Source organism: Carcharodon carcharias, chromosome 17 (genome assembly GCF_017639515.1).
Source record: "Carcharodon carcharias isolate sCarCar2 chromosome 17, sCarCar2.pri, whole genome shotgun sequence".
Classification (NCBI taxonomy): Eukaryota; Metazoa; Chordata; class Chondrichthyes; order Lamniformes; family Lamnidae; genus Carcharodon; species Carcharodon carcharias.
The window spans coordinates 79,968,373-80,112,551 of record NC_054483.1 but is presented as its reverse complement, the minus strand read 5'-3'; the positions used below and the strand labels follow the sequence as shown (position 1 = coordinate 80,112,551).

General features: G+C 41.8%; 1 protein-coding gene across 5 annotated transcripts; it reads left to right on the top strand.

Annotated features, from left to right (window-relative positions):
- Positions 1 to 40,590: 40,590 nt before the first annotated feature.
- On the top strand, positions 40,591 to 116,290 carry LOC121289969 (carbohydrate sulfotransferase 15-like). Of its 5 annotated transcripts, XM_041209993.1 has the most exons (11): positions 40,591 to 40,907; positions 42,881 to 42,964; positions 46,197 to 46,235; positions 82,555 to 83,281; positions 86,494 to 86,833; positions 97,863 to 98,006; positions 101,635 to 101,791; positions 105,406 to 105,562; positions 108,312 to 108,314; positions 111,370 to 111,517; positions 113,253 to 116,290. In XM_041209993.1, the coding sequence occupies exons 4-11, from the start codon at positions 82,781 to 82,783 to the stop codon at positions 113,438 to 113,440; spliced, it is 1,638 nt and encodes a 545-aa protein (XP_041065927.1). In that variant the 5' UTR covers positions 40,591 to 40,907; positions 42,881 to 42,964; positions 46,197 to 46,235; positions 82,555 to 82,780; the 3' UTR covers positions 113,441 to 116,290. The 5 variants fall into 5 exon arrangements, 4 of the variants coding, with proteins under 4 accessions (XP_041065927.1, XP_041065928.1, XP_041065926.1 ...); XM_041209994.1 differs by lacking the exon at positions 46,197 to 46,235; XM_041209992.1 differs by lacking the exons at positions 42,881 to 42,964; positions 46,197 to 46,235.
- Positions 116,291 to 144,179: the final 27,889 nt, after the last annotated feature.

Sequence of the window (144,179 nt, the reverse complement as noted above, 5' to 3'; positions counted from 1 at the left end):
CATCGTGTTGATGTGCATGAGGAGCTGAACAGCCACCTTCAATGGTGTGTTATTCTATGATTCTGTGGATGAGTAGGTTTGTGTAGAGTAAAGGGTGATGTAACTACTGATGTAACTATAATGCACGTAGAGTACTGAGATATAGATAGATCTGTAAATAATCAAAAATGTTTTTCACAAATAACAGTCTATGGTAGCATTCTCAGGGTTACAGGCAAACCCTAAATAAATGCCATCTAGACTCTGAACTCAAGATGAAATAGTTTGCACCAGGGTGAGTTTGACTTCAGCGGTGAGTGGGCAACAAGTAGAAAGTGTTTGGATGTTTTGGTCAAACATTGGGTGTTGATTTATACACGAGATACATACAAAACGAAAGATTTTTTGGCCAAAAGTTGGGGATCATCTTTTACACGAGATCGACCATTACTCCAGTATAAATGGTAATGAACTTTGTTTTAAGAGCCAAGACACTCGGAAGAGAAATGCTGTCATTCTATACCCTATAAGTTGTAGGGTCTACCGTTCAGTAGCTCTTAATAAGTCTTCATAGTCTTAAGTAGGTTAGCTGTATATATTTATTAACTACAAGAACTATGTACATACAGAGAGTAAAGGGTTCAAGCTAGGAACTGTCTCCATGCAAACTTGTTCACCCGGCTATGTCCAACACTGCTGATCCCTAGGTGTGGGTCATGTGTTCTCTTACATCACTGTTTGGGCCGTCCATGTTAACCCTATATGTGCCAGACCCTTATGCTATGTAAGTGGGTACATATGGGGTGGGATTTTCTGGCCTGCCAGCAGTGGGCATCATTGCCATGATGATGCCTGCCTCTGGTGGGGTCAGAATATCTGGGCCATGGGGAATCGAGAAACAGAAGAATGCTCAATATCTGTGCCTGGGTTGTATGAATGCATATTTTCAGAAGCCATTTAAGTTGATGCAGGAATCTTACACCAAAAACACTAATACGTTAATATGAGTTGGATCATTATGATTCTGGGCAATTACCTGGTTCCAAATGGATTTATAATAAAGCTTAGCAAAATGGACACTGAGTAGTGATAGGCAGAAGCTGGAGCTAGCTTTTAAAATGTGAAAGGCCAAAAAAAAAATGCAAAATACCAACTATGAAAACAACCCTAAGTTTCTTCACACTTTTCCAATTTTGTTTAAACCACTTAAGGGAGCTGAAGAAATAGAAGTAAACCATATGGCCCATTGAGCCAACATAGCCATTCAACTTCACTTTCCCACCTACTCCCCATGTCCTTTAATTCCCTGAGGGACCAAAAATTTGTCTGCCCCAACCTTAAATATATTTAGCGATTGAGCATCTGCAACTCTCTGGGGTGAAGAATTCCAAAGATTCACAAGCATTTGAGTGAAGTAATTTCCCCTCATCTCAGTCCTAAATGATCGGCCCCTTATCCTGATATTATGCCCCCCGTGTTTTAGATTCCCCAATCAGCGGAAACGGTCTGTCAGCATTTACCCTATCAATTCCCCTCAGAATCTTGTATGTTTCAATGACATTGTCTCTTGTTCTTCTAAACTCTGGAGAATATAAGCCCAATTTGCTCAGCTTCTCATCATAGGAAAAGCCCCTCATCCAAAGGGCCAATTTAGTGAACCTTCACTGCACTGCCTCCAAGGTAAGTATATCCTTCCTTAAATATGGAGTCAAAACCGCACACTGTATTCCAGGTGTGGTCTCACCAAAGGCCTATATAATTTATCAAGACTTCTTTACTCCTGTATTCCAACCCCATTGCAATAAAGGCCAACATGCCATTTGTTTTCCTAATTGCTTGCTATAGCTGCATGCTCACTTCCTGCGTTCCTTGTATGGGCAGATGATGCTTAGTAGCAGATGAGATTTTGTGACACTGATTCTGTCTCTATCATATTTTACATCAGCTCTGGAAATTTGTACAATGTGTTTGCTCACAGGACTTTGCAATGTCGAGGTTTCACCAGAGAGAGGAGGAGCAGTTGAATGATGCCAGGCAGCTGATGTTTCAGTATATGAGGATTATGCTCAAGCATAATTAAACCCCCAGCCACTAACACTTGTGGAAGCACAGTTACTTTGACTCATCCAAGGTATTCTGTGTGAATAGCGTCTGATTCAGTTGTGACACAGTGACAGAGTTGTACCATCTGCTGCAATCTGACCTCCATCCAAAATGCAGCATAGGAAAGCACTGCCATGGACTGTTATAGGTCACTCCAGCTTTTGTCTTTTAGGCCAATGATGTATACTATGGGAGAGTACCCTGGAATGCCAAACCGTGTAACCTTTTTCACACCCATCCAGGCAGCATGTAAATGGTACTATCATTATCTGGGAAAACGATTCTGTGGATAGAATAAAAAACAAAAACAGAATTACCTGGAAAAACTCAGCAGGTCTGGCAGCATCGGCGGATAAGAAAAGAGTTGACGTTTCGAGTCCCCATGACCCTTCGACAGAACTTGAGTTCGAGTCCAAGAAAGAGTTGAAATATAAGCTGGTTTAAGGTGTGTGTGTGAGGGGCGGAGAGATAGAGAGACAGAGAGGTGGAGGGGGGGGGTGTGGTTGTAGGGACAAACAAGCAGTGATAGAAGCAGATCATCAAAAGATGTCAACGACAATAGTACAATAGAACACATAGGTGTTAAAGTTAAAGTTGGTGATATTATCTAAACGAATGTGCTAATTAAGAATGGATGGTAGGGCACTCAAGGTATAGCTCTAGTGGGGTTTTTTTTTTATAATGGAAATAGGCGGGAAAAGGAAAATCTTTATAATTTATTGGAAAAAAAAGGGAAGGGGGAAACAGAAAGGGGGTGGGGATGGGGGAGGGAGCTCACGACCTAAAGTTGTTGAATTCAATATTCAGTCCGGAAGGCTGTAAAGTCCCTAGTCGGAAGATGAGGTGTTGTTCCTCCAGTTTGCGTTGGGCTTCACTGGAACAATGCAGCAAGCCAAGGACAGACATGTGGGCAAGAGAGCAGGGTGGAGTGTTAAAATGGCAAGCGACAGGGAGGTTTGGGTCATTCTTGCAGACAGACCGCAGGTGTTCTGCAAAGCGGTCGCCCAGTTTACGTTTGGTCTCTCCAATGTAGAGGAGACCACATTGGGAGCAACGAATGCAGTAGACTAAGTTGGGGGAAATGCAAGTGAAATGCTGCTTCACTTGAAAGGAGTGTTTGGGTGCTTGGACGGTGAGGAGAGAGGAAGTGAAGGGGCAGGTGTTGCATCTTTTGCGTGAGCATGGGGTGGTGCCATAGGAGGGGGTTGAGGAGTAGGGGGTGATGGAGGAGTGGACCAGGGTGTCCTGGAGGGAGCGATCCCTACGGAATGCCGATAAGGGGGGTGAAGGGAAGATGTGTTTGGTGGTGGCATCATGCTGGAGTTGGCGGAAATGGCGGAGGATGATCCTTTGAATGCGGAGGCTGGTGGGGTGATAAGTGAGGACAAGGGGGACCCTATCATGTTTCTGGGAGGGAGGAGAAGGCGTGAGGGCGGATGCGCGGGAGATGGGCCGGACACGGTTGAGGGCCCTCTCAACGACCGTGGGTGGAAAACCTCGGTTAAGGAAGAAGGAGGACATGTCAGAGGAACTGTTTTTGAATGTAGCATCATCGGAACAGATGCGACGGAGGTGAAGGAACTGAGAGAATGGGATGGAGTTCTTACAGGAAGCGGGGTGTGAGGAGCTGTAGTCGAGATAGCTGTGGGAGTCGGTGGGTTTGTAATGGATATTGGTGGACAGTCTATCACCAGAGATTGAGACAGAGAGGTCAAGGAAGGGAAGGGAAGTGTCAGAGATGGACCACGTGAAAATGATGGAGGAGTGGAGATTGGAAGCAAAATTAATAAATTTTTCCAAGTCCCGATGAGAGCATGAAGCGGCACCGAAGTAATCATCGATGTACCGGAGAAAGAGTTGTGGAAGGGGGCCGGAGTAGGACTGCAACAAGGAATGTTCCACATACCCCATAAAGAGACAGGCATAGCTGGGGCCCATGCGGGTACCCATAGCCACACCTTTTATTTGGAGGAAGTGAGAGTTTCATTTTATCCTTTGGCTCATCCGACGCCTCAACAAGAAACTTTTTCTCTTTCTCTCAAGTGCTAAGGAACGCAAGCTCCAACAACTCATCTACACCAACACCCATCTAGGACCCTCCACCCCTGCCTGTCCCTCCGTCCCCACCCCATCTTCCAATCCCAGCCCCAGCCGTGTATTCACTATACCCCCTGACCTTCCCCTCTCCGATGCTGAACGTTCAGTGCTCAGCAAAGGACTTAGTTTCATACCCTTACGCCCTCACCTCAATGAATTTCGGGCTCGGCATGATACTGAACTCTTCTTCCGCCGTCTTCGTCTCCGGGCTCACTTCTTTGGGCAGGAGTCCTCTCCCAGTTCAACGGATCCTTTTACCCATCTCCAATATTCTCCCTCCACCTGGACCCCTCCCTCTGGATTCTTACCTTCTCTCGATCTTTTCATTGAGAACTGTCGGCGCGACATTAGTCGTCTCAATTTCTCTGCTCCTCTCACCCATTCTAACCTGTCTCTCTCTGAACTTACTGCACTCCATTCTCTCAGGTCCAACCCTGACATTGTCATCAAACCCGCTGACAAGGGTGGTGCTGTTGTTGTCTGGCGCACTGACCTCTACCTCGCGGAGGCTGAGCGTCAACTCGCAGACACTTCCTCCTACCTCTCCCTGGACCATGACCCCACCACTGAACATCAAGCCATTGTTTCCAGGACTGTCACTGACCTCATCTCCTCTGGGGATCTCCCTCCCACAGCTTCCAACCTGATAGTCGCCCAACCTCGGACAGCCCGCTTCTATCTGCAACCCAAAATCCACAAACAGAACTGCCCCGGTAGACCGATTGTCTCAGCTTGCTCCTGCCCCACAAAACTCATTTCTCGTTAACTTGACTCCCTTCTCTCTCCCCTTGTCCAGTCCCTTCCCACCTACATCCGTGATTCCTCTGACACCTTACGTCACATCAACAATTTCCAGTTCCCTGGCCCCAACCGCTTCCTCTTCACCATGGACGTCCAATCCCTCTACACCTCCATCCCCCACCAGGATGGTCTGAGGGCCCTTAGCCTCTTCCTCGAACAGAGGCCCGAACAATCCCCATCCACCACTACTCTCCTCCGTCTGGCTGAACTTGTTCTCATGCTGAACAATTTCTCCTTCAACTCCTCTCAGTTCCTTCAAATAAAAGGTGTGGCTATGGGTACCCGCATGGGCCCCAGCTATGCCTGTCTCTTTATGGGGTATGTGGAACATTCCTTGTTGCAGTCCTACTCCGGCCCCCTTCCACAACTCTTTCTCCGGTACATCGATGATTACTTCGGTGCCGCTTCATGCTCTCATCGGGACTTGGAAAAATTTATTAATTTTGCTTCCAATCTCCACCCCTCCATCATTTTCACGTGGTCCATCTCTGACACTTCCCTTCCCTTCCTTGACCTCTCTGTCTCAATCTCTGGTGATAGACTGTCCACCAATATCCATTACAAACCCACCGACTCCCACAGCTATCTCGACTACAGCTCCTCACACCCCGCTTCCTGTAAGAACTCCATCCCATTCTCTCAGTTCCTTCACCTCCGTCGCATCTGTTCCGATGATGCTACATTCAAAAACAGTTCCTCTGACATGTCCTCCTTCTTCCTTAACCGAGGTTTTCCACCCACGGTCGTTGAGAGGGCCCTCAACCGTGTCCGGCCCATCTCCCGCGCATCCGCCCTCACGCCTTCTCCTCCCTCCCAGAAACATGATAGGGTCCCCCTTGTCCTCACTTATCACCCCACCAGCCTCCGCATTCAAAGGATCATCCTCCGCCATTTCCGCCAACTCCAGCATGATGCCACCACCAAACACATCTTCCCTTCACCCCCCTTATTGGCATTCCGTAGGGATCGCTCCCTCCGGGACACCCTGGTCCACTCCTCCATCATCCCCTACTCCTCAACCCCCTCCTATGGCACCACCCCATGCTCACGCAAAAGATGCAACACCTGCCCTTTCACTTCCTCTCTCCTCACCGTCCAAGGACCCAAACACTCCTTTCAAGTGAAGCAGCATTTCACTTGCATTTCCCCCAACTTAGTCTACTGCATTCGTTGCTCCCAATGTGGTCTCCTCTACATTGGAGAGACCAAACGTAAACTGGGCGACCGCTTTGCAGAACACCTGCGGTCTGTCCGCAAGAATGAGCCAAACCTCCCTGTCGCTTGCCATTTTAACACTCCACCCTGCTCTCTTGCCCACATGTCTGTCCTTGGCTTGCTGCATTGTTCCAGTGAAGCCCAACGCAAACTGGAGGAACAACACCTCATCTTCCGACTAGGGACTTTACAGCCTTCCGGACTGAATATTGAATTCAACAACTTTAGGTCGTGAGCTCCCTCCCCCATCCCCACCCCCTTTCTGTTTCCCCCTTCCCTTTTTTTTTTCCAATAAATTATAAAGATTTTCCTTTTCCCACCTATTTCCATTATAAAAAAAAAACCCCACTAGAGCTATACCTTGAGTGCCCTACCATCCATTCATAATTAGCACATTCGTTTAGATAATATCACCAACTTTAACTTTAACACCTATGTGTTCTATTGTACTATTGTCATTGACATCTTTTGATGATCTGCTTCTATCACTGCTTGTTTGTCCCTACAACCACACCAACCCCCTCCACCTCTCTGTCTCTCTATCTCTCCGCCCCCCACACACACACCTTAAACCAGCTTATATTTCAACTCTTTCTTGGACTCGAACTCAAGTTCTGTCGAAGGGTCATGGGGACTCGAAACATCAACTCTTTTCTTCTCCGCCGATGCTGCCAGACCTGCTGAGTTTTTCCAGGTAATTCTGTTTTTGTTTTGGATTTCCAGCGTCCGCGGTTTTTTTGTTTTTATCTCTGTGGATAGAATGTCCACCCAAACATAAAACTGGCATTGCAAATTCGCTACCTTTTATAGAAACCACCCCATTTTAATTGATTTCAAGTTAAAAATTGCTCATGCAAGAACAAATCAAATTAACATTTTCCCTGTACTGTGAGCATTATCCGACCAAAGGCAGCAGGCTATAATTAACCTGCTGCTGTTGAGTTTGCTGAAGCTACATCCATCTTGACCAAGCTGTCATTGCAAATTCTCAAGTGGCATATTCCGTATTACTGCATTTTATGACCAGCCAAACCTATCCTGCTGAGCTTTCATTTCCTATTCACCTCAGAGTAAGCTTTGCCACTTCATATTTTTTTATTTGTTCATGGGATGGGCTAGGCCATTTCAGAGTCAACCACATCAGATTTCCTTCCATAAAGGGCATTAGTGAACCAGGTGGGCTTTTACAACAATGGTCATTCTTAGACTTTTGATTTTTTTTTCAATTCAAAGTTCACCACCTGCCATGGTGGGATTCAAGCCTGGATCCTCAGAGCATTACCCTGGGTCTCTGGATTACTAGTCCAGTGACAATACCAGTACATCACCACCTCCCCCTTATATAAAGATGTTTTTTAGATGGAGTTAGGTCACAGATTGTGATGATTACATTGAATGGTAGAACATCTTCAAGGGGTTAAATGGCCTATTCGTGTTCCTGTGTTCAGTTATTCCAATGTTTTTATATCATGGCCAGCCTTTCCTGTATTTTCCAGGTGCTTTAACTGAAATTAAAAACAAGATTAATGATTCTCATTTATATAAAGAGAAATGATTTGACAAAAGGTTACATTTTATTATTTATAATATATTATCCAACACGTTTGTTCTTTTTCCAGTCTTTCTAATTGCTGCTGCTGTTTCATTGCCTATCCTTAGCTTTTTCTATGATTTCTCAGTCTTAATTTTGTTCTTTGTTTTCTTGTCTTTGTCTTTCATGTTTTTATTTACCATTCTCTCTGTTACCTTCGTTTCGCCTCATGTTTATCTCTCATCACATTTGTCTTTTATTTCATTTGACTTTTTCTCTCAAGCAGGATAGATAAAGGGGAACCAGTGGATGTAATATATTTGGATTTCCAAAAGACGTTCAATAAGGTACCACACATAAGGCTAATTAATAAGATAACAGCCCATGGTGTTGGAGGTAGTATATTAGCTTGGATAGAGGATTGGCTAACAAATAGATGACAGAGAGTTGGGATATAGGGCGCATTTTCAGGATGGCAACCTGTAATTAGTGGAGTGCCACAGAGATCAGTGCTGGGGCCACAATTATTTACAATATATATTAATGACTTGGATGAAGGAAATTAATGTACTGTCGCTAAGTTTGTGGATGACACAAAAATAGTTGGGAAGGGAAGTGGTGAGGATGACACAAAGAGTCTACAGAGGGATATAGACAGGTTAAGTGAGTGGGCAAAAACATGGAATATAATGTGGGAAAGTGTGAGGTTATGCACTTTGGTAGGGAGAATAGAGGAGCTGAATATTATTTAAATTGAGAAAGACTGAAGAAATCTGCAGCACAGAGGGATTTGAGGATCCTCATGCATGAATCCCAAAAAGCTAGCATACAAGTTTGCAGGTAATAGGTAAGGGAATTGGAATGTTGGCCTTTATTTCAAAGGGAATGGAGTATAAAAATAGGGAAGTCTTGCTAAAACTATACAAGGCACTAGTTAGATCACACCTAGAATACTGTGAACAGTTTTGGTTCCTTTTTTCTAAGGAAAGATATACTGGCATTGGAGGCAGTCCAGATAAGGTTCACTAGGTTGATCCCAGGGATGGAGAGATTTTCTTATGAGGAGAGGTTGAGTAGGTTGGGCCTGTACTCATTGGAGTTTAGAAGAATGAGAGGCGAGCTTTTTGAAACATATAAGGTTCTTATGGGGCTTGACAGGGTAGATGCTGAGAGGTTGTTTTCCCTTGTGGGAAAGTCTAGGACCAGAGGGCATAATCTCAGAGTAAGGGGTTGTCCATTTAAGATAGAGATGAGGAGGAATTTCTTCTCTCAGAGGATAATGAATTTGTGGCATTCTTTACTGCAGAGGGCTGTAGAGGCTGGATCGTTAAGTATCTTCAAGGCTGAGACAGACAGATTTTAATCAGTAAGGGAATCAAGGGTTATGGGGAAAAGGCAGGAAAGTGGAGTTGAGGATTATCAGATCAGCCATGATCTCATTGAATTGCGCAGAAGACTCAATGGGCTGAATGGCCTACTGCTGTTCCTACATCTTATGGTCTTATGGTCAAAGAGCATGTGCTCCGCAAAGTCATTACTAGTGAACTTCTAGAGAAAACATTTTCACCTGGAAATCTCATGTTGTTTCCAAATTTTACCATTGCAATAGAAAGATTGAGAAGCAATTGATTGTGGCAGGGCTATTACTTTATTTGTATCCATTTTAATTTAGGGTTAATGTGATAAATCTGTAGTAAATTTGATTTACTTTTGAACTTCTGCCTTTACCCAATAGGAACAAGGTGGTAGTGGGCCGAAAATGTCTCCACTTACTAGCCTGTTTCCACAGTCCTCCTCGGAACTTCAGCAGGCGTAGTCACTCGCCTGGTAGTAAAGCAACTGGTGATAAAGGGGGCGTGCAGGATTGTTATTGCACCAATCTCAAAGGACCCTAGCTGACACTCACTGAGGACAGAGGATCACAACTAAAACTGGCATAAACCAAGATAAATGCATAATATCAAATCTATTTAAGGGTAATGTAGGGTGGACAAGCACAGTACATCCTGAAGTACCATCCGACTGAAAACTTCCACATTTTGTCTGTGTTTGTAATGCTGATGCTTCTTAAAGATTGATTGAATAAGTCACTTTGTCATTCCAGACAAAAGTTAGTTAATTCCGTCTGCTGAGTCTAACCACCTCAGGCAGACATTTAGCTATTAGCTGCTCAATTCTGTTGGCAGAGAGTTCTGTGCTCCAGATGTGGCATAGTAGCTGTTGCTCCCACATGGATCAGTACACGAAGTATTTAATCCAGCATGAAGCTGGTTAAAGAGCTATTGCTGTTACCAGAAGACAGCTTGTTATTCTAACTACTGCTTTGGTGGATTTATCTTAGCATCGTTGGTGGTGACATTTATGATTAAAAATTGTAACTGAGGGAGACAATTTCACTACCGTGGACTCTTAACTATTAGTTTAATTTGTTCTTATTCATTTTCATGGAATGCTTAGCAGTAGGCATTAGCAGCATATGGAAAATGCAAACTGGCACAAACAGATGTACCATCCTCCTGCCCCTCAGGAATAAGCCTCTCTTACATAAGACTAGCCCAAATTATTGTAGTAGAAAAATGTACCCTTCAATTTTTATAGGTCAGGGTCAGAAATGTTGGACATTTTTTCTGTGATTTACAATAAAAAAAAGCAATGATCATTGCTAACTTACTTTCATTTTCTTTTCAATGCAGGGAATTCTGTATGGGTCATACGGGCATATAGTTTGTGGAATATGGTGCTAAGTGTTTATTTAGTTATTTGGAAATCTTTGCACTGCTGTGTAAGTGCTGACTGTTCAAGTTTACAATTTTCAGTCATCCATTTTCAATTTCCAGATGTTCATCTTACCTAATTTATTAAGGACATGACCCCAATGAACCTTAAGCACAGCTTCCTTTATCAACAAATTAAGTGAGAAGAGAACTGAATAAGCCAAAACAACAAACCAATATATTATTTTCTTAATTGGTGATATACATTCCAACAAACTACATATTTAATTCATTTTTATTTGATGAATGTTGAATTTCATTTATTGCCCAGTTTGCACATCTGTGATTTACGTCTTTAGATATATAGAAGGCGAGCTCATATTGCTGCAGCAGATGTGCTATTCTAAGGCAATAAAAGCAGTGCATTTGCATACTGTATACTTGCTTCTACTGCTGTTGTGCTGTCTCCCACACATACTCCACTCATATTCTCTCTTTCATTCTTATCACTCTTCTCTGGGTCTTGATGACATTTGAGCAAGTGCAACTACTTCCTCTCAGAACCTGTGTTGTTAATTCTTGACACTACTTCTCCATTCTCCCTTTGGTTCTATCTCTGGTCACGATTATTGACTGCAGTTATAAAACTCATTGGGCAGAATTTTGCACTTGTCGGGCAAGCGTGGCTGGAAGTGGACGGGACCGGTTGGAAACTGTCGCCCGCAATCAGGTCTGGACCGTGATTTCACGCTGGCTGGCCAATTAAGGCCCGCCCAGCGTGAAACACAAGCGGCAGCGCTCAGTGCTATCTGTGCAGGGTGGGAGGGGAGGAGGGCAAGCGGGGTGAGTGTGAACTTCGCGCAAGGGTGTGAGTGCGCCCTTGAAAATCTCCCGGAAGCACAGAGCTACCTCAGAGAGATGAACAGTTTTAAAAATTATAAATTAAGATTTTAAAAATGTTATAAAGCATGTCCCCTCATGTGAGTTTTACTTTATTTTATTTTTATTTGATTTTGGAACCCTCATCCCGCCTGTGGATGAGGTTTCCAAAAAAATGCAAAGGCCACTTGGTCTTTTCATCTGCCTGCCACCCGTAAGGTTGGACGTGCAGCGAAAAATTTGTTTCAATGATCTTGTTAATGGCCTTAGTAGGCCTTTTAATTGTTGGCGGACGTGCTGCTGACCCCGGGGCACGCCCGCTGACTGAACTATTGTACGACTGCACATTGATGATGGGATGCTCGCTCGACTTCAATACGTGCCATTTTACACTCGAGCAGGTCGGGCGCACACCTGCTCGCCGAGGTAAAAATTCTGCCCAGTATTTTTGGCTTTTCAGTTTATTTCTCTGTGGCTATTTTATCATTCTTTTTTTGACATTCTCACACTGTCACAAAACAACCTGTCCTGGCTTTGCCCTTTGAGTTATTGGTGTCTTTTCTACTACAGCAGAGAAGGTCAAGTGGAGATTTAATAAAGCCTTTAAAAGTATGAAGGGTTTTGCTAGGAGGTATTGGGAAATATGTTTTTGTCAGATGGGCCACATGACTTATTTCGGTGCTATAAAGTTCCATGGTTTTATTGAATCCTTTTGTTTAATGCTAGTATCCAAATTTAGGCTTGTATCTTAATATTGTTCTACTTTTCTCCAAAAAAACGTCCTCAAAAAAGATTTCCATAAAAACCTTCCGAGGGCATTTTTTTTAGAACCAATGATTTATGCAAGGTTCCTGTTGTCGAAAAGAATCTCATTCATCTTACATTTCCCCAACATGCCATCCAATTCTTCAATTAATCCAACAATCAAATGTTGAGGAAGCTGTAGTTACTTTTATTTCTATTGTTTAATATGTTTTCCCGATGTTACAATGGAAAACCTTTGATTGATTTAGAAGTTTTTACTCCACTGCACGAGTGACTAAGTCAAGGTAGTGTTTTCAAATCATTTTCCCTAGCTTGTTATGCTTCAATTGCATAATATTACCAACCTATTCCCTTGGAGTATTGAGTGTATGCATTTCAACATTAATCACATTAATTATTTGTTTGCATTGCACTCAGCATCGTATTTTAATCATATGCTTAATTCTTATATCGTATACACATGTTAGTGAATCACTTTTGTGCCAAAACTAAATTTTCTTTAGCCATTCCCCTCTGTTTCTAAGGCCGCTGGCAGCACATCAAGAAAAGGGGGCTACCAGATGCTTAAACCCTCTAACAATAATGAGCAGGAGTGCGCAACTGGGATTTTTCTTTCCTCCTAATGAGAAAGTGCGTTCTAGTCTGTCATTCTCATAGTGAGATGTTGATCCCAGCAAATCCATGTTAAGAATTGCAGATGTGAGTCCATTTCCTGCTAGTCTGTGGTGGGGTGAGTTAAACAGACTGACCTTTCCAGTCCTTCTCCCCTGTATTGCCATGTAGAGAATGAGCTTGTCCCTGCTTCCTTGCTGGGCTAAATTATATTCATAACTAACTGTTATCATGATGGGAAATTGTAGATGTAAAGTCATATGGTAACATTCATTGATGACATTACAGTCTGGAATATTGCTTCAGCAATCTAATAGAGAGGCTTGATGTGGTTGATGTGGGGTGTGTACACTTCTAAAAGGTGTTTGATAAAGTGCCACTTAATAGGTTTGCCAGCAAAGTTGAAGCCCAAGAAATAAAAGGGTAAAAAGGACAGTGACAGCATGAATAAAAAGATGCTATGAGTGACAGGAAAGAGAAAGTTGTGGTGACCAGTTATTTTTAAGACTGGAGGAAGGTATACAGTGCTGTTCCCCAGGCATTGGTGCAAGAACCACTGCTTTCCTTAATCTAGATTAATGATTTAGACTTGAATGTGGATGGTATCACTTCAAAATTTTCAGGTGACACAAAACTTGGGAGTATTGTGAACTGTGAGGAAAATAATGATAGACTTCAAGAGGACACAGGCTGGTGGAACGTGCAAACATAACAGATGAAATTCAATGCAGAGAAGTTGGAAGAATGAGGAGAGGTGATATAAAACAAAGGGTACAATTTTAAATGGTATGCAAGAACAGAGAGATCTGGGAGGTAAATGTGCACAAATTGTTGAAGGTGGCAGAGCAGATTGAGAAAGTGATCAAAAAGGCATCCAACTTTTATTAATAGAGGAACTAAGTATAAAAGTAAGCAAGTTATAATGTATCTCTATATAACATTATTTCAGCTTCAAATGGAGTATTGTGTCCTATTCTGAGCACTTTAGGAAGCATGTGGAGATTTTAGAGAAAGCACAGAAAAGATTTACGTGAATGGTGCCAGTAATTTGGCCTTCAGTTAGGTGTACAAATTGGATAAAATAAGGATGAGATGAAATTTGATAGGGGTGTTCAAAATCATGAGGGGTGTAGATAGAGCAGATATAGAGAAACTGTTCCCATTGGCAGAAGGGTCAAGAACCAAAGGATACTGATTTAAGCTGAATGGTGAAAGAGGGAATGGCAAAATGAGGAGTGCGTCTCCCTGAACTGCTGTTGCAGAGAGCCAGGATATGATGGGCCAAATTGCCTCTGACTGTGCTGTAACCATTCTATGGATCTATGATGAAAAGACTTGACAGCATGACACCCAGCAGAAAAACTGTCAAAATGGTACATTTTTACAAAGTTCCACTGCTGGAATTAGCTTTTATTGTGATTATATCAAAAATGGTTTGCATGTAAATTTAAAACCTATTATTAGATTTTCTCTCTTCTCATGCCACATAAATTATTGCCTCCCTGTTAGTTTGGTAATTTCTTGCGAGCTATCCTGATGAGTGCAAGATGAAATGTTTAGATAGCATGTCTCTTTTTTCAGCAAAATTAGATTGTCCTTATTTCTGTGACATTTACTCTGTTAATGTAAGCTTTATGTGGGGAGAGATTTGTTTTGCATGGTGCCGTTTCTGGCTGGAATGATATCAGTGAAGTAGGTCACATGAACCACTGGAGGTACGGGCTCACGGTGCTGCCTTCGCTCCCTGGCGAATCGATGGAGTCTTTTAGTGATGCTATGCAAATAAACTTCTCCCTCAACTAATCTGGCAAGTTATTCTCCCTTTGGATTGGGAATAAGGAAAGCTCTGGGATACTTCAGCTTCTATGTTGTAGAATGTAAGAAACCATAAATTCCCACCAGTTTTAGTCTCATTTGCAGTACTTTAGTAATATAATCCTGTGAAACTGGTGTCCTGCTTTAACTACAGTGGGAACAAGCTGACATATTCTAACATTATTCTGTATTCGAACCAATCTTTCATGAAGCCCTTTGTATTGTACCTAACCTAAGACACAGTGTGTGAAAATGAATTCTTCTAATCTTCTTCTAAGCGGTATTTCCAAATGTAATGATTTTTGTCTGGTTCCCCTGCTGAATACACACTGTAGAGAAAGAAAGCCTCAAGAAATTAAAGAGAAGCTAAAAACCTTAATGACATTATTTCATAAAGTTCATTATTCCCATACCTAATCTGGTTCCTTGTTTTAATTAGTTGAAGCCCAGCTGCAGAGCAAGACTTTACTCAGTGGGATGCATCAGAGAGCAGACAGTTTGCACTGAAATAATTGCCCCGACATTGATTTCAGTTTTAAAAAATTAAGTTGCTGGTATTATACTGATAAAGAAAGTCTGGCAGCTGCCTACCAAAGCAGAACAGGCTTCATGTCGAACAATTTCATTCATTTGCCGGGAAACATTTGAATAATCACTCCTTGTCTGTAGCAAAGTAATAATGAGACAGCATTCTAGCACTATTGTTCAATTTGAGTGGAAAACTAAAAATGTTAAAAAACTCCATAACAATGTTCTTGCTAAGAGGATCTATAGAGAGGAAATAAATCTCTAAGTCCTAAAGTTGTAAATATTTGCAAATGGGTTAACATAGAAGTTGGCATATGTCAGACACAAGAACCTTGGGGGAGCTATTACACCTTGTTGAGCCCATTTTGCCAGCATAAATGAATGCAGCAAGAGCCAACTTCAGGGACCAATGCCTCTCCCAGAAGCTGTCTGAAAGGCATTGGGCCTGATATCATGCTAGGCCATTTTTCAATTGTTCTTGCCAGATGACCAAAACAAGTATTAACCTTACACGTGTAAATGAGGGGATTAATACCTGTATTAGGGCCCATCCTGCAAACAAGGAGTCAGCAGAGACCATCCCACGCCACCGGCAAGGGACAACTTCATGTGTGGCACTTGTGGTGAACTCTGCTTTTCCAGAATCAGCTTGTTCAGCCATAAAAAGAAATGTAACTGATGATCTCACCTGACCTCACCAAAGTCCTGAGGCTGCATTCCCATCATCTCTCGCAAATGGAAGGATGTCAATCATTACACTCCATCTTCCAAATTGGGTTGCGATGAGTGGAGAAAGCATTGGGTCTGCTCCCCTTGAGATTCTTAAGCTGTCACTGCAGCCTAAGCAGTAACCTCCACTAGAAGGTAGTTTATATTAATAAAATCACAAGAATCTTCCAGTTGGGTCAGCTCTCTTTGCGTATCACTGGTTATGCACTAGAAAACAAACGACAGCAAATCTCTAGGCCCTTGTTTCTATCTTCTCTGGTCTTTGGAGGAGTATAAATAATTTTAAAGGTTAGATTTTTATTTGATTAACTCTGAAGATTCCTCATTGCTATTAATTTAAGTCTCTTGAATGTCTCAATGATCATGCACGTCATGTGTTGTGGCACAGTGCAATTACAGACCAGGAATGAACCTTCCTGGACTGAAGTTGCACTGCTGTTCCACAAGACATGATGTGCATGATCACTAAGACTTTCAAGAGCCTTAAATGCATAATGAATGCAACACAGACCAGAATCCAACCTGGACCTTCCTGGTCTGTGCTCTGTTGGCTAATTTCAGCTAGGGCAATAATAATGTTAAGTGGACAGTACCCTGAGAACATATTACTCCAATGTTCAGGAGCAGCATGTGCCCCCAGTATCATTAGCTGGACTGACTGCTAGAGGTTGAATACCCAGAGACCTGTCATCAGTGTCTGATGATGAAATCACCTTGCCAGACTGACAAAGGTCATTAAATCTTTTACTGCACCGGACCGAGATCTTTGAACCGCATTTCTGCTGTTTACTGTTTCAGCCATCTCCAGCCATGCCTACTTTGGGCTGGGTGGCCTTTATCTTCCACCCTCTGGGAATAGGGCAGCCCTCCTGTCCCTCACAACCTCTAGGAGAGCCCCAAGGTCAGCATCTGAAAAATGAGGGGTAGCTGTACCCTGGATGCTAGGCCTTTGCCTGTTGTCACCTGTTTCCCTGGTTCTTGCATTTCTTCTTTCAAAAGGCTACCTCAGTAATGGTTGCCCAAATGTTTTTTTTTTATTGAGCCTCTGCTGCATTGGTCCCATCACCCAACCAGCCAATTAGAAGTCTCCACTGCAAAAACCATGGCTTGTGACTACTTCCTCTTGGGGTAAGGTCATGACCCAGCTAGCATATTGGCATGTTGGTATATGTTTCAAAGAAATTTTATTTGCTTTTTATATATCTTTCACGTTTTGTTTGATTATCATTTGCTTTCAAATTAGGCTTTTATTTTGAGTGGCTGATTAACCAGCACATGGTAATAAAACTCTGTTTTTGATTACCTAGTAACAGCAAAGTTGTTGATATTCTAATAGGTCCTTTTCACTTCCAATGCTTTAGGGAAATTCTTTCCTGACAAAGTAACTTAAGTTTCCTAAGAAACCTAAAAATGGTGCCAGGAAAATGACAAGGGAATATGTCAGTCCTCATTACTCTTGGTGTTGGTTCATTATTTCCATCTTTAAAAATATTTCGTTCTTTATGAATTTTAACTCACAGGATTACGTAAAAGCTTTCCTTAACTACAAACTGAAATAAAATGAATTATTGTTGGAATAGAGCTAACAACCCACAGAAGCTAGGGAAATGGTCTCAAGCTAATTCTGAATGGAGCACTATTAATATTTCATAGCAAAACGCATTTATGGAATATCATACATAACATCTAAGGTGAACAGAGTTTAGAGGGAGGCCATTTACTAAAATAATAATTTTGGGACATACCTTCTTAGGAATCCAAGGATTTACAAATAATCTTAAATGGTTAGCACCTAAAAGTTCTGTGCTCATTGCTATGTCTGGAAACTACATGCAACGTCTCATGATTGTATGAATGATGTATTTATTGGCTAACTTAGAAAAATGTTGAATCATGATGTTCCAACAAAGTGGTTAAAATCATTTACGTTGCATCTAAATGGTTGAAAGTTCAGGTCCCTGAGGTGGTTAGCATTCCAACCTGATGAGCAACATATACTGAGCTTCAAATGTTTCAGCTAGGGTTCCTAGCTGAACCAGGTTTGCAGTATGTGTGGTAGCAGGCGAGTAAAATGACGTTTTATCTGCTGGCCGCGATGGTGGGTTTTCATGCAGTATCATCTCAAATCCGATCCATTATTTATGCATTCCCAGGAAACACGCTGTTTCCATGGCGGACAGGGTCTCATTCTCCCGCCACACCGTCACCTTGCCGCTTCAACACACCAAGCACCACATTTAAAGCACAGCCGTGATCAGTGCTTCCAGCCCAGGACGGCAGCAAAGAAGACATGGCCCTGTAAAGCAAGAAGACTGCAGCTCTAGAGTACCTTTTGGATGCTGTGGAGGCCCACTGTGATGTCCTCTACTCTCGCTCTGGCTACAGGAGGGGCAGCTACATTACAGCTTGGTAGGCAATGACAGCGGTGGTCAGTGACAATGCTGCACAGAACAGGTTGGCCATCCAATGCAGATAGAGGATTAATGATCTCATCCGTGCAGCCAGGGTATGGCAAGCAGCTCATCACTCTAAACTCACACACTCAAGCCCTTCACACATTCACTGGCATCTCACTCACTGCCAGCTCAAGGGACATCACTACCCATTCTCACACACACACTCTCACGTGTCCATCTGGCCTCATCACCTCTGGAGACTGCCTCCTCAGCCCTCACCATCTTGAGGCCACTTTCACAGATCAACTTGTGCCCCTACACACACCTTGTATAGTACAGCCTTCATCCTGTAGCCTCCTCCTTTGCCTAAGGACACTTCTCCCCTATCCCCAAGCAAGACCTTGCCCTGCAGCTGTTGAAAAGCCACCCACGTATGGCTAAAGTGGTAGGTAGAGTCCTGCCGTGAGCCCCCTAAAAGTAATGTGGTGCTGTCTGTGAAGCCTGGTGTTGGTGCCTGCGAGTGCTGACCAAAGCAAGGTAGGCAAACAAACGTTAAAGCCCTGAGTGAAGTGCAGCTCGCCAAGTGCACATCGCTTATGTGCTATTGTGAATCACGTCGGCAGGAAAACGTGGACGGATGATCCAGTGGGGCTGGGGAATGGAGTCCAATAGGCAGGCCTAATAATGATATGCTGATGCATTACAACGAAGTTTCCAACGTCCAATGGTGGCGAACACGGCCTGCCATCAGCGGGCTGAGTGGATGATCGTGAACTGATTTCACGCCCTTGTGAAACCAACCATGCCATATTGTCCGTTCACGCCACCGAACATGCCTGACGCCGGCAGGCAGGGAAAATCCTGGCCTAAGTCCTAAAACTGAAACAATATAAAAGGTTATAGTTACTAAGCACTAGAATTTATAACTAGACAAATCAAATTAATTAAATGTTAATGTAAATTAAAGTAAATGTGTACCTGCTGTTTAAGAATGGTTATGCAATTGTGTTCATTTGAATCTGTTGAATGTGCATGATGTACCTCTCAACCTCAGCATATACTAGACTCTAGAGTGGTCAGTGACACAATGAAGCTGAAAAGGTACAGTAATTAGCTATAGTCCATGAATGACCATAGGCATCCCCTCCATTAAAGAGAGACAATTGGTTATATAGCTTGAGGAGTACCACTCCACATTAAGCATGGGACATTGCAAGGAGACAGGCCAGCATGGGGGTTGAACCCATTCTGGCAGTGCTATTCTGCCTCATACTCTAGCCATCTAGCCAACTGTGCCAAACAACCCCCTGATGCTGAAACCATCTGCCTTAGTAATTTAAGATTAGATTTTGAGACAGAAGATAAATATGAAAAATTCTATGTGATCTTCTTGATATGTAAAAATATGACTGGTATAATTTAATTGAATAAATTAAATAAAGTTTATAACATCCTGCTGATATTTCTATTAATGTCACTAACTTATTCTGGTCACTGTTGGAATTGTTTATAGTACTATCTGTTAGATCATGCACCTAGTACTGGTGGCCAGCAAGGAAATTGCCAAACAAAATTATTTACTTAATCCATTAACTTCATAGCATGAGGATAGTGATATGACCTAGGGATTTACAATTTTTCAACATAAAAAATCAGTATTGATTATTTGAAACTACAGATGCTGCATAGTCAAAAGCTGTAATCTAATCCTGATGTGCAGCTGCTTATAACAAACTCCTGCGACATACGAAGTCATCAGACCCCATATGGGTTATAATCTTATAATTCCTTTAAAAATATGTGCCTGATCCTGTATTTTATTTTATGCAAAATTGAAGGAATCCATGGTTTTAAGAAAATGACCAATTTTTTTTGCATGAAATAGTAATCAATTTGTGGGGGAGGATAGCTAACTTAAGTAGTTAAGTCAGTAACCCAATTAATGTGATCATACGGTCCTCTTATCAATACCTCAAACTATCTGATCCAATTAGTTTCAGCTCACTGTTCCATCATCCCAAAGTGAAGGAATCCATCGTATTAAGAAAATGACCGATATTTTATTTGCATTAAATGGTAATTTAAGTATGGATTGTCTGATTCAAAACTATAGGAATACAGTGTGCATGTGAAATTTATCCAGCATGGGCAAAATGTAACTTTCCTCTTCCTCTAAGATTTATTTTGTTTTTAATTTGATATTAAAGAATTGATGCTCAACTGAGTTGTCTCTGCCAGTCTGGAGTAGATTGCTCATGAAAAATGTGTAACTGTGAAAAAGACACAGTGGTAATTTCTTATGGAAGAAACAAAATGATAATGAATGGTGTAAGTAGCAGACATTTATTTGATTTTTTTACATATAAGAGAAAACAAGAAAGATCTAAGATATCACTTAATCTGTAACATACATACATTACTCCAGTTTTACAAACATGAGAGTTCATATCTTCTTACAACACAGTAACAAAGGTTATTGAAATCCAATAAAGTTAATTGTAAATTGAGTAACTTTTGAGCTTAAATTTGTGACTAATGCACGGCTGTGAGGGACGAAAAATAATTGTGTGCACAAAAACAGGCCATGAAAACAGTGACTCAAACCATTTGAGATTATAGCCTGTGGTTATGTAAAACCACTTACTGCATATTGTAGTAAATCCTGTGTTATTAAGCCAAAAGGTAGCTTTGTCTACATGCCATGCATACTTTCTTAGTTTAAGCACTTACCAGAAGGGCACATTTATCAAAGGAACCTATTGCTACAATTACTTATAATAAGTACTTATATTTATATGGTGCCTTCAATGAAATAAAATGTCCCAAAGTGCTTTATAGCATTACATAACAAAATAAAACACTAAGTCCTATAAGGAGATATTAGCTCAGATGATCAAAGGCTCGGTCAAAGGTTTTAAGGAATGCCTTGAAGCAGGAAAGTGAGGTAGAGGGTGATGAGATTTGGGAGGGAATTCCAGAGCTTAGGGTCAAGGCTACTAAAGGCAAGGCCCCAGTGATGGGGTGGTTAAAATCGGGGCTGCTCAGGAGGCCAGAATGAGAAGAGAGTAGGTACCCTGAAGGGTTTTGGAGCTAGAGGAAATTACAAAGATAGGGAGGGGTGAGGCCATGAAGGGATTTGAAAGAAGGATAAGAATTTAAAATCAAGACGGTGCTTGACCCGGTGCCAATATAGGAGTGATAGGGAAAGAGGACCAGGTGCGAGTTAAGACATGGCAGCAAAATGTTAGTTGACCTCAAGTTAATGGAAATTGAAAATGACCGACCAGCTAGGAGAGCATTGGAATACTTGAGTCTAGAGGTAACAAAGGCATGAATGAGGGTTTCAGCAGCAGTTGAGCTGAGACAGAGGTGAAGTCTGCAATGTTATACAGAGGTGGAAAGGGCCTTACTGATGGCGCAAATGTGTGCTTGGAAGCTCACCTTGGGTTTAAGTGTGACATTAAAGTTGCAAACAGACTGGTTTAATCTTGGAGAGCTGCCAGGGAGAGGGCTTGAGTCCATGGCCAGGGAACAGATTTTTGAGCGGGATTCAAAAACAATGAGCATCAGCCTTCTTAGTATTTAATCGGAGGTTCCTTTTCTTAGAGTAAATTTTTATGATCCTATAAGGTAAAATTTCTACAGTGATCTATCACTATAGCTTCAGTGGAATCCCTGGAGAAACAGCATAAATGTCCATTTTTAGTTATTTATATGGTTGATGTACAAAAGGACCTGGGGTGTCCTTGTACACCAATCACTGAAAGCAAGCATGCAGGTGCAGCAAGCAGTTAAGAAGGCAAACAGTGTGTTGGCCTTCATTGTGAGAGGACACGAGTAAAGGAGCAAGGATGTCTTACTGCAGCTATACAGGGTCTGGATGAGGCCACACCTAGAGTATTGTGTGCAGTTTTAGTCTCATTACCTATGAAAGGATATACTTGCCATAGATGGAGTGCAGCGAAGATTCACCAGACTGATTCCTGGGATGGCAGGATTGTGGTATGAGGAGAGACTGGTTCAACTAGGCATATATTCACTGGAGTTTAGAAGAATAAGAGGGGATCTCATTGAAACATATAACATTCTGACAGGGCTAGACAGACTGGATGCAGGGATGATGTTTCCTTTGGCTGGGGGATCTAAAACATGGGGTCAGTCTCAGGATATGGGGTAGGCCGTATAGGACTGAGATGAAGAAAAACTTCTTCACTCAGAGGGTGGTGAGCCTGTGGAATTCCCTTTCACAGAAGGCTGTGGTGGCTAGGTCACTGAATATATTTAAGAAGGAAGCATAGATTTCTAGATTCTAAAGGCGTCAAGGGGTATGGGGAGAGAGCAGGAGTATGGTGCCGAGATAGAGGATTAGCCATGATCATACTGAATGGCGGAGTAGGCTCAAAGGGCCGAATAACATAATCCTGCTCCTGATGGTTTCCGTCAAAGTTACAATAGCAGGTATATCAAGCCCTTAGAAAATGGAACTAATGGTGAGGTTTTCAACTGTACATTGCAGGCTTATCTTGTGCCCTAATTTGTACATGTTTTGCAAGGCTTCACATGGGCCAGTAGTCAATGTGCATCAGGTAGCATCCATTAGCGACATTCAGTTGTGGGCCATCCATTTAGTGCATGTGATACTGTTGGATATTCTTACCTTGCCAGGTTGCTTAAAGCATGTTGCCGTCTCCTGCATGTGTTCCTGAGTCCTGCAGGTATTGCACACAGCATTGAGCCTGTCTGCCACCTTCTGTCAGGATGTTGTGCTGACCGATCGTGTCAGCCTGTTCCTGCCCCACGGAACTCATTTCTCGTTATCTTGACTCCCTTCTCTCTCCCCTTGTCCAGTCCCTTCCCACCTACATCCGTGATTCCGCTGACACTTTACATCATATCAATAATTTCCAGTTCCCTGGCCCCAACTGTCTCCTCTTCATCATGGATGTCCAATCCCTCTACACCCCCACCCCCCACCAGGATGGTCTGAGGGCCCTTAGCTTCTTCCTCGAACAGAGGCCCGAACAATCCCCATCCACCACTACTCTCCATCTGGCTGAACTTGTTCTCACACTGAACAATTTCTCCTTTAACTCCTCTCAGTTCCTTCAAATAAAAGGTGTGGCTATGGGTACCTGCATGGGCCCCAGCTATGCCTGTCTCTTTATGGGGTATTTGGAACATTCCTTGTTCCAGTCCTACTCCGGCCCCCTTCCACAACTCTTTCTCCGGTCCATCAATGATTACTTCGGTGCTGCTTCATGCTCTTGTCGGGACCTGGAATAATTTATTAATTTTGCTTCCGATCTCCACTCCTCCACCATTTTCACATGGTCCATCTCTAACACTTCCCTTCCCTTCCTTGACCTCTCTGTCTCAATTTCTAGTGATAGACTGTCCACCAATATCCATTACAAGCCTACCGACTCCCAAAGCTACCTTGACTACAGCTCCTCACACCCTGCTTCCTGTAAGGACTCCATCCCATTCTCTCAGTTCCTTTGCCTCTGTTGCATCTGTTCTGATGATGCTACCTTCAAAAACAGTTCCTCTGACATGTCCTCCTTCTTCCTTATCTGAGGTTTTCCATCCATGGTTGTTGACAGGGCCCTCAACCGTGTCCGGCCCATCTCCCGCGCAGCTGCCCTGACGCCTTCTCCTCCCTCCCAGAAACATGATAGGGTCCCCCTTGTCCTCACTTATCACCCCACCAGCCTCCGCATTCAAAGGATCATCCTCCGCCATTTCCGCCAACTCCAGCATGATGCCACCACCAAACACATCTTCCCTTCACCCCCCCTGGCAGCATTCTGTAGGGATTGTTCCCTCTGGAACACCCTGGTCCACTCCACCATCATCCCCTATTCCTCAACCCCCACCTATGGCACCTCCCCATGCAAACGCAAAAGATGCAACACCTGCCCCTTCACTTCCTCTCTCGTCACCGTCCAAGGGCCCAAACACTCCTTTCAAGTGAAGCAGCATTTCACTTGCATTTTCCCCAACTTAGTCTACTGCATTCGTTGCTCCCAATGTGGTCTCCTCTACATTGGAGAGACCAAACGCAAACTGGGCGACCGCTTTGCAGAACACCTGCGGTCTGTCCGCAAGAATGAGCCAAACCTCCCTGTTGCTTGCCATTTTAACACTCCACCCTGCACTCTTGCCCACATGTCTGTCCTTGGCTTGTTGCATTGTTCCAGTGAAGCTCAATGCAAACTGGAGGAACAGCACCTCACCTTCCGACTAGGCACTTTACAGCCTTCCGGACTGAATATTGAATTCAACAACTTTAGATCTTGAACTCCCTCTTCCATCCCCACCCCCTTTCCATTTCTTCCCCCTCCCTTTTGTTTTTTCCAATAATTTATATAGATATTTCTTTTCCCACCTATTTCCATTATTTTAAAATCTATACCTTTTATGCCCTGTTAGCCTTATTCCATCCCACCCCTACTAGAGCTGTACCTTGTGTGTCCTGCCATCCATTCTTAATTAGCACATTCTTTTAGATAATATCACCACCTTCAACACCTCTTTGTTCTTTTGTCTGTGACATCTTTTGATTATCTGCTCCTATCACTGCTTGCTTGTCCCTACAACCACCCCCCCTTCTCTCCCCCCACACCCCCCCCCCACCTTAAACCAGCTTATATTTCACCCCTCTCCTAATTTTACTCAATTCTGTTGAAGGATCATGAGGACTCGAAACGTCAACTTTGTTCTTCTCCGCCGATGCTGCAGACCTGCTGAGTTTTTCCAGGTAATTCTGTTTTTGTTTTGGATTTCCAGCATCCGCAGTTTTTTGTTTTTATTTTTTGTTTTTATGTTGCTCTGTTGTCTGGCAGGGACAATGTCCTAAATGCCAATGAGGACAGCTAAAAAAAATATTTTCAGCCTTTCTAAAAGCTGGAAGACATCTTGCCCTTTTACACTTACATTAAAGTGGCTGTATCCTTTTAAATTGTTCCCACAATTTTTAAGAGGGTACAGGGAAAATGTTATAATCACTTAATATCATTACCTCATGGTCTGAAGCGAAGTCAAGTCTTTCCACTACTGGCTTGCTGTGCCCGCCACTATGCTAGGACTACATAATTAACCCCCAGTCTATTTCTGCTTGTGAACTTTGCCTTAATTAATCAGTCTAACACTTTAACAAGCTTATTGATTTTTATGCGTAGTGGTTTCATGTTCCTGTTCTGCAGTCATGTGTTTTATTAGGATTTCTTCACTTTCTGTTGAAGAATAAATAAAGCTTTAAAACAAAAGAAAAATATTATTCAAAGTTTTTTCATAGCTGTGCTTCCCTTACAATGTTATTGTCATCTTGATAATAAAGGAAGTTATAACTATAAAATTCTTTCAGAAATATTTAGTTTTAAACACAAATCCCAAAATTCAAGATTTCTTAAGAATAGAAAAACTCAACAAAAATTCATCTCTTTACCAGCGATTAACTCCAAATACTTACCTTTTACCACACCCACAGTCCCTCTTTCCAAAACAGCGCCCACTTGCCTTTTGCATCCATTTTTTATTATCTGCTTTATAAATTATTCCATCGCTCAATTATCCATTGGGCAGGATTTTAAGCTCCCCGCCGGTGTATTTGAAGGTCAGGGGGGACTTGTAAAATGCAGCCCCCTTGGTATGCCCTCCTCCTACCTGCCCATCCAATACCTGTCTCCATTTTTCTGGGGAGGCGGTGGAGGTGTCAGGTGCCAATTAAAGGCCACTTAAGCGCCTCATTCTGCTCCATTGTTATTTTGCCTGTGACAGGGGAGGCCCAGACTAAGCAGGTGGCCCAGCAGTTTTTACTATGCAGGTGGTTTCAAGTAGGGAGGGGAAGCTCCTTTTGGGTGAGCACTGTGCCCCGTTGGAGGCACCTCCCCTAGGCTCATGCCCCTCTTTAACCCTCCCCTCCTGGAATTTCAAACACAGCCCCCCCTCTAACACCCATCACCCCCCTCACTGAAGCCTGCTAGCCTGGCCCTGCTGTTTTCCCAGGCTTACCTGATGTCCGGCCTCCATTGGCTCGACAGTTTTTGACTCGGCAGGCAGCCTGCAGTCCCAGCAGTGGGCACTGCTTGAACCTGGCGCTGTCGAGACTACAAAGCTGCCAGCCAATCGGATTAGCTCTCAATAAGGCGGAGGTTCTCCCAGATGGGAGCCAAACTCTCACCCTGAGCCAGTTAACGGCCTGCCGAGCATAAAATGGCTGTGGGTCAGACGGCTTTCTTGTGGGGAGCTCCAGGCTATGTTTTCAGCTAGTGTGGGGAAGGGAAGCATGGTGCCCAGTAAATTCCAGCTCACTGGGTGAAAACATTTTGACTGACTTTCCCTTGTCCTTGATATTTGGATTCTTTGCAATTTTAAACAATTTGCTTGTCTATAGTTTGTCCTGGTATCGAAATCTTCCATTAGATCACCTCAAAATCTCTTTTTCAAAGAAAACAATGTTGATTAAGTTTTCCCCATCAGCCTGGTATCTGAAATCATTTTTATTGTTTCTCTGTCTACCCTTTCAAGTGCAATAATAAACTTCCTATGATTAGATAACCAAAACTGCATACCATTTCAACTGGACTCTAACCAATGCCTTAAACAGCAACAATTTGTAATCCCTTAATGCAACCTAATACCTTCTGTGGCTTTTATCTTTAGGGCTGGAGTAATGGTTTTGTAGAATTATCCAATTAACCAATGTAGCTTCTAATTTATTTTGTCGTGTGGCCAATTTGTTGAAGTGTGCTGCCCCTTTAAATTTTTTTGCGTGGCCACATTCACAGTAATTTAAAGAGGCTGACTTGTGCATAGCCTTTGTAGAAGCTTTTGGGCTGCTGCATGGTCCCATAGCCACGCAGCTTAGAGGGAACACTGACTATAGCCCTTTAATCTCTTTTCCAAGCAGTGCTGCTATTGTACGAATTATTTTACACTTAATCACTTTAAAAAGTGCATGTTATCTTTTGGCCTATTTACATAAAAGATATAAATCCTTACAAAAATGGTTGTTTTCCAGCGTTTGCCATGCATTCAATTTTGATATCATCTGCAAACTTGAAGATTTTATTTAGAATCTGAGAATGCTAACAGGAATGAAAGAGCCATTTTGTCCATGAATAGAAAATGGTTTCAGACATTTGTTAGCCTCTTGTCTGCTACTGTCAATAGGAAAGCCATTTGACAGGACATTAGTTGTGTGTGAACTGATAAAAAAACTAATGCCTGAATTAACACCAGTCTTATTTTGTTCATGGCTCAGTAGCAATTGAGCAATTAAAACTTAAGCCAAAATAAGAATGTTTAATGACATTAACAACTGCTAACATACTGAAGTGTCTAGCACTAAACATGTACAGCTGGAATTTGCATTGTAGCTTTTGAGTGTTGCTGGCAAAGTTCTTAATTTTTTAATGTCTTTTGGATACCATACAGATATGCCTGCACCTTGGTATACTTGTATTAAAATGATATTTAAAGTACTTACGTGTGCTTTTCAACACTTTGTCCTTTCCATTCTTAACATTGCAGGCTCTAGTTGCAGCATGGTCCATTGGCACTTTCCAAAATGATCATTCTGCACATGTGAATTTAGATAATCAGTATATGGAGGGGTATTCAATTATGGAGTGCACCACAACCAAGTCAGATCCTGTTCTCGTCTAACATTCACAAACATGCATTATCAAGCAGAGTTCTCTAGTTAGGAATCAGGAGCATGAATTTCGGCAAATTTATTTCCGTCCCTCTAACCCTTAAGCAACGAAGCCGGTTGTGCTACCTGATTTTCTGCTCCAGCTAACTCAACCTGTAACAGGAAGCAAATCTGATATCTGGTCTTTATGGCTTAGCATTACACCAGTTTTAACTTATTCATTCATGGGAGTGTTGCTGCTTGGCTAGGTCAACATTTTTTTCCATCCCTAATTGCCCTTGAGAAGGTGGTGGTGAGCCATCTCTTTGAAACACTGCAGTCCATCTAGTGTAGGTCCACCTATTAGGAATTAAGTTCCAGGATTTTGACACAGCAAAATTGAAGTAACGGCAATATAGCTCTAAACCAGGATGGTGCGTGACTTAGAGGGGAACTTGCAGGTGGTGGCATTACCTTCCATCTGCGGCCCTTGTCTTTTTAAATGGTACAGGTTGTGGGTTTGGAAGGTGCTGTTGAAAAGTTGCTGCAGTGCACCTTGTAGATGGTATACATTTGTGTGACCTTGCACTGGTGATGGAACAAGTGAATGTTGAAGGTGGTGGATGGGGTGCCAGTCAAGTGGGCTGCCTTTCCCTGGATGGTGTTGAGCTCCTTGAGTGTTATTTGAGCTGCACTCATCCAGGCAAGTGGAGAGTATTCCATCACAATCCTGATATGGGCCTTGTAGATAAAAGCTTTGGGGAGTCAGGAGATGTAGTGCTCATCACAGGCTGGGGCATGGTAGTGTAGTGGTAATGTTGCTAGATTAGTAATCCTGATGCCTGGACTAATGCTCTGGAAACACAAATTCAAATCCCACTAATTTTCATTTGGAATTATGCAACAAAATATGATTAATAATAGTTAAGACAAATGTATCACATTTTCTCTAAACATCTGGATTGTCAGAAATAATGGACACCTAACATGACATTTTGGTTTATTTGTATTGCATTTTCTTAGACTATATCAGTAAAGTGTTTCACTAAAAGTTAAAATAAAGCTGCTGGGTATTTTAAATATGAGATTATTTGTCATTGCAAAATCAAAAATAATTTGAAGTAGTTTAAAACATAGATATTTTCCTAATGATTTGTAATGATTTCTTGGCATAAAGAAATCCAATTATGCATGAAAGATATTGCCAAAAACCATTAGTAAATAATGCCTGGCTGTATTATATTGACTTTTCAGGTCCATAGTTAAGAGTTTGAGGAGCTATTTTCTGGTAGCAATGCACATGCACTTCACATCTTCGGAATGGGCTGGAAACATCTCGAGATTTTCTGAGGATCTGTGTTATTGGTCTTTTTCTGTTGACTGGGTTGAGTGTTGGTAACGTCGAGGCTTGGGCAGTGGGAAACCTGGGCCAGGCGATTAAAATTGCTACTGGTGCACAACATAGCTGCAGCTGCACTTCCTTTGTGGGAGAATTACCATTTTTCTAAGGCATTTTGAATGATGACGTAAGACACTGCAAAATTGCAGGGAGGAGGCAGAAGTGCTCCCTTTCAAGGCAGCTTCCAACTCAAGGTGAAGCAGGAAATGCAAAGGAGGCTTGTCATTCAGGGACCTGAGGAGCAACCCTCTTGAAATGAAACTATCTGTGCTGCATTTAAAGAGATAACATAGCCTCTGCTATCAGGAGATCTTCGAACTAGATGTAGAAAAGCGATTAATGTTGAAAGAAGCTTGCCAAGGGGCTCAGGCATCAGTTAGCAGCAACAACTTCTTTCACCTCAACCAGCGGCATACACATCCAGGATGTTGTCTCATTTTTACAGACTTCTTTGGTTGTTCTATCATTAGTCACAAATATGGATTGCCTTGTGCTAATAAACATTTCATATTTCATGATTTTCAGTAGGGTTTAAAAATTCTCACCTACAACCACCTGCTTGCTGCATGTTCTTGCACTCTTGTTTTGGGAGCCAAGTGATCAATTGGCATAAAAAAAGCAAGACTCTGATTCAGTCAGGACTTCATCACATTCTTCAGGAAAGATATGTACACTGCAGAGAAGAAAGACAGTAAATTGGAGGAGGTACACTAAACATTAACCCTTTAATCAGCCAGAAAAAAAACTAATTCTCTAATCTATGGCCCTGTACCGGGTTTAGATTGGGGCCCGCACGTGGTCAAACTGCACCTGAAGGCTATTATCCAACCTTAAAGCTTTTTCATTCATCACTGAATTTGCCAGGTCTTCCGTTGCTAGGAGACTTCCCAGGCACTATAACATTATAGCATGGGACATGCTGGTTACTGAAATGTGTTACAAGGAGTGCACTGCAGATTATAACATATGCTTCTTCCCATTGCAATTCCATAGGTCAACTGACGATCTTCAGACCCTTAGAATCCAGGGATATCTGCCTAACAAGACAATCACCGACTTCAACTGTGGCAAGCACCAGCCAGGAATGTCAACTCTGAGGAAAAGCAAGGTGCATCAGATCAAACACACTGGGCCAAATCTTCCGTGGAATGGCAGTCACTGTCAGATTTGCCACTCTGCTCCTATTTTCTTACCTTAGACTGGAGCTGCACATTTCTCGCCCAGACTTCCAACCCAGGCCTGCAGAGAAATGTGTAGCACAACTGTTTCTGGAGTCCTTCACTGTAGAGTAGGAGCATTGGTGGAACTAAAGCCATGCCCCCTTTTTACAGCACCAGTTGCCTTACACCAATAACCTTAAATGTCCCAGCCACTTTGACAAGCTACAACAGCAAGGTAAGTGTTTAAGGTAAGTAGGTGAGGGGTTAGGATGGGTCAGGGTGGGGTTTGGCTGATTGGTTGTGGGGGGGGGGGGGGGGGGGGGGGGGGGGGGGGCGGGGGGGGGTGGGGGTTGCGGTGTTGGGGTGGTTGGAGGGGTGGGGTGTAGGCCAGGATCAGGGGTTGGTGCTGATAGTTGGGTAGTCAGGGTGGTGTCAGGGGGGTAGTCGGGGATGGGGAGGTAGTCATGTAGTCGGTGGGGTAGGGGCTAGTCAGGGAGTAGTGGGTAGTTGGGGGTTTCGGAAGGTGGTTGAAGGGTTGTGAGGGTAGTCGGGGGGTCAGGAGGGTGGTTGGGGGTGTAGTTGGGAGTTCAGGGAGGTAGTTGAGGGGTAGGAGTGTGGGGAGTAATCAGGAGGGGGGTCAGGGAATGTAGCCAGGGGATCAAGTGTGGGTTTGTGAGGGTCAGTAGTATAATTACCCAGAAGTTAGAACTGGTTTTAATCCTGAATTTTCTTGGGTGACAATTCTGCTAAGAGAGTCAGAACCTTCCAAAGTCTCCGACTTTAAATTGGAGTTTCAGAAAGTTTCAGACTCAAGGTAATTGCCCAGCAGAAGTTGAAACTTCCCGGGCAATTCCCGTACAGTCCTTGGGACTTCCAAGGGGTCCCCTGGCTCATCTTCCCGGGGTACCTCCAGGGAACGGAAGATCTGGGCCATTCTGTGTAACAAGGAGCAAGTTTAAGAAGGAAACGAGGACCAGGAAAACGTTGGCTGAAGAGCCAACTCCAGGTCACCTTGAATCACAAGATTAAACTAAGATGTAAATAAATACAATGCATCTAAATTGTTGCAATAATGGTAATTTGAAATGTTCCGCATGATTGCCAAACATAATGGAACATACAACTTTAAGAATGTCGGCCAGTCCCTCCTCCTGGCCATGTAGTTGTCACACGGTGCTCAAAGTCTATTTACACAGGCACAGAGCAATAACATTGTGCAATTGACACTCTGCAATGGGACCTGGAAACCTCACTCTCAAAGCAGTGTCTGACTAGAAAATGCTAAGTAATGCACTACTACAGCAATTTGATTTTTTCTCCTCACATCTCCTTTTGCCCCATGCACATTTGCATCAAAAGCACACGAGAACTGAAAATCTCCACTTCATCTTCTTATAACTCCCATAGATTTGCTCATGTTAAGATAGGGCATGTGGACTGTTATGGTGAAATGGAAGTACATAATGTATTGGACGAGTTATTATTTTTCTGTCAGGATGCATCTATGCACCCTGCTGTGCCCTGTTATGGTCCCAAGATCCAATTGATGTGCTTTCCTTAGGCCAATTAAAGATAGGAGGAAAGATGAGTTAAATCTGTAGCATTCCCATCATTAACATGATATCCACAAACTCGATTTAAAGAGTTCTGTTAACAAGTATGATGATTGGTTGTGTAGTGGTTATGTTAGGGAACTTGTAATCCAGAGACCTGGGCCTGAATTTTCAGGATGGTGGCGGCTTGGCGCACTGATTGGCATAAGGCAGGACTTCTGCCCGTCACTGAGGGAATTCCTGCCTTGGAGAGCTGCCAGCCAATCTGATTGGCCGGCAGCTCCCCCGTCTCTCCAGGAATAGTGCTGCAGTGGCCAGAAGGGGCATTGCAGGAAGCTGACTGGAACAAAGTGCTGGGAATCGGAGGAGTAGAAAGTGGCAGGGCCCCAGGGTGGGGAGGGTAGGGAGGCCCTCTTGGGTCACAAGGTGGGGGAGTGGGGGGGGGGGGTTGCAATCGGGGTCTCAGGGGATAGGGAGGTCCAGAAATTACCAGGCCTTAAGGGGAGGGATGCTCCCAGTCAGAAGGGGGCTTCTGATGGAAGCGCCACCCGCTGGGGTGGTGGGTGGAGGGGGGTGGGTGCGATCAGTGTAAAATTCTGGCTCTGGACTAATAGAAGCAAGAGCTCAAATTCTACAGATGTAACTACGGATTCATGAAAATTTGGTATAAAAAGCTGGTATCAGTATTGGTTACCATGAAACCAATGAACTGTTGTTTTTTTTTTCCTGAAAAAAAATGCCCATCTGTTTCTCTCATGTCTTTTTGTGGAATCTGCTGTCCTTACCTGGTCTGGCCTATATATGACTCCAGACCCAGAACAACGTGTTTGACTCTGAATTACCCTCTCAAATGGCCAAGCAAGCCTCTCATTAAGGGAAATTAGGGGTGGGCAATAAAGCCTGGCCTTGCCAGTAATACCCTAATCCTGTGAATAAATAAATTAAAAAACACAATTTTTAATTATCCATCTTTGAATTATATGTGATCCAATATTCATTGTATGTGCAGTTAATGCCTACTACAAAAGAAAAAAATATGCCTTTTTCATTACTAATTCTGTAGTTAGATTTATGCAACTTGTATAAGTTTATGAATCTGAATTTTACAAGATTGGAGGGGGAGGGCAATCCCCTCCTCTACTGTTTATTCCTGTCTTGGAAGAAATGTTGGTCCTGAGCTAACCAACGTTAAACAAAGTCACCCTGCAGCCAAAATACACCCCAGGTGGCCTTAAGGAGGTGAGGGTCAGACTTCTGCCCCTCAGTGGGAGGAAGTCCTCCCTTGAGAGCAATCAGATTGGTCAACAGCTCTTGCAGTCCCTGCAACACCCAGGGCTGAATTTTCCCCCTGTCAGGAGGGAAGTTGAAGTGCTGGTGCATACGGGCGTGCTTCCGATCGGCGACCCGATCGGAGGCGTGGCGCTATTTTATGTGGGTAGGCCAATTAAGGCCTGCCCAGCATGACATCCGCAGGGAAGCACTATGCGTTCCCTGTGCAGGCGGAGGGTGGGGGAATCCTAAAATCGAGAGTGCGCTCTCCCTGAGGCTAAGTGCAGCCTCAGGGAGATTGGATCTAAATGTAAAAAAGCTCAAAATAGAAAAATAAAATTTCTCTAACATGTCCCCTCATGTGGCAATGTCACATGAGATGGGACATGTTCATAATTTCCCAAAAAAGCTTTATTAAAATTCTTAAAACCCTATATGAAACCTCATCCCGCCTGTGGATGAGGTTTCATGCTTTTTCTAGTTCGCACTGGGGCTCCTGGCCTGCCCGCCAACCTTAAGGTTGGATGGGCAGGTCCACTAATTACTTTAATTGATCTGCCAATGGCCTCAATCGCACAAGTTGGCAAGTGGGCTCCAGCCCCAGAGTCAGTAGTAGGTGCTGCTGGAACTGCAAGCAGGCCCCAGGATGAAGACAACATGGACCCCAGAGAGTCTATAATCTAAAAGCGTTGAACTCAACGTTGAGTCGAGAAGGCTCAGGTGCTGTTCCTTGAGCTTGCATTGAACTTCATACAACACTGTAGCAGGCAAAAGACAGAAAGGCCAGAGTGGGACAAAGGTAGAGAATTAAAATGATAAGCGACAAGAAGCTTGGAGTCATTCTTGTGGACTGAATGAAGAATTCTGCAAATCAGCCCCCCCCAATTCTGCATTTGGTCTCCCCATTGTAAAGGACACCACATCGTGAGCAATGAATACTGTGTACTAAATTGAAAGAAATGCAAGAAAATCATTGCTTCACTTAGAAGGAATGTTTGGGGTTTTGTGTGGGGAGGATGCATGTTGAGGTGCCATAGGAAAGGGAGGGGGTCAGCACATGACCCCTGCACTGGGAGCACACTATTATCTCCATTCTTTGATGCCTGCATAGAACAACAGCCTTCCCACCTGTTACAAGATCCAAACTCATTTTAATGGCAAATGGGGGCCAGGAGCTCCAATTCCCAACAGGCCTCAGGAGAGGACCAGGAGCAGGCGGTGTTGTAACATTTTGTAGTTCTTCGGGCCTGTAGAGTAAAAAAATGATGCAGAAGCCTGGATCAAGTGACTGTGAGCAGATTGCCATAATCAGAGAAGAGCCCCAGGCAGGGGACAAAGAGACGGGACAGGAAGAGGTCCCAAAAATGAACTCTCAGACAGGGGGCAGGGAGACGGGACAGGGGTGAGGTCCCAGTTAAGGAGAAAGAGAGAAGAGCAGAGAAAGGGCTGGGGTTGGTAGACTTTAGGTAGTGGGGGCTCAGGAGAAGGTCTGGAGTTAAGAGAAGGCAACAGAAGGTTGGTGATTCTGTGCTGCAGGTTGCTGGGGTGAAGATAACCCTATGAAGCAGTAGTGTTCTGCTTGGCACAACCGAAGAAATTGTGCTTGTGAATTGATGCTAGCGTGTACACTCGGGAATCCAGGGGAACTGAGTCCGGGAGACGACCATGAAACACTGTGAAGTGGGCTGTCATTAAGGCTGTCCAAGGTTGAGTGACGTTTGGAGATAATTCCAAGATGAGATCTTTGAAGGTGAAGATTGTGAGAGAGACAGATTTCAAACGAGATTAGGTGACCTACAGTGCTTATTGGCATCTGGGCGGGTTGTTAAGAAATCTATGGAATCTGTCTTAGTTGCATCTGATATTTATTGTGCAGTATAGTGTGTTTGACCACAGTTAGTCTGATAACTCACATATACCTCATATTAACTCCGAATGTTAGATTATAAGATAGATATTGTAAGTTGTTTTATCTTTCTGGCCTTGTATAGTAAAGTTTATTTTTGTTTGTTCACAACCCTTGGAATCTTGTGACTTTATTCACTGAGCAAGTATCCTGGATCTCAAACTTTGTCTACTTTAAACAAAAAGTTATTGGTCCCTAACCGGATCTTACCAAAACCTTGGGGGTCTAGTCCAGGATCATAACACAGCACACTTGCTCCACAACACGCAGATCATTTAGACACTGCACTTGGGCTGATAGCCGCTAAATTAGCTTATAATTGCCACTGTAGCAAATAATGGTGGTTATGAGGTACATACACAACATTTTTTCTGTTTTTTGGAGATTTCCCAGTTTGGGTATTTTGTGATTCATCATATGTTTTATTGTGATGCCTATGTTTAGTCATATTTCTTGGACTTGTCCTTCTTTATGAATTTTTTTTTTATTTTTTAGTTAGAAGTTCAAGAGTAATATTTGACGCAAACTAGCCACCAAACAAGTCAATGGTACTTGTTATAGGTGCATGTTGAGTGGGGTCTGCATTATACACACATCATGGCAAAGCTAGAACCATACTTTCTTAAGCAAATGCATTAAGGATAATTACTAGAAACATTTATTGTGTGCAAATTATATTTTCAATAATTTAATTAGTAGCCCTCATTGAATGATTTTTAGGTGTTTTTTTTTAACCTCAGGCCATTTTAAACATTGGGTAACAATTCACATATGCACATGTCCTCAGGTAACCAGCAAAGCATATGAATAACATGGACCCTGTATATCCCTCTAACTGCATACATTTGGTTGAGGAATTCTTTTTAAGGATTCCATATGTGTATCAGGTGCACTATAAGATGCTGTATTTGTTCTGTAAATTTGGAGATGTCATGAAATTTCTAATCTGAATTTGGAGATGATTTTGTTTTCTGAGGTAGACGTCATCTCAAAATAACATCGTAACATTAAGGATGGTTTACTTGACAATGCTTGATAAAAGTTGCTTTGCCACACTACACAGCCACCATTACTGGAGATCAAGCGGCACATCAATCTTCAGGTTTAAGCATTGGGCTTCACTTCCCAATATCGTGATTCACTCTCACCTCAGCGCTGTGTGTAGGCTCACAGTATGTAAGGTGACCCATTGTGTCTCTGCCAGCTCTTTGAAAGAGCTATTCAATTCGTCCCATCACCCCACAATTCTTCCTCTGATAGCCCTGAAAGTTTTTCCTATATATGGTGTCAGGTTGTGTTTGATTCAGTACTGAATCCCGTAGGTGTACTGCTTAGGATGTGATACCAGGCTATCCTTGGTGGAACTTAGTGGTGTATATATTAATGTACAGTAGTGCACGCTTTGATGCATCAGAGTGATGACTATTTGCCATATAATAGAGGCAATGCTGTGTGATGAATGACCATATTCTTTCCAATGTAAATAACTTGCAAGGCAATCTGTGGCCCAGTTACAGCAGAATACAATGTTGCCACGTAGTCCTGCATTCAACAGCCAACATGTATTTTGGATCCAGGAACATAATGGAGAATTTCACTCTGGAACTGTGGAGCAAGGGTTTGACAAGAAGGTGAGAAGCAGGTATGGGAGAATGGTAGTAGTTAGGGAGTCTATAGCCAAAAATCTGAGGTGGGGGAGGGCAGTATTTTGATGAAAGGGTGAAAACAGAGGCTAAATGGTCCCTCTGCTAAAACATGCCTGTTTGAAAGTCTGGTTTTAGCAAACAATTGTACCTTAATTGCTGATAACCATAATTTGAACTTGCCTGGAGGTGCTAAAGCGGACACCTGCTGATTTAGCACTCAAATGCTATTTAGATGCAATTGCTGTGGAACAGTATATTGGGCACCACTCACACACTTCTACTGACATGTAGAGTGTGCTGGCTAACACACAGTGTGACAGGTTTCAAGATGCCTCAAGGGGTGAAGCAAAGGGTGCACAGGTCCTCAGACATTGCACTGGTGGTCGTGGTTGAGAAAGGATGCGTGTAGCTGCAGGGGTAAAGGAGTGCACCTTATTTTCTTGTCCCTCTCTCCTGGTTTAGCTCTGCCGGGCCTCATGTTCTCCTCCCATTCCTCTGCAGACCAAGAGGGACCCCTAGCAAGATGCCTATGACCAAGCAGTGCCTTTCTCCTGGTGACTCCTATAAGAGTAGCAAAGCACTTACTGTTTTTAAGTGAAGTGCTCAGAGAATTTCCAGAATAACTGTTGATAATGTGTTAGTGAAATCATGACAAACTGTTCCAGAAAGTCAGAATTACCTGGAAAAACTCAGCAGGTCTGGCAGCATCGGCGGAGAAGAAAAGAGTTGACGTTTCGAGTCCTCAAACATCAACTCTTTTCTTCTCCGCCGATGCTGCCAGACTTGCTGAGTTTTTCCAGGTAATTCTGTTTTTGTTTTGGATTTCCAGCATCCGTAGTTTTTTGTTTTGATATTCCAGAAAGTCTCCTGATGTGTTTCAAAAGTCATCTTCAAACCTTCAGCAGCAAGTGAACAGTAAGAGGTGAGTATGCCTTTAAGTAGCATTCAAAATCCTCAGCAACTACTTGTTTACTCCCAATCAATTGGCTGCTTTTAGGAGATGGCATTAAGTCAAGCATTATTCGCCAAAATGTCGTGCAGCCTCGTTAATGAGCAATAGTAGGTAATTTAAGTGGCAATCAGCTCTTAACAATCCCCCTTTACCAAAATAACATCTTGCGCTAAATCAATATTTCAGTTCAAGACCCAAACTCAGACCTTGGAGACTTTTTAGCATCAAAATGAGCTGGCAAAAATTGCCCCCATAATCTTTTTTGGAATTGTGAGTTTCTCCAGGAGCATGGAAGACCAAGCTAAGGAATGATTTTAAAGAGTTTTGATAGAGTGCAGTTATATGCAATTATTGATTTAAAATGATTACTAAGAGCGAAGAGAAACGTTTGGAGACATTTACTTACATAGGGTTGTAGAGTATGGAATGCTTTGCCACAAGGATTCGTTGAGGCAGAGACTAATTAGGATAATTGAATGTGTTTTTCAAGATATAAACCTACAAGTTGATGGGGAGAGAGCAGGGCAGGGGGAATAATTTTGAATTGCTATAGCAAAAATTGGGACATCCACATTATCCATTTCCAATTGGCAGGTGTATCACATGGGGAACGATATGTACATTTTCACAACTTTACTAATAACCAACCCTTGCCAGCATTTAGGCACTATACATTTGAATTAAATGACTTAAGCTCCTATCTCAGCATATTTCTAATTCTCCAGACTTTTAAGGTAGTTAATTAGAGGTCAAGAGCTAGCTTAATGGCATTAATTATCAATCCACAATGATTCCATGACTTTACTTTCTACCACGCTGAATTAAAACCTGGTTGGGTCGATAACAAGGCATATAGGTTGATATCTAATGCAAACCAACTGTAAGTATTTTTGTGGGGCAGTTTGAAAATTAGGCTCTTGTAGTCGAGTAATTTGTTGTATGACTTCTAACTGGCATGAAAGAGGACAGACAGTGACTGCTGGATGGTGAGATGGCTATTTATCTATAGGGTGGGGAAAATGAGTTAGTTGCTGGAATAGTGTCTGGAGGACTGTGAGCAGACTGTGCAGTGGGGTCTGAAGGACTGTGAACCAATTGTACAGTGGTGTCTGGAGCACTCTGAGCCAGATGTCTGTTGTATAGTAGTATCTGAAGAACTGTGAGATGACTGTACAGGGAGGAATGTGAGCTGGCTGTCTCCTATGGAGTGGTATCTAGAGCACTGTGATCTGATGAAAAGTGATGGCTGAAGGATTGCGAGTCTGCTGTGGAATGGTACATGTAGGGCTATGAACCGACTGCACAGTGGTGACTAGAAGACTGCGAGCAGTCTGTCCGTTGTACAATGTTGTCTGAAGGACTGTGAATGAACTGTACAGAGTTGTCTGTAAGTTGTGAGCCTGCTGTCTGCTATGGACTGGTGTCTGGAGAGCTGTGAACTGGGCTGTGAACCAGAGTGTCTGTTGTACAGTGGTGTCTGGAGGCCTGTGAACCGGGCTGTCTGTTGTACAGTGGTGTCTGCTGGAGGACTGTGAACTGAGCTGTCTGTTGTACAGTGGTATCTGGAGGACTGTGAACTGGGCTGTCTGTTGTACTCTGGTATCTGGAGGACTGTGAACTGAGCTGTCTGTTGTACGGTGGTGTCTGCTGGAGGACTGTGAACTGGGCTGTCTGTTGTACAGTGGTATCCGGAGGACTGTGAACTGGGATGTCTGTTGTACTGTGGTATCTGGAGGACTGTGAACTGGGCTGTCTGTTGTACTGTGGTATCCGGAGGACTGTGAACTGGGCTGTCTGTTGTACTGTGGTATCTGGAGGACTGTGAACTGGGATGTCTGTTGTACTGTGGTATCTGGAGGACTGTGAACTGGGCTGTCTGTTGTACTGTGGTATCTGGAGGAATTTGAACTGGGCTGTCTGTTGTACAGTGGTGTCTGCTGGAGGACTGTGAACTGGGCTGTTTGTTGTACAGTGGTATCTGCTGGAGGACTGTGAACTGGGCTGTCTATTGTATAGTGGTGTCTGCTGGAGGACTGTGAACAGGGCTGTCTGTTGTATAGTGGTGTCTGCTGGAGGACTGTGAACTGGGCTGTTTGTTGTACTGTGGTGTCTGCTGGAGGACTGTGAACTGGGCTGTCTGTTGTACTGTGGTATCCGGAGGACTGTGAACTGGGCTGTCTATTGTACAGTGGTGTCTGCTGGAGGACTGTGAACTGAGCTGTCTGTTGTACAGTGGTATCTGGAGGACTGTGAACTGGGCTGTCTGTTGTACTCTGGTATCTGGAGGACTGTGAACTGAGCTGTCTGTTGTACAGTGGTGTCTGCTGGAGGACTGTGAACTGGGCTGTCTGTTGTACAGTGGTATCCGGAGGACTGTGAACTGGGATGTCTGTTGTACTGTGGTATCTGGAGGACTGTGAACTGGGCTGTCTGTTGTACTGTGGTATCTGGAGGACTGTGAACTGGGCTGTCTGTTGTACAGTGGTATCCGGAGGACTGTGAACTGGGCTGTCTGTTGTACAGTGGTATCTGGAGGACTGTGAACTGGGCTGTCTGTTGTACTGTGGTATCTGGAGGACTGTGAACTGGGCTGTCTGTTGTACAGTGGTGTCTGCTGGAGGACTGTGAACTGGGCTGTCTGTTGTACAGTGGTATCTGGAGGACTGTGAACCGGGCTGTCTGTTGTACAGTGGTGTCAGGAGGACTGTGTTGTCTGGAGGACCGTGAATTGGGCTGTGGTGTCAGGAGGACTGTGGTGTCTGGAGGACTGTGAACCGGGCTGTCTGTTGTACTGTGGTGTCTGGAGGACTGTGAACCGGGCTGTCTGCTCCTGCACTATTAGGTGGGAGGAGGGATTATGATTTGACTGGTTGCTGCTGAGCTGCAGCTCTATTGCCTGTGGGTTTGCTGCTGAGTCTGTGAGTGGAGCTCGCTGAGCCGGCTGCTGACTGCACAGTGGCCGGATACTCGTGCTCACTGTTTCTCATTCAAGAGAGGAGGAAGAACCCTTCACGGGAAGTTTATACAGAAAAGCCGGAGAACAAAATAAAAAGAGAAAGGACGGAGAAATCAAAAGAGAAGCAGCGACTGAACTCTCCCTTTGCCCTTGTGCAGCAAGATTTGGAGCGGCGATGAATTTTAAAACCCCCGAGGTGAAGAATCTTAACCGGGAGGTGGAAATTTACTGACTGCTGAGGCATTTTTTAAACATTGGAAATGGGGTAAGTGGCAATTTTGGATGTGCCGACTTGGATTGAGTTTTGAAGTTGTTAACGGGCACCTCAGGAAAGTGCTTTGAAAGGCAAGGGGCTGGGGGGTGCGGGGGTGGGGGGCGGGTGGTTTAGGGTCGGGGGGGCTTGGGGGGTGGGGGTGGTTAGGGTCGGGGGGAGCTGTGGGGTCAGGGTCGGGGGGAGCTGTGGGGTCAGGGTCGGGGGGAGCTGTGGGGTCAGGGTCGGGGGGCTGAGTTTGGTGGGGTGGGTAGATCAGAGTCGGGCTGGTCAGAGCCGGTCTCGGTGTCTCCCGCGCCGCTTTGTGTCTCCTCCTGACAGTCCGAGTGAGTCCCAGACCTGCTCTCCCAACACAAGCCCCCCTCCTCCCACCTCTCCATTACTATATCCCGCCCCAACCATAGCGCCCAACCCTGAGGAAGCCCACAAAAAATAACACGTTTCCTCTTACCTCGGGAAACATTGTTTAAAGGGACTGAGCGACCTGCGGAGTGTCAGCACATGACCAGGTATGAGGGACAGGGATCGTGTGGGAATAATGAGGAGGGCAGAGGGTCCTTTCCCTGTCCACCCCTCTTATGATCTGTCCACTTGTTTGTCAAGGTGTTGGCCAAAAGTTGTCCTTTGGCCGCTTCAGGCAGGATTTATTTCACTTGCTAACTGCTCATGGACCCACCTGGTGTGCTGGTTTGTGGAAAGTGAGTGCCTATCTAGGATTGGATCACAAAGCTGTGATAGAAGCTTTGAAAGAAGCAGTTGAAAAGAAGTCACCATGATAAACATGAAGGTCAAAACCCAAAAGTGATTTGCAAATTGTTATAAGAATCCAGATAGATTCCCTCCACGACCTAATTTCCTTTATTAACCTTTTAAAATCCCTGATCTATTGGGAAGGTTACAGTTAAGGAAGAATGACTGTTTTAAAACATTTTCATCAGTGCATTTCTTATCATGTCAAACAGTTGCCTCTATTTTCAGTGTTCATCAAGATGTTGGTCTCTTGCCATAACCTTAATATTGTAGTTTGACGTTGAAACAGACATGTATTCTTGCTTTGTTTCTATATTTTTTCAGTTTAATTTTTAAAGTGGATTTGACTGCTATTTTAATTATCTTGGATCTTGATACGTTGCTGCAGAATAATTTTGTTTATAAGTTTAAATCTTTTAAAGACACTTATAATTGTCATGCGCTGGAGTCTTTTTGCTCCTCAGAACTTTTCAGGCATCTGAAACACCAATCTAGATGGTGTTCACTTTCCCATTCAATTCTCCATGTTTGTGTTCCACTCCCCAAAGGTGTCCAGCCAATATCTGCCTCACAGAAATTATAAATTGCACATGAGCAGTAATATAAAGTGGACAACTGCATCTAAATGCAAAGTAGTTTCCATTTGTTAATTAAAATGTGTGATAGGTAATGGATGTATCAATACTATTTTATATAAAAAAGAACTAGGTGTGTCACTTTTAAAATGCAATGTTGATTAACCTGTTTTTTAAAATATAAAAATTATATGTAGCAAGTTTAATTTATAATTTATATTTTTATATAACCAAATGTTGTCTTAGGAGTGAAGCGATTATCTTTTCTTATTAGAATTTTAAATATGGAAGACAATAAAACAATTACTAATGACAATTCAGCCTTGATCATTTGGTTCATATGAGGAATCTGCCATGGCACTTTTTTCACTTCTCTTCCAAAAAAATTGAAAACTGTGAAATAGATATGGAATAAAGTTAAGGAATTTCTGTATGCTATGCTGAATAACACACTTTGAACTGTATCCCAGGATAGTAAAAGATCTTTGCTAAGCCAACTGAGAAACACAGTGCCATTTCAGCCTCCTGAACCTGTAGCATTAAGCAGCCAGTATATTTCTGTGTATTAATATTGTAACCCAGTAAAATAATTTGCTATGGAAAAAAAAATCTCATCATATCCAAGACTCTTTTATTTTCCAGGGAGACATCTGGTCCAACAATATATTCTGAACAGTTTTTCCTGCCCATTTTGCAGAGTCAAGCACTAACAATAGGAGCTTTGGGGTTAGTGAATTATATGAACTATTCTTTAGTGAAGTTTGTCTTTTTCATGATAAGGGATGTTAGCTCTGGCATTAGAACACTTTCGATTTCGGGCACCCAATATCTGCATCAATCAAGCAACAAATGGAAAGTCTCTAGGCTGCAGTTGGGTAAACTAGGTAAATGATGGAACATGAACTGCAATCTTGCTCCTGGTTTTATAGGCTTACACTGGTACAAAAACTAAAAAAAAATTGAATAAAGATGGAGAATTGTATCAATTACTTACCATAGTCAGTCTGGTTAATTCTCAACCAAAGCCAATATTTAAAAAGAAGTGTGTTATTTTTAAATAATGCTTTTTCCCCTAAATATTAAATACAAATGATTATTGTGACAATATTGTAGGTTCTAGTTTTGAAGGCAGTTGTACTTCAATCTATTTGCCACAGAGAATATGTGGTAAACTTTAATCAGCCTACGTCATTATCCTACTCAGCTCCTCCACTGATGCAACTCTTACTCATGCTCTGTCACCTCCCGATTTGATGACTTTATTGTCTTCTTGCTGGCTTCCCATTCTTCATAAATTCCCATTTGTCCAAACCCTGCTGTGCTTACCCTGCCTTGCATTAAGACCTGCTTGCTCACGAGCTCAGCATTTCACAATGCATTACATTCAAAAGCAGTATCATTGTTTGATGTCTCCATAGCCTTGCTTAGGATTGCCAACTCTCCTGGATTGCTCTGGAGTTTCCTGGAATTGAAAGCCTGGTCACTTCTCCGAACATAGGGGCATTTTCTTCTCCTTCTGTTTCACACTAAGCATACTCACAGCAAGACCATGATGTGCCCTGGACTCATTGTTGGTCTGGAGCATGAGTGCTGTAATTAGTATAAACTACTGGAGCAGTTTCTGAGAATTGTGGGTATTATAGCTGTCAAGCTGCAAGAAGTAATGTGTAGGTGACCAATGGTAGGCATTTGGAAGCAAGGGGTCATATGATGATACGTCCTGGAATTCGGTCCAACAGAGCTGGTAACCCTAGCCTTGCCTTGCACCACACTGTCTGCAAACTCCTTCAACTCTTTTTTTCCCCTCTGAATTCTCTTTTTTCCCCCTCTGGTCTGGATTTTTGTGCCTCTTCCATTGCCCTTCACCCCCACATCTCCAATTAGTGGCAGAGCTTTCAGCCAATTTATAACTTAATCCTAATCTCTGAAGCTTCCCTGAAGCACTCTGTTTCTCTCGCTCCTCCTTCATAAGTTTTCATTCATGCTTTTAGCATCCACGCTAATTCTCCCCCTTCTTGACTCAGCATTCATTCCTTCCATAGCTGTCTGGGACATTTGTTATGTTAAAGGGACTGTATAAATTACATTTCTTTGAGAATTAAATGGGAACCTAGCCCCTTTTTGCCCCCATAGATGTAATCTCTATTGATTATCTGGTGCAGCATAGGCTGAAGCTCTGTGGAACTCCATTCTTACTGTTCCCACACAGGAGTTTCTGTGATCAGGAGAGCAATAAAGGAATGGTAACATTTCTTAGAGGGAATATATATGACAGTCTAAAATGTTTGAAATTTAAAGGAGTCCATTTTTGCTTAAGGAGCTAGCATCTTCCTACTGTTAATTGAGCCAAATTGTCTTCATTTTGTAAGTAATAACTTTGCCAATTAGGGAATATTTTGATACAACTAAGAGACCAATATCTCTATAAAAAGCATTTTTGGGAAGTAAGTAAAGCAGGGGTGATTTTATCGCAATAAAAGCACAGCAAGTGAAGCAGCCAGGGGTTTTAGAATGATTTACTGTGGATCTCGGCGTATAAGTTGACCCAGCGTATAAGACGACCCTATTTTTCTGGCCCAAAAAATCATTTTCTTGCCTATACGCAATGTATAAGTCGACCCCTCTTTTCAACCATGACACACTGTGCTCCCATTAGCAGTCAGCCTCAATTTTTCACCATAAAATTGCATGTTTTACTTACTGGTAACTTATAACTAGGTACAAACGATCAAGCAGGCGATACAGGCTGTGTTGTAAAGACGTGCGGGAGTTTAAGACATGCCCACACAGAGCAGACCCCGTGTCGTGAATGACAAAGATGGTAACCACCCACATCCAGGCAGATGGTTCACTTTTATACTCGGCATATAAATTGACCCCCGTTTTTGGAGGGTTTTTTTTTTGAGGCTTCATAGGTGGTCTTATAGCCCAACATTACCATATGTCACTGTGTAACTGAGCAAAAAAATCTATGCTACATTTTTTAAAAAGGCAGTGTTCTTTCACAGTTTTGTGCATAATATTTCCCTCGACAGATGCTAATCACCACAGGTGACTTTTCTTTTTTGAAATATTTCTTTCCTCCTCCACACAACCGCGCCCCCCCCATCCCAACAGCCGCCCCCACTATTTCCATTGGTTCATGGAGCTGGTTGCAGTGCCTTCCAGTTGGAAGCGTGGGATATTTGGATTATGCACTTCTTCATAGGGGTTGTTAATGATAAGGCTTTCAAGAGTTGGAAACCTAGCTAGTAATGTCAGCTATGACACCACGCCTCTTCTGAAAATCAATACTTTTTGCCTGCATACTACTCCTTCAGGTAATCTTCTCTAAAACTGATAAAACTCACTCAACTTCTGTAGTCAGTCTGTGAATTTAGTCTGTGATTTTTTTTAGCATGAAATCACATTCTGCTATGATGCTGTTCTGCTTTTAATATTGGCAATCCATGATTACGTAATTCAACATGGAGCTATGCTTTCATTTTATACTTAATACAGGAAATAATAAATATATATCTTCACTATATTTAAGCACTGTACTTTACTCAGTTAAAGTCGTAACACACAAGTCCAAATAAAGATGAAAGAATCCAGGCCCAGGCCAATGGTCTTACTGGAGCTCTATCTACATCTACGTGTTGTAGCAGATTTTTTTTCCTGTTTTGGAAAAAATGCATAGTAAGGTGAATAATATTCATATTGAAAAAGTCTTGAAAATGGAATCTGATAGAGTCCGTTACTGATTATAGGTGAATTTTCTCTGCAATGATTAATTATCTAGCAAAAATGTTTTTTCTTCAAACCTAATATATATTTAACCCTTTGCAAACATAACATTTCCAATGTCTTTGGGTAGACTAGAGTTAAACCTGCTTTGGTTTTATGCAAGTACCCCAACCATGCTTTTGTTTTTTTTAGACCTCCTATTTTAACTTGCTCTTTTCCTTGGTTGCAGTTCCATGGATGCCAGTTGCCATTTGGTGTACCTTCCGTGGTAATTATTCATGTGTACTTATACCTATCAGGAAAGGATGAGCAGGCTGGGTCTTTGTTAACTTTTGAAGAATTTTAAAGTGCTGAAAGGTTTTGCTATAGTAGACACACAGAGTGTTTCCAAGGCCATGAGGGACAGTGGAGGCTGGGTCACTGAATATATAAATATAGATTTTTGATTTACAAGGTAGTTAAGGATTATGGGGGCAGGCAAGAGTGGAGTTAAGTCCACAATCAGATCAGCTATAATCTACCAACACTTCTTGGTAGATAATTAATTGTTGTGGAGAAAATTAATCTATAATAAACTATAATTACTACTGGAAACTTACTGAATGCTGTTGCAGGCTCAAGGGGCCAGATGGCCTACTCTGGCTCCTATTTCTTATGTAAGATAGTCAGCAAGAAATCAGATAGGGAATTCTGAAGAAACGTCTTTACCTAGAGACTAGTGAGTACAGGAGTAGTTAACGTGAATAACACAGATGCATTTAAAGAGAAACTAGTTAAGGATATGCAGAAGAAGGGATTAGAAGGTTGTATTGATAGTTAGATGAGGATGGGTGGGAAGAGGCTCAAATGGAGTGCAAATACTGCTTGGGCCATATAGCCTTTTTCTGTGCTATCTTTTCTATGCAATATGTGAACGTTTACATTGAATGCTACCTCACCTTTCTACTTGCGGAGGCCATTACATCAGAACTGACCTTCTTTGATGTGTACTTCTAGCAGAGGTAGCTATAGATCAGGAGCAGGAACCCTAGTTTATTTTTCTTCATCCTAAAGAGATTGTAGCCAATTGTACCAATTCTATTTTCAAGTTGGGGTAGCAGTAGTTGTTTAGCATTGTTTAGGGAAGAATGATGGAGAATTTACCTCTAAGCCACCAAGTCTTCAAACAGATTTCATGGTTTTTTTTTGGACACTTGTAAATTCCATTTATTCTTGTGTAACATGATTACAGTTGGGCATGTGTCTGTATTGGATATTGCCACAAGAAATTTTAAGCTGTTCTGATGCAAACAAAATACAACAAAACATATCTTAAAATACCATTGTATACAGACTGCACTGTATAGCGACTGCGCAATGTTGATTTAGGTGAAAGTCAATAAACTAATTTTGAACTAGTGTGAGAAAATCACCTGCCTTTCATGTCAATGTTGTATTATGATCACTCATGCAGAATTTCCAACAAGAGAAGTGTGAATGTATCACAAACTCTTAGGACTGAGTTGCAAAACCTCATTCCCAATTCAGCTTCATTGCATCTGTCAAAAGTGACCAACCCGATGATGGAATAAGGCACTGACTCCGGTATTGGAGTTGAAGCTGACGCCTTGTCTAGAATCTAATTTGTGTTACAGCACTAAGACCAGTAGATATTATTGGGCCAGACATTCCTGGGCCTCACTCTGCTACAAGAAGGGTGGACCTTGGAACTGTCAGTCTGTTGTAGCCTTGGGACAATATCAAATCTTGGGATTAGGGCCCATTTCATTAATAATTAGACAGCTATTCTTAAAGATGCTCAAGAATTTTGTAGCTGTACCTTATTACTGCAATACATTTGGGGCTGAAGAGAGCCTAAAAATAATCTTTAAGAAAGAGCCTTTGCTTCTTTTTCAGTGTTAATCAATCACTTTCATCAAAATTTTGAATATTTGACCAATTAAATTTCCAAGATTTCCAGAATATACTTTTATTGTATCTCTTATGACATAAAATAGAATGTGGTCACTATTAAATCTACACTAGTACATTCTTACATTCATCTCTTTCCTTTTTGGTCTTGCTGCACCATTCATTAAAGCAGAGGGTACAGGAGGGGAAATTGTGGCTGGGCATTTACTAACATTTCTTTATAATTACTGGGAGATTGATGAGTTTCTTAGAGTGAGTGTCCTTAATAATCCTCCCCGCCTGTGCCAAAGTAGATGGCGGGTGCAGCTAAAATTGGAAAATCACAACATGGAAAATCATGGGCATGAACCCACATTTTTCCCCACTAACTCAGGGCATTTTAACGTAAATAGTTTGTCATCACATAAAAATTTAATAATTGTATAAATGCTAAAGAAAGAATCATATTAGCAAGTTGGGCCACAAATGTTGCATACTACTGTGAAAGTATAGCCACAGGGGTTAACTGTAAAGCTTTAATAGCATACTGTGTTTCTTTAAAGTGGTGCATTGGACTGAAAGAGGATGGTTCTGATGTGGATGACATGGGCACAGTGATTTACTTGGTATGCTAATTAAAGACTACCACATGTGTCCCGAGAATAAATCTTGACTGAGCTACATTCAAAATCCTTGCGATTCTAGCATCATACAGAGTCCCCATTTAAGAATAACTGCCTGGGTGTTGACTGCATATCAAGTTTCTCTATATTTAAATTTGCAGTAACAGAGGCTTACTGTCGACAGTAAGTGGTAGATAAACACAACACAATGTTTTTTCTATTTTTATTCTGCATTTAGGTATGATAATAGGGTCACTATTGTACAACTATGAAATTGTAGCAATTGGAAGAATTTAAATTTGCATAAAGTTTGAAGTGTTAGATTTGAAGGGTAAGGGTAAATACATTGTAACCATGGTCATTCTGATCATTTGAATAATTAACTCACGCTTTGGGAATTATCTGTTTTTCATCCATGCATCTGAAGAAAAAAGTCAACTTTTTCTGAAAAGGCTTTAAGCTTCAATATGTTATTTCATTTAGTTTGTTTCTAGTTCCTTGGGTCTCCAGGATGTGGCTTTGCAATCTGAATCACCAGACATTTGAACATCTCTGCTGTATGGAATCAGTTTGGTCTTATGATTTTGCAACCAGACATACTTTTAAAAGGACAGTATCTAGGTCAGAGATTACCAAACTATAGAGGGTGATGGTGCAAGGAGGTTATCCGGGGGACTGTGATGATGCCAGCTGTAACTCAACAACAAACTAAAGGCTGAAAATTGCTGGGAGGATGTAGCAATAGAATGATGCAGTAATTTTGCTTGCCATTATTCGTAAACTAACTAGCAATTTATACAATGAAAGAGATAAGCCATAAGTTTGGATTCCATACAAGTTGCCATACAATTTGAGCCATTCAGTCATGAGCCTTGCCTAAACTTGTTCTTGCTTTGAGGCTCCACATTGAGCAATATGATTGCGATGTTCCTTAATTTATGGTATTACAAATTATTTCCAACGTAGCCATTTTGGACTGATAAGTAATGTTGTAGAGGACCCTAGTAATGGTCCCAACAAGGCACTCAACTCTGGAGGTCCTAAAGGGACCAATGAAGCTGTGGAATCTTATTCCAATTAGTAGTGCATTATTCCTAGAGGCTTTTTATTTTCTTTTTATGCCAGTACTCTTATCCACATTCCTGGTAATGCCAGAAGATAGTAATTTTCACGATGCAAAGCTGCATTGACACTCAGAAAAGGGTCACACATTCAAATGCCAAATAGATAATATTTTCTGAAAGAAATCCATGAGATCCGGTAAGTGATGTGGTAAATATGGTTGCTTGGGTGGGAGGTAAGTTTGGAGTTATGGTTCCCAAATCTATTCATCACTGGGATTTTCATTATGTTGTATTCTGTTTTAAACTAGTGGATAGAGATTAATAGCTGTGATTAGTCAACAACTCCTTTGTTGTTTCATTGTGCGACTACCAGGACAATGGCAGACAAACTGGATTGGCCATGGTTTTTTTAACCTAGAAAGTCTCCTGTTAGTTTGAAAATAGAGCAATGGCATTTCTATGGAGTGTTCCATGAGAGTTTTGTACTTCATGGAGTGACAATATTTGTACATTTTGTATACCTAGACTTTCATTCATTCACTAACTTCCCAATGAACAATATAGCAATTGCTAAACACAGTTATAAGTTTCTTTTCACAGAATCAAGAAATATTGCAGCACAGCTGGAGGCCTTTTGTTTGCACTGGCTCTCCGAATGGCCAATTCACCTAGTGCCATTCCCCCGCCTTCTCCTGAGGCAGAATTTTACATCCTATGGGCGGGCACGTGCCCAACCTGACTGGGCATAAAATAGTGGGCGATGACGTCAGGTGAACGTCCTGATGTCACCGCATACTCACATGATATTTTGGTTGTTAGGCACACACGAGAGTCATCAGCATGCCTGCCAACAATTTTAAGAGGCCTATTAAGGCCATTAATGTAGTCATTGACCTGGATTTTTCGCTGCCCGTCTATCGTTATGGTTGGTGGACAGGCAAATTGGCCAGGCGGCCTTTGCGTTTTTCAGGAAACCTCATCCGAGGGCGGGATGAAGTTTCCGATATTAATTTTTAAAAAAATGTTCGGGCAGAATTATCATCAATATGTTTAGGTGAGTGATTCTTATGGATGGAAATTTTTTTTCTGAATTTAATGATGTTTATTTTTGGCTTTAAAATTCTTCAGCTCCCTGAGGCAGGGAGCTTTCCTTCCGTGTGCCCCTGCTGACTTCAGCACTCGTCCTCTTCCCGTCCCCACCGCAGCAGTGCTGGGCCTTTAATGGCCAGCCAGCGTGAAATCGCAGGTGGTGGCCCGTTTCCTGGCTGCCCCCATGCCCGTGCACCCGATGACCCAAAAATCCTGCCCCCTGGTAACCCTGCACGTTCTTCCTTTTCAGATAACAGTCTAATTCCCTTTTGAATGCCTTGATTGAACCTGCCTCCAGCACACTTCTTTTTAACCTTTTTCTGTTTATTTTTTTTACTTTCTGTTTATTATTTTCTTCTGTCCTTTAATCTAGTCTCTTTATTCCTCTTTGCTTTAAACATGCAGAATGGTCACTTGGTATTGATACCAAATGATTGATTGCAGCTGCTGAACTATATCATGGCAGGAGTCACTGTGCTCAGGGAAGGGGGGAGAAAGGGAGGCAGAAAATAAGTGATGCATGCAATGTACTTGCACCTCTTGCAGCATCATGATTAGATAACCTCTCTGACCTAGATTCCCACTCAACAGCACACCCTCCCTCCCATTGAGAAGGTGCATCAATAATACAAGAGACCCTGGCCTCTTTTTTTAAATCCAATTTCTCCAAAGTCAGCCAACCTCTGTTTTCACAATTCCTTCAATCTCTTTCCCTGTATATAATTTATTGCGTATCTAATTTTTCAATGCTATTTGTCTATTCAGTTTAGTGGGAGTGGGCATTTTGTAAGGACACTAGATATACTTACCATCCATCAGTAGCCCATGGAGGAAACAGCCAGCCCCTATAAACTGAAGTTATCATTATCTTTGTGTTACTGTAGCACATACAGAGCTGTAGGTAAGGGAATTATTCATCATTCATGACTTTTTAAATCTGTACTTCACTGACTATAAGTTCATGAAGAATAGCTGTCAACAGTCTTTGTAGATATGGCACCCCCTACTGGAGTTTAAGTTCAATCCTAAATTCAATACCTTATACAACACTGAACTCGTACATTTCAAGACAAAATCACCTTTCGACCTGCATCCTTTACATTCCGTTTTTACATTTTGAGTGGCATGTGATAATGCTTCTGAAGATGACCTTGTGATTTGTAAATACCTTTGTAATTGATCATCACAGAGCTTGCCTTTCCTTTTCTTTAAAAGCTTTGGCTGTAATGAAAGCTGCAGCATTAATGCCCAGTTGTTGCTTTTGTTATTGGCATGAACAACAAACAGATAAAGCGAAACTGGAATAACACAGCAAATCTTTCTGCATCATTATCTTCTGTTTCCTCCATGTTCTCAGCAGCAAAAGCTTCAAATTAAACACAGAACCGCAGCAGAGCAGTTTCCTGTGGGGTGATTTGTGGAGGTGAAGTGCAAAAGCATTAATAAATCAGTTATGACTTCTCGTGCTTGACCCACTTGATGCATTGTTCAATTTTTTCTGAGAATGCTCTTGATATAGGCAAAAAAACAAAGTCAAATTTTCTTCCACTTAATGGCATTGCTTGTGAAAAATCTATTTGACTGTGTTCTTCGGTCCATAGAATGTATTTAATTTTGTTTAACCTGATTAATGTGTGTCAGGGTGGGTTGAAATGGTTTATCTTCATGTTGTCCCTCACCCACTTCCATTGCCATCACCCTAACTTGGCGTGAAAAACTACTGATGTGAATAAATGCTGCTGACGTTCCTTGTTGATTTGGAAACTTGGTTACTGAGAATTCTTTGGAAGCAGAGGATTGGTGGGGGAGGGGTGGGTGCAGGAAGAATACAGTTTTCTGTTTCAATGTGCACTTCTTTTTGTATGTCAAGACATCATAGCTTTAGCTATAGGTAAAAAATGTAAAATTTCCTCCCAGTTAAATTACAGCCTGTAAAAAATCTATTGGACCGTGTCCTTCAGTCCATAGGATGTTTTAATTTTGCTTAACTTTATTAATTTTCTTTCATTCTTTGTCTCTTCATATGTTTTGAATTTATTTTGTGCACTTGCAAAGTCCATTTCCAGAACAACCTGCTTCATTGCACCACTCCTGATTAATGAGAAAATCAAACATGAAAAACTAAATTCTAGAAGCATTTTTCTTCTGCAGTTTACTGACTTGAACATTAGTCAGTAAAGAGCACTGTGGCATCTAAAGTATAAACCCTATTCTAAAGTTGCTGGTGAAACATTTGATTTATATTTTTGAAACATCTGCAAAAATTGAAAACCCTGAAATGACCTCACCAATTGCTCCTCAGATTAAGCAGTTTTGTTTCAGATGCATAACGTCAACACTATATTCATGTTGCAACTCAATGTAATAAGGTTCGACCATGGGCTTTTTGGAAATGGTTTCCAACAGATTTCCAGCATCTGCAGTATTTTGCTTTTATCTTGGAAATAGTTTGCTTCTCTTTTAGCAAAACATTTTTCAGCATCAATTAATTCAGAGGTATAATTAAGGGCCATAAATATGAAATAGTCATTACTAAATCCAGGAGAAATTTCTTTACCCTTAGAGTGGTGAGAATGTGGGACTCTACCACAGGAAATGGTTGTGGCGATTATCAATAGATACGTTATTGGGGAAGCTAGATAAGCAGATGAGGTAGAAATGAATACCCGGATATGTTAATAAGGCAAGATGAAAAGGGGTTGGTGAAGGCTCACGTGCAATATTAATACCAGCGTGGACCATTTGGACCGAATGGCCTCTTTTTGTGCTGTAAATAGTTTGTAATCTGCTCTTCCTAATAGTCACCACACTTCTAGAATTGTTTTTGTGTGCACAGGCACCCAGGAATTACAACAATGGAACCTTTAAGATTTTTTTTAAAACAAATCAGCAGTTTGCAGCCAAAGTTATTTGCTCATTCTTCCCAAAATGAATCTGCTATTCAAATTCTCATTTAGCAATCTTAGGAGTTCGTGTCACAACTCATTCAAATTTGGTCAAATGCTTCAGAAAATGACCTTATTTATTAATTCTTGAAACATCATTGGTTTGTTATCTTTAAAGTTACAGAGTGGGATTTTCCAGTCCTGCCCACTGTAAGAATTGTCGCGGGCAGGACGGAATATTTGTCGGACCAGTAAAAGGTCCGGAACAGGAAAATCTCGCCCTTAATGGCAAACTTTAATATTGATCACTTTTCCTGAGGCTTCTGATTGGCAAATATTTAGTGTAATTAAATAAAATGTTGGTGGAGAGCAACAGAAGGGAACAAATAGCAACCTCTCTGCCATGTTGAAAACAGGGTTGGAACAAAGGCAAGTGGAATTCTGGCTTGAGTTCTGATGTTTGTTTTTGGTGATGAAAAATCAGACTTAATCAGATTATCAAGTTTCTGGGCAGCCAATGTGAACTATGATAATGTCCCACAAAGTTGGACAGGGGAGAACCCTATACACAAAGTGCTCAAGAAAATTGGATCAAGGGTCTGTACTGACCTAACGTGGAATACTAGGTGTTGACTCAGACATTTATACATTTTGGGAGCCCAAAGCAGAATTAGTATGAGCTTTGCCAATAGCAAAAAGCTTCGAGCTGTTTGTGTGGTCATTGGCTCAGAAAAATAAGTGAGCACAGTGCAGCAGAGAGACTACAGATACTTAGAAAAATTAGAGCAGATAAGACCATTTTCTGTAGTGTTACACAAGATTATAGATGCAGACATAACAATTGCAACATCTCAATGCGCTGTTTCATCCAGAGATTTAAAAATAAATTGACGAGAAGAGTCCTGACCACTCTATTACAGTGACACCAACATGTTGCATGTTATGAATGATTCACCAACTGCTGTGACTGTAACCTGTGTATTTTATCTAATGTCCTAAATTATCATTTTAATATGCCTGTAGAATACACAGAATTTCACCAAATGTTTTTGGAACATCTATGTCAGTGAGTACTTAAAATGTAACTTTAAGATGTATATAAGAGAACATAGTGTCGTATGTTTGCTAAAGTGTGACTGCAGCTGTTAGCTAGAAGTGGTCCTGCGTGGTTACCGAGAATGAATTTGTATCTGAATGCACCTGGTGTGTATTTCATTGAATTGTAACAGGGATAATGGAAAGATTAAATGAGAACTTACCTGTTTGATCTTTTTATGAGGCGGGTTGAGTGAGACATAACGTGAGATTCTGTCCGCACGTGTGCCGTCGGTCTTAAAAGTGAGGGCAGAGTTTGTGAACCCTATCAGTGCCAACTATTGAACTTGGCTGTGAAGAGTGGCATATGTAGTCAGTCAGGAAATATATATGAAAACATATAGATCTGTTTTGTAGTTCAATACAACTCTATGTCAACTTGAAATTGTATGAGAAGTCATGGGAGTGGGTGGAGGATACATTTCTCATTCAACCTCCCTCGTAAAATGAAAATCAAACATTTAAGTTTTCATTTGATCTTTCCATTTTATTTTGTAATGCTGTTTGAAATTACGTGAGATTTTCACAGCAAAACTCTGGCCCCGCAATGCCAGTTTAATGAATAACAAATTTTGTCAAATTTGCAGTTTCTGTAACACTTCTAGTGCAAACCAGTGACTGTTACACATGTAAGAAAACAGAGCCAATAATGCCCAACACTGCTTCAAATGTTTGTGTTGTAAATCCAAGTACATGTGGAAAAGAAAAACAGAGGCCAGGATTTTCCAGCCCCGTCGTGGGCAGGACCTGCTGCGGCCAAGGCGGTGCCCCAGTCCATTGACTTGTGGCAGGACCAGAGGATCGTGGCAGCGGGCAGTGCAGAAAATCCCACCCATACTTTCTCAGGCATTTTTCCTCTCCTGAGGATCAAGTTGTTTCCAGTTCAAAAACACAAAGAGCAGTTCATGTCTTTAATTCTGAACCAACACTATCGTTACAAGCATGTCCCTTAAACTAGTGCCCACTGTATGTTCTAGTCCTGCAAAAGTGCCAATGCAAATGTACTTGCATTGTCTTTGATGGGTTCGTTGTAGAATGTTTGAAAAGTTTCTTCGCTTCTCCATCCTATGTGTTGCATTATGTCCACTACTGGGATCATGGCTAAGTTAGCTCCAGATGCAGCTGCAGCTCTTGTAGAGTGAGGTTTGAACACATTAACGCTTTCCTCCAAATATTTGGTAAGAGTTCCTCACGTCCATGTGCTGAGCACGATAAGGTTTTGCAACATGGTGGATGGCATGCACGAACAGGCTCTCCGATCATTTTGAACAAACACCGTTACAAAATAAAATCAAACCTATCTAGAGTCTTTTGCAATAACCGTGACAATGTGTTTATTTTGGAGTGAAATCTCTTAACGTTGTAACAACAATACACATCAGTTCGGTACAGGTTGTGCCTCCAAAAAGCCCTAATTTAAACCACACGTGAAATAATTTGTCCAGTTCTGGGCACCACACCATAGGAAGGTTATATTGACCTTGCAGGGAGTGGGTTTACCAGAATGACATCTGGACTCCAAGAATTCAATTACAAGGCGTGATTACACAAACTAAGGTGGTTTTCCCTGGATTTTTGAAGGTTAAGTGGTGATTTGATCAAAGATTTCAAGATATTAAGGGAACAGGTGGCGTAGATTGGGAGAAATTTTTTGTTGTTTGGGGAGTCTAGGATTAGGGGACATAGTCAAAAAAATTAGAGCCTCCAGACTTTTCAGGAGTGAATTTAACGAACACTCTACACGGAAAGGGTGGTAGAGAATTGGCACTCTCTTCCACAAACCACAGTTGATGCTAGGTCAAATCTAACTTTTAAATTGCAGATTGGTTAACAAAATTCTATCAATGTTAAGAGATTTGGGGAAAAAGTGGATATATGGAGCTAGATTGGAGATCAGCCATGATCTCGCTGAATGGTGGAACAGCTAAACAACCTACTGCTGTTCCTATGTAAAAGCTGAGTGAGATTTAAAATAATTTTCCAAATATGAGTAAAACGCAATTTGTAGCTTATGCAGTATGCTTAAAATAGAGAGGTAAAATATAAATTGCTAATGTGGATCATAAAATAAACATCCCAGCACCTTGTCTCAATATCGTGCAAAGATGTGGAATGTGATGACTCTTTGGTGAAATGATCTAGTCTTCCACTTTGTGGTAAATGAAACTGGCAAGGTATGAGGATTCATCATTTTATTTATGGTAATTGTGATGATGTGAAAACTGATTAGACTGGTGTCAGCAATGCAGTGATCACTGTTACATTTTTTTTCTTAACATTACCTTTTTTATTTGTGGATTTTACTTGCGTCCTTTCAGACATTGTCTTAGCAAGGACATTTAATTAACTTTCGTTTCTTTGGTATCGGCTTCTTGAGTATCCCTTACAACATTACATCTCAGAATTATGTGTATTATCCTTGTGTAATTGAGATATCTACCCATCCTCGAGAACTGAAATGTTGTTTCAGCTACAGAAGAATCCACTTGTATCAGCTTGTCAATTTACATGAGCTGCTACAGCCTGTCCTTCAAGGATTCATACAATACTGTTATTCTGAGAGTCAGTTTGATCATGTACCAGTCATTTCACAGAGTAAGGACTGAATCTCATCGAAATCCAAGGTTAGAAATGTTCTGATTCATTTAGAAAATGTAGTCATATTAAGAATTAACAAATTCATTTGTCCCCTTTGTTCCTCTTGTAAACAATTGTGCAAAACTCTTGTGCTCCTCTTGGCAGGTTGCTCTATAATTACTGTCAATTTGAACATTCTAAAAATGTAACTTTAGTCAGTTGATCTACAATCATTAATACTTTGAATGAAACAATACAACATAAAATTGCTGAAGAGTGGTTTCGCCTGTAAGGTTACTGCATTAAAGCTATATGCTAAAATTTTTATGTTAACTCACAGGATATAGGCATCGATGGCAAGTGCAGAATTTATTGCCCAGCCCGACTTGCTGTTGGGAAGCGGTGGTGCTGTAGGATATGGGGTGTTCGCATAGTTGTTTGGGAGGGAGTTCCAGGATTTTGACCCAGCAATGATGAAGGAACATTGATATATCTCCAAATCAGGATGGCATGTGAATTGGAGGTGGTAATGTTCCTATGTGCCTGCTGCCTTTGTCCTTCTAGGTGGTAGAGGTTGTGGGTTTGGGAGGTGCTGACAAGCCTTAGTGAGTTGCTACAGTGCATCTTGTGGATGGTACACACTACTGCTACAGTGCATCGATGGTGAAGGGGGAAACAAAGGTGGTGGATGGGGTGCCAACCCAGATAGCTGCTTTGCCTTGGGTTGTGTTGAGCATCTTCGTGTTTTTGGAGCTGCACTCTTCCAGGCAGGTAGGGAATATTCCAGCAAACTTTTGTCTTGTGCCTTTTAAATAGTGGGATGGCTTTGTGGAGTTAGGGGATGAGTCACTCTTTTTAGAATACCCACCTCTGAACTGCTCTCACAGGCACAATATTTATGTGTCTGGTCCAGTTCAGTATCTGAACAAAGCAAAGTACAGCACAGGAACAGGCCCTTCGGCCCTCCAGGCCTGCACCGATCACATTGCCCATCAACTAAAACATTTTGCACTTCCGGGGTCCGTATCCCTCTATTCCCATCCTATTCATGTATTTGTCAAGCTGCCTCTTAAACACCACTATCATACCTGCTTCCACCACCTCCTCTGGGAGCGCATTCCAGACACTCACTACCCTCTGCGTAAAAAAAACTTGTCCTGCACATCTCCTCTATAGTTTTCTCCTCTCACCTAATCTATGTCCCCTAGTAATTGACTCTTCCACCCTGGGAAAAAGCTTCTGACTATCTACTCTGTCCATGCCACTCATAATTTTGTAAACTTCTATCAAGTCGCCCCTCAATCTGTCGCTCTAGTGAGAACAATCCGAGTTTCTCCAACCTCTCCTCATAGCTAATAACCTTCAGACCAGGGAGCATCCTGGTAAACCTCTTCTGCACTCTCTCCAACACCTCCACATCCTTCTGGTAATGTGGTGACCAGAATTGCATGCAATATTCCAAGTGTGGCCTAACCAAGCTTCTATACAGCTGCAGCATGACTTCCAGCTTTTACACTCAATACCCCTGCCAATGAAGGCAAGCATGCCATATGCCTTCCTGACTACCTTATCCACCTGCGTTCCCACTTTCAGTGACCTGTGGACCCGTACACCCAGATCCCTCTGCCCGTCAATGCACTTAAGGGTTCTGGTCAATGGTAACCCCTCAGCATGTTGATAGTGGGGAATTTGGTGATGGTAATGCTGTTAGTGTCCAGATGGGGTGTTTAGGCTCTAATTGGAGATATCACAGAGGTTATGTTTTAATGCAAATGGAATGTTGGTTTCTATTGCAAGAGGAATGGAATATAAAAGTAGGGAAGTTTTACTGCAGCTGTACAGGGCTTTGGTGAGACTACACCTAGAACGTTGTATACAATTTTGAACTCCTTATTTGAAAAAGGGTATAACTTTATTAGAAGCAGTTCAGAGAAGGTTCACTCATTCCTGGGATGAAGTGCTTATCTTAGGAAGAAAGGTTGAACAGGTTGGTCCCATACCCATTGGAATTTAGTAGAATGAGAGGTGATCTTATTGAAACATATAAGTTCCTGAAGGGGCTGGATAGGGTGCATACTGGGAGGATGTTTCCTCGTGTAAGGAGACTAGAGCTAGGGGACACAGTTTAAGATTAAGTGGCCTTCCTTTTAAGGTGGACATGAGGAGGATTTTTTCCTGAGGGTCTTTAGTATGTGGAATTCTCTTCCCCAAAAGCCATTAGAGGTTGGTTCACTGAATTTATTCAAGGCTGAGTTAGTTAGATTTTTGGTAGACAAGAGAGTCAAGGGTTATGCAGCGGGGTGGGGGGGTGGGTCGGGTGTAGGAAAGTGGAGTTGAGACCACAACCAGATCAGCCATTATCTTATTGAATGGCAGAGTTGACATGAAGGGCTGAATGGCCTTCTCCTGCTCCTATGTCCCATGTTCATTGTTCATTGTCTGGTAATTGTGTGGCATGAATGCTACTTATCAGCCCAAGCCTGAATATTGTCTAGGTTCTGCTGTATGCTGACATGGACTGCTTTGCTATGTGAGGAATTGTGAATGGAACTAAACACTAATAATTAGCAAATAATTAGTGCTGACCTTACGATGGAGGGAAGGTCATTGATGAATCAGCTGAAGGTGGTTGGTACTAAGGCATTACCCTGAGGAACTCCTGCAGTGATGTCCTGGGGCTGAAATGATTGGACTCCAAAAATGAAACCATCCTTCTTTGTGCTAGGTGTGACTCGAACAGGTGGGGTGTTTCCCCCTGATTCATATTGACTTCAATTTTACAAGGTAATTTCACAGAGACAGAAGACATGGGAACAGGAGTAGGCATTTCTCCTCTTTGAACTTGCTGCACCATTCAATTCGTTTCTGGCAGATTAAGACTTCACCCCATTTTGTCCACCATTGCTGTCAGTCCCTTAATATCCTTACATTTCAGTAATCTACTCTTTCTGTTTGACTTGGCACCTACAGCCTTCTGGAAGAGAATTTGGATTTCAATTATTTTTGGGGGGAAAAAATGCTTCCAGATTTTACTACTGCATTGCTTAGCTCTAATTTTAAGATCGAGCCCCATTGTTTTTAATCTTCCTCACCCACTAGAGGAAATAGTTTCTCTGTGTCTATCCTACCAAATCTTTTAACGTACAGCAAGTAGCTGGTTGTGTAATGTTTGACGTGAATGAAGCTTAAACTATCCCCAAAACAAAAAAACAAAACTCTTTGAAGCTTTTTCATAAACTTTTAATTGAGTCTCTGAAGAAAGATTAGTGATGACCTCTACAGATGGGAAAGTAATAGTTGGAAATAATGAAGCAAACAGTGGATGAAAGTCAATTTGGAAGTGAGGATTCTACAGTCCTTTGAGAAATATAGGCTGGGTCTGGTAAATTGATATTGTTTCTTCGCTGCTGCTGAATGATTTATATGAGTGTGATTTACATTCAGCATTAATGAAGTAGCGGTTAATGGAAATCTGACTGTCGCACTGCCTGCTTTCTTAAATATACCTGCTTATTTTAAGATGGCAGCAGAGGGTAATGATGGGAGTGAAATTTACAACAACAACTTGAACTGATATAAGACTTTTAATATAATAAAACAACCCAAGGCATTTCACAGGAACCTTATCGCACACAATTTGACACTGAGCCACATAAGGCGATATCAGGACAGATGACCAAAGGCTTGATCAAAGGGAGAGGTTTTAAGAAGCCTCTTAAAAGAGGAAAGTGAAGTAGAGATGTGTAGGGAGTATATTCCAGAACTTAAGGTCTAGCCAACTGGAAGCACGATCCCCATCAATGGAGCAGTTAAAATCAGGCATTCTCAAGATCTGGAAGGGTGCAGATATCTTGGAGGGTTTAGGGCTGCAGGAGTTTAGAGGTAAGAAGGGGCGAGGCTATGGAGGGATTTGAAAACAAGATTAAGAATTTTAAAATCAAAAGGATTGCTTAACTGGCAGCAAGTGCAGGCCAGCGAGCGCAGGGACGATGGGTCAACCAGACTTAGTGAGTTAGTTCAATGGCAGCGGGGTTTTGGATAATCTCGTTTTATGGAGGGCAGAACGTGAGGGACTTGCCATGAGTGCATGGGAATAGAACCGTCTTGAAGTAAGAAAGGCATGTTAAAGGTTCAGCAGCAGATGAACTGAGGCGGGGGCAGTGTTGAGCAGTGTTACAGAGGTGGAAGTACACAGTTTTAGTGATGGCACAAATACGTGAATTGGAAGGTCAATTTGGGGTTAAAAATGACACCAAGGTTGCAAACATGGCTAAGCTTTAAGGTAGTTGCCAGGGAGATGGATGGAGTCAGTAGCTAGTGACTGAAACAATGTCTTTAGTCTTCCCAAAGTTTGGTTGGAGGAAATTTCTACTCATCCAATACTGGATGTTGGGCAAGTTGTCTGACAATTTAGAGATAGCAGAGAGATTAAGGAAGGTGGTGGTAAGGTACAGTTGGGTGTTGTCAGTATACATGTAAAAATTGATGTGGCTTTTTTTTTTGTTGATGTCACTGGGGGGCAGCATGTAGATGAAAAACCAAAGGGCACCAGAGTAGATCCTTGGGGGGAATATGGTGCAGGAGCAGGAAGAGGAAACAGCTTGGGCTGAGAAGTAGCAAGTAACAATCGTGGCCACACAAGTGCCAGGCAATGACCATCTCCAACAACAGAGAATCTAACCATTGCCCCTTGACAGTCAATGGCATTACCATTGCTGCATCCCCCACTATCAACATCCTGGGGGTCACCATTGACCAGAAACTGAACTAGGCTAGCCATGTAAATACTGTGGCTACAAGAGCAGGTCAGAGGCTAGGAATCCTGCTGTGAGTAACTCACCTCCTGACTCCCCAGAGCCTGTTCACCATCTACAAGGCACAAGTCAGGAGTGTGATGGAATATTCTTTGCTTGTCTGGATGAGTGCAGCTCCCACAATACTCAAGAAGCTCAACGCCATGCAGGACAAAGCAGCCTGCTTGATTGGCACCACATCCACAAACATTCACACCCTCCACCACTGATGAACAGTGGCAGCAGAGTGTACCATCTACAAGATGCACCCCAGGGACTCACCAAAACTCCTCAAACAGCACCTCCAAACCCACGACTACTACCATCTGGAAAGACAAGGTCAGCAGACACATGGGAACACCACCAATTGCAAATTCCCTTCCAAGCCACACACCATCCTGACTTGGAAATATATCACAATTTCTTCAGTTGCTGGGTCAAAATCCTGGAACTCCCTCCTTAATAGCAGTGTGGGTGTACCTACACCACATGGACTGCAGCAACTCAAGAAGGCAGCTCACCATCACCTTCTCAAGGGCAATTAGGAATGGGCAATAAATGCTGGTCTAGCCAGCAATGCCCATATCCCATCAACGAATGTGAACTATAAGAAATCAAGTGATTCTTTGCCTATGCCTAGATATATAGGAACTGAGAGCAGTCCCACCAAGTTGGCTGACAATGAAGGGGTGTTGAAGGAGGATCATGTGCTGAACCATGCCAAAGGTTGCAGATAGGTCAAGAAGGATGAGGGGATATGGTTTGCCTTTGAGGCATGATAGAGCCTGGTTTCCATTACAGTCCAGTAACAGCTTTAAAAACACTTTAACTGGGAAGAATGCTCATATGTCAAATGTAGTTACTATTGATTTGGGAAGTACAAGAATTTTTTTTTAACTTATATTTTATATCGCTGTTCAACAGAAAAGAAAAACTTTGTTTCCAATGCTCTTTGTGTCTCCTGCAAGTCAGTTCTCCTTTTGCATTTGGTGTTCAGATGGAAAACAATGGCACGGTCCTAGTTTATCCTCCTTGCCATCACTGTTACAGATTCTGGAAATTTCTGTCACCCATTGTGCTATTGTCTTCTGGTCATACTTTCATTGTAATATATTAATTCAAAGTGTGTATTTTCTTATGTTGGAACATGTTATTTTCTGCAAACTAATGGCTCTCCTGTCCGGTCTCCCATTCTCCACGCTTCATAAAAAGGAATCCAAAATTCCGCCTATATTTCTCACGTTCACCATTCTATTTAGTAGCTGTTATCCTTTTATGTTCCAGTTCACACCTGTGCTTGCTGACACACATTGGTTCCCAGTCCACTGGACTTGGACATGCCTCACTTCCTTTCCCTCAGTTGACTGTTGTATCTTCAGGTGTCCAGGCCCTAAGTTCTGGAATTCCCTCCCTAAATTGCTTTGCCTCTGCACCATGCTCTCTCCTTTTAAGATGTTCCTAAACCAATCTCATAGCTGTTCTACTGTCTCTTCCTTTGCCTCGGTCTCAATTTTTGTCAGATTAAACTCCTGTGAATTGCCTCGGGAGATTTTACTAGGCTAAAGGTGCGATATATCCAAGTTTTCGGTCAATTCTCCTAATATCTGTTGAAGGGTCATGAGGACTCGAAACGTCAACTCTTTTCTTCTCCGCCGATGCTGCCAGACCTGCTGAGTTATTCCAGGTAATTCTGTTTTTGTTTTGGATTTCCAGCATCTGCAGTTTTTTGTTTTTATCTCCTAATATCTCCTTGTGTTGCTTGGTAATAAATGTTTCATAATGCTTCTGCAAAGCTCCTTGGGATACTTTCCCATATTTAAAGGCACTAAATAAATGGAAGTTGTTACTTTTTCCATTGAAATCTTTTAAGTTTATTCATAACACTGCAAAATGTATTGCCTTAAGTCAGTTGCTAATAAAATCTGGCCTTAATTACAAATCTAGCAGTAAAAGTATAATGAAGAATTGGAATATTCAGAATTACTTGTTAATTTGATCTACCCTTTAATAAGTGGCTCAATGCATTTCCAGTTGCCTGGCCTTAGTCATTAGTCACAATATTAAACCTAGAATCTATGGAATGACCTGATTACTGCTCAATCTCTTTAATCTCCAAATTGCAATAATCTGTTTGGTTTTAATTGGACCGTAAATTTACTGACTGTACTTACAGCTTTAGTTCTTCTGAAAATTGTTTGAACAGTTTAACTTGCAGCATTTCCTATATCTACATTTCTGTTTGCATCAAGAGTGTTTTGTGTGCTTGAAATCTTTTAAGTACATATCCTATTAAAGGGAATAAACCATTTTAACTAAAGAGATTAAATTGGTTAGGGCACTGCGCATTAATCAATAGTCAGCAATTGCGTTTTTAAAATATACTCTTCAGAGATATCAAGAGGACAACTTTAGACGGTTATCAGACATTCTGGATATGATAACTATGACCATAGTTTGGCCAAGCAACATCTTGATGATTTAACTTTAGAATGACTGTTTCAACACTGAAATTGTTAGCTGTGCGCTATCTTCTATAATGGGATTGAATCAAGTTGAGAATTCTCAGTTTGTCTTGTGTCTGGGTTTGCAGAAAGGTTGGAATGCATCTTTTTAAATATTCCTGGCTGGATAAGAATCAGTGACATTTTTGACCAGTTTGAGCAAGCATTTGCCATTTGCAGCATTGCACATAGTTTTGCTATTTCCAATGCCCGGTTCAGGTACCCAGTGCTAACTGCTCTTGGCCCACTAATTTTCCTTAGGCTAATGAATGTATTGTTAGCAGGACAGACATTTTTCTTCATCTCTGAATCTTCAACAATGAGGACTTCTAAGGAGAAATGCAATGTTATTTTCGAAAAATAAGTACTATCCTCTGTCTTTGCAAACTATGCCATCTATCTCTGTAATCTAATCACAAAATGTAACCATGAACTCACCAAAGCTATTTTCTAACGTCTGCAAATCCTTGTCCTCAGATTTGCCTTTGACTTTGTCCCTGGAGTTGAGAACTTTCATGGGTACACCCCTTCATATTTTGCCACTCTGCCTTTTTTTTTGCTGGTTCTTCAAACTGTGCAAAATATCCATGCCTCACTGCCTTGGTGAGCTGCTGTAGTACAGTCACTTTAAGCAATGTAGAACAAAAAGTGGCCTTTTCTGTCATTTCCTTAATACAGTTCAAAGCTCTTGGAGAAGGATATACTGATGGAGTGAGATGAGAAGAGGTGGTAGGAGGCTCATGTGGAGCTAAATGGGCTGAATGGCTTGCTGTAGACAAAATCGAGGAGATAAATTACATGTAATGGTAATGGGTTGGGGAGAGAGCAAGAAATGGTGGGAGAGAGAATACATAGGCAGACAGAGAACTAGGGTGGGGGGTGGGGGGGCGGAGGAGATGAGTGAAGGAGGAGTATTGGGTAAGCTTGGAAACGAACAGGGAAATTAATGAATTAAAGAGAGCACAGTAGAGACAAATTAAAGCACAGCAGACCAGAATAGGAAATGTGAATCAGACAAAAAGGGGACACTAAAAGTGTGGAAGAAAAACAAAGCAGAGGTAACGTAGAATTAAAATAGATTTGAAATAGTCATAGGAAGAAGGAGAATCATGTGTTTAAAGTTTCTCTGTTAGCAATGTTATGGGATCAATGATGTTCTGTAATATAGTACCATGTATTACTGGACAGTAAATACAGAATTCAGCATTTGGCTTTAACTTTAATTCCATCTCTGGCCACCAACAACAGTGAGGAGAATGCCCAATCTGCATGTTAATGTGAGTAATATTACTTTGAATACTGCTTTATAAGAAGATGCATGAGTATGACCACTCAGTATTCCATTGGAAATGCATGCCACCACTTTGCATCCCCCCACAACTATGATTGACAACTCAATGGCATGGATGGTTAAACCTGTTTGCCACCACACCATGATACTCCAAGTTATTTCACCATCTCATGCTGTTTTGTGTAAAGCATATAGTGGAATACTTAGAAGTAAGTTCATGAGTTGTGAGCAGTGAGGTTATTCTGTGCATACCTATCTATTATTTGCTTTCAAGTCATAGGGTGTATTCCACCCCCTACATCTTGACAGTGTTACTTGAACTTTTTATTATCCTCTAATATGTAATTTTTTCTTGTGTCTGGAAATATGTCCAGTAGATCTTGATTACTGAGTTTCATCCATTATGGCATCAACTACATTTTACTTTGTCGTTACTTAGTCCAGAAAAAAACAGTAAAAAGGAAACTTTTGTTTGAAAAGAAGTTATGCATATATCATAGCAATTGCGAGCTATCAATCTCTTGTCTGATCCCAGACCAGTCTGAACAATTCCAACAGTTGAAATTTGAAGCTTTTTGAGCGGGGGTAACCCTGAAAATAGTAGCACCACAGAGCTAACTCCCAAACAGATGATCAGAGACAGGGTGAAGCTCCAGTATAATGTATTAATTTAGAACAGAGCTAAAACAGTCAGCAATGCAATTAAGCTTAAAAAAAATATCCAGGAAGTTCTTGCGTGATTGTGTGATCATTTAAGGTTTGGTGAATACCTTAAGGCTGTGTTAACTGTTGGGACAAAGTGTACAGTTTTAACAACTCAAGTTTTACCTAACAACCCTCAAGCGTCATTTTCATCATCTGAGATCTGAAAGGATTATGACTGATTGATTGTTAAGCATTGTTCTTTAAGTAATCCTAGACATTAAACAGTGAGGAAAAAATCTGAACATGTTGATTTTTGAAAAAGATAATGAAATGCAGAATGCAGCGACTTGTTAAAAAGGCACAAACCAAAATTAGGAAAACTACTTCTCCAGGTGGTGGAAAAATAGTCGGCTGGAAATGGGATAAGAAAAACAGCTGACGTTTCACTCAGGAAACCACAAAAGCTATCCTAAACTCTTGCTATGTGTATGCCGTGAGGCTGCAGATCTAAAAAAGAAAAGACTATTCTGCACTGAATTAGCCTGGAGAAAAAATACCCCTGAGGCTGATGTAACATTTCCTGTTATCGTTGGCTTTTATAAAGAACTAGGTAACCCTGATTGTGCTAACAGGGCTATTTCTGCAGTAACCGCTGAAAAAAACGAAACTTTTTTTTTCCGGGTGTCAAGCAGCTTTATGCAATGATGCCAGTGTTTGAAACAATCACATATTTCACCATATCTCACCCTCATCGTGAGTATCAATAATGGGACCCCAGTAGCAGGTATTGCAAGCTGTAAGGAATAAAACCACTTCTGAGTTGTAGCATCACATCAAGAGAATAAAAATGTGATTTTAGTCTCTTTCAACTTATATAGGCGCTAGGCCCTCTTTGGTATTGTTCTAGATGGCTATCCCTTACATGTACAAGGCATTAAGTGTTCGCAGGTAAGAAACGATCATGATTATAAGATTTCACCGGACGTATAGCTACATGCTATCCAACTGGTTTTCTTGTCTAGTGATCAGGAACCAACGTTAATTTTTAATTGTTCTTTCTCCCGTTCCTAACTCTGGGGTACAGCCATGAATTGTGAAATTGTAGCCTGGCAAATCAAGAATTGACACTGAAACACTCTTGATTGCATGGCTCAATTACCTACAACATTGTTTCAAGGAGTACTAACTAGCTGTTGAATGAGTTGACTAATAAATGTCTATGAATGTGTGCAAGAATATTGATTCTACATTTGAGACTGTAGACAGTTCTGGAGAATATGCTTTTTATACTGAGTTTTTTCAGTAGACCATTATGGTTAGTCTAGATAATTTTTGCCCAGCATGGGACTCCATGAACTGGCCTATGCTAATTATAGTGACATTGCATATTAAGTGACAATGAAGGGATGGAAAGGAGCGTGGGGAGGCAGTGGTGTAGTGGTATTGTTACTGGAATGGTAATCCAGAGACCCAGGATAATGTTCTGGGGACTTGGGTTTGAATCCCAGCAAAAAAATCCGAATTAAAAGTCTAATGATGACTGTGAAACCATTGTACATTGTTGTAATGTTAATTCATTAATGCACTTTAGGGAAGGAAACCTGTGATTCCAGGCCCATAGGAATGTGGTTGACTCTTACTGCCCTCTGAAATGGCCTAGCACACCACTTGGTTCTCGAGCAATTAGAGATGGGTAATAAATGCCCACAACCCATGTTTCTTGAACAAAAACAGAATTACCTGGAAAAACTCAGCAGGTCTGGCAGCATCGGCGGAGAAGAAAAGAGTTGACGTTTCGAGTCCTCATGACCCTTCGACAGAACTTGAGTTCGAGTCCAGGAAAGAGCTGAAATATAAGCTGGTTTAAGGTGTGTGTGTGGGGGGCGGAGAGATAGAGAGACAGAGAGGTGGAGGCGGGGGGGTGTGGTTGTAGGGACAAACAAGCAGTGATAGAAGCAGATCATCAAAAGATGTCAACGACAATAGTACAATAGAACACATAGGTGTTAAAGTTAAAGTTGGTGATATTATCTAAACGAATGTGCTAATTAAGAATGGATGGTAGGGCACTCAAGGTATAGCTCTAGTGGGGTTTTTTTTGTAATGGAAATAGGTGGGAAAAGGAAAATCTTTATAATTTATTGGGGAAAAAAAAGGAAGGGGGAAACAGAAAGGGGGTGGGGATGGGGGAGGGAGCTCACGACCTAAAGTTGTTGAATTCAATATTCAGTCCGGAAGGCTGTAAAGTCCCTAGTCGGAAGATGACTATTGTCGTTGACATCTTTTGATGATCTGCTTCTATCACTGCTTGTTTGTCCCTACAACCACACCCCCCCCCTCCACCTCTCTGTCTCTCTATCTCTCCGCCCCCCACACACACACCTTAAACCAGCTTATATTTCAGCTCTTTCCTGGACTCGAACTCAAGTTCTGTCGAAGGGTCATGAGGACTCGAAACGTCAACTCTTTTCTTCTCCGCCGATGCTGCCAGACCTGCTGAGTTTTTCCAGGTAATTCTGTTTTTGTTTATGATTTCCAGCATCCGCAGTTTTTTTGTTTTTATCTCCATGTTTCTTGAAGCCTATTCATGACACTCTGTTTATCATGACCCTATTTTCTGCCCTCAGTACATTAACTGCAATGGAGAAATTAATTCTTATACACAGAGTTTGGTACATTAGGTAATTATCATGTCAATGATCTTATGGAGTTGGTATAGAAACATGTCACTGGCTCCAGCAATGATGAGTATGCAGTTTAAGGGAGATGGTGGCATAGTGGTAATATCACTAGGCAGAGGCCCACGCTAATGCTTTGGGGACTGGTGTTCAAATCCCACTATGGCAGCTGTTGGAACTTAAATTCAATTAATTAATCAAAAATAATTCAGTAATGGTGACCATGAAACATCATCAAGCATTGTAAAACACCTGGTTCCCTAATGTCCTTTGGAGAAGGAAATCTGCAATCTTTACCTGATCTGGCCTACATGTGGCTCCAGACCCACAACAATGTGGTTGACTCTTAACTGCTCTCAAGAGCAATTAGGGGTGGGCAACAAATGCTGGCCTTGCTAATGAAAGAATTTTTAAAAAGATTATTACAGTACACTAACAGTGAGCAGTACCATTGTCAGACAAATGATTCTATGGTTAATATTTAACAAATAAAATTCTGAAGATAGGAAATTAACTTGGAGGAGAAAGAATTCAGTAAGTGAGTTACTGACATAGGGTTGTAATGTGACTTGCACACATAGCAATGCCACATACATAGGAATGAATAAATGTAGATGTAGTTTTACAATAGTAATTTTATATACGTATTACAAAAACACATCTGTTTTGATTTTGTTCTCAATAAAATAATGGGTTGTGATTTTGGATTGAGGCACCTGTTTGTGTAATTTGAGCTACCAATTGAAAACTGGAAACTAGATAGTCAATGAATTAAATATTGTTAGCAGATGTTGAATGTGATACTCAAGTTGGGGCACAAGAAAGTGCACTTAAATATGGATAAAATTGGATACAGAAAGAATTTTGTAGTACCATTTATGCATCTGCAGTCACTTTACTATCTTGCGTGCTTCGATTGTATGTTGCAACCATTTACTTGATGGTGGTTAATGCTTGGGAAAGCGTATTAATACATTTCACATCTGAGTATATACTTTACTGCACCTCACAGTAACTGAAGTACTTTTCTTTGTTAATGGAGTATAATTTATTTATTGCCATAGTTAAAAAGCAAAGCCTAACATTGCTTTCCAACTACAGCTGCAAAAAAAGAACACTTCAAATAGTGATCTAGTATGCATTGGAACTTTATCTAACTTTTGAGTAGGGAATACCAATACTGTATAATGGAAATTGCTGCAGTCAGAGTCATAGCATCATGAGGTTTAGTTAGTTTCGGAAAAGGGCACAGGGCAATCCGGAGTAAAAATCATTAGTTGGGGAGGGCCAACTTCAATGGGTTGAGAATGGATCTGGCCCAGATAAATTGGATTCAAAGATTGGCAGGCAAATCTGTAATCGAACGATGAACTGCCTTTAAAGAGGAGGGATTTCAGTACAGTCGAGATACATTCCCACGAGGAGGAAAGATGGGACAAACAAAGCCAGAGCTCCCTGAACGACAAAAGAGATAGAGAGTAGGACGAAGCAGAAAAAGGGTGCACATGACAGATGTCAGTTGGATAATCCAAGTCAGAGCCAGGCGCAATATAGAAAATTCAGTGGGAATATGAAGAAGAAATAAGAGAGCATGAGAAGAGATTGACAGCTAACATAATTAATTCAAAAAAATCTTCTTTCCCTATATAAATAATGAAAGAGATGAGAGGAATGGGGCCAAGAAGGGACTAAAAGGGGATTTATGCATGGAGACAGAGTAATGACTGAGGTACTAAATGACTACTTTGGTCAAGATGGTTTCAAAGTCATAGTGAAAGAGGAGGTAGGTAGGACAACAGATTGGCTAAAAATTGATAAAGAAGAAGTGTTAAAGCCAGCTATGCTTAAAGTTGATAAGTCATCAGGATCAGATGCAATGCATCTGAAGATACTGTGGGAAGTAAAGGTGGAAATTGTGGAGGTGCTGGCCATGATCTTTCAATCCTCCTTAGATACAGGGGTGGTGCCAGTGGACTGGAGAATTGCAAATGTTACGCACTTACTCAAAGGGTTTAAGGATAAAACAATTTAATCTCAGTTGAAAACTTTAAGAAATGTTGATCTGGTTAAAATTAACTGGACAACTGTGGATTCATTAAGGAAAGCCAGCATGGATTTGTTAAAGGTAAATTGTGTTCAGCTAATTTGGTTGAGTTTTTTTGACAGTTGAAGTCCATGGAATAAAAGGGAATAAAAGTGACAGTGGCAGCAGGTAGTGGTGATCCACGTTCTTGCAGTGCTGTAGTCCATGTGATATAGGTGTTACCCATTGTATTGACTTTTCTGCTTGTGGTTTTGATACAACTCAGTGGATTGTCAGGCCATTTCAGATGGCAGTTAAGAGTTGCATATAGGCCAGACCAGGTAAGATTGGCAGACCTCCTTCCCTGAAGTGAATCAAATGGTTTTTTACTAAAATCTGGTAGTTTCATGGTCATTAATTCCATATCTATTTCTTATGACATATTATTAATGAATTGAATTTAATTTCACTAGCTGCCATGGTGGAATCTGAACTTATGTCTCTGGAGCACTAAGCCAGATATCTGAATTACTGGTCCAGTAACATTATCACTATGCTGCTGTTAATTTGTGCTATCTGGTATAGTTACGTGAACTGTTAAGTTTTTAGTTGTTGGATCAAATGTATTTTCTTTGGGTTAGTTTTTCTATGCTTAATTTAAAATAACAGCATAGCATCTACGTTGAAAAAAATGAAATTCCGATATGAAACTTCCATAAAGCATTCCACTGTGTTTCATAGACTGATTGAGATGCTTTATCCTTCCATGAATGTTAAACTATTGGATATTAGAAAGAAAAAAATGGTTCTATTTACATAGTACCTAATGATGGTTTTTCTTTACATTCATTCATGGGATGTGGGTGTTGCTGGCTAGGCCAGCATTTATTGCCCATCCCTGACTGCCCTTGAAAAGGTGGTGGTATGCTGCCGCCTTGAACTGCTGCAGTTCATGTGTTGTAGGAGGACCCACAATGTTGTTAGGAAGGGAGTTCCAGGATTCTGATCCAGTGACAGTGAAGGAATGGTGATATAATTCCAAGTCAGGATGGTGTGTGACTTGGAGGGGAACTTGTAGGTAGTGTAAAGAACATATCTTTTTATTTTCTGTTGGTCTGTGGATTAAAATACAATGGCTGCAGGTTGAACGACATGTACACTGGAATAGGATGATAGATGTATACAATGTTGCAGTCTTGGAATAGTGTGCCATGAAAGACAGGATGGTGCCGGAAAGGAGTCCTGGACCAAGAGAGCTGCTTGGCAACAACATTTAATTTGGCTCCTGACTAGGTGACCAGGTTTTGTGTGAGACCAGTGCAGCAGAATAGCTCCTAGTCTGAAAGGGAAAATACCTAAAACCTCTTTCTCCTGTGTGTGGAACATTCTAGTAATTCCACAACAATAGCTAGCTGGCTTTTTCCCCTCGTATCTCCAGAACCTGCTCTTTCTCTGAAAACCCCTTCAAGAGGCAAGGGGGAAAACCACTGTTAGAGACATTGAAAGGCAAGTGCTCAACCAGTGAACTACATACTGAAAGAAAAACAGAATTACCTGGAAAAACTCAGCAGGTCTGGCAGCATCGGCGGAGAAGAAAAGAGTTGACGTTTCGAGTCATCATGACCCTTCGACAGAACTTGCGTTCGAGTCCAAGAAAGAGTTGAAACATACTGAAAGTGCTGGAAGACCACCTCATGTAATCAAGAACTGAAAGGTATATGGAAGACATCGATCAAAATCAACCTATTGAATCCTGCACTCTGGAATTGGTGCTATTGAACTGTTTTATCCCACACTTAAAATCCAAGTTTTTCTGTGTCTTATGTGTCTTGTATGTGTTTGTGTGTATAAGGATATAAGAAGGGCATAGAGTTTAAGTTATAGTGTTAGAAGTTAGCAGTTCATATTTCTTTCTTTTGCCACTGGTTAACGATGGTTTATTCAATAAACAGTTATTTACTTTTTAAGTTTACAAACCTGGTGCTCGTATTCTGTTAACCTAAATTAAACAATTAGGTAGAATTGGGACAATCTGGTGGTTTGGTCAAATATTTCACATTTGTCGCAGCTCGGCTCGGGGAACAACGCGGCTTGATATTACAGCACGTTATCCCCAGTGAGTTGTGACAGTAGTCATGTTCCCATGCATCTGTTGCCCTTGTCCTTCTAGGTGGTAGAGGTCTGTGGGTTTGAAAGGTGCTGTTGAAAGAGCCTTGGTGAGTTGCTGCCACTGTGCGTTGGTGGTGGAAGGATTGAATATTGAAGGTGGTGGACAGGGTGCCAATCAGCAAGCTGCCTTGACCTGGATGGTGTCAATCTTCTTGTGTGTTGTGGGAGCTGCATTCATTCAGGCAAGTGGAGAGTATTCTATCACACTCCTGATTTGTGCCTTGTAGATGGTGGACAGGGTTTGGGGAGTCAGGTGGTGAATTACTCTCTGCAGAATTCCCAGCCTCTGATCTGCCCTTGTAGCTACAGTATTTATATGGCAGGTCCAGTTCAGTTTCTGGTCAATGGTCACCCCTAGGATTTTGATGGTGGGGGATTCAGTGATGGTAATGTCATTGAGCGTCAAGGGGAGATGGTTGGATTCTCTCTTGGTGAAGATTGTCCTTCTGTGGCGTGAATGTTACTTGTCACTTATCAGCCCAAGTGTGAATATTGTCCAGGACTTGTTGCATATGGGCATGGACTGCTATGGTATCTGAGAAATTGTGAATGGTGTTGAACGTTGTGCAATCATCTGCAAACACCCTACTTCTGACCTTATGATGGAGGGAAGGTCATTGATGAAATAGCTGAAGATGGTTGGGTCTAAGACGCTATCCTGAGGAGCTCCTGCAGCAATGTCCTGGGACGGCGATGATTGACCTCCAACCATGACCATCTTCCTTTGTGCTAGGCATGACTCCAACCAGCGGAGAGTTTTCCCCCGATTCCTATTGATTTCAGTTTTGCTAGGGCTCCTTGAGGCTACGCTTGGTCAAGTGCTGCCTTGGTGTCAAGGGCAGTCACTCTCACCTCACCTCTTGAGATCAGGAGGTCAGGAGCTGAGTGGTCCTGGCAAAACCCAAACTATGCATCATTGAGCAGGTTATTGCTGATTAAGTGCTGCTTGATAGTACTGTCCGTGACACTTTCCATCACTTTGCTGATTGAGAGTAGACTGATAGAGTGGTAATTAGCGGAGTTGGATTTGTCCTTTCTTGTGTACAGGACATACCTGGGCAATTTTCCACATTGTCGGGTAGATGGCAGCATTGTAGCTGTACTGGAACAGCTTGGCTAGGGGTGCGGCAAGATCTGGAGCACAAGTCTTCACCACTATTGCTGAAATGCTGCGAAGAACTTGGATTATCCTGGAGTGTAGTGTCTGTTAGGTGGACACATGACAGCTAAGATCCCATAAGCAGCAAAGTTCCAATAAACAGATGCATATTTCAGCATGAATACCCATATCAAGGAGAATTTAAGGAACAAAAAATTGCTGCAGAAACTGGAAACTCCTTTTAACAGTAGGAAAGAACTGTATTGGGCAGAGATAGAGGAACTTGTGCACAGTAGAAAGGAGGATATGAAATTTACTTATGAATAAGCATTATTATTTTAAGCTATTCTTAGATACATTTTTTCTCATTCATTTAAATGAAAATAGTGAACTCCCTTCACTCTTGGGGACATTGCCACTTTGAAATGTCCCACTCCAACTCAATTGCTTTTGTGTGGGAGCAATGGTGAAATGGCACTGCTGAACTGTATTGCTGTGAAAGATCAGAAGTTGGTGCCAAGCTGGTGATGCTGGCATTGGAAGGTGGTACTATCCATCAGAAGCATTCAGCAAGAACTCTTCAGATGGTCTACGGGGTTGCTACTGAAATGCAAAGTCTTCCTTTCATTTCTCCCTTTCTAACATGACTGTTGCTATTAGAGACCATCATGTAATGTAAAGGATGTAATTGTGCAAGCCCCTCATCAGTGCTGCTTGTTCTGTAATTATAGCCCACTAACAGTAACTTGGAAAGGTAAGGCTTTGTGATTATACAATTGTGAAAGAATGTGATTTCATGGGTTTGTTAATTGGAGAGAAAAGAAGGCATTCTTTGCATTTTAGTGAATGAGAAATTTTCTTTCCCACCTTATGCAGTTCTCACAGAAAATTGCACACAGGAGACTGCAAATCTCAGAATCTCTAGGTCAATGCTTTCTCCTAAAAACACCATGGAAGGAATTTTGACCTTATTTGCACAAAGAAGACTCAATTATATATTTTGCAACACAATAATGTAACCACGCATCCAATTCTGCCTTGCGTTTTGTTTCTCCCTACAACTTAATCAATAGTAAGGTAAGAATTGGTACACCCAATTCCAAACTTTGTGATGCACGAGGTGTAGTGTCTGCTAGACTGTACAGTGCAAGCTGTCCCCAACAGAAAAAGTAGCAACAACATAATCAGGCTTCCAATCCAGGATTTGAGTTTGTGGTAGTGACAGTACCCTGGTCTGATACTGTGTAATAATGGACAGGATCTTCTGCGAGGCGGCAGTCATTGTTGGATTGCCTCTCCTCAAACCTTTCAACTCCTCGACGGTGCTTCACATTTCTGGCTAGGTATTCCAAACCTGACTTCTCCAGAAGTGCAAAGTGTACAGTCTCACGAAAAACTCCATCACGGTGCTGTAGCAATAAGGGCAAGACAAGCCATGCTCCCTTTTTAAGGCACTAGCTGCCACAAGGTAAGTTTAAATGTCCAATGTCAATATTAGTGAATGGGAAGGGTGGTAAAGTGAGTAGGTAAGTGGGTAAGTGAGTGTGGTGGGGAGGTGTGGGTGGGTGTTGGTCAGGGAGGTAGTCATGTGTGGGCTTGTCGGGTGGTGGGTGTTGGTCAGGTAGGTGGGCATTCGGGGGCTCTCGCATGGTTGGGAAGGGTAGTTGGGCTGGGTCGAGGGTTGGTTTGGTAGCCGGGTGTCAGTCCAGTCAGTTTTGGGGGGTAGTTGGGTTGGGCTGGGCTGGGGGTTGTGGAGCTGGTGGAGGTCAGTTCTGCAGTTACTCAGGAGTTAGAATAGAGATTTTTCTGTCTTATGTGGATAGTTACCCAGGGAATGTAAGTACCATGGAACTGTCCAAAGTCTCCAATCTTAACTCTGAGATTCCTGGGTGCAAGGGAATTGCCCATCTGAAGTTCAAAGGCAATTTCCATGGAGGTCATCATGTCGGGACTTGCGCGTGGTCCCGACACGTGCCTTGGGTCTTTCATCTGGTCTCCGACAATCCCATTATGTTTATGTTGTAGAAGAGTACAGGATTGTGGATCAAAATTCAAATATGTTTTCTAAGCAAGCTTCAAAGTTGCAAAATAAATGCCTTTTAAAAAAGAAAAAGACTATTTCAAGTTACGAAATGAACATAAGAAATAGAAGCCAGGAGTAGGCCATTCTTGCCCCTCACATCTGCACTGCCAGTCAATCCAAAATACAAGGCATTCAATAAAATCCTGGCTAATCTTGTACCTCAGCTACACTTTCCCATACTATCCCATATCCCTTGCCTCCCTTGTTATCCAAAGATTTGTTGATTTCTGATTTGAACGTACTCATCGACTGAGCACCCACACATCTCTGGGCTAGAAAATTCTTAAGATTCACAACCCATTGAGTAAGGAAGTATCTCCTCATCTCAGTCCTAAATGGCTGACCTCTTATTCTAAGGCTGAGTTTGGTTGTTTCCAAACTTAGTTGGGAGGGTTGCCAAAAGTTATATTCATCTTTTTCCTTTCAAAGAGCATGGTATTATTTGGCTGTGTGATGAGAATATGCTTTCCAGAAGCCAGGCCTCTAGTGCAGACTTGAGATCAAATTATATTCCGGTTTGAACACAGCACGAGATTATCCGCACTAGAATATGGTGATTCCATATGGAAGAAGAAAAATGGTTACCAACCATTTGGCAGTTCAGCTTTCGTGACAATAACTACTTACGTGGGGCCTTTAACATAATAAAATGTCCCAAGACGCTTAATAGGAACAATCCAAAATGAAGTATGACACTGAGCCACATAAGGAGAAGTTGGGTAAGATGACCAAAAGCTTATTCACAAAAGGTAAGTTTTAAGGAGCTTTTTTAAAGTGGAAAACAAAGCAGAGAGATAGAAAGGTATAGGAAGAAAATTCCAGAGCTTGGGGCCAATAAACTTGAAGGCACGACCACCAGCGGCCAAATGGTTAAAATTGGGTATGCTCAAAGGACCTGAATTGGATGAGCAGATATCTTGGAAGGTTGTAGGATGCAGGAGATGACAGAGTTATGGAGGCATGAGGCCATTAAGGATTTGAAAACAAGGATAAGAATTTTAAAATTACAGACCTGCCCTTATACTGTTTCTAACTGATTGAAAGTGTGAAATATTATTTCTTCACTGCTTTGTTAATGAACTGGTAAGTATTCTGGGTATAATATTGCATGATAGATATTATCTTCTCTATCATATTTAAAAATCCTGAAATATTATATATGCCCACTGATTTTTCCCTCCTGGATTATTGAGCCTGATCCATCGATTTGCAGAGGGATAAATTACATTGAAGAATAGGGTGACTGTGCTGAAAGTAGGTAGTCCAATTCTCCCTTTTTGCAATGTAACACACAACATCTATATGTGAAAAGATTTGGGTCAGACATAATACTGAGCCCTACTTGTGCAGCAAGCAGCTGAAATACTTAGCTTTAAGTATTTAAAGCTAAGACTTTAAATTCTGTCTCACTTCACGAGTATGATTTTGAAATGGTTGCTGAGTCAGATATTTCAATTCAGTGGCAATGTTCTGTCCTTAAAATAAAATGTATTCGAGACTTATAAAACAGTAAGCTGATTTAAAGGTTGTGAACTACTATGAAGCAGGACAAACACTGCATTGTATTTCAATACAGAGTTTTAAGCAAAGCTTTGGAAAACATTCAATGGTTTGCTGGGGTTTTGGTTGAAGTAAAACCTTTTTTTGGTTAGCATGAATGCTGGTGCTTTCTTTAAAGTGTATATGCATGAATTGGACATGTGGCAACTCTTGAGGCATAGAAATAAAACTTTCCACAGCAGTTGATGTGACTCATCTAAACACCAAAGCAACATTTTTGACAATTATTAAATACCAAGGCAATCTTTCACTCTTTTAATAACCTATTATTTTCCAACTGCTCCACTGGAACCAAGAATTTCATCTTGTATTTGTGAAGCTGTTTAATGTTTTTTTTGCCATGGAAATCTATATTTTAAAACTTTTTTAATTTGTTGGCATTAACTTCATATTACTTTTTGAGTTGCTTCAAGTGCAGTTAGAAGGTTTACTCTGACCAGTTATGGATGTACTTACTGTAAGTTTAATTTCTATTCTGTATATTTGGTTTGCAGTGACCTTTGCTTTTGCCTTTTTTCGGGATGGGATGAGAAAACACTCAGGTTATACTGCAGTTTCTCAATTTCCTAGGCCATTGTCTAACCATGGTTTTAGTTTACTAATCAAATTTTAGCCAGGTTTCATGCTAGCAAGTGTTATGTGAGCAGCTAACAAAGCTGTGGTTTGTAAACATTTGTAGATAATGACTTAATAGATTCTGTTGGTTAAATTAAACTAGCATCTCTCCTGTGGTATTGTCCATGGTTATTTTGGTGGTTTGAAGCATGATGTAATATTTCACTAAAACTACCATGTATACCTTGTGGCCACCTAGGTAATTATAGGCCAGTTAGAGATCCACCTCTCCCATATCCTCTCTTTTGCTTTCACTCATTGCCTCTTGCACAAAGTTTACATAGACATGTGTCTCTTGTGTCAAATGGAAAACACCTATTGTCTGATGCAACTTTTATAGTGATGCATGAGAAAGGCAGTGGAGCACAACAAGGCAGAACTTTTGGAATCAACAAAGAGATTCTGCAAAATATAGCATAACTGGATGGAATTTTCCCAGGACAGTGGAGGTGGATTGGGGGATAGGGAAAATTAAGAAATTGACATTGGGTTGGGACCCCGCCCCATTGCGGCTTTCCCAGGGCAAGCTGAGAGTGTAGCAGGGAAGCCCCATGGCTGCGACAGGAAGGCAGCTGAAGTACTAGAAGCAATTGAGCAATTTTGTGCATGGAGCGCCTCTTTTATAACAGCACAGGAATCCCACATTGTATCAGCAATCAGTAGGTCATAGAAGGTGAGTGCATAGTGAAAGGAATTTCCTCAGTAAAACTGACAGGCCGGGAAGGCTTCAACCAGTTGCACTGAAGAGCTTCAGTCACGGCCAGGTGAGATGCTGCTGTGCAAAGCACTCCTCCTCTCAGAGAGCGCTTTCACTGCTTGGTATTTCACTTGTTCAGCACTTCACCCACCTTCAGCTGCATTGTCCTGCTGCCAGTCTTTACCATGTCATAGGTGCTAACTTATAAAACCCCATTGTCCATCTCTTCTAAGGGTCAATAGCAGCAGCTCACACTGCCAGCTGCCCCACCAACAGCACCAACTTTCTTCTCCTCAACTTCACCCCCTGCCACAGGGTAAAGGAGGTGGATACTGAGATTCATTTGGAAGGAGGCAAGGGGACTTGCTATCCCAACATGCCTGAGTACTAGTGCTTCAGGAGGCTCAGGCTGTCCTAGCAGATTGTTGCTGACATCTGTGTCTTTAAGGAGCATGGCTCTCCTTCCCAGGTGGGCACGCATTTGCATTGGCCGACAAAGTGTCTCATGCTGGAGGTCCACGTCCCCCTACCCTTTGGTCTGCCCCCAACCAACTTGTGTGCTCTATCTTCCAGCAAGGAGAGAAGCAGTTAGGTTCGAGTGCTGCAATGGCTTTTATGCAGAGGAGGAAAGGACACCTCTATGGAGGGTCACTTATGAGGCAAGGGTGCAAGAGGTCATTAAGCTGAAGGCAAGGGTGAGATGGGGATGTGAGGTGACTGAGGGAGAGGAATGAGTGGCGCTGCAGGTTGTGTTGAACTGAGGCTTACTATGCAAAGAGTGCTGGGCAAGTGAGTAGGGCATAGCACCTGAAACTTTTTGTCTAGCCCTCCTGAGGTCCTGGATCTTTGATTGAAGGGAACGTACTCTGGCTGCTGACTTCGTCAGCCTCTTCCAACCAGGCCTGTTTGGTTGCCGAGGCTGTCCTTTTCCTCCTACCCTTGAGAAGAGCTCGCCTCACTGCTGGACCTCCAAGTGAGAGCAAGAGAACCAAGAGGTAGCCTCCCCATTCCTGTGGGCACTGTGGCCTGAAATGTCTAAGTGAAACATGCCATGGGCCCTCTAAACAGAAATCCTTCCTCTGACAAAATGGCCACATCATCTTGCCCGCCTTCTCTAATAAGCCAGGGAGTTTGGAGGGAGCCTCCTAATTGATTTGCTTTGGTAAAGAGCGATTGGAAGACCTGCTATTTGGGAGGTCAGATTCACGATCTGAGAATAGTCCCATTGCTGCACTAGAGACGAAGGCAATAAAATTCTACCACAATGTCTGCAGTTTCATAATTGACTTTTACTGTAAACAAAGCCAAGGTTCTGATCTCCACCCTGAATAGCAACTAACTTCTGAATGAACCCAAGTCAGTGTCTGCTTAACTACAATTTGACAATTCGATACACGCCTATATTTAAGCATCACAACAGTACACTATGCTTTGCATGCTATAATGTTCATATCCTTATGAACTAACAGCCACAGGTTTACTGAGAACAGCGAGACAGGAAATTACCTCCTGTAATATCTTGAAAACTTTCTGTATGGTTATACTTCCTGTATCATACTTTCATGTCAAAAGCAAATATTGCAGATGTTGGAAATCTGAAATAAAAACAGAAAATGCTGGAAATACTCAGCAGAGGACCAGGCAGCAACTATAGAGAAAGAAGCAGAATTAATGGGCACAATTTAATGGTCATGGCAGGGGGTGAAGGGGGCCTGTCAAACCAGTCGGAAAACCTGTGACAACCCCAGCACTGCCATTTTCAGGATACCCAATGGCATTATGACCCAATGGCGCATTTACCTGCTTGTCAACAGGCTTCCGGTCTCTTGTGAGGCAAATTTTCCCCTGGAAACCCTGGTGCAGCGCAAGGTCCCGCCCCTGACAGCTGCCAGCCAATTAGAGGCCTGCAGCTCTCAAATACCAGCAGTGCTGCCTGGACCATTGGCCACTGCTAGTACTACAGTGGGGCCTATACCAGGGATCAACGATGGAGCCCAAAGAAACAGGAGAGTGTAGGGCAGGTTCACTGGGCCAGACAGGCAGGTCCCAGTGAGGGAGGGCAGGTTGGTCAATTTGAAAGGACGACGGGAGGTGGTGGGGGGTGGGGGGTGGGGGGGGGGGGGGGTGAGGTGGGGGTTGGCAGGGGCAGGGACAGGGGTGTCTTACTCCAAGTCCCTTCAGTCCTGCCTGTGGGTGTCTTCGTCAGGCATAGTGTCCAGTAAGAAGGAAACTTCCCCCCAACCCCCACCACACGACTGTCACTCCATCAGGCTCTAGGCCTAACCGCCTTGGTATTCCTGGTGTTGTGGTGGTAGACCCATATGGTGTGACCATATGGTTGAATACCAGTGCTGGTCAGATGAGACCCTTAAGTGTCTCAGTTGCTTTCCAGGCAGGAAGGCCATCCCCCAGCCTTTCCACACACAACTTTATCGGTAGGAGATGTGAAGAAGATGGGATGTTCACCCCGCACCTTCCAATCTGATCACATGGTTGCCTCCCCTCCCCCTACTCTGAACCCACCTCCAGGTTGGGGGCATTAAATTCCACCCCCTGTTTCAGGTCATCGACTTTGCATCCCTAACCTGTTCTAGATCTGATGAAAGGCTAATGACCTGAAACATTGGGCTGGACTTTCTTGTCACAATGGTTCCTGCTCCCCCAGTTACAAAATCAGGGGAGCTCTCCCATTGGCTGCCCCACAGCAATTTAACTTTGGGAACAGCATTAACTCCTTTGCAGCAAGACATCCACCCCATTCTTGGGAAGAAGTCCTGTGTAGAGAGCTACCAGCCAATCAAGCTATTGTACATATTTTAAGATGTTCTTTGCGCTTTTTAACTTGCACTATCGGTAGGTCGAGGTTTTTAATCACCATCCTCACTGATGACATGTTTGGATGCCCAGCAGCGCCAGCCAGGAGCACTGGCCGTTGCTGGGACTACAACCACTCCCACCATGCGGAACAGTCCAGGTAAAATCGGGGGTCTCAGCAAGTGAGGCATTGGGGGGCTGGGTTAAAGGGTGTGATGACCTATGGGGGTGTGCCTCCGATGGTCCCAGGGAAGATTCATCTCCGACCCCATCCCCTTCCCCTTGCCTGACATCATGTATGTAACATGGTTATCAGTATTTTCCAATAAGTGTACAAAAGTAATGTAAACGTGCAGCATATATTTGTATTTATTGTTTTTATTCCTCTCTTTGCAGGTATGTTTAAAGGCAGACTGATTACCTCCACTAACTGACACCGGCCAAGTGTCTTCACAGTTTAAGAGCAAGATAGTGTCAAACCACTTATCAACTGAGGTTGTCTATTTTCAATGCTGGAGTGACAAAAGAACTTAGTCCAGAACATCAGCTGAAGATGTAGCTCTTCAATGCACAATTGCTGTGTACTTTTGCTTCACTATTACAAGATACGTGACTGAGTAAAATGCGTTCAGGGACTGATCGTACAGAAAATAAATTTGCTTCATTTACTTTTAACAAAGACTGTCAAAAACTTCCTCGACTATTTTATGAAGCTGAGCAGCAGCCAGTGAAATTACTTGCAACACTGGAGGTCAAAGCAGAGCGCAGGTTTGGGTGGAGTGGACATATTTTTGCTTGGAAAGCCAAGCATGGCACCCTGTTTTTGGGAGTAATAATACTATGCTTAGTTATGGCATCTTATATTTTAACTAGAGACCAACAGAAATTACTGCTGACTCCATCCCCGTTCCAGTATAGTACAGCCACAGATAATGAAGAATTTCCAGAATTGGACTCTGCAGAAATTGACAGTGACAATGATGGGTTTTCCTCGCCATTTAATTGGTTAGAAAAAATCACTTATGCAACACCGGAACTCATCACTGAAACTAGTGATTCCAAACTTCAGCTCATGCCAAGAAGACTGCCAGGGTGGGAGGATCTTGTAAAACAAGAGGCACATGTAAGTTGAAATACATTTTTCTATAATATATCTGTTGCAATGTCTTCCATGAAGTCTTCAGAAAACAACACTTAAGTACTTTTACAACTCTCAGATGGGTTATTAAGTTAAAAGTATACAGTGCACAACAATCTTCCACTTAGTGTATTTATTCGTAATTAAATTATACTATTTGGCATCACTATTTAAGGATCTTGCTCTCAGTGCTGTAGTCTAGACTAATACTGTACATGCCAACTTTACAAGTTGTTGCATGTAGCTAATAGGTTAGAATCACTTTAATGGAATTCAGTTAGTACTAAGGAGCATCTGTTCCAGACATTGAAAAACATCTTTCACTGGTATGCCAACCAATCACCATTAAATACTGAAGTGCAATGCATATACCTTGTGTGGAATCCAATACTGGTAGTGAATTTCTTTTAAAAATTATTCATTAGTGCTGAGGAGGATGATTAATTTAGTTAAGGATGATTATTGGAAGTATAGGATTGTGAATATTAGTACAGTTCTTAGTTGGCTACCCTGATGGTTCAATGCTGTATGGTACAGCTGAAAGGAAGGTTTCAAGTTCAATCTTTGATGTATGCTGTATTGGTTAATCTTAACCAGTGTAGTAGTAGTATTGAAAAGGTATGAAAGCTGTGCAAAGCCTTTATCGCTTTACATAATCACATATAAATGCATGAAATGAGAAAATCTCTTTGGCCTATAATCCTGCTTCTTTCAAACATTTAGCACAACCTACCATTTTATGGTTCCAAACCCATCTATTTAATCATGACAATATCAAATTGAATATAAATACATCATAATTCACTTGCCCAGTGATGAACAAAGTTTCACAACATTCATCAATCATAACATCTGCACTATTGAATCCTCGCTATTGTTCACCAAAACACCTCAGCCCAACAGCACAGAACAGGATCCTATGGAGCAGTTGTTTATTTAAGTCTATACTTATTGCTGTAACCTTCAATGAAGATTGTGTAATTCACATACAGAGATCAAAAACCATTCTTTTAGTTTACACATGATGTATCTTGAGATTTATAAAATTAAATATGCTTTAAACTGGGAAGATGCAAAGTGCATCTTAGTTTTCACATCAGTCTATCAAGAATATCCCAAAATACTAAGCTTTTTAGTAATTGCCAAGAGGCAGCATAATTTTCAAGGTTTCAGCAGAACCATAGATGGATTCATATGCTTCATGGAGGCCTAAAAAGGAATTATGAAGAAGTTAATAATTTTTAACCAAGGTAGAGTTTCCATTTATACAGTGACCTAGCACATCTTCCACAAATGTCTCAAAACACTCAGTGAATTAATTATTTTGTGCATTTAATGCTGTTAGCTGGGTAAGTTTGGCAGCCTTTTATATACAGCAAAGGCAATGAAACAAATGACCAATTAATCTTTTTTATTGTGTGGTGTTGTTTGTTGGAGGAACGTTGGCCAGTTAGTTCCTTGAGATTCTTAATGCTAAATCAAATGCAAAACAAACAAATTAGGTTATTGCATTTTGAAATGAAATTTGAACCCACAAATATTCAGGATTGTTGGTAAGACTGTTGTCCCTGATTGAGCCACACTGCTATTTTTCTGTCATATAAGAAACTAGTGTGCACACAGCACTCACCCAAACCCAAGGTTCACCCAAAATTGGGTGTCAGATCTCATTTCAGTAATTTGAATGAGCTGTTGGCATTTGCCATGCCTAGTGACCCAGCACAACTAGCTAATAGTGTTAATTTTTGCCTTCAATGGAAATAAAGATCAGGAGAGATGTAAATGGGCTGCTGATTTGTTATCACCCATTTTTTTTACCGTGACATAAAATTAAAATTACCCCAAAGTGTCTACAGCAGCTTAACCTTCAGACTGCAGACTGTCTGAGTGTAGAACTTTGAGTTCTGAAAGGGTTCAGTTGGAGGTTAGTTCTACAATATGCTTGATGGCAGATGTATTTGTGGAAGTTTTATTTTAGAAATTCTCGAACAGTGTAGGTACTTAAATTGTGTTGACTCAACAAAAAGTCAATGTTTTCAATCCCTTCACTTAAACTGAGGTTTGTGGTCGGGATTTTTTTATACGTGATGTTCTCTTTATTCATGTTTTCTGGAATCCAGTGCCTGTGATGTCAAACAATACAAGAACCTTTTGAAAGTGGGCAGTAAGAACAATGGCCCAGATCTTCCAGTCTCTGGATCATCGGAGACCGGATGTACAACCCAAGTTGTATATCAGGACCCTGCAGAAGTCCCAATGTGCTGACTCGATGGGAATTGCCTGGGAAGTTTGAACATCTGATGGGCAAATTTTCTTGCTCTCCGGGACCCTCCGAAGGACAGGTTGGACTTAGTTGGATAGTTACCCAGGACATGTTCGACAGAAATATTCTTGTCTAACTCCTGGATAACTACAGAACTGACCCCACCCCCAATCACCCTCACTGACCCACCCACCCGAAACCCACTCCACCTCCCAACTTGACTACCCCCACCACCCAACTACAGCTCTGACCCAACCTGACTAGCCTTTGATCTGGCAACCCCTCCCGACCTGATCCCACTACCCACCGCCCCCCCCCACCCCCCGCCATCGATGTAACTACCTACTCGCCCTCCTCACCCACCTGCCACCATGCAACCTCATCCACCTACCCACCTACCACCTACACGTTTACGCATTCCCACTCATCCATTCACTAACACTGACACTGGGAATTTAGATTTACCTTACAGCAGCTAGTGCCATAAAAAGGGGGCAGGTTTTCTGCACTGAGTACCTTCACTGCTTTCTGGGTGGACTGCTGCACTGAGGTTCTTCTCCATCATGAATCAGAAGTTTGTCCTTTTTAACCGTATCCAGGTAAGTGAGTAGTTTACTGCATGATCAGCATTAGGCACAGCGGTTCTGACTCTGATCGAAAGACTTGGGTCAATGTTAAATTTTTTTACAATTTACATTTGTAGCTGCAAAAATCACACTGAACAGAATATTGGGTAATAGCTAAGACTATTGCTTACAAATATTTTACAAGGTTTCATAATGGCATTGTGTGCCATATGGCACTAAATTACATGATCAACCATTCTGTAAATAAAATGTTGTAATTAAATATCTAACAGTGTGGGATCAAGATGATTTTTGAATGAAAACTAGGTATTGACTTCCTTAACTAATTTGTTATTTTTATATTGCAGCTATTTTCTGTCATTCCAAGAAGGTTTCTTCAAAATGTGAAGAACCATTGTTGGTATACAAGATACACAGGGACTGCATCCACGGACCCTTATAAGAAAAATGCCTATTTTCTACACACAAAGCATTTTCAGGCTATATTTGATTACTTGAAAAAGGTAATTTGGAAACACTTGCAACACCATGGTGATGAACACTACCGCCTCCGCTGTCTTCCTTACTTCTACATCATAGGGCAGCCAAAGTGTGGGACTACAGATCTGTATAACAGACTTCGCCTTCATCCGGAAGTGAGTTTTTCCATAGTCAAAGAACCTCACTGGTGGACAAGGAAAAGGTTTGGTAAGTGGCATGTTTTATTGCTTACTCCCATGGTAGGGCTAAGAAAGTTTGAACAAAAGTAATGGAGCCTACTTGTCAAAGTTGGCATCACCATTTTGGATTGCAAGCGTATGAGGAATTGTCAGGACTAATACTACCTCACAATTTTGCGAATGAAAGGAAACAGTTACTGTCAAAATATTTAACACAGGGCAAAGCGTGTTCAGGACTGTCTGTACCTGAGAAATGAAAGACAAGATTCATTTCCAGTTTTAAGAGTAGTTATGTTAAACTTGTATAGGGCTCTAGCCTGGTTGCAGTCAGTATTTTGCAGAGTTCTGGGGCAGAATTTTTCCCGTAATATGTGAGTGGTGAGCCCTACGTATGTGGGCGGGTAGAGGAGGGAGAGTCAGGTCCAGAGCTATTTCGCGCATGTGTGCGAAAGAGCACTTCAATCTCCCTGAGGCACAGAGCTGCCTCAGGGAGACTGAAGCACTTTTTAAAGAAATTATTCAAAACATTAAAAATTTTATTAAACATGCCCCCTCGTGTCACATGAAACGGGACATGTTTTTATTTTTTTTTAAAAAGTTTTCATTCAATTTGTAAAAGCTTTCGGAAACCTCATTCCACTTGTGGATGAGGTTTCCTAAAAAATGTAAAGGCTGCTTGGCATTCTCACCTGCCTGCCAACCATTAGGTTGGAAGGGCAGCGTAAGTTTCAACTTAATGAGGTTGCTAATGGCCTTAGTAGGTCTTTTGATTATCGGCGGGTGTGTGCCTGCTGAACGAAGCATCGTGCGACTGCACGCTGACGTCTGGACACACGCCCAATGTCACCGCGTGTCATTTTAACTGCTGGCATATCGGACCCGCCCCCGCATGTCGACTGTAAAATCCTGGCCCTGGCCTCCAAGCCATAAAAAGGATATAGAAACACTAGGGAAAGTGCAATAAAAATTTACAAGGATGGCAACACAACTGAGATAGTACAGTTATTATGAAAAGTTGAACAGGAAGGGGCTCTTTTCTTTGAATAAAGAGAAGGATTAGAGGTGATTGCACTGGAATCAGCTTTGTGTGCATTAAAGTTCTTGAGTTGGAGTTTTAGGGATTAATTTAATTTACAGGTTAATTTCCATCAAAAGTCTAGTCTTTTCTTTAATTTAGCAATTAACTAAAAGTTGCTCTTTAGGTTGGGAGATGTTGAGGTTTAGCCCAGCTTTAAATCAGTGATGTACAGGTTCTGCTTGGAGCTGTAGCTACTTAAGTAGATAACTGGCTTAAACTGTTTTTCAGAAGCTTGAATCGGAGCATAAAAGCTCCTTCAGTGCTGCCTTGTCTGCGCTGGAGCACTGCTTTGTGGGCATTAGAGTGCTTAAGTTGGATTTTGGTGAGTGAGTTCAGTGAAGTGGGAAGGAGGTGATCTTTCCATTTTCTATTGTGCCTCAGCCTCTGGTAGCTGGCTCTTACTTTGCTACAGGGGAAGCCCATAAAGCAGCAGGGAGAGAGAGCCCATAAAGCCACGGAGGGAGAAAGAGCCAAGAGTTTACAGATAAAATCCTAAAGTGACGTCACAGGAGTCCCGTAAATTGATTGGTTGGTAAGTCTAGGCCTTACCGGACTTGGCACAGACGAGACGATTGGTGAGTGACAGATGAGTTATTGTACTATACCATACCATTCTGTAGTGAACGCTTCATATAAAGTTTAAGGTGCATAGTGTAGCTCCGCCATGTGGAATATGCATCTTGTGGGATGTGGGAAGTCATGCAGAAACAAAGTGCCCTCGATGACTACGTCTGCAGGAAGTGTCACCAGCTGCAGAAACTTGAGCTCTGGGCTGCGGATCTCATGCAGCAGCTGGAGTCACTGCTGCATCTGCAAGGCTTAGAGAGGTGGTCACACTGCAGCTAAGGAGTACACAGGAAGAGAGGGAATGGGTGACCGCCAGAGTATCTAAGAGAAATTGGCAGGTAGTGAAGAAACCCCCTGAGGCTATCTCACTCTCTAACCACTTTTCCATTTTGGATACTGATGAGCATGATGGATCCTGAAAGGATTGTAGCAAGAGCCAAGTTTGTGGCACCCTTGGGGTAGCTCAGCTGCACAGGAGGGCAGGAGGAAGAATGGAAGTGTTATAGTAGTAGGGGATTCCATTATCAGGGGAGCAGCCAGGTGTCTCTGTAGTCATAAATGTGACTCCAGAATGGTTTGTTGCCTCCCTGGTGCCAGGGCCAAGGATATCACAGAGTGACTGCAGGACATTCTTTTGGGGGAGGGTGAACAGCCAGAGGTCATGGTCCATACTGGGACCAATGACATAGTAGGAAAAGGGATGAGGTTCTGAAAGCAAAGTTTAGGGAGTTAGGAAGGGAATTAAAAATCAGGACCTCAGCTGTAATCTCAGGATTTTTCCTAATGCCATGTGCTAGTGAGCATAAGAATAGGAAGATTGAGCAGTTCAACACGTGGCTGAAGAAATGGAGCAGGAGGGAGGGCTTTAGATTTCTGAGGCATTGGGACCAGTTCTGGGGCAGGTGTGACCAGTACAAGGAGGATAGGTTACACCTTGACAGGACTGGGAATAATGTCCTCATCTGGAATACTGCATCCAGTCCTGGGTGCCAAACTTGAGGAAGGACGTGAAGGCATTGGAGAGAGTACAGAGGAGATTCACAAGAATGATTCCAGGGATAAAGAATTGTAGCTATGAGGATAGATTGGAGAGGTTGGGACTGTTTTCCTTGGAGAAAAGAAGGCTGAGAGGGAACTTGATAGAGGTATTCAATATTCAAAATCCTGAGGGGAATGGACAAGGTAAATAGTGACAAATTGTTCCCACTCAAGAGAACATCAAAGAGCTAGAGGGCACAGATTCAAAATAATTGGCAAAAGGAGTAAAAGTAATGTGAGGAAATTTTTTTTTCACCCAGAGGTTGGCTGGAGTGTGGAACAAACTTCCTGAGAAGGTTATAGAGGCAGGTTTGATCAAGGTATTTAAAAGGGAATTGGATTGCTACCTGAAAAGAAAGAACGTGAAAAATTACGGGGATAAGGCAGGGGAATGGCCTTAGGTAGAATGCCCTTTCAGAGAGCCAATGCAGAATTAATGGGTCAAACGGTCTCCTCTTCTGTATTGTAAATATTATGTGATTCTGTGACTTGACAGAGGCCTTAAATTATGAATGGGTTGAACAGCCTCGTGTTTTCCTTTAATCGGCGTTAATCAAACAACCATCACCGGAGTAACTCGAATTTCAATTACTTTTAAAAGAAACCTATAGAACTATTTTCTAGTTATGTTGAAATAAATTAGTCAGGTTCTTTGTGAATTAACACAAATCGCATTTAAAAGCTGAGTGTCCTTGGGCCCAAAAGAACCTGTTTAATTTTTTTGAATTTTTGAAGCCTCCCTGAAGGCCCACAAATGAACGTGATTAGCAGATATTCCCAATGCTGATAACCTTGGGGATGTGGGTGAAGACTACTCCGAGCCTGATGTCTTTAAAACCAGCTCAAATGATTGCAGAAGCTCCAGTCGCATTGAAAGCAATTTATGCTTAAAATACTACGATCTTTTGTGTCGATTTATATTTTGAATTGAGCTGAGAAAACGAGTGGAATGAAAGCAGAAATTCCTGGCTCTTTATGGTCCCTCGTTTTGTTTTTTCCAATAAGTAGAAATACTCTTTGATAAACCTACTTTCTACTGTTTTAATCAAACTTCACCATGTTACCACTTATAAATGTGCAACAGAAAATTTTTGAGAGCAAATTTTTTTCTGAAAAAATTACATTTTAAAACACTGCCCAATTGCACTGGTTCACAGATTTTGTGTTTGGCAATATATAAATGAGTATATACAAATGAGTATGAGCAGATGCACACTTCAAAATGGGTGCCATTTGTACTGGAATCCACAATAGACCATAAGACCATAAGACATAGGAGCAGAAATTAGGCCCATCGAGTCTGCTCTGCCATTCAATCATGGCTGATAAGTTTCTCAACCCCATTCTCCCGCCTTCTCCCCGTAACCTTTAATCCCCTTACCAATCAAGAACCTATCTATCTTGGTCTTAAATACACTCAATGACCTGGCCTCCACAGCCTTCTGTGGCAATAAATTCCATAATGAATTTCATTGAACAGGGAAACTATATCCCAAGGTAGTTATTAATAAATCCAATTGGGAAATAAGTGGAAATGTCCTTACTCAGATAGTGATTAAATGTGGAACACTCTTCCACAAGAAGTGGTTGAACATAAGAGAAAAGGGAAAAGAAAATATCCAGAAAGGCTGAGATGAAACAGATGGAATAAGAGGGAGACTCGTGTAATATTTACACTAGAAAAGACCAGTTGAACCCAATGACTTGTTCCTGTGTCGTATAACTTATGTAATTCTATGTATCGTATTGCAAAGAAAATTGTTATACCTTTCTACCAATCACAAGATATAGTATCATTTGTTTGTTTATTTCATAATGGTTTGTGCAATGTTGCAATTATTACATCAAAAGGTCATCTGAAAATCCACAAACTTCCATATGTTGAAGAACATGAGGAAGTACAATAATTTTGAAGCACTAGCGCGTGCTCTGCAGCAGGTTAGTTTCTAACTCAGGCACTCTACTATAAAGAGGAACTGAATAATGCTCAGTCTAGAAGGAGGTTTGTCCCCCAGACATATTGTACATGATGGTCAGCTCAAAGCAACATTGGAAAGGACCTGGAAATGGGTTGACCACAGGTTTTGTTGGCTAATCAGGGGTCTGGGTTTGAGTGAGAGAAGGAATAAAAAAAGAAGAATTGATTTATCTATATATCCCCCTTAAGCCATTTACGTAGTTTAGCCCAATCTAAGCCTTTTGCATTATTGCTGTATTCCAGATTTCAACCTATGCATTACTCTATATTTGAATTTTAAATATAGGTTCCAGGCTGTGGTATGTTCTGCACCATGGTCTCTAATTTGGATAATTTAGTCATCTGCTAGAACTGCTGATGCTTTGTCACTCCCACAATGACCACAACTACTACTTTCGAAGCTCCAAAAATGTATTTTAATAATTTGTCAGAAGGGTTTGTTTAAAATTCCCATTCTGTGAGACTGTAAGTATTAAACCCTCTAAATAACTTCTTAAAAATTATGATCCTAAGCTTGTGCTGATAACAGGAATGTGCTGGACACTTCATGTTAGTATTCCTTCAGCAGCAACACAAAATGCAACTAAATATGGAACCCGAGTAGCTATATTTACTGTTGTGGCCACATAATGTTAACCACGTCGAGGAATTGTAGAGCTGGAAATGTAAAATGGCTCTATGTCATGCTAAGTGTTTTGTCAATTGTATTGGTTCCTAATTTCTAAATTCATTGTGGAGAACTTCTATCAACATAGGCAAATATCCATGAACAGAGATGCCCAGGATAGGCATAATGGGTTGATGGCCTCCTCAGTAACGTTATTATATGATTCCAACACAAAGCTATTGAAACCAGAAATACAGTTTTATATCCTGATCAGTTGTAAATATGACTTCTGGTTCAGTGGTGTCATTGACTCCTCTAAGTGGCCTTGAGTGCACAACAAGAAGTGGGAGGAGCCATGGATTGGCAACGATTCTGAAGTGGTGAGGAAAGGAGAGAAACTGGGGGCAGGGCTGAGAAAGGAAAAGGAGGAGCATTTCCAGAATTAACTGAGGAGGTATTTTAGACTGAACAGAGCACAGGATGAACTGATGGCACTGGAGCAAACGAAGAATCTCATTGAATGGGAGGATAGAAACCACCAGCTAGAATTGGAGGGAGGTGGACAATGTCACAATAACAGGAGAGGGAGATTGGCAGAGGAGATGAGTGCTTGCTTGAGTGATGGGACTGAGTGGGCAGGTTTGCTGAGAAGGGGAATGCGAGTTTGAACTGTGAGATGGGAAGATGGGTTGGAATGCCAAGATTAATCGAGGGAGAGAAGAGTGCACCCAAGTAAAGTGGCAGTGAATGTTTTTGTGACAAGGATGAAGAGAAATTTGAAGGGCTTATAATATTGCAGTGAATGAGACTCTAAAGCGTTTTGAACTGTTGGATAGAGAGAGCTCCACTGTGAAGAGGAGATGCTTGGTCTGATTGTTAAAAATCCAAATGTGAGTTTATTTTTCCTGCTTTTTTGATTGGAAATCTAACAATTGAGAAGTATTTAAAATGAACCAGAATGATCTAGTTTTAATTTAAACATCTTAAATGTCCAAGGAAATCATTTCACAAACCTTCCAACTAGATTAGAGTTGAGAAAAGGAAGCTTGAACAGAATAAACAATTCTCAAATAGCAAATAAAGTAATTTACAATAAAATCAGGTAAATGCTTCTACCTTTTTAAATGAAAATATTGCAATGACAATCTCCGTTAGAAACCTAATTTTTCTGGCTGTCATGCATCAGATGGCTCTAGAAAAGACATCTTGTGCCTTTAACATTAGTGTCCCCTTCAATATCCTTTATTTCTGCACATTAAATATATGCTAGTGTCCCAATGAATTTCCAGTATAATTTTTTTTCACATGCCATAGATTTATATTTAGGGTTGTTTTTGAATTATTTTTTTAAAGCTGTTGGTAAACTTTTAGGTAGTTTCCCATGTCACCAAAAACAGTACCATCTGTGTTGGAAGACTGCATTTTCGCTCCATCTTCAATGTAACCTCTGCAATAGAGGTGGTCTGCTTGGTATTGTACCTCCATGATGTCACCTGATGTCAGCTAATGTCATGCTTTGAATGATTCTGACAGACTGAGATTGCTTCAGGGAAAGTTAAGTCTGTTTTTGATTTTAAAGTTTTTTCTGGTTCTCCCATTGAGCACTTCAAAATTGGATACAATGGCATATTGTACATTGGCAAAATGATTTATTATTTTTGACATTTTGTGTTTGAGCCAGATTTGGATGTGTGCCCTGATTCCTGAGAGGCTAAAAGAGCTTTAATGTTTGGCAGGCAAGTATAGGCACAGCATTGTGTCTTAAAATTACTGGCAACAGTTCAATTAGGACATGATCTGGCTATCATGGTATGATTTCTCTACCAACTGGGGTAAATTCAGTGTACTCCAATTTATCCGCACTTACTTGACTACTATTATCAGATACATTTGTGTTTCAACTTCCCTTTAATTAATGTGTTAAAAGCTTAGGGTCTTCCTGTAGAGATTCTGTCAGTATAGTACTGTCAGTGTCTCCCATAAACAGCCTAAGCACCTTCGAGACATGCCCATTCTCTAACATCTAACTAAATGTATTGTAACTTAGGGATCTAACAACGGTAATCCCTTGTGATCGGAGCTGGATATTTCTATATTTGCACAAGTCCTTCTTTGATCACTTTTTACAGTGTCCATACACAATGGTTGGTACAATGAGGCTAAATATGAATTGTTAAGCTGTCTGTTTCAGAGCAACTGAGCATACAAAGCAACACAAGTAGGATTCACCATATTAGGTGAACTCTTGTGCAGATTATCTCCTAACAGCGAGGAGATAAAATTTCAGGCCTTTCATCAGTTTGAGTGTTACTGTCTCTTCAACAGCTGGTCATCCTGCAAAGTTCCAATTTGAACAGCTAATTCTGCCCCCTTCTTCTCCCTCAACCCCTCACCAGAACAGTAGCTCCATGTCTGAAAAGATCTCCACAAAACAGCCCAACTCTATGTTCCATCTTTACTTCCAGCTCAAAAGATAACAAAGAGCCTGAAAGAAGTCTAGGAATGAGACATAGGCCATCAGACAGAAGAGTAATGGAGACGGGTATAGATATTCAAGGATGTTACCTGCTTTAGAGCACTTGAAAGCTTTATTTTTGGGAACAATTTTGTGTCTGACACATGTAGAAAGCCGTCATTTTTCCAAAGTCTTGAAGCTGAACTTTTTCATATTTGATCTCAGAATATGAGAAAAGCATTTATTGCTCATTTCCAGTTACCCAGAGAAGCTGATGGGCCTTTATGAACAGTGATGTCCATATGATGTAGGGAATTCCAGGGTCTTGATCCAATAACAGTAAAGAAATGGTGATAAATGTCCAGGTCAGGATGGTTAAAGGAGAGCCTTGAGGTGATGGTGTTTCCATTATTTTGCTGGTGGTGTCCGTCTCAGTATTAGATCTTTCAAGGGTGGGAGGCATTATTGAAGTAACCTCAATGAATATCTACCTCAGCTAAGGTGCACCAATGCTGAAATGGTATAAACTGAGTCCAGTGATGCTGATCAAGTGGACTGCTTTCTACTGCATGGTGTCAAGCTGTTGCAGCTACACTCAAGTGAATGGTGAGTATTCCATCATACTCCTGACTGGAGCCTTGTATTTGCTTGAGAAATTTTGAGGGGTATGGAAATGAGTAACTCATCAGAGTATCTAATGTCCATCCAGGTCTTATAGCCAGATCATTAGTGAGGCTGTTCCAGTTAAATATCTGGTCAACAACCCCAGGATGTTGATGGGATCTCTGTTATGGTCATGTTGAAGATCAGGGAGAAGTGGTTGGGCTTTTTCTTAGTGTAGGTGGTTATTAACTGGAATTTACCTGTATGTGGTGCAACCTTGCCTTCCACTCGACAGTCCAAGCCTGGATACTGTCCAAGTCCTACTAAGCTTTCAGAGGTTGCATCATTATCATTGTTTTCAGTGGAGCTGATCACAGTAGAATCGTTAGTGAACAGCCTGCTCTTGATCTTGTAGAGAGAAGGTCATTGATGTACAGAACCTGAGGAGGTCTAGCAGCAGTATCCTGGAGCTGTGGTGATTGGCCTCGGACAACTGTGACCATCTCTTTGAGTCAGATTTGGTTCCAGTGGCTGGAGGGCTTTCTCCATTATCTCATTGACCTCAGTTCTGGTAGGTTTCACTGGGGCCATACTCAATCAAGTGCTGCATTAATGTTGAAAGTGCTAACACTTGCCTCTCATGTGGCATTAAGCATTTGCCAAGTAGTTTAAAACCCTGACAAAATCTGGATATGGATGGGGTTGGTGGAAACCCAACTGAGCATTTATGAATAGGCATCAAATGGTGGTTCCTTCCATTAGTTTCTGACAATTGGGCAGTGATTGGTTAGGTTGGATTTGTCCTGCTTTCCATAGGCAGGATATCCTGGGGTAATTTTTCACATTGTTGTACAGATGCCAATGCTGTAGTTGCACTAAAATAGCTAGAGGGGCCGTGAGTTCCAATGAGCAATTTTTCAACACTGTGACCAGAATTCTGTAATTGCCCTTTAACCCCATTGTGCCCAGCTCAATCAACCACGTTTTAATATTATGTCATGTTATGAGAATCAAATATCTTGGATATTGGCAGCTATGATGATATATTATCCACTCAGCACTTCAGTGGAAGGAAATACTTAAAAACAAAAAGGAAAAAGAAAACGTAGTCTAAGCATTAGTCCTTAATGTGATGTGCTGGGCTTCAACATGTTGATGATTGAATGTTTATATGTCCTTCTCCCCCAGTGGTTGTCTGGTTGTCCACCATTCTTGACTGGGTGTGTTTGGACTACAGCACTTTGCTCTGATTGATTAGCTCTATCTGTAGCCTTTGATTTTAGCCTTACGGAAACATTTTTGTAGCTTGACCGGTATAGTGCCTTGTTCTAAGGTTGATGTGGTACTGCTTCTGGTATACTCTACTGCATCTGATTTGCACCATAATTAGTCTGTGGCTTGATAGTGATGGAGATTGTGGTAGTATACAAGACTGCTGCTGAAGGACCAAAGTCCCTATTGGATGTTTAGTTCTGGACTGCTTGACTTATCCTGAGACACAGTAACAATGCCACACTGCATGATGGAACATGTCCTTGCTGTGAAATTAAGATACTCTTTTCAAGTATTGTGTAGATCATTCCATAAATGCTATTGTGGACAAAAATATCTGAAACAGGTAGGTTGGTAAGCATTGGATCAAGTAGATTACTTCCTTGTGATGTTTCCTCTTGCAGGCCAAGTTTGATAGCTATTTCACTTAGACTTGCCCAGTTTAGTGAGCGGTCATACCACTGAACTTTGTATGGTGGTGAACATTGAAGTCCTCTATTCAGATTACCTGTTGTTCCCGAAGTTCTTTCTCTTAAGTGATGTTTAATAAGTAAGGTCACTTATTCACTGATTGATGGGTATGGTGTAATCACTAGATTTTCTTGATTTGCTTTGACCTGAAGTTTGAGACTTCATGAGAACCTGATGTTAAGCACTTACAGGGCCAAGCACATCCGACTACATATTGTTCTCCCACCTCTCGTGGGACTCTCCTGCTGTAGGACAGAATATACCCAGGGATGGTATAGAGTCCAAGATGTTGGCTGGTAGATGTGATTCTGAGAGAGTGATTGCCAAACTGCACAACAATCCCTAGATGTTTGTGAGGAGAACTTTGCAGGGTTGACTAAGGTGGAATTGTCTGGACATTGTCCTGATTTAGTGCCTGAGTCATTGGTTCATTCAATATTTTACTTATAGTTGTGTCTTGTAGTGATTGTTCACAACTGAATAATCTGAGTTATAGAGTTCAGTAGGATATAACAGGTCAGTCAGAAGTTGTATGACTGAAGTTTCCCTTCCCTGAAGGACATTAGTGAACCATTTGGGTTTTTATAACTGAATGGTACCTTTGATAACGTTTTATGGTGCTAGCCCATAAGTTCCCCAGCTCACCTGAATTGAATTTCATAACTTGCTGTGGTGGAGCTGGAGATCTCAAACTCTTAGTCCAATATTAGTCCAGTATATCATCTATAGGGAGCATAAGCAATTCTTAGCCTGTAATTTTATTACAATATACTGCAGTAAGGTAAGACAGTAGCAGCTCCTGGTGCTTAAAAAATGCAGTGCTGCCTGTTGGTTTTCTCCACAATACTAAGACACAATTCAGAATTTTGAATGAGTAATCTTGAAATTTAACATTAAATTGGTTCCCTCATCCGTCAATTTAATGAGCAGATCATTTTAAAATTGAATGGTATGTTAATTCTGTACTAAAGCATGCTTTTGTTTGCAGGTATTATTCAGCCCTGGAATGGGTTCCATGACCGATATCTAATTGAAGATTATCTGGATCTGTTTGATCTCGCAGCACATCAGATTCAGAGTCAGATAGCCAATTCATCTGCTGAACAGCTAATTAAAAGCAACATGGTCATTGGTGAGATACTTTATTCCCCCACACCGTATTGAAATGATTACTTCAGCTCCCAAAAATTGTGTCACTCTGAATCACAAGTTGAGCATATTACATGCGTATCGTAGCATGGTTAATATCATTTAATGAGCACAATTTTTATGGAAAAAACTGATCATTTATTTGACACAGTTTCAATTTTTGACTGATGGGAAACCTGATAATTCATAGGAACATTTCAGTCCTGGTTTATAATAATGCTGCTGCAATTGAACTTTTACTGGATTGCCACATGAAAGTAATTCTAAGTAAAAGCAGCTGACAAAATTTCTTTTGTCTCTGCATGCTTTTTTAAAAAAAGTACATTTTGTTCCCTTTCCCCACTTTAGTTTCCCTGACCTCACACTGATCCCAAAGTAAGATAACAGGGAACTGCTTCATTGTTGGGCCTCTGGCTTTGCTTCTTTCCATTAGCAGAGGTGAGTTTTAATGGTGAATTGTTTACGTGGACTGCATCCAAGCATTCTGACACAGTATGTCAGAGCTGTGGTATGATGTGCTCCTGTTCAAAACCTGTAAATGCTACAAGCAATGATCTGTAACAAAAACAAAAATTGCTGGAAAAACTCAGCAGGTCTGACAGCATCTGTGGAGAGAGAAACAGAGTTAACGTTTCGAGTCCGTATGACTTCTTCAGAGCTGAAGAGAAGTGGAAATTTATACTGTGTAAGGGGGGTGGGGCAGTTGGAGCTGGATAGAAGGCCAGTGATAGGTGGGACAAAGGAGGGATTGACAAACATGTCATGAACTAAAGGACAAAGGGAATGTTAGTGGTAGTGGTTAGTGCTAAAAAAGGTGCTGATAGTGGCATTAAGGTAAGAAAGCAGAATGTGATAATAGCAGAACAGGGGTAGCATTGTGTGAAAGAACAACATGGAACAAGTAACAGATGGCCGTGTATGGGACAGGGTGGGGGGAGGGGGCAGTGGTGGGGGAAAAAAAGATAGAAGGGGGATAAAAAAGTGGGTAAATCCACAGATAAATTAATAAAACTAAAAGTAAGATAAAAAAAATAAAAATGGTGTAGAAAGAAGGGGATAAAAAAGAGGGTGAGGATGGAGGAGAGTTCATGGTCTGAAGTTGTTGAACTCAATGTTAAGTCCAGAAGGCTGTAAAGTGCCTAGTTGGGAGATGAGGTGCTGTTCCTGCAGTTTACATTGAGCTTCACTGGAACATTGCAGCAGGCCAAGGACGGACATGTGGGCATGAGAGCAGGGTGGTGTGTTGAAATGGCAAGTGACCGGCAGCTCTGGGTCATGCTTGTGGCCAGACCGGATGTGTTCCGCAAAGTGGTCACCAGTCTGCGTTTGGTCTCCCCGATGTAGAGGAGACCACATTGGGAGCAGTGAATGCTGTAGACTAAATTGAAGGAGGTGCAAGTGAAGTGCTGCTTCACCTGAAAGGAGTGTTTAGGCCCTTGGACGGTGAGGAGGGGGGAAGTAAAGGGGCAGGTATTGAACCTTCTGCAATTGCTTGGGAAGGTGCTGGGGGAAGGGGATAAAGTTTTGGGGGTGATGGAGGAGTGGACCAGGGTGCCCCAAAGGGAATGATCCCTACAGAATGCTGACAGGGAATGTGAGGGGAAAATGTGTTTGGCGGTGGCATCATGCTGGAAATGGCAGAGGATGATCCTTTGAATTTGAAGGCTGGTGGGATGAAAAGTGAGGATAAGAGGTGCCATAATCATGGTTCTGGGAGGGAGAGGAAAGCGTGAGGGCAGAGGCGCAGGAGATGGGTCGGACATGGTTGTGGGCCCTGTCAACCACAGTGGGGAGAAAACCTTGATGGAGAAAGAAGGAAGACATGTCAGAAGCGCCATTTTGGGAAGTGGCATCATCGGAACAGATATGACGGAGGCGAAGGAACTGAGAGAATGGGATGGAGCCCTTACAGGAAGTGGGGTGTGAGGAGCTGTAGTCGAGGTAGCTGTGGGAGTCGGTGGGTTTGTAATGAATGTTGGTGGACATTGTTACCAGAAATTGAGACAGAGGGGTCAAGGAAGGGAAGGGAAGTGTCGGAGTCCTTCACCTCCATCACATCTGTTCCGATGATGCCACTTTCCAAAATGACGCTTCTGACATGTCTTCTTTCTTCCTTAACCAAGGTTTCTCCTGCATTGTGGTTGACAGGGTCCTCAACCATGTCCGACCCATCTCCCATGCCTCTGCCCTCACACCTTCCCCTCCTCCCAGAACCATGATAGGGTCCCGCTTGTCCTCACTTTTCACCCCACCAGCCTCTGCATTCAAAGGATCATCCTCTGCCATTTCCACCAAATCCAGCATGATGCCACCGCCAAACACATCTTCCCCTCAGCCCCCCCCACCCCATCGGTGTTCCGTAGGGATGGTCCCCTCTGGGACACCCTGGTCCACTTCTCCATCACCCCCAACACCTCATCCCCTTCCCAGGGCACCTTCCCATGCAATCGCAGAAGGTGCAACACCTGCCCCTTTACCTCCTCCCTCCCTCACCGTTCAAGGGCCCAAATACTCCTTTCAGGTGAAGCAGCACTTCACTTGCACCTCCTTCAATTCAGTCTACAGCATTTGCTGCTCCCATTGTGGTCTCCTCTACATCGGGGAGACCAAATGCAGACTGGGTGACCGCTTTGCGGAACACCTCCGGTCTGGCCACAAGCATGACCCAGAGCTGCCGGTCACTTGCCATTTCAACACACCACCCTGCTCTCATGCCCACATGTCCGTCCTTGGCCTGCTGCAATGTTCCAGTGAAGCTCAATGCAAACTGGAGGAACAGCACCTCATCTTCCGACTAGGCACTTTACAGCCTTCTGGACTTAACATTGAGTTCAACAACTTCAGACCATGAAGTTCCTCCATCCTCACCCCCTTCTTTCTACATTCACTTTTTTTTTATCCACTTACTTATATTTTTGTTCATTTATCCGTGGCTTTATCCCCCTTTTTTTTAATCCCCCCTTCTATTCATTTTCTCTCCTTTTTTTTCCCCTACCGTTGTCCCTTCCCCACCCCATCCCCCACAGGACCATCTGTTACTTGTTCCATGTTGTTCTTTCACACAATGCTACCCTCGTTCTGCTATTATCACATTCTGCCTTCTTACCTTAATGCCACTAATAGCACCTTTTTAGCACTAACCACCACCACTAACACTCCCTTTGTCCTTTAGTTCATGACAAATTTGTCAATCCCTCCTTTGTCCCCACCTATCACTGGCCTTCTATACAGCTCCAACTGCCCCAGCCCCCTTGTACAGTATAAATTTCATCACATTTCCACTTCTCTTCAGCTCTGAAGAAGGGTCATACAGACTCGAAACGTTAACTCTGTTTCTCTTTCCACAGATACTGCTAGACCTGTGAGCATTTCCAGCATTTTCTGTTTTTATTTCTGTTCCTTTGTTACTTTGAGCAGATCCTTTTTTACTTTTGCTCCTCCTACCTACTGTGCCTTGGTATTAGATTATGCCACCCTTTCCACTTTTGGTCCTGTAGCCAAGCCCAAAGGATATTGTCAGGATCAGCTATATCGCAGTCTCCCATGGGGAAATGAATCTCACTTGCTTCCACTCTTCTTAGTTAAAAAAAAATCATTTTATTTCTTTATAGGTGAGGCAAGTGCTTCCACAATGTGGGATAATAATGCTTGGCAGAATTTCTATCGTCGCACTACTAATGGTGAACCACCATATTTAATTCAGGACTTCCTTCATGCAGTTCTACCGGCTGCTAAACTTATTGTTATGCTGAGGGATCCTGTTGAGAGGTTAGTTTGTAGTCTTCGTTGATTGTCAGTGTGTCTATTGCCAAACTGTTAGGAAATTTGAGTTCTTGCAAAGTGTTGCACCTGTGATTAATGACTGATGGAAATTTCCAAATTCTCTCACTGTATAATGTTACTGGTTCTCTGGCACTTCCATGTGTGATTCAACATTCCTGTGACTAGGAATTTGGCTTAAATAATCGGAAGAAATGAATTTAACCTGAAATAGATTCTCAATAATAAACATTTTTAAAACGTTACGGTCTACTCTTATTATAGAAGTTCATTTTTTAGGGCAGTGTATTAGGACCATTATAGTGAATCTCAATATGTTGAGGGTGGGGAAGGGAAGATCAAGCAGAATTAATGCGTCTTATTTTAAGTTCAGTGAATCCCGCTAGGTTTGTGCATGTAGCACAAGGGTTGTATGGAGCTCTTCTATTAAACTTCCCAGTCTATTGATTCCAGTTTTCCAGGTTTTCTCACTCTTGGGCAAGGTATCTATGGAATTCGACCCTAGAAAAATTCAAGGACATATGGAGAAAAAGCATAATTGACAGTGGTTTGGAACAGTTAGCAAGGCTAAACATTTTGGATAGCTACGGCAATTATTGCTGAAGTACTTTAGATGTAATAGACAGTTATGGATTTTGCATTGAATTGGCACCAGGACTGTGGTAGGAATTTGGCATTGAATTGATGTAGTGTAACCACTAAATCTGAGATTGGCACACCTATACTGGCTGCCTCTGAGAGTCATCCAAGTCAGTGGCTTGGCACTGAAATAAGGCTGCACCACTGCTAGAACTTAAGCTCCAGCCAACGTGGCAGCCAAAACTTGATGTATTTTTGTGACATGCAATGGAACTATAGGTTTTGGAAGAAACTGAAGCCACTGTCTGTGCACAGTACAACCTGGCCAATATAAGTGAGGCAAAAGGATGTAATTTACCTCTCCCATTCCCATGCCATTGATGTAACAAAGGAGTAACTCTACTGAAAATTCAATATCCTTTATACAGATGCCCTGAGTATCCATTTCAACCCAATCCCACAGGATTCAAAATTATTGACCAGGTTAGGCACAGTGGAATCTGCATTCTAATTCTTTGCACCCACAAGTGCAATTATTTGATTTTTTAAAAACTCTATGCTGACAAGATTTTCACTGAAAAAAATAACTTATTAACTTGCATTGCTTCATTTTATTTCATTTCATTTCCACTAGGGACTATATAACTGCTCCATTTATAATCCTAAATTCCAATATTTCTGTTGTGATGCTGTTATTTATAATATCCTGACAATTCCTCATACATAATCTTTAACATAGTTACAAAATGTCTTCTAACTTTTTATTATTGTGCAGAAGGCTGCTAATTAAAAATTTCGTGTGGCTTTCCTTCAGTTTAACATTTAGCTTTAAAGATATTAACGGTAAATATTTTGGTGAACATTTGTGCTCATCAAGGTGAAGTATCAGTGCCAGCTTTTTGGAATACTTTTTCTACTTTGGCCATCAATTATTAGCATCATGCACTACCAGCTCAGATATGATGTGGCTAAATGTCAAGTTTATTTTGCTGAACTTCACCTTAATCTTTATCTAAGAAAAGCTCTCCAGTGCACAACATTGGCATTTTTCCCTTTTCCATCTCAATCATCCTTATTGCTTAGTTGTTAATTGCTGCAGAATTGTAGGACTGCCCCTGTTAGGAACTGGGTATAGACTAAAAACTGTTTGAAGTCTTAAAACAGAGGCGGGCATTTTCCTAAGCTGGATATGAACCCATGTCCCAGAGAAATCCAATTGCTAATACATTGCCAGATCCAGTCCCACAAAATAATGCCTGACTTTGATCTGCGAGAACAAAGACATGTCAGAATTATTTTGGAAACAGAGTTGTCAATTACATTGGCAGTGAGGAACTAGTGAGCCACTGGCTTGGTTAGGCGATGTGAGCTGGGAGTAGGTAGAGGAGATAGACCATCAGGTATAGTTAGTCCGTTTTAAATTTGGACTGGAAATATCTCCTGGTTCTGATGACACACTGGAGTTAAAGGAAGTTACATGGATTGTCTTCCTTGAATTTCCTTGAGTCTTGCAGCATTCTGGGATCATTAATTGAATGTTTTAACACACAAACTGAAGAAGCGCCCAGGGATCTGCTAAAGCACATTGGGATTGCCCTTTAATGGAGTAGGGGAAGGATATAATTACAAACTGATCCACATATGCTAGTGCTGATCAGGTAGTGCATATTTGTTTGGGACAGAGTAGATCCCTTACATTCTAAAGCTACCTATGCCTTCTCAAGCAACTCCTGACCTGCATTCTGTTTTCTGTCCACTACTGATTTCTTTCTCAATTTATGGTTCTTCTTCCTTTGAATATTTCTGTGTCATACTTTATACGTGGAATTCTTGCGGAGTAATTCTAAAATGTCTCTCCCACTATTTTATTTCCTTCTGTTGTTTTCTTCCTCCTGTAATGTTCTGAATAGCTAAGCCTAGGATCATCATGACTGTTCTCCTGTCACCTGAGGACTGAGAGCCAACCAGCCTTTATTATAAATGGATATGCTCTCCTGATGTAATGGGCTTAGGTTCCCCCAACTGTGAGCAAGCACACATGCAAATCTCACACACTAGTGTGGAAGGGCCTATATTGTGAGGATATAATGAGAATTTCCTATTACTTGTATATTGATTTCTTTGCTTTATATGTTTACTTGCTAAAAATGTCAAGTTTAAAACTTTTGGGAAGGCAAGGGGACTTGAGTGCATAAGCTTAAAACCTGGCCAATAAAGTCAAACAGTTGTAAAGGATTATGACTAATTTAAAAATCTCTTTTCATTACTTTTCATTAATCCTCCCCCTCAAGCTTTTTGTTTAAAGCAATGTATTCTAAGACCTTGATCAACCAAATCTGAAGGGAGTGGAAATTTATTAACATGCTGTCACTTACTTTCCTTCAGCAATTCTATTGTTCAGCTATGTGGCTCTATTAGTTCAGTTCCCTCACGCTACCAGAATCAACACCCCTCCATGTTAAGCTCCTCTCAAGTCTTTAGCATATCTTGAATCTTTTCAAGCCACCAGCAATCATAGAGAAAAGGATACTGATTGTAGTTGTTGTACAATTTTAAAGGCAATACTAATAGTGAAACTTCATTTTTGTTTCTTATTCTGAATCCACAATGTACTACCAGGGCTTAAATAGGATGTCTGTAGAATATAATGACGATATTAAGTGAAGGCAATAACTAACTTATGGTCTTAAACTAGGCTAATATTTGAAGTCTGGGAAGTTTATCATTACACTCCTGAAACCATCAGATTTATTAGTTTTCCAAAAAAGTCACCATGTTAAGGAAAAGCACTAACATGGAAAAAGAAGCCTAGCTTTTGTAAAAATGGAACAAAAACAAAAATTGCTGGAAAAACTCAGCAGGTCTAACAGCATCTGTGAGGAGAAAGACAGAGTTAATGTTTCGAGTCCGTATGACTCTTCTTCAGAACTCTTTTGTAAAAATGGTATGTTTTGGTATTCTGCTGAGGGTAAGTCACTCAATTTATGCACTTGGATGATACTAATATATTCACACTTTTTTAGGCTGTATTCTGATTACTTGTACTTCATAAGCGCTAACAAATCTGTCGAGGATTTTCATGAAAAAGTAAAAGATTCACTGCAAATATTCGATGGATGTTTGATGCACTCTTCCCTTAGATCCTGTGTGTACAACTGCACCGTGAACTCTGCTATGCCTGTAAGTACCTTTTAGTGAGTCATTTAAACAGTCATGACAGTCGATGTTTGTCAAACTGGATGTGAATTAATAAAACAATATTATTTTTGACTGTCCTCGGAGTAATACAATTGGATATCTTGCTTGATGAGAGACTTTGTGGTGCAGTGGTTAGTGTCCCTGTTTCTGAGCCAGAAACTCCGGGTTCAAGTCCCACTCCAGGACTTACTGGCCAAGGAAGGTGCGTTTATAACGCGGCCAAACTGCAAATCCTTCCAGTGGCAAGCAGTAACAGCGGGATAGATTCCTCATCAGCCATGTGATGGAAAGAATGTTGAAGCCTCTACCATCACTACCTATAGCTCCAGAGTACATGTAAAAATTTATTTTGCCACAGCGACTTGGACGCCTTGAGGGGGCTGTTGGCTCAGTTGGCTGGACAGCCAGTGTGGATCAGATTGGTGCCAATAGCATGGGCTTTGATCCCTATTCCAGCTGGGGTGGACTCGGGACTTGCCTCCTTGCTCCACCCATGGTGGAGATCGTGATGCTGTGGGTTGTACCTGCCTTTGGGCAGAGAACTGCAGAAGAAGAAGAATATCTCATTTTATGGTGCTGTGCTTAAGCCACATAGCTGCATGTCAATTAAATTCATTGTCGAATTTGGGAGGTACTTTGCAATTCTGAACTTGTTGGTTAGAAATTGGAACAACTCATGCTCTCATTGCATTTGACAACATTAAAGACTAACTAGATTGCCACAGTATTATCACTATCCTTAGTTGTTTTAATTCCATGGCATGCAATAACTTGCTAGCAAACATGATGCTCATTCAAATTACCTCAGCGCTGTTTTTCTCCATTTTCATTTTGAGGTTTTATTCTATACTCAGGAAGTGGGGAGATATTGTGGCACAGTGGTACTAGAAGCTCCGGTTTCAAGTCTCGCCCTAGTACTTGACAGCCAAGGGGAATGCATTTAGAACCCGGCCAAACAGGTTAAGTATCAGCTTGCAAATCCTTCCAACACAGGCCAGTGGCAGGAGGTAAGAGTGGGAGAGACTCCTGCTCAGCCACGTTATAGAAAGAACATTGGAGTCTCTAAATCACTATCCTTAGCTCCAAACTACAACATGCATGTAAAAGTGCAGGTTGCCACAGCAATTCTGTCTCCCTGAGTGACCTGTAACATACCACCACCAGTCAGGAAGGAAACTGGCATTTCATGTTTTACTGTTAAGACCATTTCAGTAGTGACCTTGCAATTTATAATGTCTTGACAGTTCTTCACACATAATCTTTAACATCACTAGGTACAAAATGTCTTCTAACTTTGTATTATTGTGCAGAATGGCCACTAATTAAATTTTTGTGTGGCTTTTCCTCAGTTTTATGGCACATATTTTAAGATCATTTGCTCCTTGATCTACAGATTTATGTATTAGCGATTAAACTTATTAAATTTAAAATTAAATTTAAATATTAGCATTTGTGTGCATCCATCAAATTGGACCTTGTATCCAGGCCCCATTCCTGGTTTAAAAACAAAAAATGATGGAAAAAAGTCAGCGAGTTAGGCAGAATCTGTGGAGAGAAACAAAGTTAGCATTTCAGGTTGAGTGACCTTTCATCAGAACTGGATATCCTTCCTGGATAATTCTTCAATATTACTGCCCCATTTGGTTCCCATTGGCTCTATAAAAGGGACAGCATCAGGCAGCATGAGCAACAACATGAAAGGGAACATCCCTGGCCCCAAGCCTCAAAGAAGATGAGGGGAGAAAGACATAGTACCCGGATGACCACTTGCTCTCCTGCAGATCCACAGCTAATGGTTATCTCTGGGTCTCTAGTACACACTGCAGCCCTGCCATGTACAGTCCTGCCAACACAATCAACACTCATCTATAAACGATCAATGCGAAACTACCATGTGAACATCGTCCAAGTTGAATGGATCTGATGTACAAATGCATGTTGACATTTTAGAAAAAAGGGTAAAATTGGAGCTGAAATATTTGGCAAGCAAACCTATACTTCATGCCATCAAACAGTCTCCATTTCTCTTTTTATGCCTTGGTTCATGAATCCAATTTACATTGGCAGAGTCAAATTAAATTTAATGCTTTTAATTCTAGTAGTGGTATATTAAACTTTATTTTTTCAAAATTTGGGTGTGCACCACAAGCCACATGTCCTTATTAAAGTGAGGAATGTGCGCTGGTGCATAGAACTTTTTTGGTACCAATTATCAACACCATGTGCTTGTAGCTCAGGTAATAGAATGAAGGGATGCAAAGTAAATCTTTTTCCAGTGTGTTCCAGCCTTTGAGGAGACTTCCTTACTACATCAATGTGATACCTTTGTTTGCCAGAGCCATCATCCGCTCTGTCCCCACAGAGTCTGACTATCGATTTAGTGTCAAGAAATATTACATTATATGGAGTTTAGAGCTATGGACATATACCCATTAGGAACAGGGCTGACACTGCAGAAAGTCACTTCATTTAGGAGCTTAACATCTAGTACTGGGAGGAAATGTCATCTCATCAGTCTTGGGTGGCTCAAAAGCCATCGTCCAAAAATTTGCTAGGCTATAATGTGCAATCCAGCCCTTGAGTTCCTAAATCTTCTGAGGTGTTTTACATTATAGTTCAAGAATAACCAGATTGAAGGCAAGGCAGGATTTGCCAACCCATTACAGTTATATTCTTAGCCATTTGTGTTGATTTCTAATAATATTTCTTTTCCTTTACAAATATTCTTTAGCAGGTATGTATGATGACAAGAGAATAATAACCAGCTGAAACAGTTTAAAGAGTTTTAGAAGATGTAGTGACACAGTGCGTTAGAGTACACTTTCTACTTCTAGGACACGTATTAGAATCCAGCCCAGACAGCGTAAGTCTTCTCTGGCTATTAAGGATCTATAGTGGTGTAAAATCCTCCTGACAAAACTATGGGTTTTCATATCTACACCAGATTTCTCAAATAATACGTTAAACATTTTCTCAATATACTAAAATAAAAATGTCGTGTTGACTTAATTGTTTTTCTGGCACTAAAACCCTACACCCTAAAGCTTTATTACCAGCATATATCAATTTGTGCCTCCACCAATTCTATTTCCTGTTGGCTAAATGACACAGCCTCAGACTTTTCACAGAAATTGTTCTCTATCCTTCCGTACTTATTTATCCAATTGGTTACTGAGCTTGAGGTAACAAGTTTGAGCTTGACTCTCTGACTGTAAGAACATCTTTATTTAGAGAACAAGATTCCAGTTTCTGTTCCTGCTGATCACTACCCAGTAAAGTGCATATTTGTTTATTTAGATTAAGGAAAAGATCAGACATGCAATGCTCTCCACTAACTCCTTGCCCACCATTTAGTCTCACAGATGGATTGGCAATGAATAAAGCCGGTTCTATTTTGGCTTAACTACCTTGAGACTAACTGCAGAAAATTGTGAATGCATTGCAATTGTAAACACCCACTCAATTTACATAATATGTTGAGTTAGTAGGATTATTGGCATCTCGTATAAGTGGCCATCAAAACTGCTAGCTGATTTACCATATCTGTAATGATAAGTTCAAGTTTAGCCTTCAGTAGTACTTTAATTCTTGTCCATAACTCAGTGCAATTGATGCACAAAATTTTCTGTTTGCCATCACCTTTTGTTAGGTTACTTTTTTCTCCCTGTAGAATTTTTCCAACTATAGATCATTTGAAATGCTGTAAGTAAGTGGTGTTGATTTGCTTCTGCTTGCCCATATAGGAGCTGTATGTCTTCACCTTGCATTTTAATGTGTTAATATGAATTATTTGAAAAGATATTGAAAATTAAACAAACACTCCTAATCAAATATAGCCAGTGTCCCTATATCATCCGGGGTGAGGAATGTAACAATCTTTTTTACTTGCATCTTTACACCTTAGGCTACCTGGAGGCATTGGAATTAAAGTGCAGGTTGTTGGGAACACACAGCTGCAATCTTACGTACTCTTTCCTGCAAAATGATAGTCTTGTTGGGGTAACAGGAATGTTGTACTGCTTTCCATTTTTCAAGCAAAATTTCTTTAAGTTACTTAAACCTAGAAGTTACAGCATATAAAATTAATGTACAAACACAGCATGTTTGTATCAAAGCATTTTGTATGCTATGTTATGACAATTCTCATTTGGGCCACAAAATAAAATTAAAACCAGAGGGATCCTTGGTAACCTTCTGTAAGTATTTGTTTTGATTCTTTCTTCCCTCCTACCCCTTCCAATTGGTGTCTGTTTTTAGAGGTATTGATACCATGGACATTTCATACAGTTGATATGTAATTATTTCTAACTGTAGGATTACTGTAACATGATCATTGTAAGCTTTTTGAGTGACAATCTGCATTTGATTACCAGAGGATGATCATAGCCTGAGAATATTATTTGCCAATATTACAGTTTTGCCTACAAGATAATATCAAAATAAAATATACTGCATCTTCAAGTGTATTGAGTTCTACTGCTACAATTTACCTCCATATTGTTAGAGGAAACTGTTGCCTAGCTTCTCTTTAATGTGGACTAATTTTATTTCCTCCTTCAGAGGGAGACTGAGAGTTAGTGTTTGGAGAAGAAAAAATGTTTGTGTGGAATGTCCAAACATGCAATCCACAGTATTTTTCCTTTCAAGGTCTCTCAATCCTTTATAAAAGCCCATCCAAGACTTGGTCCCATATTTGGGAAGGTTCCATAAGCATTTCTCTAACGCTTTTGGACAGGATTCAAGATAGGCCAACAAGCAATCCTTTTCTCACTTCAAGCTACTAATGTCTTTTCCATTCATTTCTGCAATCGTTCCCTTGCTTCCTTACCACGGTTGTTACTTCTCTGCTAATTATTCTTGTATCTCCAATGTCAGATGTACGCCATTCTGCATGCTTTTTCTCTTTGCATCTTAACTGTGTTAAAATCAAGACCCATTGTCCTCTCCGCAATTCTCATTTGTTGCCAGGGTTTGAGAAACTTTGAACATTCTTACTTGCCCTCGATCTTCCCTCCCTGCTTGATGTCACCTGCCTTATCTTGGTTCTTCATCCAGGTCTCTGGGGTCAGATGAGGAACCCCTCATCTGCCACTCATACTGAATGTTTGTAATGCTTTTTTAAAAAAATAAAGAAAGCAATTAAGAACATTAGGCCATGTGTCTTGTTTATTTCTTTTGCAGTGCCTGATATTGAAACTTGATGGTAACTGCACCACTCCCTGATCAAGAAGACAGTTAGATCATCTCTTCTTTGGCCTCTTGTCATGATCTCTTTCCATTTGGTCAACAACATTTTTTTAGGGTGGCATGGGTTGACTTGGCTTTCTAAGCCGGGAATTTCTGTCGGGACTTTTCACGACCTCACACCATAACTTCAACAGAAGATCGCTGGAATCCTGGAGAAATAGGGTAAATGGCTAAACATTGCTATTCACACCATTTCATTAGGATTTCTGCTGAGGTTACAATAGGAGATTGGGAAACCCCCATGGAAATTTTCCCTTGTTGTCTTATTCCTTCCTCCTTTGTCTTCTCCATTGGAAACGCCTAGTATGGGGAGTTACAGAGGAAAGGCCCTCCATTCACCTTTAGCGCTGTGTGTCAGTGAACTGGTGGTGTGCCACTGACCTTTAAAATGCTTACCTTATAATCCAAAGGGAAAAACTGATTTGAATCCTTTTAAAATATTCATTACTATTGGCCAAATATTTTTCATAAAGTGATGGGCCACAAAAGAAACCGATGAACAAGGGTAGAATTGCCAAACAATATGTTGTCTTTTTTTTTAGGTGAGATTGCAAATTGGGTTGTATGCAGTCTTTCTGTGGGACTGGTATGCAGTTTATAACCGAAACCAATTCCTCATTCTCCGACTGGAAGAACATGCCGCTAACTTGAAAAAGAGTATGCACAGAGTCTTCGAATTCTTGAGCTTGGGTATGATTTCAGATTAAACTGCGCTTCTGTGCTAAAAGCATTGGTTAATAAAATATATTTCTAGAGTACATTAGTCAATAGCAGTATGCTTCGTTAAGTATATTGTTGTGAACTCAGAGGATCAGCAGATTCAATACTTAGATTCATTCAGCAAATACTCAAATTGAAGTAAATTTTGACACATTGGGCCTGGATTTCAACCCCTCAATTATGCCACTTCTAAATAGTTCGGAGCTGGTGTTAATCTTTCTTGAATGGTTAAGTGAAAGTAACACTCAAGATTTCCTTAACATGTATTTGTCTTTTAAAAGCCCTCCTGGCTGAAGGTTGTTCTTCAGCCCATTCCCTCCAAGACAACCCCTTTCCCATATAATTTTGTATATTGCAATGAAGTTCTTGCTTTAGACTACTACCTCAAAAATCCAGACCTGTGGGGTTGTCAATTCTTTTGGATTGTATGGCCACTGCTTCTAGCAACCCGGGAAATAAAAGGCTTTGTTTTCACGGTATGTGCTTGTTGTAAAAAATTCTATTAAGCAATCAAGTAGGAATCCAGTCCCTAACAGTATTCTAAAGATAGTCATGGGGGTAAAGGAAGAGTAGGAAGCCAAATTCAGGAAGTCCTAACTGAATAATTATTTAGTTTCTATGGATTTTTATTCTTCATTATGATTGTGTAGTTAGAATGTGACCCTGCTAGCCCAACAGCTGGTATATATTCATACTGGGCAAAGTAATAGCAATATATCGGATTCAATGGTACTGTAATAGAATAAGAAAACATTTCGTGGTTATTTGGGAGCAAAATAGATCTGTAAATTTCATGATGGAATGACACAAACCAAGCTAGGTTATGGCTTTGAGCACTGGGGTTTAAATCAGCTTTGTAAATACCTGAATTTGAGAGCCTTATTGTTGAAATGCTTCCCTCCTAAAATTCAGACAAGCAGAAACTTTATGCATAATTGACGCTAGACATTAATGGCCACAATAATTCTGAATGTTAATTGGACCTGATTAACTGAATTTATAAGTGGTTCAAATGATAATTTACTCTTGATACCGTGCTTACTAGTCAGTAGCCTCTTCACAATAAATTCACGATAAATTCCATTGACTCCAGCAATAAAACCAAAGCTTTGTTAAACTGGCTCACAGAAATACCAGCCTTTCAGTGAACCTGCTTTTCAGTTGGAAGTTGAAGCTGCTCAGCTGTTTTTTTGGTCAACTCCCAAACACATCTTTCCTGATCATCAGATTAACCAAGCTACCAAAGAAGTTACTAGTGTAAATAGGAATGCGTACAAAGCTGAATTGGTAACCTAATGCCTCCCTCTTTTTTTAAAAAAATGCTTTATTAAGCACTGGCAATCTATGCTTCAGGTTAATTTTCTATTACAGGGTATGTTTTAAATCATAAGAGAATAATGTCATTGAATATTAATGAATATCTAGCTATTGGTTTAAGAAATGACACACTAATAACTGCACTGAACCATGCTATTTAACTCAAAAGTAAACCATCTTCCTTGTCATTTTCAGTCTCGATTTACTGGCACAAAACTCATCCAAATATATCTTGTTCCTTATTTAAATCATGGCAGGATAAGGAACAAAAATAAAAGACAACTCTCAGAGGAAAGAAAAGGAGTGCCAAATTCAGAAGGGAAGGTTTAAGTTTGCTGTGCTATTATTAGATTTCTTTTCCTAAAGCTCTACTGTTACTTTTCAACAGGAAATTTGACAGAGCAACAAGAGGCAGCCATCATCAACAATCCTGCGTCAAATACCAGGCGTCCCAAAGACAAAAGCCTTGGACCTATGTTGCCAGAAACTAGGAGAATTCTCGAGGATTTCTATAGGCCATTTAACGAAAAGCTGTCTTTGCTACTAAATGATGATTCTTTCTTATGGGAAAAATAAATACAGACCAAATTCACAAAACTGTAAAATATCAAATGTTTTGTATAATGCTTTTTTCACTATTGTGGAATGTTCAACAAAATGTTGATGTTCAAGTTAAAAAGTTATTTTTTTAAGTTTATTTTTAAACTCTTATCTGAAGACTTGTCCAAAACTCAGCAAAAGGCTTGTTTGAAATTTAACCCTAATTATAAAGAATGTTATCCATAATGCCCGCATTTAACTTCCCATGAAATATATAGATTCATAACATTTGACACTGTGACCATCATAAATCAAAAGCCCTAAGTTTGTGTAAATAATTTTTTTAAAAAAGTAATTCCTCATGATTGTTTTAAATATTTTGTAGGATTTTCAATGACACATGTATTTGGTAAAAAATGAAATCTTTGCAGAATATGTTTAAATATTGCTGCCAAACATACATAAGGGGTTTCAATAGTGCCTACTTTAGTCTTCCAGGAATTCATATACCATAATTATGGTTTGGTAATGGATGTAAGAACTACTATTTTTAACTTATTTTCTATTCCTTCCCTCCCTGTTGGTTCATGCCTTGGAGCTGTAGAGGAATCTCTCCAATGATTGTGAGGATTCAATTTTGCAAAATTCATTATCTTCATTTGCCACCAGTCAAGAATAATTGCAAACTTTTGTTTCCTGTTTGCATGTTCTCAAACAGATAATCAGGCTGTCTTAGTTTTGCCTGGAAGCAAGTAAATTATGACTGGTGAAATGTTAATTATTACATCCATGGATTGAATTGGATAAAATTCAGTGTGTTTTCAGGGTGCATGTGCACAGAAAAACTATTTTTGTGTGTAACACTCAGTTACTGTTATACACAGAAGCTTGCACTCCATATTATGCAATTAATCTATGATTTGGTTTTACTGGGAATGCTTTGCTGTCCACAGTCACACCATCTGTTTTTGTCAAGAACTGTTAGGAAAGATTGTGTAGCAGTGCCCCCTATTGTCCAAGTGGTTTATAATTAGAAAGATAACTTACGCTGGTTCAAAGAATCTTAAATGTTTGTGGTAATAGACGTTAATTTGTCGTGAAATGTCAAACTTCATCAGAACAAAAGTTTTCCAAAGTTTGTCCTTGAAAACTGCATCAGGAAGAATATGCTTTAACTGGTTGATACTCCTTGGGAGCATTTAGCAATGAGTACCATTAACCTGCCGAATAGTGAAAGGGCTTTAAATATTTGAGAATACTAATATTTTTCTGAATTAATTTTTATATTCAACAGGGCTAATAGAATAATGGAACACCTTTTTACCTCTGTTACCTAGTCAGTTATTTCCAGGTCAAGCTTAATCTAGTGATTTACAAAGTAAAGCAGATTTTCAGTGTAGCTCAACAATAGGTCACAACTTTCAGCGTCATTAACCAGTTTTTTAATACAAATCTAATGTCCTGTTTTTCTCTTTTTAGTTAGTGCTCTTTTTAAAAACAAGAGAAAATGAGTGCAGAGGAATTGAACCTTACAAAAAAAAGTGTAAATTCAGAAAAAAATAAAGTTTTCTATTAAATATCCCTAAAACTCAAAAATAGTGAGTTTAAAAGAGAATGGCCCAAGCTAAAAATCAATCTCCAATAACTTACGTTGGTCATGGACAGTACTTCAATGGATCTCACCGTCAGATTCTTGCTAAACTTCCAGATAGTTATTTTTAAATTAAAGCTAAAATATATATTGTGGCTCCAACCTACTTACCTGTCATTATGATGATGGGATAATAAATTGGAAAATTATCTACAGAGGCACTGTTGCGATCTTGCTTTCAGTGAAAAATGCCTTCATCTGTGAACTGGATCAGCCTATGATGACTTTAGTCTTCAAGGGGCTCTGTGGTAATTTGACTGAGTTCATTATTGCATTGTCCTTGCAGTATTCTGGTGGTGCTTAATCATTACCTGACTGTATAACATGGGTGTCCACAGCTACTAGGAGTGTGGGGGATGTTGGGGCGGTGGAGGTTAGGGTAAGCAACAACATTTTGAAGGTACATTTGAATTTTTTAATAACTTTTTTCTAGTTCCATTCATTGAGCACAAGGACACTTGCCCAAATGTTCTGGCATTGCTGGATGTTTTATCGATGAGATTGAGCAGTGGGAGCCAGCTGTTACTTATTGGGTGTTTTTTTGGAAGAACAAAGGAAGACTGGCTCATTGTTAGCCTCTCATTCTCATTTACAGGCAGTGGTGCTGCTGCCTAGCAATCTCTATGCAGAACTGGCAGCGTAGGTTCTGGATTGGACCACAGCTACTCTGGATAATTCTGCAATCTGCTGCATGACTCCCTGTATCATCAGTCATTTAAAAGTGGGGTGTGGGGGGGGTGGGGGTTGGTGCGTCCCTCCATCACTTGGCCACAGTTTCCGTTTCCTGCTTCTGTGTTTCACTGTATGGCAACCACTGAGTTTTAAACAACCATTTTTAGAACAGGAACTTTCTTTACCAAGTCTGAAGTGTACATTAAGAATTAGTTTTCATTAAGGCTGCCATCATTTTTATTCCTGTTTAAGGACTGCTTGTTAATTTCCTGCCCCTCCCTGATGATATTCCACATATGGAGTGTGGAGGTAATTGTTGAGAACCATTGTTGCATTCTGCAGCGTTACAAATTTGCAAGCATGCAATGTATAACCACAACCACCAGTTCACACAAACGTGTTAACTCAGTGCTATGAAAACCACTGTATCTCAATACACTTCATGCATAATTTGAAAACATCAAGCCATTTCCTATTCATTTCTATATAACTGACCACATTTTCTCATCACAGATTGTTAATTGTACTGCCTATTTTTCTACAATAAACACAATTAATCTGAACCTAATGCGTCTATACTGAAATATTTTTGTTCAATGCAGACATAGAATGCCTTGCTTTTGCTCCCAAGAAAGTAAGATGTTTGTGTGAACAGTTAAGTTTGCCTTTTGATCTTTGCTTCTGTTGCAATACATCTACAACCTCTGTTTTCATGCCTTCATTTTAGTATATTATGATTTCCTTTTGTTCTATTTTCAGATCCTTCTACCCTTTCAGTTTCTCTACAATCTTGCTTAATCATCTGCTGAACAAGATAAATAACACACAGTGAGACTCCATGGCATTTTGGGAAAACAAAATGTAACTTTAATATATAAATGCAAGCTGTATATTTTGTCATTATGTGGAAATTCTGCTGCAGTCACTGAAGGGCTAATTGATACAAACTGAAACTAATGTTTGTGCCAATTACTAGAATTTAGTTCAATTTAAGATTGGTGGCGTTTAGTGAAAGTGCAAGCCAGGTATTTTTGAGAACCATCCAGTCAGATTTCCTTACCAACTATGGGGCTAGAAGACTCTGGCCTTTCTGATACAATATTACTTTTAAGCCCTGATGAGCACAGCAGAGAGCCTGCAAATTAGGCCGTAAACTAGATATCTGGGATTCAGGCTACCCACACAGCTTCAGTAGTCTCATATAGAGGGGCACTTGCCCCAAACTGCCCAAAAAAGGGTGTAGCCAGCGGAGGGGACTCCAAGGCTGGATATTTTCTGTCCTAGCAATTTGCCAAAGTCCTGATGCAGCATGTGAAGGCTGCCAGTCAGATGTGGGAGCAACCTGGAGGGCCAGTCTGGGTCATGGCTTTGTCCCTTCTACCAGGAAATCTATTTACCTTAACTCACTTAATGGCGAGAGTGTGCATGCTATTGTAATGAGATGAGCTCCCTTTGACTGTCATATGCTTGCAGGGTTAATGTTGGCAGGGTTAGCACCAAAGGCCAGTCTGAAGAACACACACAGACACCATGGATGGATTTTTGAGGTCTATATTTTCCTCATAATTTTTTGAGGAATGATATTCGTTCATGCAGGATAAATAATTGAACAAATTTAATGCTTATACCATTGATGGTGACCATATGATTAAACAGCATGTCCTGTCTTCACACTGAGCATACTGTCCATTGTGATGTGTGGCACTATTGCTGTGCTACATGGGATAGATTCAGAACAGATCTAGCAGCTCAAAACTAGGCATCCATGAGGCACTGTTGGCCATCAGCAGCAACAGGATTGTATTCAATTGTAATCTATAACATCACTTTAGCCCTCTCTTACCATCAAGCCAAAGGATCTATCTTGGTTCAATGAAGATAAAGGATGGCATGCCAAGAACAGCACTAGGCATACCTAAAAGTGAGGTGTCAGCCAGGTGAAGCCACAACACAGGACTACTTGTGTGCCAAACAGCAGAAGTTGCATGTTGTAGACACAGCTAAGCAAATCCCACAACTACCGGATTAGATCAAAGTTTTGCAGTCCTGATACATCCAGTCGTGAATGGTGTTGGACAATTAAACAACTAACAGGAGCAGGAGTCTCCACAAATATCCCCATCCTCGATGATTGGGGAGCCCAGCTAGACGGTCCAAAAGACAAGGCTGAAACACCTGCAACCATCTTCAGCCAGAAGTGCCAAGTGGATGATCATTTCTATCCTCCTGAAGTCCTCAGCATCAGTCTTTAGCCAATTTGATTCACTCCATGTGATAGCAAAAGAGAGGCTGAAGGCATTGGAAACTAAAGGATATCGGCCCTGACAACATTCCAGCAATAGTACTGAAGACTTGTGCTCCAGAACCAGCTGTGCCTGTAGACAAACTGTTATATTACAGCTACAACACTGGCATCTACCCAGCAACATGGAAAATTGCCCAGGTATGTCCTGTACACAAGAAGCAGGACAAATCCAATCCAACATCCTCTCGATCATCAGTAAAGTGATGGAAGGTGTTGTCAACAGGCAAGTGGCACTTGCTCTAATAACCTGCTCATTGATGCTTTGGGTTCTACCAGGGCCACTCAGCTACTGATTTCATTACAGCCTTGGCCTAAGCTTAGACAAAAGAACTGAACTCAAGGGTGGAGGTGAGAGTGACTGCCTTTGATGACAAGGCAGCATTTAACTGAATGAAACATCAAAGTGCCATAGTAAAATTAGCGCCAATGAGGATCATCAGGAAAACTCCACTGGTTGGAGTCATACCTAGCACAAAGGAAGACTGTTGTGGTTATTGGAGTCCAATCATTTCTGACTCAGGATATCACTGTAGGAGTTCTTCAGAGTAGTGTCCTAGGCTCAACCATCTTCAGCTGCTTCATCAATGACCTTCCTTCCATCATAAGGTTAGTGGAGATGTTTGCTGGTGATTGCTCCTCAGATACTGAAGCAGTCTATGTCAATAAGCAGCATGACTTGGACAACATTTCTGGCTTGGCCTGATAAGGGGAAAGTAACATTTGTGTCACAAAAGTGCCAGACTATGACCATCTCCAACAAGAGAGAGTCCAACAACCTCCCCTTGACATTCAATGGCATTATCATTACTGAATCCCCCACTATCAACATCGTACAAATTACCGTTGACCAGAAACTTAACTGGATCAGCCATCTAAAAACTGGCTACAAGAGCAGGTCAGATATTCTGAATTCTGAGGTGGGTATCCTACCTTCTGATTCTCAAAGCCTGTCCACCATTTACAAGGCACAAGTCAGGAGCGTGATGGAATACTCTCCGCTTGCCTGGATGAGTGCAGCTCCCACAACACTCAAGAAGCTTGACACCATCCAGGACAAAGCAGCCCACTTGACTGGCACCCCATCCACCACCTTAAAAATTCACTCCCTCCACCACTGATGCACAGTGGCAGCTGTGTGTATCATCTACAAAATTCACTGCAGCAACTCACCAAGGCTCCTTCGACAGCACCTTCCAAACTCGCGACCTCTAACGCCTAAAAGGACAAGGGCAGCAGATACACCTGCAAATTTCCCTCCAAACCACACACCATCCTCACTTGGAAATATATTGCCATTCCTTCATTGTCGTTGGGTCAAAATATTGGAACTCCATACATAACAGCACTGTGGGTGTACTTGCAATAGATGGACTGCAGCAGTTCGAGTGGGCAGCACACTACGTCTTCTCGAAGGCAATTAAGGATGGGAGGAGTTGTGGGGAGGAGGCGGTGTGGTGGTAATGTCACTTAACTAGTAATCCAAAGGCTCAGGCTTATGCTTTAGGGACAGGTGTTCAAACCCCACCCATAGCAGCTGGTGGATTTTAAATTCAGTTCATAAAATCTGGAATTGAAAGCTAGTCTAATGTTGACTATGAAACCATTGCCAATTGTCATGAAAACTCATCTAGTTTATTAATGTCCTTTAGGGAAGGAAATCTGCCATCCTTACCTGACCAGATTTACATGAGACTCAAGACCAACAGCACTATGACTGCCCTCTGAAATGGCCAGCAAGCCACTCAGTTCAAGGCAATTAGGGATGGGCAACAAAGGCTGTCCTTGCCAGCAACACCAACAATTATTGAGACATCCACCCATGTATTGTTTCTAAAGTTTAATGGAGTAGTTTTAGGGACACCAGTCCCCTCTCAACCTAAGTGAATGCAAAGAGCTTAGGTACAGCTTGACAGAATTTTATGATAGGGCACTGCTAGAGTTTAACCAGCTCAAACCACACAGGGTGCTGGTAAGCTCCCTGTCCAGCTAAGAACACCTGATTGGGGTAAAATAATGTATTTTCAATGCCATTTGCACTGAAGTAATGATGAGAGATCAGAAAAACCCCTTTAGAAATTCCACCTCCAAGTTGACATAAGGATGCAACTTAGATGAAATGCTTGACGGCCTCTGGGAGACATGAGGAACTCCACACAAACAAGAGCCAGGATAGAAAATTGAGGAGGAGGAAATGAAATAGCTAAATCTTAAGTAGTGCAAAACATTGAAGAGAATTGTTTCACTCAAAGTTTGTTAAAAAAAAAACTTCTGATAGATTAAAAGGTTGATTCTCCAAGTGAGTGGTCCTGGTAAAGGTCAGCGCTCATAAGAACAGGAGTTTGGGTCATTTAACACTTTGAGCCTTTTTTGCCATTTAATGAGATCGTGGCTGGCCTGTGTCCTAACCCCATACACCTGCTTACTTTATACCCCTTAATACTCTTAGACAGCAACAGTCCAGGAATCTCAGATTTACACTCATGCCACACGTTGGCCAGTGAATTGCAATGCTGTGGCCCCTGAATTTTTTTGTCCATTATTGATTGAAATATATAAAAACCCAGGGCTGTGGCCCATGATTTCCCAGCCTACATTCCTATGAGTGCTGCACCTCACTGAAAAAACCCAACTGAGGATCAGCCCTTATGTTTCCAACAATGCCCATTGTCACTGAGTGAATTTGTTGTTGATTGACAAGATAAAATATTGCTAATTTCACCTGGTCATACTCTCGCCTCTAAACAAGAAGATCATGTGCACAAGCTCCGCTGTAGGATTTGCGCACATAATCTAGGTTCTCACTTCACTGAAGTGTTTAAGGGTTTCCATGTTTTGCTTCAAATGAGTTATTAAATTCCTTTCCCACCTGCCTGTTTTGGTGGATGTTAAATATCCCATGGCACCATTTGAATAGTAGGGAGTTCACCTGGTCCCCTCACCAATATTCTTTCCTCAAACAACAGCGATAAAAATTGATTCATTCATTTTGCTGTTTGTGACCAAAACAGCTCATGTTTTGCCTAAATAACAATAAATTCACAAGTATAATTCAATGTATTTGAAGCATTTTGATATATTTTTGAGAGGCTTGATAAGGCGTAATACCAATCCAGGTTCTTTCTTATTTACAAATAGTCAGTTTGGTGTGATAGCGATAGCAACTGAAGTTCTGAACCACTTTCACAATAAAGTTTTCAAGACTGTCATGAGGCTATGTGTCCCTTTATTTTTGAAAATTTGATTTTTCAACTTTCAACTGACTTGAAATTTTGCGATTTGAAATGGAACAGAACAAGCTACTTAAAAATGCAAGGCCACCTACAAAGGTGAAGGTGAAAAACCAAAAACTTTCAGAGACCCATTGAAATTCGTCACTGTCTAAAGAAGAGACATTAAAATACAAAGTGCTGGATATTGAAACAATGGCTGCCACAGACAGACTCACCCAAACCCCTTTGGAAATACACAATGGATGAAGTATAAGAGGCCAGGATGCAGCTGCTGCAGAGAGATTGAAAGAAAGAATTCAGCAGAAGGGACAGGCTGAAAGCTCTTCCTCTCTCTCTTTTGGAACAAGTGTATTTACCGGTTCAGAAGACAATGTCACTAGAAATCTACCAGCAAACTGAGATCTCATAATAATTGCAACATTCTACATCTGACCGCATCCACGAACCCAGCCAATTCAAATCGACCACAACATTTAAAATCTAAGCTTCAAGGACAATCAATGGTTAAAATAATATACGGTTAATTATCCTTTTTTATATTGGACTCTAACTTCCCATCTTTTTGATAACTGTGAATGACATTGCATTTTAGTATTTTTCTTGGGTTTAATGGTTAATAAATTTGGGCTTTCTTTGACTCAAGAAAACCTTGTTTGATTAGCTCCTTATTGTTCAGAGCTTAAATAGTTAAATACATTTGGATTCAGGAAAGGCATATCCTGGTTTAAAAGAAACTTAAACCTTTGTTGTGACCAACCGAGGAGGCTAATTAGAGGGGACCCTGTTCATTCTTCCTTACCTGGTCATAACAAGAGAATTATTCTTGTGGCCAAAAGATTTATTCCACATTTATGCATTGATGTTGACTATGATTCAGCAACAGTGAAAGAAGAGTGACATAGTTTAAAGGCAGTTTGATGAGTGACTTGGAAGGAAACTTGCAGGTGGTGGCTTTCCCATGTGTCTGTTTCCCTTATCCTTCAGGTGGTAGAAGTTGTGGGTTTGTAAGGTGCTGTTGAAGGAGGTTTGGTGAGTTGCTGAGTGAATCTTGTAGATCAGGGCTGGGGAGCCCATGGGCCTTTGCACTTTTTCATCCAGTCCACAGTGAGATTTCAAAAAATATATCATCTGCATATGACGCCTATGTCTCTAGCATTTTAGTCTTTGCACTTCCCTGCCCATCTCCCGAAAGCTGTCGAAATGGACCACCCCGCACCCCCACCCCCCGGGCTACACTCTGGGCCAGCCGCTGCCAAGTTCTGATGACTGAGCCTTGGCCACAGTCACCAGAGAGAATGGGGAGAGAGTGAGGCCCCAGATCTAGGAGCAGGAGCGCAGGTCAGGGACAGGAAGCTGCCAGCTACTGATTGGGTGGTAAAGTATGAGTAACCCAGGATGGGGATAAAGGAAGCAGGACACCCGGCTCCATCCGGGGCTCACTCCCACCTCCCCCCTCTCAGCTCTATTTGTGTCCCAGGACAGGGGCTCAGGCCCTGAAGACTGAGGAAGACGACCAGGCTCCAGGCCCAGGTGCAGCCTTGGACTGGGAGTTGGCCAGAGCCTTGGGTTGTTGAGTTATGCCCTGGGCTAGTTTGGGGGTGAGACAGAGTGGGAATCGGAGAGAGAGAGAGAGCGAGAGAGACAGTGTGGGAATCAGAGAAACAGAGACAGACAGAGTGGGAATTGGTGAGAGAGACAGACAGTGGGGATTGGAGAGAGAGAGAGAGACAGGATCATAGAGTCATACAGTTATTCAGCACAGAAATAGGCCCTTCGGCCCATCGTGTCCATGCCGGCCACCAAGCACCTATTTATTTTAATCCCATTTTCCAACACTTAGCCCATAGCCCTTTATGCTATAGCGTTTCAAGTGCTCATTCGAATACTTCTTAAATGTTATGAGGGTTCCTGCCTCTACCACCCCCTCAGGCAGAGAGTTCCAGATACCCCCCACACTCTGGTGAAAAAGTTTTTCCTCCAGTCCCCTCTAAACCTCCTGCCCCTTACCTTAAATCTCTGCCCTCTGGTTATTGACACCTCCACTAAGGGAAAAAGTTTCTTCCTATCCACCCTATCTATGCCCCTCATATTTTGGAAACCTTTATCAGGTCCCCCCTCAGCCTTCTCTGCTCTAATGGAAACAACCCCAGCCTATCCAGTCTCTCTTCATGGCTAAAATGCTCCAGCCCAGCCAACATCCTCGTGAATCTCCTCTGCACCCTCTCCAGTACAATCACATCCTTCATATAGTGTGGTGACCAGAACTGCACACAGTACTCCAGCTGTGGCCTAACTAGTGTTTTATATAACTCCAAAATAACCTCCCTGCTCTTATATTCTATGCCTTGGCTAATAAAGGCAAGTATCCAATATACCTTCTTAACCACCTTACCTATCTGTGCTGTTACCTTCGGAGACCTATGGACATGTACATCAAGGTCTCTGGGATCCTCTGTACTTCCTAAGGTCCTACCATTCATTGTGTATTCCCTTGCTGTGTTAGTCCTCCCAAAATGCATTACTTCACACTTCTCAGGGTTAAATTCCATTCTCTGCCCATCTTACCAGCTCATCTATATCATCCTGTAATCTAAGACTTTCTCCTCATTATTTACGACACCACCAATTTTCATGTAATCTGCAAACTTACTGATCATACCTCCTTTATTCATGTCTAAATCATTAATGTACACTACAAACAGCAAGGGTTCCAGCACCGAACCCTGTGTTACACCACTCATCACAGACTTCCAATCGTAAAATCAAACTTCGACCATCACCCTCTGCCTCCTGCCACAAAGCCAATTTTGGATCCAGTTTACTAAATTGCCCTGGATCCCATGGGCTCTTACCTTCTTGACCATTCTCCCATGTGGGCCTTTGTCAAAAGCCTTAGTGAAGCCTCTGTAAACTACATCAATTGCCCTAACCTCATCTACACAATTAGTCACCTCCTCGAAAAATTCAATCAAATTTTTTTAGACATGATCTCCCCCGGACAAAGCCATGCTGACTAGCCCTGATTAATCCCTGCCTCTCCAAGTGGAGATCAATCCTACCCCTCAGGATTTTTCCAATAGTTTCCCTACTACTGATGTTAGACATAGTGGCCTGTAATTACCTGGTTTACCCCTACTACCCTTCTTGAATAAGGGTACCACATTTGCTGTCCTCCAGTCCTCTGGCACCTCTCCTGTTGCCAGACAGGATTTGAAAATTAGTGTCAGAGCCCCTGCAATCTTCCCCCTTGCCTCACATAGCGGCCTGGGATACATCGCATCTGCGCCTGGGGATTTATCCACTTTTAAGCCACTAAAACTACTAATACCTCCTCCCTTTCAATGCTTCTTTGTTCAAGTATATCACAGTCCCCCTCCTTGATTTCTACACCTACATCGTCCTTCTCCAGAGTGAACACAGATGAAAGTTAATCATTTAAAACCTCACCTACGTCTTCTGGCTCCATGCACAGATTGCCACTTTGGTCCCTAATTGGCTTTATTCTTTCCCTGGCTATCCTCTTGCCTTTAATATATTTAGAAAATGCCTTGGGATTTCCTTTATCTTGCCCGCCAGTGTTTTTTCATGGCCCCTCTTCACTCTCCTAATTACTTTTTTAAGTACACCCCGCTATACTTTCTATACTCCTCTAGGGCTTCTGCTGTTTTCAGCCCTCTGTATCTGCCACAAGCCTTTTTTTATCTTATCCAAACCCCTATATCCCTTGACATCCAGGGTTCCTGGACTTGTTGGTCCCACCCTTCACCTTTATGGGAACATGTTGGCACTAAACTCTCACTATTTCCTTTTTGAATGACTCCCACTGGTCTGATGTAGACTTTCCTACAAGTAGCTGCTCCCAGTCCACTTTGGCCAGATCCTGTCTTAACATATTGAAATCGGCCTTCTCCAATTCAGGACCTTTATTTTCATTCCACATTTGTCCTTTTAAAAAACTACGTTAAATCTTACAGAGTTATGGTCGCGATCCCCGAAAAGCTTCCCCATTGACACTTCTACCACTTGCCCGACTTCATTCCCTAAGATTAGATCCAGTATTGCCCCTTCTCTTGTAGGACTTTCTACATGCTGGCTCAAAAAGCTCTCCTGGATGCACTTTAAGATTTCTGCCCCCTCTAAGCCTTTCACACTAAGACTAACCCAATTAATATTGGGGAAGTTGAAATCCCTTACTATTGTTACCTTATTATTTTTACACTTCTCTGAGATTTGCCTACATACCTGCTCCTCTATCTCCCCCTGACTGTTTGGAGGCCTACAGTACACTCCCAGCAAAGTGATTGCCCCCTTTTTGTTTTTAAGTTCTACCCATAAGGCCTCATTTGAGGAAACTTCTAAGATACCATCCCCCCTTACTGCAGTAATTGACTCCTTATTGCAATAATTCACTCCTTGATTCCTTGAGTGCAATGCTACCTCCTCTTTTACACCCCCCCTCAACCCCCCAACCACCCCCGATATGCCTGAAGATTCTACACCCTGGAATATTGAGCTGTCAGTCCTGCCCTTCCCTCAACCATATCTCTATGATAGCAACAATACTATATTCCAATGTGTTAATCAACACCCTCAATTCATCTGCCTTACTTGTACGACTCCGTGTGTTAAAATAGATGCAATCCAGCCTTGCATTATTCCCTTGTACCTTAACAAGTCTACATTTGCTCTGCCTTCCAGGTTGACTTAATTTCTCTTCTATATTTGGCTGTGCATCAACCCCTATTGTACCTCCACTCTGCATCACAGCCCCCCTGCCAAATTAGTTTAAACCCCACACCCCCCAAAAACAGAGCTAGCAAACCTCTCCGCCAGGATGTTGGCCCCGTTCCGGTTCAGATGGAACCCATCAGACTTGTACAGGCCCCACCTTCGCCAGAAACAGATCCAGTGATCCAAGAAACTAAAGCCCTCCATCCTGCGCCATCTCTTCAGCCACACATTCATCCTCTCTATCCTCCTATTCCTGTACTCACTAGCATGTGGCACAGGGAGTAATCCAGAGATTACAACCTTTGAGGTCCTGTTTTTCAATCTGCGGACTTAGCTCCCAAAGTTCTGGTTGCAGGACCTCATCTCTCTTTCTACCTATGTCGTTGGTGCCAATGTGAACAATGACCACTGACTGTTCACCCTCCCCCTTCAGAATGCCCTGCAGCTGTTCAGTGACATCCTTGACCCTGGCACCAGGGAGGCAACATACCATCCTGGAGTCACATCTACAGCCGCAGAAGTGCCCATCTGCACCCCTCACTATTGAGTCTCCTACCATTATTGTTCTTGCACTCTTACTCCTCCCCCCTTGTGCAGCTGAGCCACCCACAATGCCGTGAACTTGACTCGTGCTGCACTCTCCAGAGGAACCTTCACCCTCACCATTTTCCAACACAGAAAAACGGTTCTTGAGTGAGATGCACTCTGGGGATTTCCTGCCTCCCTTCTTCTGACTGGTGGTCACCCATTCCCTCCCTGACTGCACTACCTTGAGCTGTGGAGTGACCACATCTAAAACCGTGCTATGCACGTAACCCTCAGCCTCGCGGATGCACCGCTGTGTCTCCAGCTGATGCTCAAGCTCCGAAATCCGTTGCTGAAGCGGGTCAAGCCGGTGGCACTTCCTGCACATGTGCTCATCCAGACTGTAAGGAGTGTCTAAGAATTCCCACTTGCTGCAGGCCGTACAACACATGGGACTGAGCTCGACAGAGACAGAGTGGGAGTTGGAGAGAGCGAGTGAGAGAGAGAGACCGATTGGAAATCAGAGAGAAGCAGAGTGGGAATCAGAGAGAGAGAGTGGGAATAGGAGAGAGAGAGAGAGACAGAGTGGGAATTGGAGAGAGAGAAAGAGACAGAGTGTGATTTGGAGAGAGGCAGACAGACAGAGTGGGAAAGAGACAGAGAGAGAGGCAGAGTGGGAATCAGTGAGAGACAGACAGAAAAAGTAGGAAAGGAGAAAGAGAGACAAAGGGAGAGAAAAGCCAGTAGCAACATCATCAGTGCTAGCAGACATAACAAGGCTCATTTAGGAAAAGCAAACTCAGTCATCGCATTTAAGCAGTGGGTCAGAGCTGGGCCAAATGGTTTCTTTCAATGTACTTATTGCTGAATGCATGGCAAGCTAGTCAACATTCATAAAAGGTCAGAATAATGTCGAATTAGAGTCCTTCATAACAATAAATGGCAAGATTAGTTTGTAAGCTCCCTAATAGTTATATCATTGGACATTGCATTAAACAAGAAATAATTGGAGCTTGTAAAAAAGGCAATGTAATAATTTTCAGGGTCTATCTTCATATAGACTGGACAAGTCAAATTAGCAAAGGTAGTCTAGAAGATGAGTCTATAGAATACTTTTTCAACAGTTTCCTAGAAAATACATTGTGAAACCAATTAGGTATACAGATATTTTAAAAGTAGTACTGTGTAATGAGACAGGTTAATTAGTAATCGCATGGTAAAAGATCCTCTGGGAAAAGATGAATTCCAAGATACAATTGAATTCCATACTAAGTTTGAGATTGACACATTCCTGTCCAAAGCAAGAATCATAAGCTTAAAACAAAGTCAATTACATACAGTCGGCTAAAGTTGATTGGGTCAAAAGATTAAATGGTATGTCTTTGGCAGCCTTCTGTCTCATGAGATAATGATTTGAGCCTTGGTGGGCAACTCTGTGTTAAACTTTGCTTGCTGTGTCTCAGGAACCGCACTCTGGCATTGCATTCTCTGCTGCATTTCCTTCAGAGGAAGACAGTGGGCTGAGAAAGTGCAGGATTTGCTGCCCTCTGTTTTCTGTGGGCCCTCTGCATTTCTGCTCACGTTTTCTAATGCCACTCCAAACAGCCATCCTCCAGGGGTCACGGCTAACAGCGACTGTCTCCAAGTCATCTGTGTTGATGGCTGCTATCTTCATATTTCTCATGCAGGCATTCTTGTAGTATAAGTATGTACGTTCAGCCAGTCATGACCCAGTTTCCTACACATAAGGTCTTTGGGCATACTGCCATCAACCATCCAATTAACATGGTTGAACTAGTGCAGATGTAGTTGGCTTAGTAATTAGCGTATGTCGATGGAATTAGCATGCTCCCAGACCTTTGAATTGTTGCCCTTGTCCTGCCAAGAGATGCTGGGGACATATCTAAGATAGCACAGTTGGAAATTGTTCAGCCTTTTCTCCCGCCTAGCATATGTTGTCCTGGTCTGGCTACTGTAGAAGAGTGTGTTGAGGATGCAGGCTTGGCAGACATGCAATTTAGTGTTCTCAGTCAGGTTGTTGTTGGTCCACACTTTTCCCCTCAGCTTGTAGATAATAGCTGCAGCTTTTGCACTCTGTGTGCTGATTTCAGCATCAAGCGACAGATTGCTGGTGATCATGGAGCCTTGATATGTGAAGCTATTAACAATCTCCAGGGTCACATTGTCAATGCTGATAGATGGCAGTTTGGCAACATCCTGGATCATGAAATTTGTCTTCCTGATGCTAATGGTCAAACCAAACTCTTTACAAACGAGTGAGAGTCTGTCCATTTGCTCCTTGATGTGGAATATTAGTGCGGCATCATCAGTGTAGAGCAAATCTCTGACAAGGACTTGCTGCACCTTTGTCTTGGATCTCAGGCAGGCAAGGCTTGAACAGCTTTCCGTCAGTTCTGGTATGTAGATAGACACCCTCTGTAGATGAACTGAAGGTATATGACAGCAACGAAGAAAAGAATATGTCAAAGAGTCACAGCACCAGACGCAACCCTGTTTAACCCCAGTATAGATCTCACAGAGTTCTGATGTTGTGCTGTCATAGCTGACCTTACCCATCAGATTGTCATGGAAAGAAGAAATCACATTGAGCAGCTTCAGCTGGCAGCCAATTTTCTTCAGCAGCTTAATTAGACCTCTGTTCACATGGATGCCTGGGTGAAACTGATGAAGGCAATATATGTCTCCTTTGCTCACAACATTTTTCTTGCAGCTACTGGACTAGAATCATCATGTAGATGGTGGATCTTCCAGTTTTGAAATGACACTGGAATTTGGGATACATTCCAAGATATGCAGTCTGACAAGGGCAACATAGATAAATACTTCTCCCACAATTCTCACCAGGGTGATGACTCAATTGTTGTTGCAAGCTCTGTGGTCACCCTTGTTCTTGCACAGGATTACAGTCTTTCCATCATCCATATCCTGGGGCACTGTCCCTCCTCACAGCAAACACAGAGAAGTTGTACAGATGTTTCAGCAGTGCTGGTTTCCCATGCTTGATTGGTTCAGGCAGGATAGTACCATCACCATGTGCTTTGTCCATGGCAAGCAAGACAATTGTTCTGCTAAGCACCCCCACTGTAGGTTCAATAATCAGCTCTCTGATGACAGCCATGTTCTCTATGGTATCTAGAACTCCCAGCAACCTAGAGTACAACTCCCTAAAGTACAACTCAAGGTAGTGTTCCACCCATCTTTCCAATTGTTCATTGCACAATGATGACCTCTGCTGCCTTTGTTTTGAATGGAGCTGTTTTCTTTGCTGATAAAACTGTTACCTTTTTAATCCCATCATACATGCCCCTGGCATTCCCTGCATAGGAGGGCATCTGGATATTCTGGCAAAGTTGTAAACAGTAGTCAAAATGTATGGAAGTAAATAAACATTGGGAAAAATTTAAGGGAATGATTCAAAGTTTTCAAAGAAAAACCTTCCATTGAAAGCGGGCGAAAAGAGGATCTGGAGGCAGTAACCACCACCTAGCAGAGCAGGTGGGAAGAGGATCCAGGGGCAGTAATCACCAATTGCTAACCTATCCTGTCCAGTCCAGTTTGTGACTCCAGAGCGGAGCAGCTGTTCTATGAGTGAAAGCAAAGTTTGATACCATAGGAAAACAGATAAGTGATTGGTTGGCGAATATTTTGCTCAGTTATCTTCAAAACTCATGTAATTTAATAGTACTTATAAGGTTTTATTAGTTGTAGTAAGGTTTACTAGCAGTAGTAAAGGTTACTGGGAGTTGCAGCATTTATTAATTATAAATTAATTAAAAATAAATTAATTAACACATAATAAAGATGGTAGGGAAAGTGATGTGTTGCAACTGCAGAATGTGGGTTTTTCTGGATGCTGGGGTAATCTAGGGCAAACATATCTGCAGTAAGTGTCAGCAGCTTGAGGAGCTTTGGCTCAGAGTCACTGAACTGGAGGCTGAGTTGTAGACACTATGATGCATCGGGGAGGAGGAAAGTTACCTGGACATTTTGTACCAGAAGCAGTCACACACCTTAGGATAGGGACTTCTGATTTAGTCAGTGGTCAGGGACAGGATGGTGTGAGTGTGAATGAAGTAGGTATGGGGACAAAGAAAGTAGAAGTGGAGAAGCCTTAGCCTTTTCCGTTGTCCAACAGATCTGAGTTCGTGCAGCCTGTATGGATGAAAGCAGTAGCTGAAGGGTGGAAGAGCAAACTGATCTTAGGACCATGGTACAGGAAGCCATTCAAGTGGGAGGAGTTAATAGGAATGTAATGGTAATGGGGACAGTATAGTCAGCAGGATGGACAAAGTTCTCTGCAGCTGAGAGTAGGAGTCTAAATGGTTGTGTTGCCTTCCAGGTGCCAACTTTAGGACATATGTTATGGGCTGGAAAGGAACTTGCAGTGGTATAGAAATGATCCAGTGGTCATGGTCCATGTAAGTATCAATAGCACAGGTAGAACTAGGAAAGAGGTTCTGCTTAAGGGAGTATGAGCAGCTAGGGGTTAAATTAAAAAGCAGAACCTCAAAGGTAATAATCTCTGGATTACTGCCTAAGTCACAAGCAAATTGGTAAGGCCAGAGGTTACAAAAATAGTAAAAAGACAGAACTAAAGACTCTGAATCTGAATGCATATAGCATTCATAGCAAAACAGATGAATTGAAAGCACAAATAGGAGGAAATATGTTTGATCTGATAGCCATTACAGAGACATGGCTGCAGGATGACAAAAACTGGGAGCTGCATATTCAAGGGTACATGGCATTTAGGAAGGGTAGGAAGCTGGGAAAAAGTGGAGGGGTAGCTCTGTTAATTAAGTATGACATTGGTACAATAGGGAGAGATGACCTTAGTTGCGGAGATCAACATGTAGAATCAGTTTGGGTAGAGGTGAGAAATAGTAAAGGTAAGAAGTTACTTATGAGAGCGGTTTTTAGGCCCCCTAACAGTAACCACACTGTAAGACGGGGTATACTGGAAGAAAGAATGGGGTTTGTGAGAAAGGTACAGCGATAATCATGGGTGATTTTAATCAACATATAGATTGAACAAATCAGATTGACAAAGGTAGCCGGGATGATGAACTCGTAGAGTGTTTTCAGGACAGTTTCTTAGAGCAGCACTTTTTAGCATCATCCAGAGAACAGATTTTATTAGATCTGGTAATGTGCAATGAGGCAGGGTTAATTAATGACCTCATAGTGAAGATGCCCCTTAGTAGCACTTTAAGGGAGGGAGGAGTGGATCTATGACTAGTGTTAAACTTAAATAGGGCAATTATGAGGCCATGAAGACAGAGCCGGCTGAAGTGAATTGGGAAATTAGGTTAAGGGATAGGTCAGTAGAGATACAGTGGCAGAAAGGGGATATTCCAGAATTCTCAGAAAAGATACGTTCCAGTGAAAAAGAACAGCTCTAAGGGAAGAAAACATCATCTGTGGATAACTAACAAGTGAAAGGTAGTATCAAATTTGAAAGAAAAAGCATATAATTCAGCAAAGACGGGTGGCAGGTCAGAAGATTGAACAGAATATTAAGAGAAGCAAAGAATGACTAAAAGATTAATAAGGAGGGAACAATTAGAGCACGAGAGAAAGCTAGCTAGAAATATAAAAACAGTTAGCAAGAGTTCCTACGGGTATCTAAAAAGGAAAAGAGTAAGTAAAGTGAGCGTTGGTCCTCCAGGGAGTGAATCTGGGACATTAATAATGGAAATTAAGGAAATGGCAGATGAACTGAACAGATATTTTGTGTCTGTCTTCACTATTGAGGATAAAAATAATCCCAGAAATAATTGCGAATCAGGAGGTGAGAGGAGGGAACTTAAAACAATTACAATCACCAGGGAAAGGGTACTGAGAAAATTATTAGAATTAAAAGCTGACAAGTTCCTAGGTCCCAATGGACATCATCCAAGGGTCTTATAAGAAGTGGCTGCTGAGATGGTAGATGCGTTGGTTTTAATTTTCCAGAATTCCCTAGATTCTGGAAAGATCCTATCAGATTGGAAAATAGTGAATGTGACTCTTGTATTTAAGAAAGGGGAGAGACAGAAAGCAGGAAACTACAGGAAACAAAGGCCAGTTAGCTTAACATCCTTCGTAGAGGAATTGCTGGAATCCATTAAAAAGGAGGTTATAGCAACGCACTTAGAAAATCTCAATGCATTCAGGCAGAGTCAACACGGTTTTGTGGAAGGAAAATCATGTTTGACTAATTTATTGGAGTTCTTTGAGCAACTAATAAGCTATGTGGATAAAGGGGAACGTGTGGAAGTGCTATACTTAGAGTTCCAGAAGTCATTTGGCAAGGTGCCACATCAACACAAAATAAGAGCTCATGGTGTAGGGGGTAACATATTAGCATGGGTACAGGATTGGTTAGCTAACATGAAACAGAGAGTTGGCTTAAGTGGGTAATTTTCCAGTTGGCAAGATGTGATGAGTGGAGTGCCACAGGGGTTGGTGATGGAGTCTCAACCAATTACAATTTATATCAATGGACAGAATTTTCAGTTTAACGTGGGGTGGGGGTGGGGGTGGGGGTGGGGGTGGGGGTTGGGGGGTGGGGTGGTGGTGTGCTGGTGGGGGTGCTGGGGGTGGGGGGGGCAGGTGGGGCCCCACACATCTGCATATAAAATAACGCGCGGTGATGTCGGGCAAGCGTCCTGATGTCACCGCCCGCCATCGCGATATTTCGCTGGGCAGATACATGATGAAGTCCGACGTGCACCTGCCATTAATTAATGGGCCAGTTAATTTGGCTGCATTTCCTGCAGCTGCTACATCGTGGACAACTCCAGAAGCACATCATCAGGCACCGACTGAGCACGTGCCTGGTCCCCTGCAGTCCTCCGGCTGCTGGCACCATCGGCACTCTCTGTCTCTGCCAGCTCCTCCAGTGAATGTGAAGTGCCCTCTCAACTGTGCCCCGGGACACTAGCCGATGTTCCAAAGCCCACCAAGGTGCAAATATCTGCGCTGGTGCCTGCCTCGCAGAAATGGTGTGATGCTGGTGAGACTTGAGGGCCTTCAGGTGTGAGAGGGGGCATTTGCTGCTCCTCCTACCGGCTGTGTTCTGATGATGCTGAAAGGAACAACAAGGACTGTGGATCAATTAGCGTGCAAACAATGACAAACTTCATCCCTGTCCCCCTGGCTCATTATGCACTCAGCCTTCCAAAACCAATGGACACGAACATTGGTTGGGTGCTAAATAGTGAGGAGGATAGCCTTAGGTTACAGGAGGATATAGACGGGCTGGTCAGATGGGCTGATGAATGCCAAATTGAATTTAATGTGGATAAGTGTGAGGTGATACTCTTGGACAGGACAAACAAGGCACAGGAATACACGATGAAGGGCAGGACCATAGGAAGTAACAAGGATCAGAGGGACCTTGGTGTGCATGTCGACTGGTTCCTTAAGGTAGCGGGATAGGTATGTAAGGTGTTTAAGGAGGCATACTGCCATACTTGCCTTTATTAGCCGAGGCATAGAATATAGGAGCAGGGAGGTAATGTTCGAACTGTAGAAAACGCTGCCTAGGCCACAGCTACAGTACTGCGTGCAGTTCTGAAATGCGCATTAGGGATGTGATTGCAGCGGAGACAGTGCAGAGGATGTGTACCAGGACGTCACTTATGAGGAGAGATTGCATAGACTGAGGGCAGAATTTAGCCCTCGATGGACAAGCGGGCCCCACCGACTCGGCAGTGGGCAGGCAGCTGAACTCCGCCACTGAAATGGGGCCCGCTGCCATCTTGAGTGGGCGGGCCAATTAAGACCCGCCCAACGGCCTGCCCAACAGGAAGCGCTATGTGCTTCCTGTGAGGAGGTGGGGAGGGAATCCCCAACTGTCAAAGTGCGCTCTTTCGTGCATGCGTGCGCAAGAGTGCATTGCTCCCTGAGGCAAAGTGCTGTCTCAGGGAGTTTACTGACAGGTAAGAAAAGTTAAAAAATAGAGAAATATTTAAATTATCAATATGTCCCCCTCATGTGACAATGTCACACGAGATGGGACATGTTAATAAGAAACACATAAAGTTTATTAAATTTTTTAAAAAACGGACATGAAACTTCATCCCGTCAGTGGATGGAGTTTCATGAATAATCAGGAGCCTGCTGGGGCTCCTGGCCTGCCCACCAGCCTTAAACTTGGAAGGGTAGGGTCTTTAACAAGGTTAATTAGCTTGTCAATGGCCTTAATTGGCCATTGACAGGTCGGTGGGCCGACAGCTGATTTCACTGTCTGCCCACCTTCCTGAAGATTTAAATGGACCGGGATGACATCGGGGGTTCCTCCCAACGTCATCCCACGTCATTTTCCCCTCAGTTAGCAGACCCCATCCCCAAATCGCCAAGGGAAATTCCTTCAGTGAGGGTATTCCTTTTGGAGCAGAGGAGATTGAGGGGTGACATGATTGGGGTGTATAAACATATGAGGGGTATAGATAGGGTTTTTTTTATTCATTTGCAGGATGTGGGCTTCACTGGCTGGGCCAGCATTTATTGCCCATCCCTAGTTGCCCTTGAAAAGGTGGTGGTGAGCTGCTTTCTTGAACCGCTGTAGTCCATGTGGTGTAGGTACACCCACAGTACTGTTAGGGAGGGAGTTTCAGGGTTTTGATCCACTGACATTGAAGGAATGGTGATATATTTCCAAGTCAGGATGGTAAGTGACTGGAAAGAGAATTTCCAGGTGGTGGCTTTCCCAACTATCTGCTGACCTTGTCCTTTTGGATGGTAGTGGTTGTGGATTAGGATTAAGGGGCCTTGGCGAATTCCCACGGTGCATCTTGTACATGGTACACACTGCTGTTATTGTGCATCAGTGATAGAGGGAGTGATTGTTTGTGGATGTGGTGCCAATGAAGCAGGCTTCTTTATCCTGGATGGTGTCAAGCTTTTTGAGCATTGTGGGAGCTGTACTCATTCAGGCAAGTGGAGAGTATTCCATCATATTCCTGACATGTGCCTTGTAGACAGTGGACAGGCTTTGGGGAGTCAGAAGGTGAGTTACTCGTCACAGGGTTCCTAATCTTTGACCTGCTCTTGTAGCCACAGTATTTATATGGCTAGTCCAGTTCAGTTTCTGGCCAATGGTAACCCCCAGGATGTTGATAGAGGGGGATTCAGTGATGGTAATGCTATTGAACATCAAGGGTCAGTGGTTAGATTCTCTCTTGTTGGAGATGGTCATTGCCTGGCACTTGACTGACACGAATGTTGCTTGCCACTTGTCAGCCCAAACCTGGATGTTGTCCGGGTTTTGCTGCATTTGGACATGGACTGCTTCAATATCTGAGGAGTCGTGAATGGTGCTGAACATTGTGCAATCATCGGTGAACATCCCCACTTCTGACCTTATGATGGAAGGAAGGTCATTGATGAAACAGTTGAAGACGGTTGGGCCTAAGACAAATCCTGAGGAACTCCTGCAGTGACGTCCTGGAGCTAAGATGATTGGCCTCCAACAACTACAACCAACGTCCTTTGTGCTAGGCATGACTCCAACCAGTGGAGAGTTTTCTCCCTGATTCCTGGTGACTCCAGTTTTGCTAGGGCTCCGTGATGCCACATTTGGTCAAATGCTGCCTTGATGTCAAAGGCAGTCACTCTCACCTCACCTCAGGAGTTCAGCTCTTTTGTTCATGTTTGAACCATGGCTGTGATGAGGTCAGGAGCTGAGTGGCCCTGGAGGAACCCAAGCTGGGTGTCAGTGAGCAGGTTATTGCTAAGCAAGTGCTGCTTGATAGCACAGTTGATGACCCCTCCATTACTTTGCTGATGATCGAGAGCAGGCTGATGGAGTGGTAATTGGCTAGGTTGGATTTGTCCTGTTTTTTGTGTACAGGGCATACCTGGGCAATTTTCTACATAGCTTGGGAGATGCTAGTGTTGTAGCTGTACTGGGATAGCTTAGCTAGGGGTGTGGCAAGTTCTGGAGCACAAGTCTTCAGTACTGTTGCTGGAATATTGTCAGGGCCCATAGCCTTTGCAGTATTCTGTGCCGCTTCTTGATATCTCATGGAGTGAATTGAATTGGCTGAGGGACCTCTGGAGGAGACCAAGATGGATCATCCACTCGGCACTTCTGACTGAAGATTGTAGCAACTGCTTCAGCCTTATCTTTTGCATTTATGTGCTGGGCTCTCTCATCATTGAGGTTGAGGATATTTGTGGAGCCTTCTCCTCCAGTGAGTTGTTTAATTGCCCATCACCGCTCACGACTGTGTGTGGCAGTACTGCAGAGTTTAGATCTGATCCATTGGTTGTGGGATCGCTTAGCTCTGTATATCACTTGCCTCTTATGCTATTTGGCATGCAAGTCATCCTGTGTTATAGCTTCACCAGGTTGACATCTCAGTTTTTGAAATGCCTAGTGCTGCTCCTGGTATGCTCTCCTGCACTCTTCATTGAATCCAGGTTGATCCCCTGACTTGATAGTAATGGTAGAGTGGAGGATATGCCAGGCCATGAGGTTACAGATTGTGTTCGAGTACAATTCTGCACTTGCTGATGGCCCACAGCGTCTCATGATGTCCAGTCTTGAGTTCCTAGATCTGTTCAAATTCTATCCCATTTGGCATGATGGTAGTACCACACAACACGATGGAGAGTAACTTCAATGTGAAGGCGGGACTTCGTCTCCACAATGACTGTGTGCCGGTCATTCCTCCAGATGTTGTCATGGATAGATGTATCTGCGGCAGGAAGGTTGGTGAGGATGAGGTCAAGTATGTTTTTCCATCTTATTGGTTCCCTCACCACCTGCCGCAGACCTACTCTAGCAGCTATGTCCTTTAGGACTCAGCCAGCTCAGATACTAGTGATGCTACTGATGGACATTGAAGTCACCTATCTAGAGTATATTCTGTGCCCTTGCCACCCTCTGCTTCCTTCAAGTGGTGCTCAACATGGAGGAGCATTGATTCATCAGCTGAGGGAGGGTGGTACATAGTAATCAGCAGGAGGTTTCCTTGACATATTTGACCATCATTGATGCCATGAGACTTCATGGGGTCCAGAGACAATGTTGAGGACTCCCAGGTGGATGCTGAAAAGTTGTTCCCCCATGTGGGAGAGACTGAAAAGAGGGGGCACCATTTAAAAATAAGGGGCCTCTGATTTAAGACGGAGATGAGAAGAAATTTTTTTTCTCAGAAGCGGGCAGTCCTCACTGAATACTTTGCGTTGGTCTTCACAATGGAAAAGAATGATGCAAATATAGACATCAGGGTGGAGGACTGTGAAATATTAGGGGAAATTAACATAGAGAGAGAGAAAGTAATAGTGGGTTCAACGGCCTTAAAAGTGGATAAATCTGAAGGCCTGGATGAGGTGTATCCTAGGCTGTGGAGGAAGGAATGGGAAGAGAAATCAGGGGCCCTGCTAGTAATTTTCAAATCCTCTCTGGTGAAGTGCCAGAGGACTAGAAGACTGCTAACGTTGTCCCATTATTAAAAAAGGGAGAAAGGGATAGACCATGAAATGACAGGCCAATCAGTCTAACCTCGGTGGTGGGGAAGTTACTAGAAAGAATTCTGAGGGGCCAAATATATCTGCACTTGGAGAGGTATGGATTAATCAGGGATAGTCAGCACGGATTTGTGAAAAGAACATCATGTTTGACAAATTTGATTGAATTTTTTGAGGCGGTAACCAGGAGTGTTGATGAGGGTAATGCATTTGATGTGGTCTACATGGACTTTAGCAAGGCTGGATAAGATGCCTCATGGCAGACTGATCAAGAAAGTAAGAGCCCATGGGATCCAAGGCAAAATGGCATGTTGGATCCAAAATTGGCTGAGAGGTGGGAAGCAGAGAGTGACGGTAGGGGGATGCTTCTGTGACTGGAAATCTGTTTCCAGTGGGGTTCCACAAGTCTCAGTGCTGGAGCCCTTGCTATTTGTGGTATACATAAATGATTTGGGCTTAAATGTAGAGGGTATGATCAAGAAGTTTGCGGATTACACGAAAATTGGTAGGGTGGTAAATAGTGAGAAGGATAGCCGTAAAATGCAGGAGGATATCAATGGACTGGTCAAGTGAAGCAAGCAGTGGCAAATGGAATTCAAAAAGTGGAAAAGTGTGAGGCCATGCACTTGGGGAGGGCTAACAAGGCAAGGGATTACACTGTGAATGGTATGACCCTGGAAAGTACTGAAGATCAGAGGGACATTGGTGTGCATATCCACAGATTCTTGTAGGTAGCAGGGTAGGTGGACAAGGTGGTTAAGAAGACATGTGGGATACTTGCCTTTATTAGCTGAGGCATAGAATACAAGAGCAGGGAGGTTATCCTGGAACTGTATAAAACGCTGGTTAGGCCACATCTGGAGTACTGCATGCAGTTCTGGTCACCACATTATAGGAAGGATGTGATTGCACTGGAGAGGGTGCAGAGGGGGTTTAGCAGGATGCTGCCTGGGCTGGAGGGTCTGAGCTATGAGGAAAGATGGGATAGGTTGGGGTTGTTTTCCTTGGAGCAGCAAAGGTTGAGAGGGGTCCTGATAGACTTGTGTAAGACTATGAGTCTGGAACTCATGACCTGAAAGGGTGGTTGAGTCGGAAACTCTGGTAACATTTATGAAGTATTTAGATATTCACTTGCTTTGCCATAGCCTCCAGGGTCATGGGCCAAGCGCTGGGAAATGGAATTGGTGTAGTCAGATCTTTGTTGACCGGCATGGACATGATGGGCCAAATGGCCACCTTCTGTGCTGTAGGTGCCTATGAATCTATGAGTTGTGAATCTTTGGAATTCTAGTCCCCAGACAGCAGGGTCAATTAATATTATTAAGGCAAGAGTGAGATAGATTCTTGACTAACAAGGGAGTCAAAGGTTATTGGGGATAGCCAGAATGTGGAGTTGAGGCCACAATCAGATAGAATGGTGGAGCAGGCTCGAGGGGCCGAATGGCCTACTCCTGTTCCTAATTTGTATGTTTGAGAAACTAAAACTCAGAAGAAAGATCCAACCATGGCTCAATAGGGAAGTTAAAGATAGCATTAGGTTAAAAGGAGAGCTTTACAATGTTGCAAAATAGCAGTAAGCCTGGAGATTGGGAGAGCATTAGAAGCTAGCAAAGGTGACCAAAATCTTGATAAACAGGGAAGAAATAGAATATAAGAGTAAGCTACACGAATATCAAAACAGAATGTAAGAGCTTTTACCCGCACATGAAAAATAGAGGGAAGCAAAGATAAACATTGATCCCTTCAAGGACAGAGATAGGAGAAATTGTCATGGGGAATGAGAAAATGTCAGAGATGTAGAACAAGAATTTTGTATCTGTCTTCACAGTGGAAGACACAATTCGCATACTACAAATAAGGGGGTAGTAAGAGTGAGAATTTTAAGTAATTAATATTACCAGAGAAAGATTACTACAGAAACGTAAGGGGCTAAAAGCTAACAAATTCCCAGGATCTGATAGCCTGCATCCTAGGATTCTAAAAGAGGTAGCTGCAGAGATTACAGATGCATAGAAATTATGATTTTCCTGGATTCTAGAACAGCTATTCAAGAATGGTGGGAGAGAGAAAAGAGGGAACAACAGACCTATTAGCCTGACATCAGTTATCAGGAAAATGTTTCAATCTATTGTTAAGGAAATCTTAACATTGCACTCAGAAAATTATAGTATGATCAGATAGAGTCAACATGGTTTTATGAAAGGGATATCATGTTTGACAAATTTATTAGAGTTTTCTGAGGATGTAACTATTAGGGTAGATAAAGGGGAGTCAGTAGATGTAGTATGCTTGAATTTCCAAAAGGTATTTGATAAAATGCCAAATAAAAGGTTAATATGCAAGATAAGGGCTCATGGAGTTGAGGTGGGGGCGGTGGGGTGGTGGGGGGCAGTAATATATCAGCAAGGATAGAGTATTGGTTAACAGACAGGAAGCAGAGAATAGGAATAAATTAGGCATTTTCAAGTTGGCAGGTTGTAACTAATGGAGTGCTGCAAGGATCAGTGCTGGGGCCTCAGCTATTTACAATCTATATTAATGACTTCGACGAAAAGACTGAGAGTAATGTATCCATGTTTGCTGATGATACAAAGCTAGGTATTAATGTAAGCTGTGAGGAGAAGACAAAGATGCTTCAAAGAGATTGAATGAGCAACAAACTGGAAGATGGAGTATAATGTAGGGAAGTGTGAGACTTATCACTTTGATAGTAAGAACAGAAAGCAGAAAACTTTTTAAAATGCGTGGAACTTTTCAATGTTGATGTACAGAGAGACTTGGGTGTACTCATACAAAGGGCACCAAAAGTTAGCATGCAAGTGCAGAATGCAATTAGGAAGGAAAATGCAAGGGGTTTTGACTACAAGAACAAGAAGTCTTGCTACAATTGTACAGGGCTTTGGAGCACTGTGTACAGTTTTGGTCTCCATATCTAAGGAAGGATAACCTGCCTTGGAGGTGGCACATTGAAGGTTCACTAGATTAGTTCCCGACATGAGAGAGTTGTCCTATAACGAAAGGCTGAGTAAATATATGCCTATATTTTCTGAAATTTAGAGATAAAACATTCAAAACGCTGAAAGCGCTTAACAGGATAGACATTTAAAGGTTCTAGGTTCCCTGGCTGGGGATCTAGAGCAAGGTGGCATAGCTTCAGCATAAGAGGCCAATTATTTAGGACTGAGATGTTTCTTCACTCAGAAGGTTGTGAAATTCTCTCCACCGCAGGGTTGTGGATGCTCCATTGTTGAGTATATCTGAGACCGAGGTAGGCAGATCTTTGATCTCTCAGGGAATCAAGTGATATGTGGAACAGGTGGGAAAGTGAAGTTGAGACAGATGGTCAGCCATGACTGCATTGAATGGTAAAGCAGGCTCAATGGGTCATGTGGTCTACTCTTGCTCCTATTTCTTATGTTCTTAAAGAGCTTTTTTTTAATGCATCTGTGATTGCTTTCCCAGCACAGAGTGCAATTGTACTTTTGTGTGTATATAAAACATATACATTGTTCTATTTTTCTATCTGTTCTGAATTTAAGCCACTTTGGATTTTTTACAATTTATTTGGGATCCTGTGTGTGACTTTCTTTTACTAATCCTTAATGGATAATACTCAGAGCAGTGTCGTTTCAAATGAATTAGGATCAATATTGTGCTATATTTTCAATGTTTCTGGATTTTAATTATTGTATGGCTAACTAATGCCTAGATTTCACTAAGATACTAGTATTGTCTGCATAGTCTGTAAAAACATTTTGTGCATTGCTCACCTGTTGAGAGACCCTACAATTCCCAAATCCTAACTATGACTTTGCATCCATAGCTAAGTTCGATACTCTCATTTCAAATTGGTACCAAAGATATGCCTCAGATAAGTACCCAGTTACTACTTATTGGTAACAATTCCTTCCATTCCACCACCACTTTCAAATAAGCCAGGGCTAGAGCTCAGCCCACAGGGGGGTTAATTTCAGGTTTAGCCAATGATGTATGACAAGTGACAGCAAACATCAGCCTATTTTACACTTTGCCCAATTGCCCTTTCTATTAGAGTCAATGCACGGTTGATGTGATTTTGCCCATTTTACACCATTGCAGAAGTTAAAATGACCTCCACAGAACTTTATTGAATAGGTGGAGGCCAGTTGACTAACTATGTCTGGACCTGCTCTTTGAATGACCCAAGGGCAAACCCAAGAGGCCAAAAGCCCAAGAGGAGGCTCAGCTAGTATCACAACCAGTGGGAGGTAATTCCAAGCAGGCGGAAGGTCAAGAAGAGGCTGAGCCATCAGGCATCACCTCCCCATGAGACCTGAGACAAAAGGAAACTTAAGAGGCTCAAAGAAGAGAGGGCAGACCTCCTGGAGAAGCTAGAGAGTCAGCAGAATTTGATTCAGAGGCTACAGGAAGAGAATCTGAAACTTTCTTCCAAAATAGGTGAGATACATGTTTAATTTTAATGTGAACCTCTTTCTGTAACAGCCTTGTGTGATCAGAAACAGATGGGGTATGATATAAAAGAAGTTGCTGAGCAAAAAAATGCCAAAGGAATAAATTGATAATTCACAAAAATTAGTAACTAAGATGACCATTAGAGTGTGGTCTCAGGGTGCTCACTCACTGTACGTGATTGGGTGTTACAATGTGCTGGTGTGGGTGAGGGTGAGGCAGAGCCCTGAGGACAAAGGGACTTTCTCTCTCTCAAATCTACGTGACAATTCACTGGAGAACTGATTACGCTGCGTGAGCACAACAGTGAGTCTGAAGTCTTATAGCCAATGTCCAATACACATCCAAGCTACTGAGGCATAACATACATTGAACAGATATTTAACTCATCCATAATAAAGCTAAATGATTTGTGCAGGTATTCCGTTTACATGTATATGAAGTCTTTATATTTTTACCTGAGGTGATAAAATCATAGGTTGGTTACAGTGCAGTAGAAAGCTATTTGGCCCATTGTATCCATGTCGGCTCTTTGCAAGAGGAACTCATCTATTCCCACTCCCCTGCCTTTTCCCCGTAGCCCTGCAAATTTTTTCTCTTCAGATAGTTATCCAATTCCCTTTTGAAAGCTTTGATTGAATCTGCTTCTAGCACACTCTCAGGCAGTGCGTTTCAAATCCTAACCATGCACTGCATAAAAATGTTTTTTCTCACATCACCGTTGCTTTGTTTACCAATCACCTTCAATTGGTGTCCCTGGTTCTTATTCCAGGAATAGTTTTCTCCCGATCTACTCTGTACAGGCCCCTCATGATTTTGAAACAAATAATAATAAATAGAGGTAGTTTCTTTCCTATTTTGTAGTTAATTATCACTGCTTATAAATCAAGGAAAACCAAGGCTGCTCATTATTGTTGCACATCACAGTGTCTGGTTAATTACACTTCTGACAGTCTGTCTTGTCAGGAAGTGAACTAGGCTGAGATCACTCTTTCTTTCCACATTCTGTGCAATTCCAATGCCAGTGAATTAGTTAAGTGAAAGTGGCAATCAGTCTTCCTTCTCCATGGCCTGATTTTAATTAATTTCCCTTCAGTTTTCTGTTAACTATGTGGTTTGTTGGTAAGTGGAAAGGGCTGAATGCCTTTCAGTCAATGTACAGTTTTAAGTAATTATTCTGAGAATCCAATGCCAGGTATCCAGTGACTGACCCCTGAGTTTTGTGCAACTGACACATTGGGACGTATTATGTGGAGTGGGGCATCTCATGGCATGCTCTGTCATTCAGACTCACGCACCTGTAGTCAGCTCAAAGACATTTTGCTCATGGTGTTGCTGGAAATGCGAGCTGATTACCATTGATATTTTTGACATATCTCTTCCTTGCCACAAGCTGTTAGCCAATGAATACAGCTTAGGTCATCATATGCCATTATTTTTTCAGCAAATTTTGGTCTTAAAATATTAGTTTCGTAAGTAATGCCACAGAGTTAAAGTTGAATTGGAACCCCACTCAGAATAGACATTGAACAGGACTCTTGGTGTGGAATTCTGAAAAAATCACTTGACTCGATTAAATTGTGTTCCGATAGTACACACTGCAGATGCTTTAGTACTTTAATGCAAGTTTGCAGGAAATTCAGGCCTTTATCTGTTCACTAATTTAACGGCTTTTTGTGGGAACTCTCTGTGTGTAAATTAGCTGTCATGTTTCCCTACATTACAAAA

Excerpts from the sequence above, each read along its gene's own strand:
- LOC121289969 (XM_041209992.1), top strand. The coding sequence starts at position 82,781 with ATGCGTTCAGGGACTGATCGTACAGAAAATAAATTTGCTTCATTTACT. Across the intron at positions 83,282-86,493 it reads TTGTAAAACAAGAGGCACAT|CTATTTTCTGTCATTCCAAG; the intron begins GTAAGTTGAAAT and ends TTTATATTGCAG. Across the intron at positions 101,792-105,405 it reads CTGAGGGATCCTGTTGAGAG|GCTGTATTCTGATTACTTGT; the intron begins GTTAGTTTGTAG and ends ACACTTTTTTAG.